This window comes from Epinephelus lanceolatus, chromosome 13, assembly GCF_041903045.1.
Source record: "Epinephelus lanceolatus isolate andai-2023 chromosome 13, ASM4190304v1, whole genome shotgun sequence".
In the NCBI taxonomy this organism is placed as follows: Eukaryota; Metazoa; Chordata; class Actinopteri; order Perciformes; family Serranidae; genus Epinephelus; species Epinephelus lanceolatus.
Genome location: NC_135746.1, coordinates 38030737 through 38155182, shown reverse-complemented (window position 1 = coordinate 38155182; position 124446 = coordinate 38030737). Strand labels below are relative to the sequence as shown.

Below are 124446 nucleotides of genomic sequence, written 5' to 3'. Positions count from 1 at the left end.
ATATGTTTTTAAAAGCAAAGTAAATATGACAAAGTTCACAAATATATAATATAAAAGTGCCATTAAAAAATGTACATCACTATTTTAAACATTGTTTGGAGCTAAATGTGGTGAAATGTTGCTGTTAATTTCAGGGTGTCCCTTTATAATTGGCGCCCAACCACAAATCAGGCTTCAATATTGCTGCATCAGTGTCACCTTGCGAAACTTCAGCCAGCCCTGTTCGATAGCTGTGCTCGCATTCCATAGTGTTCACTCAGTTCACCTCTGTTGAGTCATTCTGTTCCAGCTCTCGACAAGAAAGGTCAGTACTCTGTTGCCCCAAGGAGTTTTAGTCAAAATTAAGCAACGCTGCATGTTGACAGCCTACCAGTCATCTGTTAGCAAACATGACCAGTCTGTTAGAGCAGGTGGGAGGGAACAGCTGTATTAAATGTGCTCCCAATCAAGACATTTCCTCTGTCAGGTTTTTCAGTAAGTAATAATTTCAGTAAAGTTAAAACATCTAAAAATGACCAACATCTTTGGTGAGGGTAACATTTCAGTTGTATAGTATTGAAAGTAAAAAAAAGTGGTCTGTGTACTAAGTGTAACTGTGTGGTCAAGAGATACATAGCCTTTGTTTGTAGTTAATTGACATGAATCAGCTACATTTTGATGTAATATTTAAAAGTCTGTGACGAGTGATGGTAGCTGGCTAACATAATTTCATCACATAGTTGGGTCAAATAACTATAGATGCTGGTGATGGCAAATGAAGCCTCATGAAGCATTTTCTTTATTTTCTGAGCCCACTAGATGGCGCTCTTTGTTTAAAGAGAGTGACTCAAAGAATAGCAATTCAATGTGCTTTCAACCTTTTGTTGAACAAAAAGCGCCATCTAGTGGGCTCAGAAAATAAAGAAAATGCTTCATGAGGCTTCATGAGGCTTCATGAGGCCTTCACTATTAGACACATAACTATAGCATTTTAACATTGTGCCAACCAGCCCCACACTCTGACGGGACTGGTTGGCACAAATGCACAACGTGACTACCAAATTTAAGAAAACATTTGTATACATTAAAACATATTCATTCATAGCTGAGACCTTAACCTTTCATTTCCTGCAGTAAGTATACTCAACATAAATTATGCCAGAGGAACACAGCAGAGAGTGAAAAGTGTGCCAACCAACACCAGTCTCCCCTTTTTATTGTTGCCCTAGAAAAATGAAGCCTGTCTCATAATGAAAACCCCTCTCTCCTGAAAATGGTATGAGTCTCTGTTTTTTGTATGTCACAGTTGCAGGGGAAAAAAAGCTGGCAGCTGGTCTCTGCAGCCCTCATCACTGAGTCCTTCTTTACACGTGTGTGTGTGTTTAGCAGGAAAGAGAGAGCATCCACATGTATTGATATGAGTAAAATTTATTTAGGGGGGCCCAGTCATTTCTCTAGGTGGGCCTGCCATTGGACATATTTATTATGAGATATAAGTTGTAGTAAAATGACTACGTCAAAATTATGACTTGAGAAAAAAAAACTTTTTAATTTAATATAAATTTTGACTTTCATTGGATCTGAAGAGGTAAAACTCCAGCAACACTGCACTAAACACTGCACATGCACTATGCACAACAACATTATGGCCAGACCAACAGGTTCTGGTGTGTGGCCTTCATCAGGATCATCATAAAACACATTATGAAGATTTTTAAACAGGGTAGATATGGTGCAGACACATGTTTTTGAAAACATAAAAGACACGATCTTCAAATGCTCCATGTTGTCTGTGTGGCAGTTACTTTATGGTAATTTGAAGGGTTACAAATGTGCTAAAGCAAAATTAAAGACTGAAATGGTATGGGCTGCATATAAGGTGGCTCCTGCATTCTTGTGCAGTCTTGAGGGGCTGTCTTATAATTCAAGTAAATGTTTTTTCCTTCTTTTCCTTTGTTTAATCCTATTCCTCAGTCATGCTAAGATTTCCTGTTGTTCAGACCACTTCAATCCCTGCCCTTGTGTTTCCATGCCAGGTTTGGTCGTCTGCCCCACCCTGATTAGTTTCACCTGTCCCTCACTAGTCCTGCAGTCTACTCACCTGTTCTCACTTCCCAAATTAGTGCCTCCCTATACCTGCCCAGTTCCTTTGTTCTTTGTTAGTTCATCTTCATTTTCTGTTGGAGCTCTGTTACCTGCTTTCCTGTGCCTACCGGCCTTCACCTGTCTTATTTTTGGACTGTAAGCTTTTTGTTTGTTTGTTTGTTTTAAATAAATATTTGAATTTGTCCCGCTGTGTTTTTTTGTTGTCTGCGCCTGGGCCCATAGCTAATTTGTCCTCTATGGCCCCCTAGTGGTGTAATCCATTCCTGGGAGTGATTTTACCACCATTTGTCCCTGTCTATATATTTATTAGAAATCCATGTGCTGATCACATGGTGTCTAAGATTCTTTGCTTTAGATGGGCATGTAATAGGTAAAGGGATCCATGTTGTTAGCTGATTAAATTTTAAAATGATATACCTCCTGTTTGTGTCAAGCTGTGATGATCAGATAAGATGTCCTTTTTGGTTAAACTGATTATCAAGTATGTTAGCTGTTCTTTTAACTGTGTGGAACTACATGTCTGACTTTTAAAAATGTCTGCACTTCAATAAGCTTGCACATAAAAAGATAATGGTCCTTCATATTTTGAGAAGGTGAGGAAACCTGTAAAACATGCTAGGAAGACTACATCCCCCAAAATGCCTGGGAGTGGCTGGGAACCTTTTTCTTCTGTAAACCTGACCCAGATATGCAACATAGACAATGGATGAAACTGTTTGTTTGTCTATGCTGCAACTGAAGCGTGCCAAGAATGTGTCCAATGGAAAGAAGAATGTCATTCACGAAGAGGTGAAATGAGCATGACAGACACCTGCAGGGAAGAAAGTCAATTAAGTGCAACTGGGCTGATCTGTTGGCCCCAAACACTCCAAATGAGAGGTCAGCACTTGGTCTGAATCACAGCAGCACCCTGAACCATCTCAGCAGGCCTGCGTGAATTTTCATTATCAACAAATGGGGCTTTGGAGACTTGAATCTGTGCTAAATTTATAGTCTGGTAAATGTTCCGGTCATTAAATGTTTTTTTTTTTTTCTGTTTTCCAAAACCCACAACAATCAAACTAGGGCAGTTTGGTAGTTTGGTCATTGCATCTAATGTTAAATATGCTGAAATCATACTTAATTACAGAAGGCAGAGAGTTTTTGAAATTATGTAACCTATAAAATGAGCAACCCAAAGTGAGCTGATTTAGAAAGAAAACTGAGAATGGCAGAACTTTAAAACAAAAAAAAAGGAAATCTGTGTCATCCCTCTAAGCAAGAAAAATTAAATTTTTAACAAATCTTTATAATTTAATTTAGTTTGGTAAATACTCGCCCAAGCTATTTTACAACATATAAAGTGTAAAACATGGAGTAATGTAAACAAATGTAATGCAGGGCTGCTCCTGGTCATTATAGGTGTCCTCACCATAATTGCTGTGTGGTTATTCTTTTGTGTGTGTGTGATGCGCATGTATGTAGCGACAGCGCAGATGTAATGCTGAAATTCAGCATGAACCTTATTTTGATACTTATTTCTATATTTTTTGCACACACATTCTTGGCAATTAAAGCTAATTTTGATTCTGATTTTGATTTAAATGTGTGATTTCTACTTAAATTATGTTATGGCCCTCTCCAAAAGCAAACGATCTCTATAAATATCTCTCTCTTGGCAAATAAAATACTGACCACAAAATTGGGCAGATCATTATGTAAATTAAAAGCAAGAATAGCCCTGAGGCTCACCCTTTGGATCACCAGTGTGAATATCATGAAGGTTAAGGTGTTGATTAATAGACTAAAGACCAAATTATTCACATGACGGTATGTGATGACACAAGACATGACAGTTTAGGTTAAAATAATCTGTTGTTTTTAACCCAAAGATAATCTGGTTATGTTATCAAGTTGGAGAAAATAATCAGTTGAATTAATAAGATGACATTTTGAAAGTAACTTCTTTGTTTAAAACCAGAGAAGCCAAGTGTTCATAAATGAGTCTGTTGGATGATCACTGAGAAAATGGGGAAGCTCTCTTAGTCTTCAAGGAACCAGCAGTCTCAATAACATGTCAGCCGTATGACTCATAAGATTAAAAGTCACATAAGTTCCCATGAAACTCAGACCACAGATTTTAGATTCACTGTTCATTCTGAAGAACAGCTATCTCTCCACATCAATTGAAACAATCTATCCCATCATTTTCCTCATTCTCTTTAGATTCACAATGAATGAGCAGAAACAAATAAAGCATTGATTCTCTTTTTTACACCTGCATTTGAAGTTGTCTGTGGTCTAATAGGAGCACATTACAATTAATGCTTAGTCGGAGAACTTACATTAGGTCAACGTTAATTAATAATGACTCAAGTTAAACAAAGGTTCTGGGTGAGAATGTTACCTATCAGGTATGCAGTCAGACCAGTTCAGTGTATTAACAGAAATGTAGGGCTTGGCTGTTCTTACACAGGAAATGCTAGCAGGCACAACTGACCTGCTTAGAGCCCCGCAGCAACTATAGGTGCACTATAAGGCCCCCAGATAAGACACATGAACTATTTCTTTGTCTTTACGTTTTACAGTTTTAATACTGTTTAGTATTTGTAGCTACATGAGAATACTTACTAAATACAAAGGACTGTTTCAAGGTGTAGGTCTGCTTTAGAGATTTAGTATTGAACAGGTTGGGGGACTTGTGAAAGACAAACTAAAAGATAAACCTCAAAATTGAATCAGCAAAAACTGAGATTATATCCTGACTCTGAGTCCCTAGTATGGGTCAAACTGGATCCTACACTTCCCATAATGCATCTCAAGTAGCATCTTTTATTAGACTCTCCCTGCCTCCTGAAGGGAAATGTATTTCAAACCCCACATCTACTGGTAACAAGTCATAAACTCAAGCAACATAAGACCTACAATGCAGGCTTAGGACTCTTTCTGATGAGTATACCGAACTTTGTGGACACCAGTTCATGTCTTTTAGAAAATGCACAGTCTGATAGTGGAACCACAGCCTATAGTTCATGTTGTCAACTGTAAAGTTTTTTGAAACTGAGTTTGTTCAAACTTCAACAAATGTTTGACTTTTAACTAACAAAAATTCTTATTTTTATATATATTATTATATATTATATTATATTCTAATTTTATTATATTATATTCTAATTTTTATTCCTGTGTTTACGTGGTCTTATTATGTGTGGTTGTGTATGTGTGATTTTTATTTTGTGTGTCAAGCCCTTCTTTTTTATTGTTACTGCAAAACCAATAGCCCTTGGGGACATATGAAGGTCTTGAATCTTGAATCTTCTTTCTTTCTTTCTTTCTTTCTTTCTTTCTTTTACTCACAATTTATTAATTCCCAAAGTCATGTGATTATTGGGAATTTTAGCCAGTTTATCATAAACATGAAGCCAGAATTTATTTGTAGATTATATTTTTTTACCTTATGTTCACAAGTCATGGAGGAACTATTGTTCGTACACTCTCTTGTGCACACAAGATATAATTTACTGTCTGTAAATATAGTCTACGGTTTAAAAATTAAATAGCTGCAGGGAGTTTAGGCACCTGCACAGAGCACTGGAAGCCTGAGAGATGATATATTTTTATCTATACAAGATTCTTGTGCGCACAATGGGCCTACATGAGGCTATGTATTGTTAACAAAATTCATATCTTGTGCACAGAAGTTCATATCTTTTGCACACAAAATAAAAAAACATAAATCATCTGTCAGAATGTGGAGGGCTCCTTAATCCTAGTAGTGTAGCATAAACGCTTTAAGACTGAGATAGCAGTATACCTCCATGTGGAAGAATAAAATTTGAGGAAATTCATTGGTTTATGTTATTTTTTAACATGTCTGAAAATACACATTAGCATGAACCCAACATATTATTAGCAAGACAAGTTGGCCTATTTCAAAATAGAATAAAATAAAGTTACAGTATACAACACTGATGAAAGGCTAACTGTCACCAATAAATCGTTGTGCAATCATGTTAACTAGCAAACGCTAAATCTCTCTACAGCAGCTGTCCATATCAGTGAGGTAATCTAGTTAGCTAACAGTTACATACTATTGAAACATATTACCAATCAGTTGTATTATTTTTCCATGTGTACGGACATTCTCGTTAGCCACAATGGATTGTTTTAGAACTTTTTGAACAAGAGACACTGAAATATGGTCCACCTCAATGTGTAAATAGGCTACAAGAATCTGCCAATAGTTTTATTTTAATAGCTTAGTATTGTATGCAACACAAAGGGGTATGTTTATACCTGGCACTTTAACCCACCTTACATGTTACTGTTGGCCCAGTTAAATATGCAGCTCAGTTTCATACAATATGTAGGGGGTCTTTGCTCAATCTCTTTGTTTTAGCTAAGGTCATTGGCTTGAAAAATGTTGAAGACCCCTGGTTTAGATGACTGTTTATCTAGATTAATAAAATATGAGCAATTCATATATGACCAAAAAATATGAGGCTTTATTGGGCCAATAATTTGAGGGGGGGCGGCTTACTTCTGGGGGACCAGGGAGCACCACAGTACCCTAAAGATCCTGGCTCCGGCCCAGCTCTGTGGCGGCGGTGGTCAACAGTTGGTGTCCGTCCTCCTCTGTGTTTTCTCCGCCCTCTGTAGTATATAATGAGCCGAGCAGCATCCAGTCTGCGGGGTTAGCTCAGCCTGGCGCTGCTCAGTACACGCAACATGGCGGAGAGAGACAGCGAGCAGCTGCGGTCCACACGGTCGTGTCCTCCGCCACCGCAGTAGAAGTGTTCGGTGTTGGGTCACGTCTCTGGACTCTCAGGTGAAACAGTGAGGAGACAAGTTTGACACTACCGGAGAAAAAACTCGTGGAAATGAGTCGCGAGTGAGGAATTGGAGATGAACCGACACGCAACAGGTAGGAGAGACAAGTGCAAACGTGCACGCGACACCTTCTTCATCCATAGTGACTTAAGTGGAGCTGAATTGTGTATTTGACTGATAAACTTCTATTACATGAACAGTTTAGTGGCGCCGTCGTCTGCATCACTTTACACTGTGCTGCCAACTTTTCTCAGAGGCGGTGAGGAATTTGCTGGACCAGTTCCCCCAGCAGCGGTCATATTGCAGAGACTGTTGGAAATTCTTGTCTGGCGTGTTTTCAATAAAAATAATCATTTCCCACAAACCTTTCAGACGTCCAGGAGTTGGCGCAGGACAGCGTCCCCTCCCCACCGCTGCCTGCTGATCATGTGCTCAACTCTGCAGCCGTGTTGTTCCCTGGTAGCTATTAATCCACTCTGCTCTCACTGTTACACATGCTTTTATATGTACAGTACAGTAATGTGGCTGATGCTGCATTCAGTGGCAAAGTTGGTCCGGAATGATAAGTGCCAATCAAGACATATATTGAGTCATTGTATTGATGTGACAGATGCTGATAATGGCCCTGCATTACATGTTGAGAGAGTGACAATAATCACTTAGGGACTGTTCATTACTTGTAAGAAGGGAGGGGGTGGTGCAAAAAAAGGGAGGCATGTCAGATCATTTTTAAGCACTTGAGAGGGACTTATATTTTTTCATTTTGGCTTTGCGCAGGGGCATACAACTTAAAATGTCCGTATTTTGTATTTTACTGCAGATTTTTTACTTTTTAAAATCGTAAAAAGTACACCATTTCTTATAGCCGGAAACTGTAAAGTTAGTTATCATTTAAAGTTATCATTGGATTATCAAAATTCCAGTAGACCTTGGACACATCATGTACCAAAATGCTTCCTTCAGAAAAAAACCCCCAAACAAATCTAAAGTAAAGTAATGATATTTCATCAAATCACTCTTGTCTTCAAGTCTTACCGTAAAACTTTAATTAGTAACACAGGCTATTATTTGCTTAAATCACTGAACTCAACTGGCTTATATTTGGGACAGGCGTCTATATGGGACAGGCCCTTAATTCCTTTCACACAATACTGTTGCTTAGCAAAGATGGGAAATATGATCGAATTGTTTATTCAAACCAGTGGGAATATTACTTATATAAAACGTAAGCTCGACTGACTTAGGATCTTCTCTGATGCTCCATGGTTTCAGTAGAATGAAATCAAGCTAACAATGTGTAGCATCTCCATATTGATAAATGTTAAACATTTATATTTGTATGTGCGATCTAAACAGCTAACTAATGTTAGCTTAGATGGGTAGTCGACAATCTGGTCCTCTACATCCAAACTAATATAAAAATGAACTGCTTGGCAGCCAGACCAGGCTTCTAATTGAGACAGGCCTTTATTTGTCAAAATGTGTAGCGACATCGGGCTAGTAAAAGGGACTTGGCGTTCAACTGGGACTAGGCTTTTAATGGAAGTTCTACGGTATTTAAAAATTTGCCAGAAGTAAACCATTTGCACTGACTAACCAGCATGTACGACAAGAGTGAAAAAACAAGGCTTTTTTTCAATTCCAGGATTTCGTCTTCAACTTTTTACTACAATCTGACGACAAATTTATGGTGGAGGGAGGGTCCTGCATTTTCCCCCAGGCACTCGGGGAAGCTCAGGGAAAAATATCTGTAGCTTCAAGGAGGGTCAAAAACAAAACAAAATAAACTAACAAACAAACAAAAAGTCACATGCCAGCCACCACCCCCCTCCTCTGTTAAATAAAGAACAGCCCCACCTTAGTAGCACTTGCACAAACCAAACTTTCAAATTTGATATGAATGCCAGATAGAATAGTTTGACTGCCTTTTCTTTTCTTCCTACAAATTTGAGATAATTTATGTTATCTCTCTGTACAGGTGCTTTTGATCAACAAGGCTGCCCTCTGATCGTGTTCCCAGCAGATGAACAAGCCAAACTCTCCTCAGAGCTCAGCAAAGCAGAAGTGGTGGACTTCATAAAGTACTTTCTGTGTCTGCACAAGTACGTCGAGTCAGATAGGCTGATTGTGTGTGAAAGGGGGTGTACAAGATGTGGCTACTGATGGTTGCAGTGTTCTCTCTCAACAGTAAGAAGCAGGAGAAGGAGAGTTTGGTGTCAGTGGTGGCTGATCTGAGACATGCCTCGCTCCCTACGACCAGGTTTATCGCTGAGACTCTGCTCCTGCTTGAGGTATAGTGATGGCAGAGTGTGATGTGTGAGTCTGTGTGATGCTGCTGCTGATGATGCTGGCCTGCAGCATGTTTCCAGTGATTGATCTGATACCAGATATCCACTACATTAATAGCATGACCTCTAGATCTCCATGGTTATCGCTCAAAAAATGGATGGTACTTCTATGAAGGATTGTAGTCTGACCATAGATGTATTTGGACTACTTGATACTGAAGTCAAAGATGGAGCCTGTTCAGTCTGATCAAAGTTGCTCATACGTGTAAGCCAAAAATGTCCTCCATGTTGTGCAGCTCACTGCACTGCCACAAGAATGACAATAATTGACCTTGTTTGCAGTTGTAGGCGTCTAGTCCACAGTTTTACAGACATCTCTTGTACAGTGGAGGCCTACAGGAAAAAATGCTTTTCATGGTTTGCAGCAAGGCCGACTGTCTGCATTGTATCCAGCTGTCTTAATACATATACATCCAACTGCCTCTTGATCATCTATGCACCAATCACAGCATAGCACTAACTAAGACACCTGTCATCTTTCAGCTTTATTGTCTGCGCTGCTGTTACAAACTATAGGTGAACTTTAAAGATGGTTAAAACATGTGCTTAGTGGATATACCGGAGCCACAGTCTGTAAAAACCCTAAGGCAGCAGTAAAACCTGTGTGCCTCACAATGCTGTAAACAAAGCAGAGAGCTTTTGAAAAATGAACTGACAGTTGCAGCATTAAAAAACATACAGCAACATCATATCAATTATATTAAGCCACTATTGGTCAATATCAGAGCACCTCTGTTAGTAACACTGTGTTCACACTATGAGCGACACAGCAACAGGCTTTTCAAATGGAAGCCGGTGGCATGAAGCTACAAACTGATTTGGAACATGTCATGCCTGGCAGCGCTGGGCGTCAAAGTTGACCAAGCTTCAACATTTTTTCAGCTCTCCCGTGACGCGGTGAAGTGTCATTCATATGTTTCGGTTTCTAGTTGCGGTACTTTGTTGTTTAGCTTAAGTAGATGACGCTATGCTAGCTTTATGTGTTAATGTTGCACAAATGGATGCAGTGTGGTGGGGAAATGTGATGTTGAAATGGGGCTCAGATTTGATCAAAACAATGATATTTTTGACCAAATACAAACTTTAGATGATGTTCAGTTGAGGTACTTTGTGGCAGGTAGCAGAAACCCATAAATCCACCATGACAAACTAATTAACTTAACTTAATGAGCGTTGGAGCAGCACTTCAATGGCGAGTTGGCGTTAATGTAGCTGGTCACGCTGCTGCTGTGTTGCTCGTAGTGTGAACACAGCATGTGGCTTAAAAGATCCCCATGGAGTATAATCTCTTGTATTGCTATGGAGCTGTTTATGCATAAGTGGGTCCAGATTTTCTTGTGCACACCAGACTGTATATAAAGATTGAGGCCATGACAGCGCCCCAAAAGTGAAGCCAAAACAATGCGATTGCCCCCTGGTGGATGGCTGCAGTATAGGTCATACGCTGCCCCCTCCATATTAGAGGATAGTCATGGGCCCAAGTAAAACATCAAAGTACACGTCAAATAAATTTTTCTAAAAGATGGTTTCTATAATTTTGGGTAGTTCTTATCATGCTGATGTTTGTGAAAGTCTTAATTTATCTGGTAACTTTGGTTTTATTTAGTAGTTTGACGCTGTAAAAAGCTGTGTTGTGCTCAGGATTGATGGAGCTGCTTGCACTTGGGTTGGGCAGGTATATGGGCAGAAATATGATACCGCAGCTCATCCCAATCACTACTGCGCAGAGTCTGGCTTCATATGATGTCAAATGCGCAAGATGGCAGCTGCCATATCCAGGATATTTTGGCTTCATTTTTGTGCAGCGGGAGGAAGTGAAGACATGTTGTCCATCTTTACATACAGTCTATGGTGCACACACGAGGAAGCATGTGCATGTATACTCGGGTGATTCCAATAGTTTCACACTATTTTACTAATTTGCAGGTGGTGGTAACATGAGGCAATTTGTTGTTGAGGTAGAATACAGTAGAGAACTGACCGGAGGGTAGAGGGCAGAGAGATGGGTAGGCCATGGTTAGCAGGATGTCCCATTACAGTTTAAATTCTAATCATGAAAAATAATTGTTAGTTTTGTCACCCATCAGAACTGCACATCACTGCTTTTGAAATATCTCTCCTTGAATCTGCATTGGGCACTGTAACCTTACATACTGAGAGGTATGGCTCACTCACTGCTGGATTTAGCTCATTTTTTGATTTTGTCATTTCCTGTAGGCAGAGAAAAGTCCAACTCTAACGGCAGGACTGAGAAGAATGTCCCATCCTGAAGAGGGCATTCCTCTCTGCTGCCTGTACTAATATTTTTATTTAGTCTTTCATTTTGCAAGTGAAAGTCTTTGTACATGTTCAGTCCAGAAACATGTACACACACAGCTTTTGTGAAACAGCGGCTTGGTGTTTCTCCTGTTGGTTCTATCTGAATTATGCATGAGAAGGACTTGGAGTGGGTCCTCTACACACAGTACAGTGACGTGCTCAACTTGTGATTGCCCTCTTGACTAGCAGAGCTCTTTCTTGCAGCATAATGTTATGCAACGTTTGTTTTATTGACTCAAAGAAGTGTAGCCTGAGCTGATCTTCAAAGTACAATACCAAGTGTGTCATGTCTGTGGCGGTCAGAGTGGAAATCGTGTGTGTGTGTGTGTGTGTGTGTGTGTGTGTCACTGTGTGTGTCTGTGTGTGTGGAGAAGGGGACCAGGGTCACATGCATAGCTGGTCACATGCTTGGTTATTTAATAGGAAAGCCTCAGTGAAATTACGTTGAATGAGCACAATTATGTGGGGGATGCTACATTTCTGCACCCAGAGCAGACATGTTTTTTAATCATTTCTGTGGGCTGAGTTGCTGGCCTGATGTCAACATGCATACTGACATGTTTGGAACATCTTATTTTGTAATTACAAACTGCTGGGATAGGGAAAGAAACTGACTTTTTCTTTTTTCTCGCTTTCCAAGACTGATTTATTTTAAAGATGCATCAACTGATAAACAAAGAAAGACAGCAAGCGAACAGATACGCATCCATTATCATATCACTGGTCATTTAATGTACTGTAAATTTGTACATACCACTAATGTCAACAAATGCAGGTCCTGTATTATTAGCTAGTCATGGGTGATGTCTTGTAGAGGAGCCCTGTGTCAAAATGTACTTGCAACCTTTTAATGTTTCCCACAAGTACATAAAATGTCCACAAGTGCATACAAGCTGTTGAAACTGCGGATACCATCACATCACGTCTACATACTGTAATTGGCAATACAGCAAGAGGTGCTTTCTTTCCTTGAAAATGTTAGATCAGGCTGAATTTAAGACTCCATAGTGCATGGATAATTCTGAGTGCATCTTTAAATGGTTCAAGGCGATATTTCCTGTGTACTTTGTGCTAATGAATCACAAGCATTCATAGTTAGAACACCTGTTTTGGCAATCAAATGTATATCAAACTCAGGAGTGCTATACTTCGTTCAGAAAAAGGAGGACCTTCCTGTTAATATAATCTCACAAGCAAAAAGACTTATCTGAGCGCATGACAGGTGAGATAAAAATACATGGGCTTTACCGGTTTACGAGGCTTCAGTGCACAATGTAATTTTATGCTGCTAGGGCTCTCTTAGTCAGCAATAACCAAAGACGGAGTTTAATGACGTGGTGAAGTAGCGTGGGATCATGATAGCTACGTTGTTGTCTTTATTGTACAACATCCACCACTGCCATTTTATTTTAAGTTAGGATTCTCTCAGTATTTATTGTTCAGGAAATTTTTACCAGGAACAAACTTCCACAGAAGCCTCCTCCAAACGGACCTGATAATTTAAACTGGTAAAAACACTGAATAGAGCCTTTTCACGTTAAAGGTCAGTGTTTCTCTGATGCTGTTCGGTGGCCAGGGGTCTGCACAAAACGAGGCCTGAAAGAGGTGAATGCCACTTCCCACGCAAAAGTTGTGATCTATAAAAACAGACTCGATGGGAGAAACTTTGGCCCATGCTTAAGAACATTTTGGAGAGGGGAAATTGGAGATGCAGATGGTGAGGTGGAATCCCAATTATAGAAATTGTCAAGTATTTTCTGGGGCGTGCCATTTTCGGCTTTTGTCCGTACATACATTATGTATTAGCCATTATGTAGTATGGATCCTATACACTGTTTTATAAATGAGACCCCCGACCCCAGGGGGTTGCTTGCTGAGGTACCACAAATGTTAGCTCAGTTTGTTTCTAGATTGGGATTCCTTCAGTGTTCATCAATGACAAGGTTTTTATGGGGAACTGAATAATCTGCAGAGGTCTCCTCCTCTCCAAAAACAAACGCACACAGCTATTTAAAGCAGTAAAACTCTAAATAAAGCAGTGTCACATGAAACATCTGTCTCTCCAAAACTCGTCGGCTAGCACAGGATGTCCTTAACTGTCAGGGGGACCAATGACTGCAAGCCAAGCTGCTGCTAACATATGCTCATCTTGTTTCTGTGATAACTTAAAATCCAGATGTCTGATGACTAAAATCCTTCATCCGGCTAAAAGACATAGTTAAAATGACCAAGATCGTGATCCAAGAAGTGAAAGTGATGTGCCTTAAAACAATGGGACAGTAGTTGACTGGAAATATTTTAATGTCTGCTTTCAATTTTGCTTATGGCCTTTTTATTATTACTGTAGTCTACATTGTGCACATTAGTGAGTAAAAACACCACAAACTGACATACACAAAGCTTAGGAGTATTGATGGGTTACATATAATGTACACAGGGCAGTAGATGTGGGCTCAGTAGGGATCCAAAAGCAAATTTTTGCAGGTGTATTTGGTTGTGTGTAGTGGCCATATTTGAAATTGCAGGTCACATGGTGCCCACGGGCCTTCAATCATCTCTTTCTCAAATAAAATCATCACAGAAGAAATGGTTAATACATTTTTTTTTTCAAGCTTGACAAACTGTGCTATTTTTGTTTCTTTTCCAGCTGCACAAGCGAACAGTCCACAGTGTGTACATAATTCAGCCCAAAAAGAAGGAAAATATCAAGCTGTTGCTGAAACTCCTGGCTCCGTCAAAGTCTTACACTGTCTCTTTCAAGGTGAATGAAATGACACATACTTTATTCCTGGGTTTGTTTTAGATTTGACTTCAGTAGGTAACCCTGATCCCACCACTTTTGCAGAAAGTCCTGTTGAAAGAAATCTCTGAGCTCTCCAACTACATTGATCGGAGCCAGCTAACGGCATCACTGGGCGGCTACTTTATTTACTGTCACCAGAGTTGGGTTGCCTTCGTCAAGGTAATGTCTCTTGGAAAATATCAAACTTTATGTCAATACCTTTACCTTTGACTGCCTCCAAGAAAACAATATGCACTGGGAAATTGTCTAGCAGCTAAGGCTAGTTGTAGCCTGAAAGTCTGAGCTGGCCGAACATTAATAAGTACATTTATGACAACTATTAGATGGTTTATCTCGTAAATATTGTTGTGCTAGTGAAAATGGTTCATCAACATAAAAAAATATTGTCTGTCTACAAATGTGAGCTGTTGTAAAACCATACTGCACATTATCCCAGTTTACATGAATAGGCATTTTCAGCTAGCTAGCTTAGGTAGCTAGTAGCTGATGTAAAAAGGCAGCAGGTGAAGGGGGTGTCTGCATGGGTGTAAATAAAATAATTACAATTACTATATTTTTGTTATTAATTTTTGGGCTATCAATTAATTTAAAAGGTACATTTTTTTAATGAGTTACCTTTTAACTTTAATGCATAACTTTAAACTAGCTACTGTTTTGGGAAGGGCTAGCTGACCAGATGCTATGGTTGGTTAACAAAGAGGATAATATTAGCCTTTCTACACATTAAACACTGGTAAATTTATTAGGCCCAGCACAAAATTGACCTTATTGTATTGTGCACAAATTCCAAACAGCATACTACTACTATAATGTATACATATTGACTGTGCAATGTGTTCTAAGTATGAAATGGTAATGTAGTAAGTATCACTTGTGTAGAAACTGGAAATGATGCAAGGTATTGGCCATATTGAACACTCTACAATCATCCTCATGCAAGAAACCTGTATGAACAGATTTGTTCCGAATTGGCAGGTACATGCCTCTGAACTTACATTCACCAATTTCTCTTGGAACAAATCAAATTCAGGAATGATCCAGACCTCTTGTACAAAATCACCCTTAATTTGATTTAAGAGCTTTGGAGTTTAAAGAAGCTGTATGCAAAATTCATAGCATATCTATGATTCAGAATCTGGGGCAGGATTGTCTGCACAGCAGCTAATGGTGCTAACTCAATAAACAGCGCTAACAATGGCAACAGTGCTAACAGAGCTAACAGTAATAACTTGGGGGCAAGTGGTGGGTGGGTGCTATGCTTCCACAGTGACGCTGTCCGGATATCAGTAACTGCTGTATGAACACAGTGCACAGTGGCGTTGATTGGCTAGCCAATGGGACACACTCACAGGGACTCGCATGCACGCACGGCCAGACCATTTTCAATACGTCTATCAGAGAAGCTCGTATTACAACACATACACGGAGGGAGCATGATTTCATTCTCTGCCCAGGAAGTCATTACTCTGCTGTATCTTTACATAGTAAAGAGTTGTTTGCAGTAATATTAATGTTCTTAATATTGCACACAGCTCCTTTTTTAAATATGTTACAGTTATCAACTAAAATAAAACAATCTTCTGAAGTTCTTTTTACTCGTGGGTGACAATTTTGTGAATTTAACTTGGCTGCAAAGAGAGCCGAACAAGTCGTCTCATACACTGTAGCAATTTGTGGGCGTCACATCTCATGACCACACACAGCCTCAAACAGGAATTCATCATGGTGAAACATGCCATTCAAGATAAGCTTTTGCACTCAAGGTTTGCTGAATCTGACTTGGAACACTTGTGTGAGTTAACCTGAAAATTGAGAAGTGTAGAATTAAAAATAGAAAAATGTTCGTGCTTGTGTAGATCAAATCAGTAAAGATCAAATCAGTGGTATCTGCATCAGCAGCCTCTATTCACCAGGCAAAACACCCTGTAATTATTTGAAAAATATACTACTGTGAGCGCACATAATTTTAAATGTTCAGTAATAATATGCAAAAAGTGAGCATCAGTCCACAAGTTAACCATTCTGCACAGTTGTGTTTGTAAAACACATGGGCATCTGAGTGATTCAAAGCAAATCTTATGAATCTGTCTTATGATCAGTCAGAGGGCTAAACACAAAGTATCACTGTCCTGCTGTCCTCAGCAGCAGTTAGTGTGTACACACACAAATACACGCTCAGTTCTTCTGCTTATGTCTAAACTAACACACAAATACACTCTGTTTATCTGACATACAATACTACAGCCAAAATATTTATTCCAACTAAATATTGCTTCTTTGTAACAGTGCGCTCAGCTCACTAAGTCAGGAGATTTTTCCATGTGTGGATCCATTCATGAGATGCGTCCAAGCAGCCTGCGTCTATTGTTTGTTACCTTGGTGAAGCTTGTGCAAATGCCTCGCGTAATCAGCTGACCCTATTAGCAAGTGAAAGGAGCCCCTCTTCTCATTACATTATACATTCAGTCATGTTCATCTGGGGCATTTGGCCACGATCACAGTATTCATTAACCACAGCAGTTCTCTGCCTATAGGAGACCTATTTAGGATGAAACCACATAAGCTCCACTAGAAATAAATTCAAGTTGTTGGTGTTGAGCAAAAATCAGAGCAGAGTTACTACTGGTCCATCAGCAGCTTGATGTATTGTAAAAACTAGACTCTGAAAGTGAGTGTAAATCAGAATACTAGGGCTGTGTATTGGCACAAATCTGGTGATACAATATGTACCACGATATAGAGGTTCCCATTGAATGTATTATGATACTGTAAGCAAGGCGGTATATTGTGTTCTTTTTTAAAAAATATATAATTATAGTAGCTAGCAGTGTGCCCTTTATCACTGTCATGGCTGAATGTTCTTTGTGTTTTGGCTAGCGATATGTTGTTAGTGGTGTTCTGGTATCGGACTTCTGTGCCAGTCATGGATTGGCCATAACAAACACCATGTTTGAGCACAGGGAGGTTCATAAGTGTACCTGGTACCAGAACACCCAAAGGCAAAAACAGATGATCGACTTTGTGGTCGTATCATCGATCTGTGGCCATGTGTCTTGGACACCCAGGTGAAGAGAGGAGCAGAGCTGTCAAGTGATCACCACCTGGTGGTGAGTTGGATCAGATGGCGAGGGAGGCTGCTGCACAGGCGTGTGGTGGGGTGAACTGGAAACGTCTGGCTGAGGCCCCTGTCCGTGAAGTCTTCAACTGCCACATCTGGAGGAATTTCTCATGCATCGCAGGGGAGGTTGGGGACATAGAATCCAAGTGGTCAGTGTTCAAAGCCTCCATTGTGGAGGCAACTGTGAGGAGCTGTGGTCAGAAGGTTGTTGGTGCCTGTAGTGGCGGCAACCTAAGAACCTGCTGGTGGACACCAGCAGTAAGGGAGGCCATCGGGCTGAAGAAGGAGGCCTTTCGAGTCTGACTGGCCCAGGGGTCACCTGAAGCAGCAGAGAGGTACCAGTTAGCCAGAAGGGCTGCAGCTGTGGTGGTTGCTGAAGCAAAAACCCGGGTGTGGGAGGAGTTCGGGGAGGCTATGGAGAAGGACTTTCAGTTGGTCTCAAGGAAGTTCTGGCAGACCGTTAGACGCGGTCATCATCCATTGTTTGGAAGTATTTCAGAATGCATGAGATGTGTCTGCGCCACAAAGCAACACAAATAACTTGTTCAAAATAATAATAATAAAAAAAAATATATGATTGCATGAAGGCCGAGAAGAATGATGTCCGTACTATTCGTTAACTCGGACATCCAGTACTGCTGTACTTAACTCCACCATATTCAGCTCTTAAAGACAGACTGAAATAAACAATGCAATCTCATTCCATTTGGCCGAAGGTGTGTGTCCAAAAAACATGTTCGTTTATATTTTGCTTTTGGGAGATGCACTGATTTCAGGGAAAGAAGAACCTTATTTTATGATTTAATTTTGATAGTTCTATTTATGTTTTAATAAGGACCAGTCTTATTTTAATGCAAAGATTTGTACATTAGCAGGAATGTAGTACAACATGGAAGTGAAGTAATGCTCTGTTTATGTAAGTGTTAAAGTGCAATATATCATTTAGTCCCTAAAATCAATGAATCATCATAACAAACAGGGTTTCCTCAATCATGGAAAACTTGAAAAATTTTGTCCATGAAAATGTGTGGGAACCCTGGATAAAATGATAGTGATCTTAATATTAATTGAAATAATCATGATCATCATTTTGGCCATAATTGTACAGCCCTAAATCAACCATTAAAAACTTCATACATTAAAAAAAGGTTATCAGTGAAATGTGACTTGTTTACAACCCAACAGCATCTTGGTATTTTAAACTGACTCTGGTTCTGTGCTGCTTTTTGCAGGAGATTGATGAGTTTGTTAAGGAGTTCCTGTGTGTGGTCCAGCGGCTGCCCTCCTGTATCTCCACCCTGCAGGCTCTGTCCAGGCTGCCGCTGCCCTCCACCTTTGCCGAGCTCCAGCACTTCTGCTCCACCAATGAAGCAAAGTTTCAGCAGCTCAGGAGGTCAGACTCAAACCTACTCCCAGCCCTGCAGCAGATAGTCTGACTTATTGATTTGTAATGCTTTGAGAATTGAACAATCAAGTGAAATTAGGCTTATGCTATTTTTATCCTCTAGAACATTGTCATTACTTCCACGATGTCCTTGTAAAGATGAAAAACTGTAAAATACAAATATTTTTCAGTGACTAGCAACAATAAAGAGTTGTTTTATTTTGTAGCAACAGTGTTCTTAGTGTAGCCAGTTTTCCACACTGGTAACAAGTACACCAGTAGTGCAGCTTACACAACCAAGAAACAAAACACCGAATTGTGTCAGATAATATTTTCCTTGACCCGCTACACCATCTTCAAACTGCCCTGTATCAATATGTATATGTATGAATATGTATTTGGTATGTAGGGAGCTGGGGCTGGATGAACTGCAAAGGCATTGTGAGAGTGTTATGCAGAAGCTGCGTTACCCCGAGCAGGAGCCGTGCTACCAGGCGATGGCTGGCACTGCTCTCTTCACCCACACTGCCTTCGACATGCTGCAGAACCACAGCAGGTACTGCAGGCAGCTCACAGTGCTCAGTCACAGGAGAGAGTGCTGCTCTCAAATGCCTTTATCGTAATCCTCTGTAAGAACACTTCCCACGCATACCATACAGTGTTGCAATGGTCCTGTGTTTCACAACAGCTAAAGAACAATACCAACAGGAGTTTGACTAGTAAGGTGTTTACTCTGTAAAATGTTTTGTTAATCTAAGCACCTATAGCTGTGATTTTATTACACATTAAATTTGATCTTTTTTATGGCCCAAGATCACAATAAACCATTGTGATCTTCTGGAATTGTGTGCATGTACAGCTTAAAAAGCATGAAAGAGCATTTATAAAAGTGGACAGTTGCATATCTTATTTATTTAACAGAAAACTCTCTAATGCATCTTTGAGCTTAATAACAGCTTTTCAGGGTCCATTCCTTCTGGTATTTTAAGGTGTTTTAGCAGCCACTATCAGGTAGTAAATACGTATTTATGATTACATCTGTTAGTTAAAGGTCTTTTCTTTATTTTACAGGATCACTGCAGCTGTGGAAAAAGTGGAGCTGCTGTGGCAGCAGGCCTTTTCTAAGGCCCGTCTCCAGCTGCGGATGTTCCAGCTGCGAGAAGATGCTCTGCAGGTGAGTCTGTGAACAGTTGTTTGCATCTGACGGTGCTTTCACACCTTACCTGTTTTTGGTTCACTGTGTAAACAAACTGTGGTGGTTTGGGTTCATGTGGACTGGTGTGAAAGCTATCAGTCAAACTCTACTTGGGATTTAAACAAGACCAAGAGCACCTGAAAAGCAGGATCAAGGTCTGCTCTCAGGTGGACTCTAGCGTGGTTTGTTTGTGGTTTAAAAGCAAAATGGACCAACCATAGTGGATATTTGATTTAAGCATGACTTAATGAGCCCAACTTTCAATTTTCTGTCTGTGAATTGTCCAGAATGTGATTTTAGAAGGGAATTGTATAAGCTACTTATGTATTTATGCAAATTATTTAGTAACTATGGTAACATGAAATGGCGTCAGCACGAGTGTGGGCATTTTTCCAACCCAATTGCCAGAATATAGTGTTGGCATTGTACGTTTCTGCAAACCACGGTTATGTTACATTTGTACGTATCATATAAGCGTTTTTAGTGATGTAACTGAATGTGTTTACCTCTGCTTACAGATCACAGAGCAGATCAAAACTCTTCTTCAGGAGAAACTCCAGCCTTACAAAATAGAGATCGCCAAGGATGCTGACAAGGCAGTGAAGCTGGTGTCTGAATTTGAGACATCCATTTACACTCCTGCTATGGTACTGGTTTAGTTGATGCCTTGTTTCATTACCAACATGTGGCCTCTTTCAGTGTTTTTGAGATATACACTGAATGTAATCCCAGTTGTGTTGTAGTGCAATTCAGTCAGACTGTGCTGTGGTTCAGATTTTTGCAGGGTAGATTCTTAAAAGTCCTGGAATTGTCTTTCTTGATCAGATATCTAATCAGTCACACATCTACGGTCATTCATTTTGTCTTCCTTTCAGGAGTAGGAATCTTAAGAGTGATTTCACATCACACTGACATATTTCCTATTATTTAATGTTATGCTAATTATTTTTGTTAACTAATCGTCCCCTCCTCTTACCCACCAGGCACTGGTTCACTGTGCTGAGGATGTGATCCACACAGTAGCAGAGATCCTACTGTTTGATGGTCAGACCAGGGAGCGCTGGGTTCTGGATGTGGAGAGGCTCAAGGAGAAACTCAGCTCTGCTGTGCACTTCATTCTCCAAACCCTCAGAGCAGTTTCCAACTACCATCATTACTACAACAAGGCAAGTCGTTAGTATTTGAGGACATGTATTATTGCTCATTGCTGTGGTACTTTGCTATGGTCTAGAGATCCCCCATCAACTGTGGTGTGTAGTACTGTAACACAGCTTGGTTTATTAGTTAGTTGTCAGAAAATGAATCGACCATTTAAGTAATTTCTCAAATAGAAATTATATTTGTTACAGTCTTCTTTAACATGAAGATTTTCAACTTTCTCTACCTCATAAACTGAACGCCTTCGGTGAACCATACATGTCTGTCAGCTCATGTTTTATTTGCTATGGCAGATGTGTCTGGTCCCTCTCCCGCTCAGACAGATTTACAGCCAACCAAGTCAGGCCAGTCACAACCGTTATCTATTATGGGGCGGGTTTCAAATGAGGACTGACAATGGAAGAGATCATGCTTTACACAAAACATGTGATGACATCATGTTTGGCTCACACCAGCATAAAGCTAGCTTAATAAAGACGAGTGCTGAAGAATTTTACAAAGTATCTGCAATGGCTGCCACTGATGGGGAAACTCTGTGAAATTACTATTTTCAAATTCTGATAGCAAAAATGGCAACACTCACACAGATATATTAATGCTACACCATCACAGTCCATTTCTCACTCAGCGCTACATCCATGTTTCATCAGTGATTGGTTGCAATTGGGTTCAGAAGCATTTTTTGGTCTGCGTTTGCTGTGAACGCCCCTTGGAAATCGAAAATGAACTAAGAGGTTGCAGACTAATTTGCATTTGCAAATTGATCTGGCGATGCAAGGCTAAGGGTTTTAGCAGTCTCTTTTTAGCAGTCTCTAGTTGGTATGTTAGCAGTGACGGCAGGCTCAAACTTCCCAAAATACAAAAGCTGAACCTATTTCCTGTTCCCTGTGCAGGCCAGCAGCTGGTACAGTCTGGTCCTCTGTGAGAACATCCTCCAGGTGCTGCTGTCAGGGGTTAATGGAGACAGCGGTTCCACACAGAGGCAGAGGAGGCACTGGGGGTCGATTCCTGCATGGAGGTACAAAATGTCCACTTTCCTGAAGAAGAATCCCCCTCCAGATATGGAGGAGCTGGTTTATCTGGCTCATCTGTCTAATGCCATCCCAGATGATGACATCAAGAAGGCCGGCAAGCAGATGTCTCAGCGGTGAGTGAGCTCTGAGTTTCATTTCACAAAGAGGTTATAAAGGGAAGGGATTTTTTTTTTAACATTTGACATTGATCACATCATTTACAACAGTTCTCACTTTGTTTAGCGGTGTGGTAAACCTACAAACTTCTCTTTTATGAAATAAGAACACTGGTCTAGTTGTACTGTTTACCATGTCATTGGAATTGTAACCAGAGAAGTGCTGCACTCAGATTTATAAATATTCATTTTCTTCATGTAAGGTTTGAGGATCAGTTTTGCATCGAAAATTCTGTCTCAACAGAAAATGTCAGGATTTGTTCAAGTACAGTGTGAGCAGTGTGAATGTCTTGTATCCAAAGAAATCTCAGTATCTGCAGAGTAAGTTTGAGGTGGGTTGGTCTACAACTTCATTTCTCTTATATCCCCCTAACTAGGAGTCAGGACCCCACATGGGGTCACAAGGACAAATCTTAAGGGTCACAAGATTGGTAAAGGGATACTGAAGAAAAGAATATATTGGTTAATTTCAAGGGGTCACAAGCCAAATAGATTGGAAGCCACTAGTCTTCAATTTACTGGCTGAATAACTCTCTGAGAATGAAATTGGTCCTTTTTGGGTTGAGCAATATGATAATGTATAATATTCCATTGTGGTTATATTATCTTTAAATAGTGTATCTGTTAATTTGGCAAAATGTGCTCATCACGTGGTCCTTTTTTACTTTTTTCTCTTGGATCTTTCAATCATATCACTCGGGCTTCCTTAGCACATGAAGTTTGCTCTGTTTTAATGGAGATGGATTTGTCACCGCCATTGTTGGGAATCGCCAGAGAACCCACGATACGATATTGTCCTGATACTTGGGTCACAATACGATATTATTGCGATATGTTGAGCATTGCAGTGGAATATGCTGTGATATATTGTGATTTATTACCTTTTTTTCCAAACTGCAAATTATTTCCTCCTTTCGTTCTCTGTTCCAAATAAAGTCCAGACAATTGATTTTAACGCAGATGGCGCGTTTCTGGTTGCTTTGTCCAGTGCCTCCATCTTTGTTTTGATGAGCTTCCTGCCAAATTGTACTGACTGAGACATCTGCTGACCTCACTAGGAAAAAAAACATCAGCACCATCTAATGGACCAAAATGCTATTAATTTTATTAATATAGTACCAAAAGATGTATTAAAATGTGTATTCAGAATAAAAGATCGATACATGACGTCCTTGTATCAATACAGTATCACCACTCAAAGTATTGCGATACTATGCTCTGTCTATTTTTTCCACCCCCAGTCACCATCCTAGTTAAATTGCTATTATGGTCTCATCCAGAGCTCTTTTGTAACTTCTCGTCCATGTTGGCTATGACTACCTTGTTACCTGATTGAAACCTCCAGATACCACAAGTTTGTGTCAGATTCTAATTCCAGAAAATGGATTATATCATGGAATGCAATATCACAAGACAAAGTGACATTAGAGTAGGGATTCACCTATTGTGAAATTTTAGCCTGCATAACATTGATGTGACACAACAGAAAAATACTGGCCACTGGTATCAGTGAATGTCATCTTATTTGCTGATAGGCCAATGGCAATCAACAAGTGAATGTTGGCTGATAGCGACGTGAGGCTGATAAATCAGTGCATCCCTGCATAAAGACTATAGTTATACACAATTTAATGTTTAATGCCCACTCCTAACATGTTCTCTTACATCAACTGCAACAATTGCAGGCATGGAACATTTAGCTGTGTGGGCGAAGTTGTAGTCACTCCACACCATATTAGATTGTTGACAGAGATTTTTTTTTTTTTTTTTTTAGATTTTTTTTGGGCATTTGCCTTTAATGGACAGGTAAGTTTGAAAGGGTGAGAGAGAGAGGGGGGATGACATGCAGCAAAGGGCCACAGACTGGACTCGAACCCGGGCTGCTGCAGCAACAGCATTGTATGTGGAGCGCCTGCTCTACCCACTAAGCCACCGACGCCCCAACAGAGATTTTTTTGTCTTGTATTGTCTCACCAGTTTTACAGCAGTAATTTTTTTTTTTTTTTTTTTTTTTTCTTTACCCATCAGGTGCGTGACCCTGAGGAAACTCCTAATGTCTTCTCGACCTGTGGCTGTCAGTGACCTCCAGCTGGCCTTACAGTGGCAGTACGATTTGTTGCGGAGTAGCCGTGTAAATAAGTCCTCTGCCTCTGCCTCTGCCGACGGTACTACAGACAGAACAAAATGGAAGGATGTTCAAGACCTCACCAAATGCGAAAGTAGCAAGGAAGCAGTCCATCTTCTAAGAACACCTCCTTCGACCACGGCATCTGGGATGGTGTCAGCTGAGGGCAAACCCTCCTCCCTCAGCTCATTCGACTCAGGCTTCGATGGAGCTGGGAGCAGCCAGCTGGAGGCCTGTGGGGGGAGGGAAGGAGTGGAAGGTCTGTCCAGATTGGCTGGGAGCAGGGACTTTGTGAGACCTGCTATGAGTCAGCCTCAAATCCATACAGAGAATCTCTCCAGTGTTTCAGACTCTGAAGATCACAGAGAGGAGTTTGACCTTGGCTCTGTGGGAAACTCCTCTAGGGCCAGCATCCAGATCATCCCTAAAGTAACCGTGGATTCCCTCAACTTGGAGATCAAGGTCAAGCGCTCAGCTGCACTACCCAGTAATCCTTGGCTTAGCTTGCCGGTAGACGATCTGGAAAACTCTTACACAGTTACCATCACGCAAAACCCAACACAACAGAGGGACCTGCAGTTCCATGATCCCTCTGACCCCTACACTAATGCCAACCAGGCCAGCAGGTCTCGAGATCAGCCCACACAGACGGAGGTGTTGACCAGCACACAGCCCAGAGAGCCACAGAACAGGGACTGGACACTGCAGTCACAAAGCAGTTTAGAGGATCCTGAACTAAGTCCCATTCGCAACATCCTCTCCAGCACTATCACAGAAACAGGAGGAGACAAGTCCATGTGCACCACACAGGGGATTCCTACTCTTCTCTGGGATTCTTATGACCTCCATGACCAGAATCGGGATGCTGTTGATGGGTAATGCATCTGTTTCAGAATTCAGTTTGGCCTAAAGAAGTTCAAGCATGTTTGCACTAACATGTTATTTGATCAAATTAATTTGAATGCAACCCACATGCTTTGACCAGCTTGCAGAAGGGTAGGGTTTATTAGCAATGCCGCCTCTGCTCCACTTGAATGACCAGCTGACTGTCACTGTTAGGGTAGTTCAATTTTGCAAAGAGTCTTACCTTTATTTGCAAATTTTAATGTATGTAATATTCATTCATTGTACAAAGTAAGAAAAAGCATGCTGGCTGATTTGTATTGGTTAATTTTAAAGCCAATCTCAGCCGATAGGATGATGTACCGATATTATCGTGCATCCTAACTAGAAATGGGTCCTGTTTACAAGTCGTGTCTAAGGTTCGTGTAAGGTACTAGTGAGTAGTGAACATTTCTATCGCATACAAACCTTATGTGATGGTAATGATTGTCTCAGGTATTAGTCAAACCCTCAGATATTACCAGGGAACCTGAGTTATGTCTTGTGAAAACTTTGCATTTTTTTTTTTTTTGTCTTTGATGTGACCATGGTATAAGTGAGATAATGCTCTTTGAGGAGTCTATTATCTGGAATGTTGGGGCACTGTGATGGACCCCATGGAGGCAACTGTTCTCTGCGCTGGCCTCCCTGTTCATTAATTCCAGAAAATGGACACATCAAAGGACATTATTCCTTATATATTTGAAGTTTGGCTGGTGTTGTTTGAGGGTAAACTTGTCCAAATCCAGTGAAGTGGATAAAGTTAGTCCTGATAGCATCCGGACCCAGCTCCCACATTGTGGATGACATGGCAGTCCCCACAAAATAACATGGCTGGCTAATAATAAACTCCCCATGACCTTACTAGTTACTATTACTGTAGTTAGTAAGCTAGTTAGGCAAGCACGCTAAAGTTAGCAGCTAATATTAAAGCAGATTGACACAGTTAAATCCATTTCGTACAGTGCTGGTCTTGGGATTTTGGCTTTGGAAAAGCTGTAAAATGACTCGGATTACAGTTTCTGTTAGGACAACATGCAAATCCCTTTCAACATTTGTCTAAATCCAAAGCTCATGTGTCTAAATCCAAGGCTTGAAAGATCTGCTGTTTGCCAATATTTTTTTTTGCATGTCTTGGCAGAAAAAGAACAGGTGTAACTGATAAGAAAAACAAACTTTTAGGTAAGCTAGTTCCAGGGTCCTGGGATTATTCGGTTTGTCTCCTAAAATGATTTACTGGGACACTTGAAGGAATAGAGCCATTGTTAATGAAATTTGTTTCACCTGTGCACTTCCTGTTATGACAAGTCAAAATGTCTGTTGTGAAAAGTTCTTTTCTATTTGCTAAGGTACGATGGACAGTTACTGTTTAACCGAGAAGTTTAGCAAATTGTCAAATATGAGTTGTGGTAAATGTTAAAATGTACATTAACAGCAGCACAAATAGAGGAGAACAATGTCTTCAGTGAGCAGAGCCTGTAATGTCAGTTACACAACAATATCTTAAGTATGACATTAGCAACCATAAGCTTATATTCATACCAGAACAAGTGCTGTAAGGCTACAGCAGCAACCTCCCTGAGTGAATTGTGTAAGAGTGTGTTTTATTATCCGGCGACAGCCGTGGCTGGAGGCATTACGTTTTCAGGTTTATATACCATAAACTTTATATAAAGATGGACGACATGACAGCTCCCCAAAAAAGAAGCGAAAACATCTCGATCATCCCCCGGTTGCTGGCTGCAGTACAGGTCATAAACCCTGCCCCCCTCCATGTTAGCAGATGGGACATGGGCCAAACTAAAAGAAAGTACACCTCAAATAAATTTTTCCCAAAGATGTTTTTGTCATTTTAGGTAGTTATCATGCTGCTGTATGTTCAAATATTTGCTTCGCTGATGAGCTTGGTTTTAATTAGTTATTTGATACTTTGGAGATTTGATGTCATTATTGACAGTCAGTGCCAATCAGCGTGCTTGCGATCAATGGTGCTGTTTGTAATTGGGTTGGACAGGTGTTTGTGTGGGAACTTGCCACCTGGGAGTTTGTTACTGCGCAGACTTTGGCTCTAAATTATGTCACCAGCGCAAGATGGCAGCAAGCATATCTGGGATTTTTTGGCTTCATTTTTGTAAAGTGCAAGTGGTGAAAGTCGTCCATCTTTGTATACAGTCTATGGTATGTATGTCCCATTCTCATGAAGGTGATATCTAAAGATCAGATTGAGGGAATTTCTTCAAATTTGGCACAAACGTCCAGTTGGACTCAATGTTGAACTGATTAGATTTTGGTGGTCAAAGGTCATGGTCACTGCGTTCTTGTGTCTGTATCAGTCTCGTAAATGCAATATCTCAATAAGGCCTTCATGGGGTTTCCTCAAATATGGTCCAAAGTCCACGTGGACTCAAGAATGAACTAATTTTTTCACACATTGTCTATTTGGATGAAATGAACTGGTGACACTAATCTTGGGTGTTCATTTTGTATTTGTGCTGATTGTACAGATCTTCTGTGCTGCTAGATTGAAGCTGTTTGTGAAGTGTCCATGTTTTTAGAATATGCAGTTTCTTTGCAACAGCATCCATATTTGAAGTACTGCCAACTGTTATGGCTGCATATAAGTCTGGACAGACAGGGATGCAAACTGTAAGGTGGTAATTCTAGCTGCTTTTAAGAGATTTTTATGAGCTGTCAACATTCAGGGTCTTTCATTGTTTTGGTCATTTTTGAAATACTATTTGGTTAGCTGCCAGAAATAGCAGAAATGTACTAAAACTCTGCAGGTGATGTCATGCATCAATCATTTGTACTTTACAGGAACAATTACTTTAAAAAACACAAAGTGTTAAAAGCATCTAAAAGTTGCACAATGGGCAGTTAGTTCTCAGAGGAACTGACTGTAGTCAGCAGCAATTTGACAGAATTGGGAGACATTTGTTGAATGTGGATGTCACAACTACTTGTAGAATTTGGTTAATGTATGTGCTAGAAGATTGGATTGGCTAAAGAAATTACCATATTGCACTTTTTTCCCCAGTGTGATAGATCTTTCCCTTAATGACTGGGATGTGAAGGAGCAGGAGGATTTGCGGGAGGTGGAAAAGATCCTGGACAGGACTGATGAAATACTAGAGGTAAGAGATGCACCATTTGAGTAAAGGGGTGGATGGTTGCTCCCATTAAGGACTACAACTAGTGATGATTTTCACTGTTGTGAAATGTCAAATATAAAATCAGATGCCTGTTGATGTATTAACTTCTTACTTTATGTGATCAGCAGTCTAATAAACGTCTTGCTCTACAGAGAGAAGAAAATGTTCTGGCTCAGGAGGCTGTGCTGGAGGCCCTGCTGAGGTCTGAGAAGAGGCGGAATCAGTGGCCGCTGTGGGACAGTGAGGACCAGCTTGGTGCGGTATGTTAAGCAGACTTGAGATCAAATCAGTGATGTAAACTATGATGTTTGAAGGCCACTCATCAATGACACTGGGTTACAAATTATAAATTGATTTCTGTAATTGGGTTCAGCATTTTCCTTTACCAAATCTCCAGGATGCTTTGTTCTTGTATGATTTTTGGGCTACATTTTCTAGAGATCAAAGTACTGGCCAACTTTGTTAAATTTAGTACTTAACTTTGGTATGGCTCTTTTTTAAAATGTAATAGTTTTAGTCACATTTTATTAATTAGATTGTTAATTTAAGGCTAGGTTTTAATTTTTGTCAAGGTCAACTCGCATGATTTGGCAGTTTGTCTCAGTTTTGTTGCCACTTCTTTCAGTGGGATTGCACATAAAGTTTGACCATAAATGTTTTCATCTCATTTTTGTTGTGGAGAAAGAAAGCTTCTGGACAGTTTTTTTGTCAGGTTTCCCTGAAAATAATAACCAGTGGTTGCTTGAATGATTTAGGTAAAAACATGTACTATTAGTTAAAGTAGACCTATTATGCTCATTTTTTAGGTTCATACCACAACCCTGATTCCAAAAAAGTTGTTACACGCTATGTAAATTGTGAATAAAAACAGAATGCAATGATTTGCAAATCCTTTTGGCGCTACATTCAATTGAATAGAGAGATAAAATACTTAATGTTCAAACTGATAAACTTTATTTTCATTTGTAAATTTACACAAATTCTGTATTTATGTCTGCAACACATTCCAAAAATGTTGGGACAGGAGCAACAAAAGACTGGGGAAGTTGTGAAATGTTCAAGAAACACCTGTCACGAACATTCCACAGGTTAACTGGTAACAGATTAAAGCATCATGACTGGGTTTGAAAGAGGCGTCTTCAAAAGACTTTACAAGCAAGGACGGTCACTTTGTGAAAAACAGCATAGGCAAACAATCAAAGACTTTGAGAGCAATGTTTCTTAATGAACAATTGCAAAGATTTTAGGATTTCATCATTTGCAATACATAATATCATTAGAAAATTCCAAGAATTGGGAGAAATGTCTGGACATTAGGGGCAAGGCTAAAAACCAACATTGAATGCTGGTGACCTTTGACCCCTCAGAGGGCACTGCATTAAAAACTGACATGATTGTATAAATAGTAACACATGGTCTCAGGAACACTTTGGAAAATCATTGCCAGTAAACACAGTTCATCGCTGCATCTACAAATGCAAGTTAAGACTCATACCATTTAAAGTGAAACAACAAGGACTGACACAAAGAGGAAAAGAGTGCTGTGGTCTGACCAGTCCGCACTTCAGATTGTTTTTGGGAATCTTGGACTTCATGTTGTTGTTACCAGCTCAAAGTTCAAAAGTCAGCATCTGTGATGGTATAGGGGCGTGTTAGTGCTCATGGCATTGTGGCTAACTTGCACATCTGTAAAGGCACCATAATTGCTGAAAGGTATGTACAGGTTTTGGAGCAACATATGTTGCCATCCAGACAACATCTTTTTCAGGGATGTCATTGCTTATTCCAGCAAGACAATGAGACACATTCTGCATGCGCCCCAACAGCGTGGCTTCATAGTGAAAGAGTGGAGGTACTAGACTGGCCTGCCTGCAGTCCAGACCTGTCTCCCATTGAAAATGTTCGGAGCATTATGAAGCACAAAATATGACAATGGAGACCCTGCACTGTTGAGCAACTGAAGTGGTATATTGAGCAAAAATAGGGAGGAATTTCACTTTCAAAACTTCAGGTATTAGTGTCCTCCACTCCCAAACACTTACTGAGTGTTGTTAAAAGAAAAGGTGATGACAAACAGTGGTAAACATGCCTCAGTCTCAACTTGATTGTAATGTGATGCAGGTATCAAATTCAGAATGAGTGTATAGTTACAAAAACAATGTTTTCAGTTTGAGCATTAAATATCTTGTCTTTGTATTATATTCAAGTGATTATAGGTCAAAAAGGATTTTCAAGTCATTGCATGCTGTTTTTATTTACATTTTACACAGCGTCCCAACTTTTTTGGAATTGGGCTTGTATTTTGGGGTTTCTTCTATAACATTTACATGCTTTAATGTTCAAAAAACACTATTTTCCTCATGCTGCCTGTGCTGGAACACCTATATTCAGCCTCAGTGTGAGACTGCCTAAGCCCCCCTCTTGAAGAAGCCCAGTCTGCTCCGATTTGTTAGTGTTTGTGGGGCATTCCGTATCTCTGCATCTCTGCACTGTCATTGCAGTCTGTGGAATGACTGCAACAGAGAAGACTGGCAATTTCTACCATTAAAAATCACACACATCATAAGTTACTTGTACTCCTCTCCCTTTGTTTGTGTGTGTGTGTGTGTGTTTTATGTTATATAAGAACTCAAAAAAAAAAATTTAAAAATAAATAAATAAAATAAAATCACACATTGAAGCTTCTAAACCAAAATCTTCACAACCGGATATTTTCCAGCAGAAATATGATCGGACTACTGTTGGAAAACGGTTTGTATTTGTACATGATTTGTATATGTGCAGTATCTGGACATACCTGTTTTCAACACTGTGCACTTACATTTACCTTGTGTAAGTGCTTGTTTAAGACTGGTCAAATGTTAGTCATTATTGTTGACTAAGGTGAAGGTGATGTCTACTCTGCCAGACTCAGATTGCTATTGGTTTCTATCCAGTTTTCATTTGTGTACCTTGTCTGCCACTGTAACTACAGAACTATGCACAGTGTAAACCTGTAGTGTTTGTTCATTCTACTTTTCCTGCTCATTTTCATAGATGTCATCCAGCGAGCTGGCTGAAGCTGGTGTTCTTGGCTTTGAGGATTACCTCAACCCTGCAGAATCCGACAACCTTAGTGAACCCGGATCAACTGGATCAGCAAGTGAAATTAAGGCCTCTGAAGATGATGGACACTGCTCTGAAGATGCTACAGGAGCAGATACACTAGCATTTTACAGCAGACCGGACCTGCTGCAGGAGCTGAAGAAAGTCCACATCCTGGATGAGCTGATCATGGAGGAGAACCTGAAGATCCATGAGTTCCGAAGCCGCAAAGAAAACCTCAAAGAGGAACTCTCTGTTAGCAATCCTGCGGATACAAACGGACTGTCAAGTGTGAACAAAGACAGGGAGGCTTTTCGGTTACAACTGGAAAAGGAGAAAAAGGAGGTGGAGAAGCTTGAGAAGAGTTTGGACAAAGAGAGTAAAGTGAAGAAGCCCAAGGACAGAGCTAGCAAGGTTATAAAATGTTCTATAATGGAATGGGCTACAAGTGAGAATAAGGAAGACCAAGCACTCTGTGATGAACTTTTATCAGGTAGCTATAACCGATCACAGAGAACACATCCACCATCTTTGGTCCAGAATGATTCTCAGGCTCAAGATACGTATAAAACTGAAAAAGTTCAAGCAGTATTGGGTCCTGATGTTGCCAAAGAGACTACAACACAAGACTTGGTTCAACTTCCACATTCCAAATGTCTGGATCATTGCTCTGCAGCTGAGCCATCAGTATATATTGGAGCTACCTTAGATAGTATATCTGTTTTGAAGGAACCTCCTGAAGAGTTGGTAATCCAACCTCAAGGATGTATCAATGGGAAAATATTAGATAAATCTGGTGAAAATGCTTCTTTAACCTCTGAAACAAGACCAGATGATGGAGTGTTTGACCCAGGTGGAGAATCACACCTTCCTTCTGTGCCTAAGCCAAGACGGGCTTTGCTCCTTGTGAACACCCAGCTCATTGAACATGAACCTCATTCCACCGAGCTGCAGAAGCCAGCTGGCTCCTCAGTCACTCAAGATCAAGGCTTTGTGCAATTTGATCTGCAAGATAAACCGATTGATGCGCTGCCAGAGAATGTGACTCCAGCAATCAGCCACAACTTGGTTCCCAGTCCAAATGTAAAGGAACACAGCTACAACAACAATGACAACCATGCACTCACAGAGGAATGCAAAGTGTCATTAGACCAGTTGTCTGAAATAAGCACTAAAGATGAAGAGGATACATCAGCAGTACCTGAATGTTTGCTGCAGGTAGACTCACACCCAACAGAGGAGGTCAACTCTTTAACTGAAATAAGCGGCAAATATGAAAATCAAGTTGCTCAAGATAAAGTCTTTGTGCAGTTTGAGGTGCAAGAGAAACAACTTGATGAGCCACCAGAGAATGTGACTCCAGCCATCAGTCACGACTTGGTTCTCAATCCAAATGTGAAGGAGCACAGCAACAACAACAATAACAACTATGCCCTCGCAGAGAAATGCAAAGTGTCATTAGACCAGTTGTGTGAAATAACCAATAAAGATGAAGACGATCAAGTCGCTCAAGATCAAGGTTTCATGCAATTTGATCTGCAAGATAAATCACTTGATGCGCTGCCAGAGAATGTGACACCAGCCATCAGTCACAATTTGGTTCTCAATCCAAATGTGAAGGAGCACAGCAACAACAACAATAACAACTATGAGTTCACAGAGAAATGCAAAGTGTCATTAGACCAGTTGTCTGAAATAAGTACTGAAGATGAAGAGGATACATCAGCAGTACCTGAATGTTTGCTGCAGACAGATTCACAATCATCAGAGGAAGATCAGACTTCATCTCCTGCAGATGCGCTCCCACATCAGCTGTCAGCACCCCAGCTGCATCCTGACCAGCCTGTGGAGTTTGATCCCAGTGAAAGAGATGAGCAGAGTGAAGACTTTGCTGATGGTGTTCAGAGCTTTGAGGCCATGAGGGTATCAGGCTCTGGGTCACCTGTGATTCAGACCCATCTTAACATCAGTACGAGAAAGGTACACTTTCTGCTGTAATATGTCTGGTGGCCTCTTTTAAGTTGTGTTGTGTTTCTCAATTGAGAGCCTTCATATAGACCTTTCAATGTGTCACCGGTCTCCATTGTGAATGCTAATGCACTATGGATGTCACTGGAGGATTCCACGAGAGGGCACACCAGGGAACTTGCGCTGAATAGAACAGATTTACATCTTGTAAACAACAATTATGGCAATATTTGAGGTTACTACAGCTATCTATCTACTACTACACAATCACATATTAACATACTATTCATATTATGCTTGATGTAAAAACTGAGTATGTAGAGTGTTCACACTGCACGGTTTGTGGATTTTGTGCGCTTAAGAAATGCCCGGTTATATACTACAGTAGCAAGAATTTCTGGGTATGAGATGTGAGAGCTGCTGGCTGGGTCAGACTGGTGTTGTGTCCAAGACCCTTTCCTCATCTGTGTTTTTCCCTGCCTAAATCTGAACAGAACCCTCATCATCAAGTGAGGTGCTTTACATTAACCGGGGGGAAACAATATTTACATGTCTGTTGGTAATGGCATAAATAATTGTTCATTTAGTAAGCAGTAGGCCTATGCAGTACACACAGATTGAGTATGTAGTGGGCAGTATGTCACAATGTGATTTGGAACACAACCTGTATTTAATTGTAAGATCATGGCAGAAAAAGCATCAGCAGCACCATCTTAGTTGGTTCGTAGGGGTGGGGGGAAAAAATTAGCATAGTCCGGGTATTTTTGTGGGGCAATATTGTATCGTCACAAAATGCCAAGTACCGTAGTCTTTAGGTAGCCCACTAGAATAATATAATCAATTGCTTTTTCAGTCTACAAGATACATTTTGCTGCTGCAAAAACATGGCTCAAGTGAGGTTATCTTATTGGATAAAGCAGAAGTTGAAGTTTTCCTTTTGGGGGCAGTTGAAGACAGGTAATAAATTGCAATAATATTGAATTGTGACTTAAGTTTCGTGATAATATCATATTGCAGATCGTCTAGTGATTCCCACCACTCGTGGTTTGTAAGGCCCCTAAATGAAGCGCGTCATGACGATGCCGAGTAGGTTTCTCACATTTACCCTACCTTTCATGTGCGTATAGCATCTTTTGGACACATAGCATTGAGCAACACTCCAAATGCAGGCAGCTGTCATGCATACTCGAAAGTGTAGTTAAAAGCTAGTATATCTCCGGCTTTAGTAACACAGGGTTTTTTTATATAGCGTATAAGATACATGCATGGCGCAATGATCTAGTTCAATATAGCAGTTAAATATACTTATTTACTTTCTTATGGACAGTCAGATGAGAAAATGAAAATCAGATGCTTATCTAGGGTTAACCTAGTTAGATGCATGTTAATTAGACGTATGTCACTTTAAACAGAACTAGGCTAGCTGTTTACTGCTCTGTCTTTATGCTAAGCTAGGCTAACCACATCCTGAATCCCGCTCTGCACTTAACACTCAGACATTAGATTGATACCAATCTTCTCTTCTCACTGTCTGAACAAAAGCAAATGCATGTTTCCCGCAATGTTGGAACAAAGTGAAATGTGACTAAAAATAATTTTAGTATCACTTAACATTTTAGGAGAGTTACTCAAACCTGGTGAGCATCCCTAGCATTATTTTTATTCATTTGATTGAAATGAATTTATTTTTCTTAATGTGATTGCAGATGACGGATTATAACACCCCCATAGTGCTGGATACAGGTTCTGGTTTGATGAAAGCAGGATTTGCAGATCAAGACCTCCCAAGTGTTATATTTCCAACAATTATTGGGATGCCAAAATATGAGGTAAGGGTATATCCTTAATTTATTACTCCTTGTTCTCTACAAAAAATGCATTCTAACAGTGAAGTGGCTTTGCCTCTGTCCAGCCTTCGTGATCAGAAGTTTTGTCTCTACAGGAAATAATGAATGGTAGCGTGGACAGGGAGACCTACATTGGACACGAGGCTCAACACATGAGAGGAGTCCTGGCTCTGAAACATCCCATAAAGAACGGGATCATTCGTAACTGGGATGAAATGGAAAAGGCAAGTAGGACTATGTATACCATATATGAGATGTGATGTCATTGGGTGTTGCTGCTAGAACTACTGAGTGTTTCTATGAAAAAGCATGCTGGGATTTTTGTGCCTCTGCCCTGGCGATAGACTTGGCCGGAGGCATTATGTTTTCAGGTTGTCCGTCCATCTGCAACATCTCAAAAATGTCTTGAGGGAACTTCTTCACATTTCGCACACATGTCCACTTGGACTTCACAATGAAGTGATTAGTTTTTGGTGTTTTTTCAAGGTTACTTTGACCTTGTGTGTGTCATTCTTGTAAACGCTATATGTTAAGAATGCAGTGAATTTTTATTTTATTTTTTTCCAAATTTGGCACAAACGTCCACCTGGAATCAAGGATGAACTGACTAGAACTTGGTGGTCAAAGGTCAAGGTCATGGTGAACCTTTTGTCCATTTAATTTTGTGAGCACAATATCTCAAAGAGGTCTTAAGCGAATATCCTCAAATTTGGCACAAACATCCAGGTCTTGGGCGACCCAGTACTGGACAGACTGGTCAAAATAAATAAACATATATAAAAATATATATATATATATATATATTATATATATATATATATATATATATATATATATATATATATATATATATATATATATATTAAACACACACACTAATATTATGCCATGGTGGCAACAACACAAAATTAAAATTTCATATGAATAACTACAAGACACAAACTGACCCATTTTGGAGGCCCCCTGATGGTACCCAATAACGCTTCGCTGCTGGCGAATGGGGTGTCACACTCCCTGGCTTTCTCTTTTCTTTTTCCTTTTCCTTTAGTCCACCACACCAGACTGTTTTAATGTACAACACACTTACACACACACACACACACACACACACACACACACACACACACACACACACACACACATAACCATCATACACAAAAATCAAATTAACACCCTTAGCCCTTGTTGAAATTTTGATAACTGACTTGCATTCACTGTTCTTGTCTCATGTTGTTTGTTTTGTCAATGTTATGTCTTTTGTCTTGTTATTTAAAAAAAAAAAGTGAACTGATTGTTTGGTGAATTTGGTGGTCAAAGGTCACTGTGACCTCACAAAACATGTTTTAGGCCATAATTCAAGAATGTCTGCGCTAGTTATGACAAAATTTCATACAAATGTCTAATGGGATAAAATGATGAAGTGCTGACATTTTGTATTAAAATTGTCATCTTCACTGTGACATCATAATGTTCTGCAAAAGCAGAACACTTCCTGGCCATTACTCAACATCATAACTCAGGAACAGAATGGGAGACATTTGGTCAGACACTGAATTGGTGACACTAATCTTGGGTGTCCACCTTGAAACTGTGCTGATTGTATAGATCTTCTGTGCTGCCGCATTAAAGATGTGTGTGTGAAGCATCCATGTTTTCACAGACATTAATGTAAACTGTAACCACAACTTGATGGGTTTGCTAAGGCATGCAACAGTGAGGGGATAGTTCTAGTTTTTCAAAGACATTGGTGAAGCTTTAAAACAGCCAGGACCACCCACTCTGTTTTCATATTTGTATTGTATGAGTGGATAAGTTCCAGTGGAGTTGCTATATGCATTTGATGTCAGCGTATTGTGGTGATTAATGTCATTCTACTGGATTATTATTTAATAGGATAATGCTGCTTGTTATACGGTAATAGTACTAATCATTCCCATAAAGTATTAACTTACGCTGTGTCCTAATTCCATCCTTTCACTAATTCTAAGCAGGATTTCAGTATGTAGTGTGTTCACACAGGAAAAATGACAAAATTAAGTATAGACACCAACGCTCTTAATTGTGAATGGTGGGATAGTTCCAGAAAGGACAAAGCATTAAACTGTTAGACAGAGTTAACTTTACTTTAATTGCATTAACTTTAATTGGCAATTCAGTGTTGCAACTTGTCATACATCAGTGCATGCACAATATAATTTCATCTTGGTGCAAAGAGGGTTAACTACATTGACAATATGTTTTATGATACATTATACTATAGGATGATTATATAATGTGCCCTTGCATCGAGACATCAGACCTACAGGTTGGCCCAAGTGGTAGCAACGTATTGTTCCCAAACTATTCCAGCCCTCCTCACTGCACTGTAAAGCTCAATCCCTCCATGACACAAAATTTTAATGTTAATCTACACAAACACCCAGGATTGTCAAAGTGACCTAAAAACTTTATGTTCACTTGACACAAAAACTCATCCCTTGTGTGCTTGACCTAATATTTTGAAATTAAGTCAACAATTTTTTTTGTTAATTTGATTAAGATTTATAAAGCCAATTTTGCCTAATTAGTTTAGGGCCAAAAAACAACACTATCATTCTGCTCTTAACATATTGTGGCGTGTTGGGGCTAAACGGGCGCATTTCCCAGCATGCTGTGAGACAATGTGTTTGAAGCCATAAATCAAAGAAAACTGTTTAAATGTGTTCTAAATCACTCACGTTACCCCTCACACAGTGATTAATGTTTATGTATTTCACACTGGTTCTGATTGGTTACCGTTAATGTTGTGGTAAAAGACATTTTGCACCGTGAGTTAAGTCGTATACAGTTAGTGACCTCCCGCCTGTGTGGATATTAGAGTGTAACATAACGTTGTAAATAGTGAAATAAACAGCTCTTCCTGGTTCAGAGTTCTTCTCTTTGCCTATTTTTGCAATCAAGAAACCCAAGCTCACCACAATATATTTTCATAGTTCAATTAAATAAAAAAAATTTGTTAAATTTGTACTTAATTTTATGTTCAGATGACATGGAATTAAATCCTCAAACAACAAAAAGTTAAATCGACATGAAATTCCTTACAGACAAGGGTTACGTGACACATTTATTTTGTGTCTGGTGTACTCAAAACTTTTGTTACTGTATTGCACTAAATTAAGTTTTGAGTGCAAGCTGTTTGCAACACCATTTGACACTATTACATTGCTGTTACAGTCATCATTAGTCCAGTACTGACATAGGAGAGCTACAAACACCTTTAGTAGGTTACCATGGACAGGAGAGCTACCCTGTGTGTGTTCAGCAGTAGCACTCCATACAGCTATACACTGGAAATTGTTGTAGCCTGCAAAGTATTATGATAACTTTCATTCTCTGTATTAGAGATTACTTGTTATAACAGCCATCCAGCATCTCCCACATTTACCTGCAGCCAGCTATCACATAGCAAATGTTTTCATGAGGTGTCTTGCATTCTGCACAACCCACTGCACTTCTTTTTAATGCTTTTACTGTTTTTCGGGTAGCTGGAGATAAGGCTTCCCCGTGTGATCCAAACATTACATTGCGTACTGCACACAAAGGGAGATACGCATACGTATATTTATAAAGGAAGCTGATTTGATAAAAAAGACTAAAAAAGTTAATCCCATTAATCACTTTAATCAAATGACGACAGACAAAAAACTTCAATAGAGGTTTCAAATGTTAAAAAACAGATTTTGATACAGCTCTACGTGTTACCTTGACTTCATTATAAAGTGACTGTTTTGGTTTTAGATCTGGCATCACACGTTCCAGCAGCTGCGTGTCGAACCAGACGATCACCCTGTTATGCTGACCGAGGCAGCCATGAACCCGTTGGAGAACCGCCAGCGCATGGTGGAGATCATGTTCGAGTCTTTCAATGTTCCCTTCACATACATAGCCATGCAGGCAGTGCTGGCTCTTTATGCAGCAGGGAGATCCACTGGTAATTATTTTTTTGTTATACATTTTATTTATGCATTGTGTTGGATTGGTGGACATCGGTGAATACATAATTAAGTCAAGTTGATCATATGTTATTTAATTATAAGGCTTAATAGCACTTTATAACATCTTTGAATTGCATCAGTCTCATCTTGGCATGTTTAAACTTATTTTAAAGACTTATTTTCCTTCTTGGATCAAACAGAAAATGTGATGATACTTCTTATGCTTTTGTTGTTGTAGGTGTGGTGTTTGACTCTGGAGATGGAGTGAGCCACAGTGTGCCTGTGTTTGAGGGATACTGTCTACCTCATGCAGTGCAGCGCTTCCCTCTGGCTGGTTTGGATGTTACAATGCATCTTAAAAAGGTATTCTCTTGCTTTTTTGTTGTTACACAGTTTATGAGCAGTGATGTTGATGGATAACACTTGCAGTTGGCAATTTGGCTGAAGACATGGGGTCTGAAAAAATCTGGTGAGAAGAGGGATCATTCAGAGAATATTTAGCTGCTGTTACACAGCAGTAGTTTTAGGGTTAGAGGACATCTGGGCCTTAGACTGAACATTTTTGAGACTGTCTGGGATCATGCTTCGAACACTAAATGTTGCAATAATAATGACAATGACAACAATAACATCAACTATATGAAATAACAACAAATCTGTCAATTAACAATTCTGCTATGCCTGTGATTAAAGCTCCTGCAGGAACAAGGGGTGAGCATGCGCACCTCAGCAGAGATGGAGATAGTGAGGGAGATAAAGGAGAAGTGCTGCTGTGTGGCTCTCAACTATGAAGCTGAGCTGAGTCAGGGGGGGCCATCCTGCAGAGAGATGTATTACACCATGCCAGATGGACAGATTGTCACTCTCACCACGGAGAGGTTCAGGTAACTGCCTGTCTGCACACCATGTCCTGCTTTAGATGGACACTCAGTTCACTGGATGGGGTTCCTAAAGGAAATCAATAGTGCCACTAGAAAATTTAAACTTTTATGTTTTGCATGTTTTAGTAAAAATTGTCATCAGCTGTTAGGATGGGAAATGACAGGCTTAATGAAAAACATACTAACAACAAGATCTATGATAAACACGAGTCCTCTGGGAACAGTACAGTTCACATTCATGTTTGAAGTGATCCATATCTGATATCAGTGTGACATCAGTGTGTGTGTGGATCTCTGCCCTGAAACACTTCAAAAGTTAATGTCATCTCGAAAAGTAAAGGTCTTGTCAAATTTGTTGAAACTTTTAAAGAAAATCTTGAATAGTTTCTCTTGATTTGCTTTGACTTGTATATATGTACACAAATTCTGTTTTATTTATTTTGTTGTGCATTGGCTGCCGCCTGTCCTGATTTGTTAATGTTTTTTTTTTTTTTTGTCTGCCCCTTATACCCCGGGGAGGGGTCAAAAGGAATAAATGAAAATGAAAAAATGAAAAGTCGGGCTCTATTGGCCAGCGGCTGAGGCGGGTACCGGTATGGCTACAGCAGCCTTCTGTAGTTTCAACAGACCTCTCAGACACTTTGCAGTGAGGTATGACGTGGAAAAACCAATGGTTGTTTGGGAAAAACACATGAATTACGATATGACCGTTCTCACAGAGGTCACATGACCAGTGATCAGGTATGTATCGGATTTATGACCACATCTGATTGGAAAAAATCTGATTTCTGTGTCCACACTCCTCTGAAAAAAATTAGATTTGTGTCACATGACAGCAAAAAAATCTGTTTTAGGACACATTTGCTTGTAATGTGAATGTGGCCTTAGGTAGTAAAGTAAACATTATACCTGCTTAACATCCACAAGTTAACTTTGTCATTCATTGCTGATGTTAGGCACAGTGGTGCTGTGAGCTAAATGCTGAGACCAGCCTCACAGAGCAGTTAGCATGGCTGTGTGCGTTTTTGGGCATTATGTTTTTGTCCGTCTGTCCATCCCATTCTCGTGAACGTGACATCTCAAGAAGAGCCTCAAGGTAATTTCTTTAAATTTGGCACAAACATCCACTTGGACTCAATGATGGACTGATTAGATTTTGGCGGTTAAAGTCAACTTCACAGTGACATTGTAATGTTCTGCAAAAACACTTTTCTGGCCATTATTAACACCATAACTTAGGAGCAGAAGGGGAGACATTTGGTCAGACACGGAATTGGTGAAATTAATCTTGAAACTGTGTTTGTTGTATAGCTCTTCTGCGCTGCCAGGTTGAAGATGAGTCTGAAGCATCCATGTTTTAGAATTTTTAGCCTTTTTAAAGGCACCATCCCTATGAAACATTGTCAACTGTCAATAGCTACATATGACTCTGGACAGATATGGATGTAAACTGCAACCTTAACTTGACTGGTACACGTAGGCCTACAACCACAAAGCAATAATTCTAGTTATTAATCTTGTGTGTTGCATTAACTTGCACTACATTTGGACTATGTTTAGATTGGCCTTTGACAACAGTCATATGGAATATTGAACCGTGGAATTTCTCGAACTGCAAGACAGCCGGTAAAAAATTCCTGACCTGGAAATTCTGGCCAGTAATCCACCAGCTGTCCTGTTGGTCAGAATGTTGATCATTCAGGCAATGAATCAGACGGAGTGGTCGCTCTCAAATTGAATGTCATACCACAATGGATCTGGCTGAAAATGATTCTAAAATGAGTCAGGGGCCACCAGTTTGGGGCTGAATCTGTGAGGTGTCTATCTGGCTTCATTCTTGTTGAATGATGTCACATGCCATCTTTATATCCAGAGTAGCAGAGAGCCTTTTCCTTCAGGTGCTGCACACGTCAGACTGTTGAGACAGATCAGCTGCCTCTGTTTTCAGACTCCTCAGACAGGAAAGCTATGTCTTATAACCGCCTACTCAAATAACTCTACTACTTCCTTGTTCATCCAGGGCCCCTGAGATTCTTTTTAAACCCGAGCTGATTGGACGGGACCATTATGGCATGCACGAGAGCATCTTCAAGTCAATCCTCAGCTCAGACATTGACCTGCGGCGCTGCTTCCTGGGAAATATCGTCCTGTCAGGTAACAGTTGGTTTCTGTTACGGTGTTACACAACAGTGTGAGGGCTCAAAGATGCACTCCAGCTGTGCAACTAAATCAAAAACATAGCGTCCTAGTTTTATGCTCTGATCTTGATTTGATTTGGCCCAGGTAATTTGATCTTTTCTCAGTGATTGTTATAAAAATCTCTTGCTGTAGGTGGGAACACTCTGCTGGCTGGCCTGCCTGAGCGGCTCCAGGCTGAAATCAAAGGACTGGTTCCAACCGACATGGCAGAGAGCGTCCGAGTCAGCAGCCCCAAGGACAGAGTGTTCTCAGTGTGGAGCGGAGGAGCAGTGCTGGCCAACCTGCCCTCGTTCAGTTCTGCTTGGATCAGTCAGGAAGAATACGAGGAGTATGGGCCGCTGATTGTCTTCAGGAAATGCTTCTGAGGCGGACCACTATGAGGAGTGCACGCTGGCTGGACTCCTGTGTAATATACCACTTAATCTGATTTCACCAAGTGCAATATACATACAGCTCTAACACAGTGCCATGGATACGTCTGAGCCATTATAAGCCCTTTTTATATGTTTGTCTTTTTTTATGTATGAATGAGTTGTGTGTGTGGAGTCAATCTCACCCTCGTCGTCAGCGTGATCATAACCTGTGAGCTCTCACTCGACACCAGTGGGATCCTTTTGACCTGCTGAGTGCTTAATGCGTCATCTAATGAGCTCCACCAACAGGACATGGATGAAATTGGTGTCATAAAATTCCTGTCGTTCGACGTTAGTGTTCCTCAAGGACTGTTTACTCTGCCTTAAGTTTCCCGTTTCGGGAATGTATTTCTGTGTCTCAAGAATTTAAGCGCACGTCTGTTAATGTCTGTGGTGAAGGGACGAGAATTGAAGCTGGCCTTTGATTAATGTCTGCCAACTTTGTTTCTGTAATAAGCAATTGAGGGACATGAAGTGAACTCAGTGTGCTGACTCAAATATATATTAATCTAATATCAAATTATGGCGTGTATGTATGCAGCAATTTAAATTAAAATGGGATTATACAACAGTTTAAAGTAAAATTCAATTATACAACAATTTAATGTAAATTTGGGTCTAACAAATTATTTTTATGTTTTAGACATGGTGAAAGTTGCTTTAATTTAAATTTGGATCAGTGCAGCTGTGCAGTCTTCACTATGACTTTATTTTTAGCAGGATTAAATTATCTGTACGATGGGTTATTAGGGCCATTTCTAGAAAAAAAATAGTCCTTATAATATTATAACATAATCCTCAAAGGTTTGTCTTTTTTCATGTACCATTTTAACTCTTTTCAAAATATGACTAACTTTTTCTTGAAATGTTCATTTTTGTCATAGCATATCTTTTTTCTCAATAATTAAGTTTTTACTTGTAATGTAACGACTTTTTCCCCTCATAATTACGTCCTTTTTTCATAACATTCCATTTTTTTTCCTTGAAAAATTCAACTTTATTCTCAAAATGTATGAGTTTTTTTTCCTAGCAGTGGCTCTGATAATCATCAGCTCTCCCAAATCGAAGCAAAAGATAACTGTACATGAATGTTTCCTGTCGCTGCAGTAATGTGAATTGGAGAGAAGATATGGATTTGCAGGATGTTAAGTTTACATTGTAGCAAACCGTTAGCAGAATCATGTGTCATATTTTCCCACTTGATCCTCCACTTGAGTCAACTTTTGGTTAGTGAAGGTTTGTGTGTAGCCGTAACCCTAAGTGCAAGTCCATGGAGAAAGATGTAAAGTGCAGTATTGGTTGTGAAATGCCTTTCACTTGGATTCAGTCTGTTGAATAAGCAGGTGATGTTAAATGCTACTGCTGCAGGTGCAGTGTTTGTTGTAAAAATTTAAAGTCTTTTGAATATTTTCTATTTGAGTGCAGTGTCTTTCTAAGAAGTTGTGTGGATTTTGAACACTTGCTCAGTAGTGTTGATGTGTGTGAAAGGTGTTCCAGTGGTGCCAAAACGGCTGCATTTATATCAATACCATGGATTCTGAAAACCCCTTTGCCAACCTTGTATATTTATACTTCATCTATGTTTTATCTTTTGCATGCAGTTATTTTGTCGTGCATCATTTAGTTAAACCTTTTTTTGCATGTACTTCTTTGTCTGCATGTTTTTCTTTGGATTTTTGTGACGTGCCTCTCCTAAAGGCATGAGGTTTGTCATGTGACCTAAAGTTCAGCTCTTAGTGGAAATCACCATGAAATGTGACTGGGGACTGTATTTCTGCCCTTACGTAAGACTCGGTCTGCCTCGTTTACTCGCTGTAGTTTGAACAGGCTCTTTTGTATCCTCCTCCTCTACATGTACTGTAACAGTCTGGACTGAGTCTAGCAATTTTTCAAACCATGCTATTTATGTCATGTCTGTTTTTATAATAAATCTTTAAATAATCCTTTTGTGTTGTCTGTTTTTGTTAAACAGACACAAACAGTTCTTCAGAATGTGTTCCACTGTAGCAGCTGAACTAAATACATTCCTTAGGCTGCCTAAGCAGGAAATAAATGGGAAATACTCCAGTTAGAGTGGAATCTCTATTCGGCCCATCATATGCATCTACTGTCAAACATTGTACATCACTTTAAGTAGGTTGTTGCTCTCCACATTTATTGTAGGACACTGCGTTAAGTTAAAACTGTTCAATTCAAATACCTCCTCTTAATGTCATCTGGCTTAAAAATGCTTCTGTGCGACTAAAAGTTTTCATGTCTAAATGACATACAGTATGAATATGGATTAGTTAAATTCCAGCAAATTCTGGAAGCAAACATCACAACATCTGTAATAAAAAAAAGCTGAAGCTGAAGAGACGATGGTTTCTTCAACAGGACAATGATTCTAAACACACCTCGAAATCCACAATGGACTACCTCAAGAGGTGCAAGCTGAAGGTTTTGCCATGGCCCTCACAGTCCCCTGACCTAAACATCATTAAAAATCTGTGGATAGACCTCTAAAGAGCAGTGCATGCAAGATGGCCCAATAATCTCACAGAGCTAGAAGCCTTTTGCAGGAAGACTGGGTGAAAATCCCCCAAATAGAATTAAAAGACTCTTAGCTGGTTACAAAGTCTTTTCTTTTTTTGTTATTTTAAACTCTGAAAGATTGAAAAAAAAGTAATCTTTAACTTTTGGCCTTTTGGAAATCAGGTCATCTTTTACTTACTAAGCTATAGGCTACAATAAACTAAATTTTGACCAGGGGTGCCCAAACTTTTGCATGCAACTGTATGTATCATTGTGTGTTTATGCGAATTGTATTTATATATATGTATTTGTAAAAAACATTTGAATCTTACTCTGATGTCATTCATCGCCTTCCTTTTGCAACAACGACAGACACGTAGTGCCCTCTAGTGGACACTGTCATGTAATACCTCTCTCAGAGCTGCACACACAGTGAGTGTTACCATAGCAACCAGTTATCAACAGGCTCATAGTAAAGTAGTTAGCTGTATCGGTACCAGTTAACTGTCTTTAAGTTAAATTACCCTTTGTTGTAAGAAATGTCTCGAGTTCACGCAGAAAGCGTGATTAAAAGCATTATCCGTCGGATAGTGCAGGAGTGCGCAGAGAGAGGACAGGCGGTGTCCGACACTTTGGTGGCGTTCATGGTCAGTAACGTTGAGCTGCCTGGCAAGCTAACGTTAGCTCACTGACTAGTTAACGGTAGCTAACGCTAGCTGGGTGTTAATACTTAATAGTTCCATGCTGTGAGGCTATAATGAATTCTTAAACTTTCTTCATGTCAAACTCCATTTTGGAAACTATCTAACACTACTGCTTTATATCTATTATATTTATGTATTTTATATGTATTTTGTCTTTTAAAATATTTTCAGGCGAAAGCTGTTGTGCTGGACCCAAGAAATGGCTTTCATGTTGATCGAACATTGACCAAACAAGACATCCAGAACCTTGAAGAGGTGAGTCACTATATGAGACTTTATAAAACAGGCTACAGCTAATATTTGTGAATGTAATGAGTTTGTTACCTGAATACCAGTAAGGAAAATATAATTTTATATTTCCATTAAATGCCAGGGTTGTAGCAGGGATTTAGAAACAATAACACATGATGTGCAGTATTTTAATTGTGGAATATAAAATATGATAATAATAATATACAGATTTAATTTATTTAAAATATTGCGCAGTTGGAAATTGCACAGGAATGTTTTTTAATACTGACCCTCAAACAACACTTCCTCTAATGTCTGTCTGCAATGTTTCTTACAGCTGTGCCTGGATAAACTGATGGCAAAGTGCAGCCCATCCCTTGACACAATCAAAATGCAAGTGTATTTTGACATGAATTACACCTCCAGACGTAAGTGTTGCTGTAGGAATTGACATATTATTTCCCCTTCTTTCTAAAATGAGGAATACACAGAATTCTTTTTAGCATGGAATCCTAAGTGATTAATGTTTTGTCATTACAAATGTAGTTTTTGGTGCATATGTTAGCCACTCTAATTTTCATTATCAATAATCATTACCGCTCAAAGTGTCTGTTATTTGTTTGATTAATCTACTATGTATAAAATGTCAGAAAATAGTGAGAGATAATCATGAATTATCAAAGCCCAATCTGTAAATTCCTTCATTTGTCTAGTCAACCTTCTGAAATCCACTATTCCATTTTAGTGCAGAAAAAAAAACAGTAAATCCTTACTTTGTAGAAACTATCAGACAATATTTGATGTTGTCCTTGACAATTAACCAGGACATATGATTGGTTATCAAAAATGTTGATTAATTTTCTGTCCATAAATGCCTTATATCTTCTTAGAGAGGATTATTATTCCTTGTCTACGTGCCTTTAAAGGGAGGGTGAGCAATGTTGAAAGTATCAAATATCACAGTGTTTTTTTTTACCAAATACCTTGACTTTGATCATGATGCTGCACTTTCCAATAAAGCATATTGACTTTGGTATGCTACAGGAATGTCTGGCAGATGCCAAAAACAAGGTTGAAAACATTTTTATTTTATTTGAAATGAGGCTCTGACAAAAAGGATATTTTTAGTATTGAACAGGTACTGCTAAATCTTGGATTTATGGCATTTCACATCAACTACAATGTAATCCTTACTTAAATGATGAGGTCATAGAGCTGGTTCAGTTTATTTAATATCTTCAGAGTATTGTTAAGATTTTACTTATGCTCAGTTTGCAGACACTAAACCTCTCATGCTTGCCTTCATTTGGTTATGTTTGTGCAGGTGAGTTTTTTGAGGAAATCCACCAGGTGGTGGAGTCCAGGCTGAGTGCAGTGAGCAGAGAGATCACTGACAGCAGAGTGAAGACACGGGAGGAATTAGACGCTCTGTACCGTAAAATCATCACCTATATCCAGCTGCGCTCTGGCATGGGCTCACCGACAGATGTCACCAGTGTGCAAGAGGCTGCAGGTAAAGGGCAATGCCGCCCATTTTAACAACTAACAAATGATGTTTCAGTGCCTCAGGCAGCACAAGCTGCCTCTGTGAACTGTACTAGCCTCAAGTATATCAATCAACCAGCGAACTTAACACTTTGAGCTGCCTCTGAAAATAAATGAGGTTCTTTGTGTTAAAATGTGTCGTTTTCACTTTTTTACATGCTAGCTTTTCTAACAAGCATGAACCCAACTGCAGACTTGTTTGGATGCAACAGCTTACACAAAAAACATATGGTTAATGATCCTGAGTGAACTGTAGAATTGTAGTCTGGATTTCTAATCTTCTTCTCTTGTCCCAGCTGCTCTGCAGAGCGTCTTCCCTCAGACTGAACTGGGAACCTTCATGGTGCTCTTAAAGAGGGACAAAGAGCAGCAGCTTAGAGAGCTCACCATGACTGTCACAGGGATCCAACTCTTCAACAAAGCCAGCAAGAAGGGAGCCAAGGAGACTGACATCCAAGAACTAAGTACAGTACACCAGGCAACTGATTAAAAAAAAGAAAGAAAAAAAAGCATGTTACATTACAGACAATAATGTGCCGTTTTTAAAGATAAGGCACATTAGTTTGACACATAAGGCAGAATATTACTTTTTATATGATATAATATAATATGATCATGCACTGCGATTCATTTGGTTAACATGCCACTTCCTTTTACATTCTCTCCACAGTGCCTGCAATTCTTAGTGAAACTCTTCCAGTCACCAGTAAGAAGTTAGAAAAAGAGCTGAGCGTGTCACAGACTTTGGCGTGGAAATACACAGCAGTGCTGGAGAAGCTAACAAAGCCTGACAGTCAGCCTGGAGACCATGATGTGCCCATTGTCCTGCTCAGGCAGGCTCTGTACAATGTCAGGCAGCATGAAGTGTTCCTGAAAATGTTACTGGTGAGGTAACACTAAATTACACTTTGTGTCAATATGGTATTCTCATGTAGCTTACATTTGACACTATTATAATGTGAAGTCATTTTTTAGCTTATTTTTTATATACTTTATTAATCCCCGAGGGGAAATCCCCGTAGTGATGGCCGAATGAAGCCTCATGAAGCATTTCCTTTATTTTCTGAGCCCAATAGATGGCGCTTTTTGTTCAACAAAAGGTTGAAAGCACACTGAATTGCTATTCTTTGAGCCTCTCTCTTTAAATAAAGAGCGCCATCCAGTGGGCTCGAAAATGAAGAAAATGCTTCATGAGGCTTCATGAGGCTTCCATGAGGTCATCACTAGTATTTTGTAAAAGAAGACAGGTGAATTAATCTATTATGTCTATGAGTGACATGTATGGTAAAAATGAATATGTGTTTTCCCTTCACCACCAGGCTGATGCATGTTTATGTGCCAAGCATGTTGAAATCCTGCAGGATGAGTTCTCATCTCAGATAAAGCTGCTGAAACAAACTGTGCAGTCAAAGACAGCTGTGCACACTGCACAAGTTTTTGTAAGTGTCACTGCTGTTATGTCGCTACTGTTATTATGTCTTGGAGGAAAACTGTTAATTCTACAGCTTGATTTTATCATTTTTCATATTGTCTTTCAGCCACTGTTCAAGTCCCTGTCAAAGGTGTGGTGTGGACTTCAGGATGAGGCTGAGCTGCTCAACATCCTCAGTAACATCATGCACAACCTGCAGCCTTTCATTGCCTCTCAGGCCGAGCTTTTTTCGGAGGCTTATTTGGACGGTCTGGTGGATACGTCTGAGGTGAAGACAGACCAACAGAGAATGACTGAGTCGTCAGGTATATCTGATGTCAACAACAGTGAAAGTCCATCTTCCACAAATACAAATAAATTTTGTATACAAAACTGGACTCCAATGAGAAAACATCTCTGTACCAAGTTTACATACTGTAGGTGCTCAGCTTAAATGCGTTTGTTCTTCTTATTATGCCTTATAGATGAGCATATTATTCCAGCTGAGATGAAGAGGCAGGAATGGCTCCTGCCTGAAACAACAGCCAGTTTTAATGAGCTGCCACTACAGTATGATGGAGTCTGTGGCTACACGCTTGTGAACAGAGATGGGCTTCTACTTCCAGGTACCGTTCTCATTACACACCAATGTGTTATTAGTATTTTGATGTTCCTTCTTTGTCAAATAGGGGCATATGGGTAAAGGCCTTAGCATGCTTCAAATAAACGTGGGTACATGGAGTATCTATTCTGGATTACTCTGACATGGCACAAAAGTCATAGCCCCCTCCTGACTGCATTCCATTACCTCTCCACTCTCCATTAATCCGTCCATCTATCCAAATTTGATGGCCAAATGAAGCCTCATGAAGCATTTTCTTTATTTTCTGAGCCCACTAGATGGCGCTTTTTGTTCACCAAAAGGTTGAAAGCACACTGAATTGCTGTTCTTTGAGCCTCTCTCTTTAAACCAAGTGCACCATCTTGTGGACTCATAAAATGAAGAAAATGCTTCATTAGATTTCATTTGGCCATCACTAGATTTCAGGGTGCAAAATCATGGCGTACATACACGACCTAAGGGAGCCAACATGTCCATATCCCCTGCCATGTCCTCAGGTTCATTTTGAGATTTCCAGGCCAGATAAGATATATAATACTTCCAGTGTCTTCTGGGTCACCCCTGGTGTCTCCTCCTGGTCCACACTTTCTTGGCATGGAAAAGTAAATCCAGATTAGGAGGCACATGAGTCAGATGCCTGAACCATAACAACTGGCTCATTTCAGTGTGAAGCAGCGGAAGTTCTGTTTACACACAAGGGGTGTCATTGTCACGACAATAGCGGACCTGTTAAAACCATGGATATATTAATGTGTGTAAAAAACGTCACGATATGAACAGTGGTTTCTGCCTCACAACAAGCCAGAACTCAGCCATGAACAGAGTGGCCTAGTGACCTTTTGACTAGTAACCGGACTGCAGTGTTTCTAGCCCCACCTTTTAGTACCAGATCTGTGTGCTAGGTACCCCAACAGAGGGGTGACCAAATATGGTCATGGTAAGGAACAGTTCCATTCATATCATCCACAACTTTTCACAGTGGAACTGAACTATACGGTACCATACTGCTCGGTGGAAATGGGGCTATATTAATACCAGGTCTAAATGTATTCTGGTTAAACCTAACCTCATAAAACACCCCAAGATAAAAGGCCGTGTGTACACTGGATGGGCAGACTCTCATATTAACCCCTTCTTTCCAGTGCCCTGGCACGGGCTTTCCTAGGAGGGCTGAGTAGTGTGACCCAGGTCATTTGAGTACACCCCTCAGACATTTTTTTAAAAAACAGGAACCACCACCCTGGCTGCTATACCCTGATTTTTCCTCAAGAATTCTATATCTTTATCGTCGTGACGTGTCTTTTTCGTCTCAACACAGTAAATCCTACAAATCTGGATAACGCATTTTACATACATTTTAATCTCTACTTGAAGGCGTTTATGGTGGTGCATTTGATTGAACACACAAAAAGGGAAGTCGTGACTGTAGCGGTAGAAAGTTTCACATCCCCACACATCTGGCCACTCGCCTGCATAAACGGGGCCTGATTGTTGGATTGTCTGTTTTGGTATGTTGTCACAATTGTCAAACACAGTCCTGCAGAATTCTGTTGTCAGAAAGAACATGTCAGATGCTGTAAGATGATCCAGCAAGCACTTCATTTGGAGCATACTGACACCTTACAAATTAACAAATGTGTTTGGGACACATTAACCAATTCTTTTCCATGTATATGTAAGATGTCATAGTAATATCATTTATTTCCTTCAATCTTATTCACAATATGTAAATTCTGATTTAAAGGACACTCCATGATTAGCATTCTTAATCCAGTGTCTTAAGTCTATGCAGTTTGGAATATTAGGCATTTTTGTTGCAGGTAATCCACACATTGGAGTCCTCAAACATGAGGAGAAGCTCTATGTTTTTAGTTCCAAAGAAGCTGCGTTAAAATTTGCCTCCAGTCCAGACGACTTCATTGCAGAGGTGGCAGAGAAAGCCAAGCATTCCCCTGAGCTCATCCAGCTCCTCAAACTCCACCAGCAGTTTTCCTGCGTCAGTCCTTACCCAGAGGTTAGCAGCTTCATCCATGCTGAGTATTGTAAAAGCACATCCTTCAGTTACACAGCTTCACCACACAAGTCTCAAAGTTTGGACACCTTTAATATACAGTATGTGTAGATAGTTGTGAGAATAGAATACATTCTATTATGGCAATCACATGTAAGATTCATTATTTTTATTAATGCATTATATAGTTTATTACTACATCTAGTGGTAGTATTGAGAATGATACTGTGGGTGAAAACACTGCTTGACACTACCTGCCCAGGAACTCACACTCCAGACTCACTTGTTGCCTTGTGGTCTTGCAGATGCAGCCAGGAGAGAGTTTATTGGTAAAACCCATCACCAAGTGTGAGGGCGGCACACAGACAGACCTTCACCCAGTGGAGACAAACATCGTCAAGTCATATGAGTGGAATGAGTGGGAGCTGCGGAGAAAAGCCATCAAACTGGTGAGCCACAATTCACTAGATGCAGGTCTGTGTGATGTGAATGAATCATTGTCACTGTGCATTATTGGGAAGAAAACCTTTTCAACTTGTCTAACATCATACATCACATCAGGAACTGTATTTATTGGCACTATATTAAGTGTAAAAGAGAAGAGAAATGTTTTTAAATGTGATAATTCCAGGCAGATCTGCGGACCAAAGTGACACACTCAGTGCAGACTGACCTCAGCCACATGAGACGGGAAAACGTCACTCAGACCTGGCTGCCCAAGAACGCTGCCTGTCAAAGCAAAAGAGCCAGTGAGAGCAACGTGCCCAAACCTCAGACCTACCTGGCTGGTCTGAGGGGACAAAGAGACGGACACGTGGTCAAAACAAACCTGACCAGGTCTGTGGATGAAAAATGAAGGTGTCCAAACAACAGTTAATGCAAGTACATTGTTGTCTTTATTCATCTTGGTCCTGTGTTACTTGACGAGGACAGGAGGAGTCTGCACACAAGGACAAAAGCAGGGCCAGATAAAGTAGCAGTTTCAAGTGTTCCTCACATGCATTTATTGAATTGTATGCATTATGTATGTAAAGCTATGGCTTTCAGAGCTTTTCAAAATGGCTGATTTAAATGCAAGCACATTAATAGGTTAGTAAGCTGTTCAGGCTGGAACGTAAGACAAGCACAACCCCCATAACCTAGTCAAAAATCCTGTACAAGTTTGGCCCAATGCATTATGGTTAGAAACACTGAATGTAAACATTGTTTACAAGAAAACTTCAAGGTAACATTAGGAAGACCACTGCATGTTGTGATGAATTCATGAAGAAAACTGTTTTTCATGCCTCCATGGTGAACAGAGAATCCGAAAATAGCAATGAACAGTGGTTACCGGCGATCACATTTAGCCTAATAACAGCAAAACTATATCAAAACATCTGTTTCCAAACTCTCACACAACTCGTGTAGAATAATCCTTGTCACATTTATCAAGTCATAGCTCAGTACTTCCCAAACACATGCCTTTTCACTAAAATGCCTGAGAGTAGCGTACCCTGGGCGTGCCTGAGCACTAGCATGCATATGAGCTCTGCTTGAGCAAATTTCAAACGACACACATGCCTAGGCACATTACTTGGCTGCGCATGAGACTGTTTGCACTGATGTGTTTTAAATAGTTAAGGTGTGAAAATGCACAAGTTTGGGAAGTCCCAAGTCTGAGTTTACAACTGAATAAATGAGACTTATTATTATACTGCACAAGTTGTGTGAGGGTTTGTAAACAGACATGGCCTCCATTTACTTCAATCCATGAAGAACGTTTGCCTTTTTTGGATTCTCCGTCAACATGGAGGCATGCGAGAAAAACAATATCTTCATGAATCATTCCCTAAATAAATTATTGTGTCCAAATGGACATTCTCACTATTTTTACTGAAAATGAGTGGTGCTAACAAGGCTCGGAGCTAACAAGCAACAGCCTGGTCATTCTGTTTCCATTAAGCAAGTAGAGATACAGAGGTATCTGCTGATGTACCACCAGACTAGATAGTAGCATCTTTCCTCAGGCTGTAAGACTCCTCAACTCCTCCCCTGTACTCCATCATAAAACATAGTTTTAACATCCAACATGTTCTGTTTATTTCTTGTGTAGCATAAAGGGAATACATCTCCCATATCTGTGCGCAACCCTGCTATGTAGAATGACAGAAAATGAACCTTGTAAATTAGGCTCTAAGGTCTTGATGACATCATCAGGGTTATTTTGTCAGAATTCACGAAGCTCCATTTCACAAAGTTTTCAGATTTTTTTCTTTTTTTAATTAATCTTTTTTCCCCTAATTTCTCCTTGAGTGTTGTATAGTTGTATGGTTTTATCTCCTTGCTGTCTTTGTATCTGCTCCTGAATTGTAAAGCACTTGCACTGCATTCTGCAGCTATATAAATAAAAGTTCATTCATTCATTACTCCAGGGCGACATTAAAGACCCTATACAGTCCACATCATGAGGACTCAACTGCAGGTTATCATATTTAAATGTCATTTCTCAAGGAGAGATCATGTTTGAACTGTATGTTGTGTGTGTGTGTGTGTGTGTGTGTGTGAAGGCTGTTTTAATATTAGACTGTACAAATTTAGCCCTTGTGCTGGGGGCGCTGTTTTCTGTAACGTGATAGCGAGACTGCCAGAAGCTGACTTTGACAGGAGACATACACTGGTTATCACAGTCAGTGACTAATAAACAGTTATGTTCCTATAAAGTGAGCAAGATGAGTGAGGGAGCAGAGCTGCTGCTGCAGCTGAAACACAGAGCTGGCTGCTGTATAGACGAAGCCGAAGCAAAGCTCCACAGCCTCAGTAAGGACATATGGAGCTGTCCGGAGCTGGCTTATGAGGAAAGCAAGTCTCATGACAGACTGGTAGCGTTTTTCAGTCAGGAAGAAGGCTGGAAGGTGGACGCTCACTTCAAACTGCACACTGCATTTCGAGCCACTTGGAGAAGTGGAGGCAGCGGGCGGGGCGACGTGGTCAACGTGGGTTTCCTGTGTGAGTACGACGCCCTGCCTGGTATTGGACACGCGTGTGGACACAACTTGATAGCTGAGGTTGGAGCTGCTGCGGCTCTGGGGCTCAAAGCTGTGCTGGAAAACACGCACAGTGAGCTTCCTGTGCAGGTGCAGGTAGGACCACTGCACAATATGTTATAATGAAGTAGGTACATACTTTTATGAAGTTCACGTCAAGTTTGGAACAGTTTTCTTTTTTATGAATGAAGTCTTGTAGTTTGATTTGTTTGGACAGGTCAATTTAACATCCACCTGAAGATATTAGTCTCTTCTGAAGAAGCAGGGCAGGGAGACAAAACAGGGAACTGAGACAAAACAGTAATTACAGTGCAGTCCATGTTGTTAAACTTGGGCTGTCGCTGTTAAAAGAGTTGACAGCTTTAATTTGAGGCTGTTTCCATCAGATGAACAGCCATTTTAGTACATAGTTCCCCCATTTTAGGGCACCAGAAGGAGTTGGGAAAATTAAAATAACCTGAAAATTAAGTCACCACTTTTAATATTTGGTGTAAAGGGTCAATTCAGATTGTTTTTGAAGGGGGGTTGTTTGAGGTACCTATCTATAGTCTGTATTACCTACAGTAGATGTCAGTCAGCACACCCCCAGATTGGAGAAGCAGACAGGAGTACCGACATGTAAACTCAGCAATGAACTGCTGTGGATGGGGGCAACTGGATTTTTTGCCACTCAGTTTAGCTATATTAAAAATATTTTCACCCCTTTACCTTGCTGTCAGACAGCCCTTTCCTTTGGCACTACATTTCTTAACAGTAGAACCTCCACACTTCTCTGTATTTTTTCCCATTTAGTCTCTGTCTTCAAAAATTCTTCTTTTGTATACTCTGGTTAATGAAGGTATCCGATTGTCTCCACAGTGAATGGCATTTTGTTGTTGTCATAATCACTCAGTAATACCATGTGCAGCACAGTTGAGCTTATGTGTAGGAATATGGAAGTTCTACAGCTGAGAAAATGAAGTGCCAAAAGAAAGAGGCCATCTGACAGCAATAGGGTTGCGACCTTTCACATTTGAACCGACACCATGAATACAGTACCAGTACCCAACGGTACCTTTTTACCTTTACCCTACCTTTACTCTTTCTGTTATAACAAAAATGTCATTTCTGTAGTCTGAACAAGCTACAGTCAACAAGTGATTCTGCTTCTCTGCTTTTTTTCTAATCACACAGAAAGCTAAGTCTCTATCTGACTGCTTGCTTGTATGTATGTATGTGTGTGTGTGTGTGTGTGTGTGTGTGTATGTTTGTGTGTGTGTGCATGTGTCCGCTTGCCTCTCTCACTCTCTGTTTAGACACAACTGACAAATAGCCAATGTGGAATAAGAAAGTTATTTAAAAAAACACAATCATAAACAGCAGTGATACTCTGCTATTTCCAGAGAAAATAGGACAGAAAACAGACCAGATAGACTGAAACTATCAGCACCGCAGCAAAAGTTTCAGCTTGCTCCTTGGTCGGCCAGCTTCCCTGCTTTTAGCATTTTCCTGTCCACTCCTGTCTGAACCTGGGGGCTCTGCAGAGCTCCATACTCTACGCCACTAAGTGCCCAGATGCTGGCCACAGAGTTTCCCATAAATTGGTAGTAGTACCAACGTACCCTCGGTACCCCTAAAACTACAGAGTTTGTTACCCCACAGACAGCAAGGTAAAGCAGTAAAAATATACACTTAAATATGCACTATGTACTTTTAAATTGATAGTTGTTTTTTTTAGGTGGCTGGAATACGTTTGGTTGCCGCCATCCACAGCAGTACATTACTTTGCCTTTGTGGCAGTACTCCTCCCTGCTTCTCCAAATGGAGATACACTGGCTATGGATAAGCCTCCTTCATACAACTCCACGGAATCTAAACTATCTAAACTATCCCTTTGTTCCTACAAACCATTGCTTTGCAGTCAGTAACTGTCCGAAATTTCTGATCAGCAGACATCAGCAGACACTTGGTATGTTCCCTGACAGGGTTCTGCCAGCTTTTCGTCTTGCTTGTTTTTGGGGGAGGTTCGCTTTACGTCTGGTTCTCAGAAAGTGGATTAAGCTCTCAGGTAACTGACAGTTTGGAACATCCAACAGGCCATTAAAACTCCTGGGTTGTCCTCTCTTTATGTTTAAGCCTGCTGTTTTGCTGCGTTGGGAGACTGTTAAAAAAAGGAACTACTGTATGAATCCTACACCATTTACCCAGTATCAATGACACCTTCAGTACATAAAGAAAAAAGTTCCAAGACAGATTTCCTGTTGTATAGGCAGCAATTGATATCCATACATTGTTATGCAGTATTAAAAACAAATGGTGACTTGAAACTTGTTTGAGTCAGAGCACTGATGTGAAGAGTTTACCTTTTTGTGACAGTTATGTTGTCATTTGGTACTATTCCAACACATTCACTGCTGACTGCTGAAAAACATACATGGTGTGTTCTAAACCAGGCCCAAGATATACATCCAGCAAACATGAACATTCTGCAGTGGTGTGAACTTTCTGTGCTACAAAGGTTGCTGTACAGCAGCTATGTCTCTTGCTGAACTTACAGTATCTCCACAGGTGACGGTGCTGGGAACACCAGCCGAGGAGGATGGTGGAGGTAAAATTGACATGATAAGGGAGGGAGCATTTGAGGGCCTGGATGTGGTGTTTATGGCTCACCCATCAAAAGAGGATGCCCCATACCTACCCTGTGTGGCTGTGCAAGAGTAAGTTTTATTAAAGTACACATTTCCTGTATGAATATGTTTCAGCTTTCTGTTTGTTGTGTATGCTGCATGCAGTGTTCTTTACTGGAGGCCTGGTAATGTGATATGGTATGTTGTGCTTTATGTAAATTCTTTGTTATATATGCCATTAGTATGGTGGCCCACTGTGGTGTAGTGGTAGATAATGAGGTGGGTGCAGGGGCGTAAATATAGAAAGTGCAGGCAGTGCGGTAGCGCTGGGGCTGGTGTTTAAGGAAGAACTCACATTAAATCAAAAATGGTGTGATTTTCTACATATGCCCTCAAAAAGGCCAACCTATCTCCATCATGGTTTTCTGTCTTTGTAAAATAGTATCAGTCTATAACAAAATTATATGCTTATTCAACATAAACCATAAAAAACTATAGTTTAACTAATGTCATATGTATGTTTATCTTGTCCAATATCAGGTCTCTGTTTAATCATGTAATGAGATGATGCAATTTACAGTAGCTAGTTTCGGTGCAAAATCTCCAAAACAGACAAGCGGGGCACGTGTGCAAGCTGATATAAAGCAGCAGTAAGACACACTGTTGGTAAAATGTATATATGCCTAAAACCTTGTGTGTAGACAAGCAGTCTGAGAAAAAAAAACCCACTTGTCTCTTATGTCAGTCACTGTAAGGCATCCTGTGGAGATTTCTTGCAAACAAACAAGAGTTATGTTCTCATTAATTGTTTCTCACTTAAAGGAAAACTTTGGCATTTTTCAATCTGGACCCCATTTTCCTGTGTAAATTGGTCAAAGAGAGTGATGTGAACAACAATCTTTGACACTAGTCCATTATTGAGCAAGTGGGCAGCGGCCGGCTGCTGTGGAACGAGCTGCAATGGAGGCACATGGGGCAATTGAACATCATCACTGTATATCCATTAAAAGAGGTTATTTTTGCCACAGAGCAGCTCAGATTGTTATTATAAGTGTCTGAAGTGTCTCTTTACCTTTCACCTGATCCGGTCTCTTATTTCCTCATAAAGCAGAAGTCTTGTTTTGAAATGTCACAAGATGTCATGCAGGAACACAGAACCAACCAGAAGCAGAGAGACTGAAGTGTGTTTTGTCTTGTGTTTTCCAGAGTAACTATAAAGTATCGAGGTAAGGCGTCTCATGCCTCAGCCTACCCCTGGGAGGGAATCAATGCGTTGGATGCAGCGGTGCTGTGCTACAACAACCTGTCTGTGCTCAGACAGCAGATGAAGCCAGACTGGAGAGTTCATGGTAAACAACTGATGAACCTCTACACTCATGTGCTGTTGTGAGGAGTTTAGTTAGCTCTGATTAAATCATGTTGTGTTGTGCAGGTATCATAAAGCATGGTGGAGAGAAACCAAACATCATCCCTGCCTACACTGAGCTGGAGTACTACCTGAGAACCCCCTCACGTGCTGAGCTTTCTGTCCTGAAGACAAAAGCTGAGATGTGTTTTAGATCAGCTGCTGTGGCCACCGGCTGTGATGTAAACAAACAAACAAACAAACCCACAATATGATGATTTTCCAGAACCGCATTCCTAAACTGTGTTCTAATAATAAATGTTTAAACCTGCCTTAAACTTTAAACTGCAGCTAAGCTAATGACTCTGATAATAAGGTTGAAAACAACATTTCATTGAAAGGATTTATAGTTCAGTCCTACTGAAAGTCATGGAGCTTTATCTCTCTTTCAGGTTGAAGTAGAGTTTGCAAGAAATACATATGACAACATACTGCGTAATGCTACACTGGAGGATCTGTGTGAGAAAAACGGCACAGCTCTGGGAATGGACTTCACCACGGATGAAGATGTTCTCAAGAATGAATCTGGTACGTGTATGTCTTCTGTGTCCCAGAACAGCTCTGTAACAGACACACAGTGCTCACAGGAAAGTCATGTTTCGTGACCTTCTTATACACTTTACAGTGTACTTACTTCCCGTATAAAGGTAGTTATTTTAACTGAAAACAGGATCTTTTTCTGCATATAATCAATTAGTTTGGGTGCATAAACCCAACCGTGCCACCAACATGTAATTTAACACATTATGGATCACAAATATGTAATGCGGTGTTAAGAGTCATTTCACATATTCCTGTGAACTCATGTTAGAGTTGACCGTGAAGAGGCAAGAGGCTGTGTCACAAATTGCCCTAAAAAAAAAATTAAGACACATACTCTGAATGCGCAGAATACATGTCCAAAAAATGTTCCTAAAACTCAAATAATTTCAGCACACACCACGTCTAAATCAGAATGAGGCCTAATTTGGAATATCAGAATAACAGAATCTGCTGTTGACATGACCTGCATCAAATTCAGAATACTGTCATATTCGGAATAATAGTGGAATATTAGCGTGCATGTAAACATAGTTACTGATGTCCCTGTTGACCCCCTCTGTCTTCTCTCCTCTCTGTTATCTACAGGCTCCACAGACTTTGGCAATGTGTCATATGTAGTTCCAGGCATCCACCCATACTTTTACATTGGTTCTAATGCTTTGAACCACACAGAGGAATACACTGTTGCTGCTGGTATGTGACCTACCCTGCCTCACAAACACATAATACTTTAGTCTTTGAATGGTTAATTCCTCCAACTTGACATTTGAGATCAAAGATATTGAAATATTGCCATATTGCCTTGTGCTAGTTTGTTGTTGACTAATGCTGATATGTGTTTGTATGGCTGACAGCGTGTTTGTGACTCTGTTTCAGGTGATGACAGAGCTCAGTTCTACACCCTGAGGACTGCCAAGGCTCTGGCCATGACGGCCCTGGATGTGCTGCTGCGTCCAGAGCTGCTGCAGAGGGTGAAGCAGGAGTTCACTGAGGCCACACTGAAGGAGGACAGGATGCTTACGGGGGAGCACACAGAGCAGACTGCAAAACACTGATGATCTCCCCTGCAGTCTCAGGAGGACTTATTCCTGTTGTTAAATGGAGCATCCAGGGTTGAAGAATACTCTGCTGCAGCTGAGCCTTTTTTATCACAATTCTTTAATTTTGACCAGGTGAATCTGAATACTGCAGGGTGGAGGCGTGCAGCTACTGTGGACTCTGCTTTTACGCAAAATGACAATTTGTTTTACTCTGTGTTTTGATGTGTTGATATTGTTGCTCTGACATAAATGTACTTTCACTAACAAGTTAAAACACAGAACACAGTCATGGTGAATCATGAGAAAACCATATTGTTCAGCTATTGTTGTTATGGGTTCTGGGTTGGGTTTAAAAGAGTAATGCACATTAAGACAAAAATAAGTATACAGTACCTTAAATGCATTCTTACCCTGAAACATGCCAGTCATGTGACACCGTGCTATGTCCGTTTATATACAGTCTAGGAGCTGCACACAAGGTAATAATATCATGGTGATAATATGATAACAATAAACAAAAGTGAATAGCTACCCCATTATATGCAAGTGGCCTTACACATATGAACAATACCAAGGAGTAAAGATGACAGCCATGGATCAGAGGTCATACTGTAAGTTCACATGAGGCCAAGCCAGGCCCCCTGGACAGTGTACTGGGTTTTGAAGCCAATTTTTGTAGTGACCAAACAGTGGAATTACTATTTCTGGTTCCATCACTTGATGCCATTGGGCCCAAAATGCCTCTCTCCCATATTTACCTTTTGAATGGTATGCCTGTAAATCAGTGGATGCATTTTTTATAAGCATCATAACCTCAGTGAAATGACTGGGGAAAGCCCCATCAGAATTGGATCCATTGGGTCCGATTACATTTAGAAAGTCTAGGAGAGCTGCACAAGTAATGTTACATTGTTAAGTCCCCATTCCAATAAGCAGAGCGCTAAAGCGGAAGTAAGCTACCAGGCCAGTAGAGGTCTCTAGTGTACCTGCTCTATGGGCCCAATGATGAGGAAGCAGTGCCAAAAATCTGGGTAATTTTCATAGATTGAAAAAATTAACTAAATAACGGATCCCAAGATGGTGCCTATTCATCTCAGTGATAGAAAGTTGAGTTTACAAGAACTTATCTTGAAATTATAAGATAAGGTGTCTTTTTTTAAATTCTGTGCCCTGGCATAGGCTATCCCCAGGAGGGCTGAGTAGTGTGATACCCAGGTCATCTGAGTATGCCCTTTGGGCCCTTTTTAGATGAACCGGAACCACCACCCTGTCTTACCAGACCCCAGTCTCTCTTCAAGAATTTATTTATTGTAGTCTTGGTGTGTGTTTTTATTCACAACACAATGAATCTTACAAATCTGGATAATGGTGTACGCACTTCTAGTCTCTCCTTTAAGGCAGTCATGGTGGTGGTTGTGCACACGAAAAGAGACGTTGTTGACTGTATTGGTAGAGAGAAGAGTTCAAATGGTGCCTATTTACACCTCTGCAATTCTGGCCGCATGTTTGCCTCAACTGGACCTGATTGTTGGATTGTCTCTTCTGGTATGTTACAAGACACAGCCCTTCCCAATTCTACCGTCAGAAAGAGCATTTCAAAATGGCAGAAAAAGCAAAGCATTCCCCTGAACTCATCCAGCTCCTAAAACTCCACCAGCAGTTTTCCTGCATCAGTCCTTACCCAGAGGTTAGTACTCTCAAAGCACATCCTTCAGTTACACAGCCACAGCTTCACCACACAAGTCCCAAAGTTTGGACACCTTTAATATACAGTATGTGTAGATAGCTGTGAGCACACACACTTAGAATACATTGTATTATAGCAATCACTAAGATTCATTATTCTTATTTATGCATTTATATAGATTATTACTACATCTAGTATTGGTAAAAAAAGAACATCACCAAGTGTGAGGGCGGCACACAGACAGACCTTCACCCAGTGGAGACAAACATCGTCAAGTCATATGAGTGGAATGAGTGGGAGCTGCGGAGAAAAGCCATCAAACTGGTGAGCCACAATTCACTAGATGCAGGTCTGTGTGATGTGAATGAATCATTGTCACTGTGCATTATTGGGAAGAAAACCTTTTCAACTTGTCTAACATCATACATCACATCAGGAACTGTATTTATTGGCACTATATTAAGTGTAAAAGAGAAGAGAAATGTTTTTAAATGTGATAATTCCAGGCAGATCTGCGGACCAAAGTGACACACTCAGTGCAGACTGACCTCAGCCACATGAGACGGGAAAACGTCACTCAGACCTGGCTGCCCAAGAACGCTGCCTGTCAAAGCAAAAGAGAGCAACGTGCCCAAACCTCAGACCTACCTGGCTGGTCTGAGGGGACAAAGAGACGGACACATGGTCAAAACAAACCTGACCAGGTCTGTGGATGAATAAATCATTTTATGTTGCTTAAAATAAAAAATAATGTAAGCATGTTATTGTTTCATTCATCTTGGTCCTGTGTTACTTGATGAGGACTGGAGGAGTCTGTACACAGCTGTATAAATGACAAAGCAGGACCAGATAATACACATGCATTTCTTTAATTGTATACATTTACAAATACGTTTGCACAGCTGTGGCCTTCAGAGCTTTTTAAAATTGGCTGTTTCAAATGTATGCACATTAAAGGTCCATTATTAAGGATTTAGGAGATAAATTGGCAGAAATGGAATATCAAAAATAATATGGGGTGAGTTCAGGGTGAGTGGGACAGTTTTCGGTTTTCTGCATTGTGTGAGATTTCTGGCTATGGATTTCAAAAAATAACCCAACATATGATACATTTCTGTAATGCTAAAGATGTTACCTATCCATTTGAGGAGGAAAGATCTGATTATATTCCACGGATGCATGGCATACCTTTTTGTGAACTGACCAAAAATCGTTTTTGTGTGTGAAATTTGGGTGAGTGGGACACCACATCTGATCACTGATTTAGCAACAAGGTTGACATCGCTGCAGAGGAGAAGCTGTACCAGCTTAGATAAGGGGTCACAAGCCAAAAAGATTGGAAACCACTGGTTTAATTTTTAATACATTGTATTTAGTAACTACAGCTGTTAAATAAATGTATTGCAGTTAAACTGTTTTCTGTACAATATTTTTAAGTAGAGTTATTATATGCACAGCATGCAGGTTATGAAACAACAGTCTACATGAAGAAAAAAGTAACACCTGCGCACTTACTCTACGTCAGTTCCATCGACATGTTTCAATGCTAAAAACACTGACTTAATGTACATTGGGTTTAAACACCCTTCTAATAATAAAGACTTCTTTTTGTTTTGCCTCTAACATAGGTGATGTCGACTGATATATTGGCTGATGAATTAAATATGTTGTATCAATTTAGTTATATATCTAATAATTTATAGTATAGCCTTTGTATCACTGTTTTTCCTCTATATACTTTTTTGTTTGTACTTTATTAAATTGTTTACTGTAGTTTTGGTTTAGCTGGGTAACCACACCTGTGGGTGTGTGTTTCAGTAGCTCTAAATAATACATCTTGAATTATTTTAAGTCCCTATAGGGTTAAACATTTCCAACAATAGCAAATCCTTTCTTGGCTATGAGCTCCTGTAGTTGTTACTTTAACATTCCTTTCACTCCCTTGTCTGGACAATAAAGAGCTTATTTGTTGCACACTTTTTTTTAGAACATAACCACTGGGCCTGGGGAGAATATAAAGTCCTCCTAAGTAAAAAAGGTTTAAGTCTAAGCAAAGCCACCAGTCATCTGTGTTAAGATGAGTTCTAAGTCTTTTTTCATTTTATCAAGTTAAGTCTCAAGTATGACAACATAGTAGGGCTATTAAGTATAAATGTAGTATAATGTAAGTGTAGGTGCAATGTACTTTTAAGTATATGCAAAATATAATTTGAGTGTATGAACAGTGCAATTCAAGTATAATGTAAGTGTATGAGTAGTGTACTGTAAGTATAGGCAAAGTATAATTTGAGTATGTATTAAGTATAAAAATAGTGCAATAGGGCACCTGACCAAGGCAGCCCCCTCACTCTGACATCTCCCCACTTTGTGCATGTATAGGTCCTGTTTGTGCATGTGTGTGTCTTTTGGACCTGTGTGTTAATGACTAATAAAATTGAATTTCCCCTCAGGGGGATTAATAAAGTATATAAAATTAAAAATTCAAACAATTAGGAATAGTGCAATTGAAGTATAATGCAGGTATAGGAGTAGTGTACTTTAAGTTTACACAAAGAATAATTTGAGTAAATGAATGGTATACTTTTAAGTATACGAAAAATATATCGCATCCACAGAGCAGACGAGAGAGACGGCTGGTCACTCTCTTTATAGTCATGACCTTGTCCTGCTGTTGGCTGGTGGCTAAACACACTACCCAAAGGAACGTCCCGAACAAACAAAAATATGAAGAAAATAAGGAAACACAGGCAGAGGGCAGATTCTCTGCAGATACAGACACCACCATACACTGCTCATGGGTCATATAATGACTGAGAGGCATTACTGCGAGTCTATTTATTGTTTTTTTTTTTAAATCCTGCATAGTCTACCTTTAAGTAAATGATTTTTATACTTCTTCTATCACTGGATAAAGCACTTAAAAAGGCACGTTACATCACATTTTCTCCCTAGCATCATTGGAATGATAATATACCTGCTTGCAACACACAAGCAGTGTGAACACCGATCCACTGTTTTTCTTTACATAGGTTTACCTGCCAGTGAAAAAATTGAAACACGGCAACAAAATGTATACATTTTCTGAAACAAAAAAAAAACCAAACAAAACAAAACAAAAAAAAAAAAACAAAGTCCTGCATTTTGAGTCCTCCATATGCTTCCACTATACCTCACAATCAAATATATGTTCAATATTAAAACAAATCAACTACCACTCTGTAAATATTTCTTTGCTTTGGATTAATTTTATTTGGTAAGAAAAGAGCTCAAAGGCAGCAGATTATTCTTTGTTCCTGGACGCTGCATGTAACAACAAGTACAAGTTTCTCTGAGCCTGCTGTGCAGTCAATGAGCAGGGAGCTCAGAGATGGTCAGCCTGCATCATCAGTGTTTTGCAGACTGCTCTGTGTGCTCCCCCATCAGCGTCCTGTCCTCCTTCAGTGCGGCCTCAGTGAACTCCTGCTTCACCCTCTGCAGCAGCTCTGGACGCAGCAGCACATCCAGGGCCGTCATGGCCAGAGCCTTGGCAGTCCTCAGGGTGTAGAACTGAGCTCTGTCATCACCTGAAACAGAGTCACATACACACTGTCAGTCGTATATTCTAGCATAAGTCAACAACAAACTAGCAAGAGGCAGTCTTTGAGCATTGGTCACATACCAGCAGCAACAGTGTATTCCTCTGTGTGGTTCAAAGCATTAGAGCCAATGTAAAAGCTTGGATGGATGCCTGGAACTACATATGACACATTACCAAAGTCTGTGGAGCCTGTAGATAACAGAGAGGAGAGAAGACAGAGGGGGTCAACAGGGACATCAGTAACTACGTTTACATGCACGCTAATATTCCACTATTATTCCGAATTTGATACGGGTCATGTCAACAGCAGATTCCTTTTGGATATTCCAAATAAGGCCTTTAGGCCAAAACACACCGGCAGTGTCATATGACGGCGGCGTCATTGACGCGAGTCAAGTGCCGCCCCCAACACACACAAAAAGCGTCGCGCTGCGGGGCGTCAACCGGATTTCTATTGCACACTCCAGTCCGCGAGAGCTGGGAAGTACAAAATAGCGCTTTTTCAAGGGCGGCGACACTGGAAAAATAGGACAATAGCGTAAAGTGCCGTGGTGCGGCACGTCGACGCCTGTCGAGCCGCCGCTGGTGTGGGTTTGTAAATAGAAAATAATGGGGGCGGCTGTTTTGACGTGCGTCGTTCGCCGCCGCTGTGTTTTGGCCTTTATTCTGACTAGCATTTTCCGAATAAGACGTAGGATATGCCGGAATTATTTGAGTATTAGGAGCATTTTTTGGACATGTATACAGCGCATTCAGAATATGCGTCTTGATTGGGTTTTTTAGGGCAGTTTGTGACACACAGCGTTTTGTCTCTTAATGGTCAACTCCAACGTGAGCTTGCAGGAATATGTGAAATGACTCTTAACACCGCATTACGTATTTGTGTTGGTGGCACGGTTGGGTTTAGGTACCAAAACTACTTGATTATATGTAGAAAAATATCCTGTTTTCAGTTGAAATAACTACCCTTATTTATATACAGAAAGTAAGTACACTGTAAAGTGCATAACAACATTATGTAACATGACGTCACTACATAAAGGAGGTAAGTAGATAAAGTTAAAAAAGGTCAACACTGATTTACGGTTTCACACGGGACACACACAGCAACCTCCTGGGTGAAAGTCTGGTGTTTGTTGAGCAGATTTTCTCACTCTTTACACTACCTCTGTTATGGTAATATTAACCACCACCCATTGCATGACAACTTTGAACCAGGGAGTTTGTGTGTCCACCACCACAGAGGATCCAATTTGTCTCTCCACTAGCATTGTTTCTGTGGCAAGTAATTTTAACACATTACATACCACCACCACATAATGTGCTGCTAAGAAGGTTGTGGTCGTGTCACGAAATATCTGTGAGACCAGATTGATTGGCTCTGTCCACTGGAAACAAACCAACTCACCAACAATTTGTAAGGCTGGTGTAGAGATACGTGGTCAAAAGAAAAGCCCACATTTCTGGTCACAAGGTGAAACACACCTTCTTTTAAACAATATGAAAGACTTGGATATCAACAGGTTTTTGGATATGTGCAAGTATCGAAACACCAACCTTTACGAGAGGGTGGTTGAATTGAATTCGTGTAAACAGCTGACAGGGTTCCCACTCTTTTCTAGAAATTATTTTCCAGGACTTTTCCAGGACGTTTTCAGCTGCTACAGTATGAGTCAAGTTATCGCACCGTACACTTATACATCCCTTGCCCCCCCATGCTTTGGAGAAGTGTTCTTTTCTACAGTTGTACCTTACATTTTGTACATTCACCCAGATTGCTATGTTTATTCCTCACCCGCCCCCATAATAATTTCAAATCTGGACTGTCTTCCTGACATTGTCCCTCACTCCTGTAATTAGAGGACAACAACACACATTTGAAACCATCTATTACTGCTCATACTGGTCACTTTATGTATGAAAGATGCTAAACAAAGTAAGACTGGCTTCATACCAGTCATTTAGAAGTGAAGAAGCTTCTTGGATGAGAGGCAAAACATCTTGAAGAAACGCAAGCAAGTACAGTTGCCTACGATATAGCACTTACGATTACTGCTCATACTGACTGTTTACACAGTAAATTACTGTTCACACCTTAGCTTTTTCATATCTTTCATATCCTATGTATTATACATACTGTACACACCACATGACACTTTACTGCTTCTTTCACACTTTTGGTTAGATGCTAAACTGCATTTTGTTGTTCCAGTACAGTCATTTTAGGTTACTCTAGTCCTCTAAGAAACAAGATTAAGGGTTGATGACCAATATCTCTAGCTAGCACCACCGTATCATATTAAACCTAAAATATATTTATTTCTAACTCTCAGACATAAACATTGTTTGCTAGCTATCTTTTTAGTCTGGCTTTTGTGTAGTTTATACTTACTCTATTTATTAACTTTTATCTTTATTTGCTCTGCTTTATCTATATTTTATTGTTTATATTTAAATTAATGATATATAATTATAATTACATTTTATTGATTTACTGTTTAAGTAGCCTAAATTTTATTTTGCCATATTTTATTATTTCTTTTTATCACCATTGTATTAAGTTTTTATCTTTTATTCCTTATCTTGCATTATTTTATCTACTCATTTTTTATTGCTCAGTGTGTATTAGTTACCAAGTACATTTTTACTTTATTTCCTATGTTGTTTTTGTTCTTTAATCAACCTGCCAAGCCCTTTGAATTACATTTGATTTGTTTAAAGCAAAATATTGACTGATTGATAGCTGTAATGCTAATTTAGCCATGTTGAATCCCATTCATTTATGCTAACAACATTTGCCACATTTCCCAGATCGCTCTTAGTGCTAAGAGCTTCTTAAGAACGCTCTTAAGCCTCCCGTGAAAGAAAAGCGTGTTTCCCAGATCGCTCTTAGCTTAAGAAGATCTTTCACTAAGAAGGAGCTGTAAGATCGAGCTGACCCACTCTTAACAGTCTTCTTAGCGACCAAACGCTCACAGCTCCAGCCGCGGCAGGCATATTCATATTACACTAAGCAAGGAGATATTAAAACAGTGCGCGCCGTATATATTTTGATCTATTTTATACTTCAGATTTATACTGTTTAGCATTAATTGGTGACAGAACTGAACGAATTTCATTCTGCAGGGAAACGCGTGTCCTTACTGTGCATATGACAATAAACACTTTGAATCTTGAATCTATGTTTTATGAAGTCCCTGTGTGCGCTCAAGTTACGCACCGAAATCTGGCGCAAGAAAAATAATAATAATAAGAAAAATAAGTATGAGGAATAACAAGTGTGTTTCTATATGTGCTTTGCACATCAGGCACACAAATAAAATGAATCATCATGACTATCATTTATCATAATTTGTCCGCACATATCCCACATCTGACAGAAACACATCCACCCTCCAAACCTGCAACATTTCACAGATATCAGGCAACTGACAGGTGCAATTGAGCTCAGCTGGAACCTCATCAAGGGCGCTCCATCGGCTACTCTATATAAAGGCGTTGCCACATCACACGTGTGAGATACCATGGCTGCTTTACAGCATATTCTCGCTGCTAACCAACTCCATGTGCGAAGCCAAACCATATATGTAAATGCATTTGTGCATCAGCACTTCAGCACACTTGACGTGCTGTCAGACGGGGCTATCCAAATGAAGTACCGGCTGAGATACAACGCCTCGTCAACTAGTGTCTCCACACATCCAGTGCAATTTCGCCCTCAGCCTGGAGGTGAAGTTCCTGGCTGTGCTGCGTTTTTACGCAGTGGGGAGCAGAGGGAGGAGAAATAATTTTCCAGGACAACTCAAGCTTTTCCAGCACATTTTACTTTTTTTTCTCATTTTCCATATGTTTTTCCATGACTGGAAAATTGGTCAATTATTTTCCAGGTTTTCCAGGATGCATGGGAAACCTGAGCTGAGTAGGAAATATTGTGTTTTTCATAATAAAGGCAAAACCTGGAATATTTTGTGCATCTAAACATAGTGAGTGATCCATCCCTGTATTTAAAGCAATTCTTAAACATTTTGAGAAATATACACTTTATTTAAGAAATTTTGCAAGTAGAAAGAACCCACAAATACCAACTGGGACACTGCTCACTCCTGCACATTTCAGTCTCCTCTGCACTCCTTCCCTCTCTGAGCACTGATGTGTCTGTTACAGAGCTGTTCTGGGACACAGAGGATGTACACCTACCAGCTATATTCTTAAGAGCATCTTCATCCACAGTGAAGTCCATTCCCAGAGCTGTGCCGTTTTTCTCACACAGATCCTCCAGTGTAGCATTACGCAGTATGTTGTCATATGTATTTCTTGCAAACTCTACTTCAACCTGAAAGAGAGATAAAGCTCCATGACTTTCAGTAGGACTGAACTATAAATCCTTTCAATGAAATGTTGTTTTTAACCTTATTATCAGAGTCATTAGCTTAGCTGCAGTTTAAAGTTTAAGGCAGGTTTAAACATTTATTATTAGAACACAGTTTAGGAATGCGGTTCTGGAAAATCATCATATTGTGGGTTTGTTTGTTTGTTTGTTTACATCACAGCCGGTGGCCACAGCAGCTGATCTAAAACACATCTCAGCTTTTGCCTTCAGGACAGAAAGCTCAGCACGTGAGGGGGTTCTCAGGTAGTACTCCAGCTCAGTGTAGGCAGGGATGATGTTTGGTTTCTCTCCACCATGCTTTATGATACCTGCACAACACGCATGATTTAATCAGAGCTAACTAAACTCCTCACAACAACACAAGTGTAGAGGTTCATCAGTTGTTTACCATGAACTCTCCAGTCTGGCTTCATCTGCTGTCTGAGCACAGACAGGTTGTTGTAGCACAGCACCGCTGCATCCAACGCATTGATTCCCTCCCAGGGGTAGGCTGAGGCATGAGACGCCTTACCTCGATACTTTATAGTTACACTGAAAAACACAAGACAAAACACACTTCAGTCTCTCTGCTTCTTTACAGAGTGCAGTTCAAGTTCCTGAGGACCTATAGTATAGTATTTTGGACCTATAGTAGCCCTGGGGCTGTTTTTCTATAAGTGGGTCCTGGTTTATCTTGTGCAAGCATGCTCAACAACGCACATGCATGCATGCTAAAACACATACCTGCAAATGGTTTGACGCTGTTCCACCACTGTTGTGCATAAATGTGCAAAAAGAATGTGCTCATTGAAGGTGCTCATGTTTTTGGTGAACGGTAAACTGAATATATCCGTTTGCAACTAATGATTGTGAGCATCGTTCACTTATTATTATTTTATGGCACCCAGCATACCAGTAGTCTCCCTGTCTGTGTGTGTCCTCCTACCTAAATTTGAATCAAACTTTTTCCATAATCCAGCCATGGAGGGGGTGCTATGCATTTTAACAGGAAGGAAACTCTATTCGACTGTTCCCCAGTCGAATAGAATATAATATTACCTCAGGCTTTCCACAGTTATGCAGATGACACACAGTTGTACATCGCCGTGTCTCCTGATGACACAGGGCCGATTGATACCCTTTTAAACTGTATTTTAGATATCAAGTCATGGATGGCAGTGAATTTCCTACAGCTCAACCAGGACAAAACAGAGGTTTTAATTATTGGTCCTGAAGGCAAGAGAGAGAAACTTTTACCAAAACTACAAGATTTTAAACCTTCACAATGTGTGAAGAACCTGGGCGTAATTTTTGACTCTGAGCTTAGTTTTATTCCACACATAAAAAATGTAACAAAGATAAGTTTTTATCATCTTAAGAATATAGCCAGAGTCTGCCTGTTTCTCTCTCAGGCTAACACGGAGGTGCTGATGCATGCTTTTATCTCTTGTCGTTTAGATTATTGTAATGCCCTGCTCTCTGGTCTTCCCAAAAAGAGTATCTCTAACCTGCAGTTACTTCAAAACTCAGCCGCACGGGTGCTGACGAGGACCAGAGGACGGGCGCACATTACACCAGTTTTAAAATCGCTGCATTGGCTCCCCGTGTGTTTCAGGATCGATTTTAAGGTTCTTTTATTAGTTTTTAAATGTCTTAACGGTCTTGGGCCATCTTATTTATCTGACCTGCTTTTATCATATCAACCCTCGCAAATCCTGAGGTCCTCCGGCACCGGCCTTTTAATTGTTCCAAAAGTGAGAACAAAAACCCACGGGGAGGCTGCATTCAGCCATTATGGCCCTCACTTATGGAACAGCCTGCCGGAGAGCATCAGGACTGCAGAGACTGTTGATGTTTTTAAGAGGAGGCTCAAGACTCACCTCTTTAATTTAGCTTTTAACTGATTCTTTTACTCTTTTAATTCTTATATTATACGTTATTTTAATTTCTAATGCTTTTAAATGATTTATTTTTAATCTTTATGCATTTTATTATTATTAAGTTTCTAAATCTTCATTTACTTGTTTATTATTATTTTATCTCATACTTGTTTTATCTCATTATATTGCCTTTTAGTCTTTTAGTTTTTAGCTCCAGTGTTTCCTCATGGGGGGCCTCCACACTGAGAGGTGTACCTGGTCTGCAGGAGGTACTTTGCAGGCGCTGCAGTTGCTCTCCACCGACTGCACCGCCTGGCTCTCACCTGATCTAATAGCTGATTGGTTTAGATGTCGACTCAACAAGATGATGTTTTAGATAAACTTCATTTTTGTTGAATTTCAGATATTTAAGTTTTATTTGTCTGATTTGAAGGTTTATTTATTTAAACATGTTGTGTGACTGATGGTGAAGTTTAGTTGTCAGAGACTGAATACATTCATTATAAATTATATGTAGTCTACTGTATATTAATACTGGTCTGTTTCAGTTATTGAAGTATTTAACATCACAGAGACTTGTGGTCAGTGGGATGTGAGGATTCCTAAAATAACATCTGTACAGATGTAAAGCCCTGACTGTATCTGACTGATCTTAAATGAAAACGGTTGTCTTGTATTTTTTTCCTCTGAAAACATTAACCTTATAGTCAGACACTAATTATTTAGCCTGTATAGTTGAGGTTATAGGTCTGCTCTGCAGCAGCAAACTGATATGATGCTGATTTACATGAGAATTCATGTCAAATGGAGGTTAAACCATGAACTTAAATCACAGATCACCTGTAAAGCATTTTAATATATTAATCTGTCATAATTAAAACAATTGGAGACTGAGAACAAACTGATATATGGGTCTGACAATATTTGAATAAACTGACATTGTATCGGACAGGATGTAAGTGTTTCTGTGACTTCCTGTACAGACTGAAGGCTGCAGAAAACTGTTTGAAAACTGTCCAAACTGACAGCAGCTTTTTGTCACCGCCTCCTGCTGCAGCCGCCTGCTCTCGTCTACTTTCCAGGTGAGGCGCAGTTCATCTTGAACGTGCCTATTGTTTTCAGTCTGACTCTGTGTGTTTGCTAGAATTAAAAATGCTTTAAAAAATGCCTTTAAAAATGTTTTATGAGGAGGGAAATGCTTACACATAATATATTTTAGCCAGAAACAATTAATGTAAACGCTTGTTTGTTTGCAAGAAAACTCCACAGGGTGCCTTACAGTGACTGAAAGAAGAGACAAGTGTTTGTTTTTCAAACTGCTTGTCTATGTAAGTCTGAATAGTGATGGCTGAATGAAGCCTCGTGAAGCCTCATAGAGCCTCATGAAGCATTTTCTTTATTTTCTGAGCCCACTAGATGGCGCTCTTGGTTTAAACAGAGAGGCTCAAAGAATAGCAATTCATTGTGCTTTCAACCTTTTGTTGAACAAAATGCGCCATCTAGTGGGCTCAGAAAATAAATAAAATGCTTCATGAGGCTTCATGAGGTTTCATGAGGCCATCACTAGTTCTGAAGTTACAACACTGTAGGATCCACAATGGCTGCTAACAGCATCCATGCAACGCCATAAAGTAGAAAATTTAGTTATGATCAAATAATCAATATTGTACTCTTGGAAATGAGATTGTTGCATTCAGGATCTTTCCACTCTATTCAGGGACTGGGCCACCATCATGGTAGTAGAAGCTATACGCAGGTATACAGGGTATGTCCATCTCATTTTTTGGCTATTTACAGTATACACACATACATGTATCAGCCAAAAAGCCATTGGAAAATAGAGGACAGTATACCTCTTTGGTAACCTACCTATCAACTAGGTAGTACACCCACCCCATTTACTACCACTACACCACAGTGGGCCACCATACTAATGGAATATATAACCAAGAATTTACATAAAGCACAACATACCATATCACATTACCAGGCCTCCAGTAAAGAACACTGCATGCAGCATACACAACAAACAGAAAGCTGAAACATATTCATACAGGAAATGTGTACTGTAATAAAACTTACTCTTGCACAGCCACACGGCGCAGGTATATGGCATCCTTCTGTGATGGGTGAGCCATAAACACCACATCCAGGCCCTCAAATGCTCCCTCCCTTATCATGTCAATTTTACCTCCACCATCTTCCTCGGCTGGTGTTCCCAGCACCGTCACCTGTGGAGATAGCCACCTTAACAAAAAAAAAAATAAAACAATGAACTCTGTAGTTTTAGAGGTATCGAGGGAATGTTGGTACTACAAGCGATTCATGCGAAATGCCTTGGCCAGCTTCAGGACGCTTTGCGGCATGGACTATGGAGCTCTACGGAGCCCCCAGGTTCAGACAGGAGGAGACAGGAAAATGCCCAAAGCAGGGAAGCTGGCCGACCAAGGAGCAAGCCAAAATTTTTGCTGCAGCCCTGATGGTTTCAGTCTTTCTGGTCTGTTTTCTTTTCTATTTTAATTTGGAAATAGGTGAGTATTATCATGGTTTATGATTGTGTTTTTGTGACTTACATACTTGTTCCACATTGGCTATTTGTCAGTTGTGTCTAAACAGAGAGCGAGAGGTGAGTGGACACATGCGCGCACACGCGCACACACACACACACACACACACACACACATACAAGCAGACATACAGAGACTTAGCTTTCAGAAAAATTACAGAAAGACTATAGTACCCAAAAAAGGTACCGTTGGGTACTGGTACTGAATTCCAGGTATTGGTTCAAATGTGAGGTCCGAACCCTATTGCTGTCAGATGGCCTCTTTCTTTTGGCACTTCATTTTCTCAGCTGTAGAACTTCCATATTCCTACACATAAGCTCAACTGTGCTGCACACAGTATTACTGCTTGATTATGACAACAACAACAAAATGCCATTCACTTGGAAGACAAGACGATACCTTCATTACCCATATATAAAAAATATATGTATATACAAAAAATCTTTTGCAGACGGAGACTAAATGGGCCAAAATAGAGAGTTACGTACAAGTATATAAGTTCTACTGCTAAGAAAATGTAGTGCCAAAGGAAAAGGCTGTCTGATGGCAAGGTAAAGGGGTGAAAATATTTTAATATAGCTTCCACTTAAACTGATTTTTTTTTTTTTTAGGTAGGGCTTTTTTAAGTGACTAAAACATTTTCCTGCTGCCCCCATCCACAGCAGTACATTGCTGAACTAATGTGTTGGTACTCCTGTCTGCTTCTCTTAACTGGGGGCAACAAACACAAACTATAGATAAGTATTTCATACGACCCCATTTCATAAACAATCTGAACTGTCTCTTTAACACCAAATATTAAAAGTATTAAAATTTTTAGGTTATCTTGATTTTCCCAACTACTTCTGGTGCCCTAAAATGGGGGGACTATGTAGCCTACAACAACTTTAAAATTAAAAACAAAAATTAAAGCTGTCAACTCTTTTAACAGCGACAGCCAGAGTTTTACAACATGGGCTGCACTGTAATTACCCATGATGCTTTGAGTTTTGTCTCAGTTCCCTGTTTTCATTTTGTTTTGGACCTGCCCTGCTTCTTCAGAAGAGACTAATATCTTCAGGTGGATGTTAAATTGACCTGTCCAAACAAATCAAACTACAAGACTTCATTCATAAAAAAGAAAACTGTTCCAAACTTGACGTGAACTTCATAAAAGTATGTACCTACTTCATTATAACATATTGTGCAGTGGTCCTACCTGCACCTGCACAGGAAGCTCACTGTGCGTGTTTTCCAGCACAGCTTTGAGCCCCAGAGCCGCAGCAGCTCCAACCTCAGCTATCAAGTTGTGTCCACACGCGTGTCCAATACCAGGCAGGGCGTCGTACTCACACAGGAAACCCACGTTGACCACGTCGCCCCGCCCGCTGCCTCCACTTCTCCAAGTGGCTCGAAATGCAGTGTGCAATTTGAAGTGAGCGTCCACCTTCCAGCCTTCTTCCTGACTGAAAAACGCTACCAGTCTGTCATGAGACTTGCTTTCCTCATAAGCCAGCTCCGGACAGCTCCATATGTCCTTACTGAGGCTGTGGAGCTTTGCTTCGGCTTCGTCTATACAGCAGCCAGCTCTGTGTTTCAGCTGCAGCAGCAGCTCTGCTCCCTCACTCATCTTGCTCACTTTATGCTTATATTGTTTATTAGTCATTAACTGTGGTACTCACGGTGTAAGTCTCCTTTCGAAGTCAGCTTCCCGTAGTCTTACTGTGGAAGTTCCTCAAACTCAGCGTGTCTGTATCTATTTTCATGGGAATCCCAACCAATCCGAGCTGCCTCCCTCTTCCTGAGTGGGCGGAACCCAGAATCTATGGGCTCATCCCAATACCTAAACCCACACCCACTGGTGAATCTAAAAGTCAAGGATCCTTCTGTGACAGGACGAGTCCTTCCAAAGAAGGATCCTGCAGAGACAAGGCAAGAGTCCTTCCTAGGAACAGTGAACACACTTTCTAATGTTGTACAATTTGAACAAATGTAAGCAGTATTTTCAGAGTCATGTGACTTTTAGGGAAAATATATTTCTGCATTACATTTTTTTAAAAAAAAAACAAACAGGTAGGCTAAATGAAACCTTTGCTGCACTTAGTGCTCTGTCACTGTTTTAATGATGAATTTAAAAACTTTAATGTTTTATCTTAATCACAGTATTTTAAATTGTCATTGTTTGGCAGTGGATGCATTGGAAAGCGTAAATGATGAGGTTTTGGTCAATATTTTTTTATGCTTGAATGATAAAACCTGTGGCACAGTGGTGTAGTAGTTAGCACTGTTGTCTCACAGCAAGAGGGTTCCTGGTTCAATCCCAGGAGGGAGCCCTTCTGTGCAGAGTTTGCATGTTCTCCCTGTGGGTTTTCTCTGGGTGCTCCGGCTTCCTCCCACAGTCCAAAGACATGCAGGTTGGGGATAGGTTAATTGGTGACTCTAAATTGGCCATAGGTTGCAATAGTCTGGTGACCTGTCCAGGGTGTACCCTGCCTCTTGCCCAATGTCAGTCGGGATAGGCTCCAGCCCCTCTGCGATCCTCAAGAGGATAGGCATTTACGAAATTGGATGGATGGATGATAAAACCTCCTGGAGATATTAATCCATATACTGCAAGTGACATACCTATCTAAATAGTCAATGAATCCGAGCTCCGGATTAAAAAGTCCGGCCTTCATTTCCAGCAAATCATGTACATATAATTGTTGGTGCTTGATACCTTCTGGGGATACACACATGCATCCTTGAAAATTCTCTGAATGGAGGACTCTGTCCCCAGGCGGGATTTGATGATTTGATGCCGTAGCATCCTTGAAATTCAACCATTTAAGGATCCTTCCTTCACTTGGATCTCTTATCTCTATAAGACACGGGGGAGAGATGCGAGAATGAGATTCGAGGAGAGAGGAATCCTCACTTGGGAAATGGGATATCCTTATCAGTCGTGCGTCACTCTTAAACAATGTTCCTCACTTGTGACATATGCACAGCTGTATTGCCTGTCACTGCGCTGAATTGCAAAAGAAATCCTACATAGGTTCTCTACATTGCGGCCCTACGCCAAACTGTGATTCGACTGCCTTCTGGCCAGGAACTTAAGGAAGTCAGCCATGGCTTCAAGCGGCTGGCAAACAGTCCTGTCTTCTCTAAATGTGTGGGTGCAATAGATGGAGGGGGGGGGGGGGGGGGGATTCCTGTGTGTCTTTGTGGGATATCCTGTGCTCCATGCTTGATAAAAGAGTCCTGAGAAGCTGCAAGATTTACAAGGAGGCTCTGTATCCTCCTCAAGGCTACTTCATTGTGGTGGATGGTGGCTACCCTTGTATCAACTTTCACCATCATCACTCTGTATGGAGAGCCACTGCAGGGGAGGCTCCAAGGCTTTCACCATCGTCGAACAAGCCTTTGGCATGATGAAGATGCGTTGAAGGTGCCTGCTCTTCAAGGCTCTGAAGGTGAGCCACACTTTTGTACCCACTGTCATCACCACTTGTGCTGTGCTTCATAAGATCTGCTTTACAGTGGGGGACATCCTGGAACCCTGGAACCAAGATAGTGATGACATCGTTGTGCCTCCACCACATCCTGAAAACAGCATTCAACAAGATAGCTGCACATCTTTATGTGTGCATTAAACTAGATCTGGTAAAGACATACAGCTGTAATTGAATTTCAATTTGCAGAGCACATCCATACTACACTACATCAATGCAAGTAAATTTGATGCAATTATTTATTTATAAGCTTTTCAAATAAGTCAAGGAATTTATTTTTGATTTCCTCATCAACCCTCTGAGAGGCCTAGAAACATATACAGGATATCTTTTGCTACATCACAGGTACTAATTAAAACATTCAACATAAAGTACCCAATAGACAGCATGTGAAGCACTTTAAGTGGGAAATATGTTTCTAAAAACTTCCTTTTTAAAGACACACTATGCAGAATTTATTGCTTATTCTTTTCAACCACAACATTCAAACTCAATGAGACAGTGGTAAAGCAAGCTAGACGGTGAATGACGAGAGGGACAGTCGTTAACGAGAACAAAGCAGTGAATGAAATAAAACATTGTATCTGATTGTTTCACAGAGGTTACATTCTAAAGAACAGATAAACACCTCGTTCTGTGTCAGACACACAGACCTGCAGCCCGCATCCACAGTGCCGACGAGAGACATGGCTGGTCACACTCTTTATGGAGAAAATAAGGAAACACAGGCAGAGGGCAGATTCTCTGCAGATACAGACACCACCATACACTGCTCATGGGTCATATGTAATGACTGAGAGGCATTATTTTGAGTCTATTTATTGTTTGTTTGTTTTTTAAATCCTGCATAGTTTACCTTTAGGTAAATGATTTTTATACTTCTTCTATCACTGGATAAAGCACTTAAAAAGGCACGTTACATCACATTTTCTCCCTAGCATCATTGGAATGATACCTGCTTGCAACACACAAGCAGTGTGAACACCGATCCACTGTTTTTCTTTACATAGGTTTACCTGCCAGTGAAAAAATTGAAACACAGCAACAAAATGTATACATTTTCTGAAAAAACACATTTCTGCATTTTGAGTCATCCACGTGCCTCCACAATACCTCACAATCAAATATGTTCAATATTAAAACAAATCAACTTGTAAACATTTCTTTGCTTTGAATTATTATTATTATTTTATTATTATTTTATTTGGTAAGAAAAGAGCTCAAAGGCAGCAGATTATTCTTTGTTCCTGGACGCTGCATGTAACAACAAGTACAAGTTTCTCTGAGCCTGCTGTGCAGTCAGTGAGCAGGGAGCTCAGAGATGGTCAGCCTGCATCATCAGTGTTTTGCAGTCTGCTCTGTGTGCTCCCCCGTCAGCGTCCTGTCCTCCTTCAGTGTGGCCTCAGTGAACTCCTGCTTCACCCTCTGCAGCAGCTCTGGACGCAGCAGTACATCCAGGGCCGTCATGGCCAGAGCCTTGGCAGTCCTCAGGGTGTAGAACTGAGCTCTGTCATCACCTGAAACAGAGTCAGAAAACACACATATTATGTAATGCTTGTATAAGACTAGCACAACTGTTCAAGTGCAGTCGGGGGAAAAAAGCTACAAAGCTCTTTGTAGACCCACACAACACAAGGATAAGAAACTTTTCAGCTCTACTCACCAATTTGGTGTAGTAGTTGGTAAGTGTTGATGGTTAATTGATTGTATTTTACTGTGTGTGCTTGTGTGGATTCTGTGCATGTGTAACGACTGTAGGTAGCCTCTTATAACTTATAACTTGTTAATTTGTGCACTTGGCCTATAATTTGTGTTCAAGTGAGCCTTTTTACTGAATAATTTCAATATTATTGATTATCACTTTTCAGTGAATTTCATGGTGTGTATTGTTAGTGATAAATATCTTGTTTGTGTCGGGCCAGGAGAGGTGTTGTTGTTTCAGTGTATGGATGGCAGTCACTAAAGTTTCAGCGCCATGGACAGAGCTATTTATTGGTCGACCTCTAATAATTATACTGTCTGCTGGTGCCCTTCAGTGAAAACTTTATTTACAAAGCACTGCTTGAACAAATGCATTGTGATTAGTGGCTACTTTATATTTAAAAGGTCAGTCCAGTTTGTTACATTTTGGGTATTATTTTGGTAGTTTTCTCAAAATGTTAACTATTACTTGTCTGAAAAGGGCTGCTGAAAGGTGTCAGGTTATAATGGCTGCAGCTGCATGAATACTGCTGGGGGTTACTACGCTGGACAAAACTACAAGACCCAAGTTGTAATAAACCCAAACAATAAAGTTTCATCTGCTTGACATACCAGAGGCCACAGTGTATTCCACTGTGTGGCACAGGGCCTTGGAACCAATGTAGAAGTATGGATGGATACCAGGAACTACAAACGACACGTTGCCAAAGTCTGTGGAGCCTGTAGGCATAAAGAAATGAATCACAAATATGGGGTTGTATTACACAGCAGCAGAGAGTGTACAGATAGGAAACAGCCTCAAAATTGCTATTGCTAAACCCACCAGACTCCACTTAATTAAAGTAGTACTTTTATTGTCATAAACACCCATATCTGTCCTCTCACCAGAAGCATTGTTGAGAACTTCTTCATCTGTGGTGAATTCCATCCCCAGAGCTTTCCCATTGTTCTCATACAAATCTTCCAGTGTTGTATTTCGCAATAAGTTGTCAAAAGCATTTCTTGCATACTCCACTTCAACCTGAGGAGGAAAGTAAGGCGACACATTGATGGCAGGACTTCAAGAGAAATTAGTCAACTCACTTTGCAATTAAAATATCACGTGTTATCTTACCTCACAGCCGGTGGCCACAGCAGCTGATCTAAAACACATCTCAGCTTTTGCCTTCAGGACAGAAAGCTCAGCACGTGAGGGGGTTCTCAGGTAGTACTCCAGCTCAGTGTAGGCAGGGATGATGTTTGGTTTCTCTCCACCATGCTTTATGATACCTGCACAACACAACATGATTTAATCAGAGCTAACTAAACTCCTCACAACAACACATGAGTGTAGAGGTTCATCAGTTGTTTACCATGAACTCTCCAGTCTGGCTTCATCTGCTGTCTGAGCACAGACAGGTTGTTGTAGCACAGCACCGCTGCATCCAACGCATTGATTCCCTCCCAGGGGTAGGCTGAGGCATGAGACGCCTTACCTCGATACTTTATAGTTACACTGAAAAACACAAGACAAAACACACTTCAGTCTCTCTGCCTCTCTGGTCCAATCAGGAAGTTCAACATTGTGAGAAAGGGTATTTGGCTTTGGTAAGGTAAGGTCTGCTCTCTCCGAGTGCCCTTCTAGAGTCAATGCTAAAATTCTTCAAACGGTGACAGTATACAGGTACCAGAGATTGCAATGCCAAGTATTCTGGATCAGATGATGTAGCATATACAGTTATAAGTGTTCTAGCCTGCTGTTAAATACCAAAGGAAAAAGAAGAACGTCTACCAGCACAGAAGAACAACAACATGTAGAAGATAGCATCAAGTGCAGCAGCAGTGTCCGCCTTACCTCAACTCAACATAAAGAAAGTTGTTTTTGTTCATTTTTTTTGCAGTTGGAGCACCTCATATTTACACTATTCTACAAAGAACAGAGTGACGAGGTGCTGAGCATTCATTTTGCACTGAGTGCTACCATTTGGCTTTTTTTTTGGTCACCAAGATTGAAAATTGTTCAACTTTAGGTGAAAGACTGCACTTGTCACTGTCACTCTTTACCCAGCCACCCAATCACAGTGGAGGAGGGGTGGGACAAATGGCCTACAACAAAAACCAACCATCACATGTTAGATGTACAAGTGCTGAACAACAAGAATGGAGAAGAAATATGTCAATACACTTTAGACTGTATTCATTCCTCACCAACAAGATCTCATGAACCCACCCAGACCTGTACTTTGTGTTCAAGACAGATCATCAGGGATTAATACAATTTACATAAAAAGTAATTTAAATGTTTTTTTATAAAAAAGCATATCTGTAAGAACATGTGATTTATTGTTTTGGCTTTTGGTGGAATTTTAACTAGTTCTGATATCGACTGCTACTTGCAAATCTCTGGTATTGTGACAGGCCTAAGCCCCACATAAGACAACAGTTACTAATAAGGTAGCAACAGCTGTTCCTTGAAAACTTACTCATGTTCAGCCACATGTGGGAGATATGGAGCGTCATCCCCCAGGGGGTGGGCCATGAACACCACATCCATGTTTTCAAAGGCTCCCTCCCTTATCAAGTCTATTTTACCTCCACCATCCTCCTCGGCTGGAGTCCCCAACACTGTCACCTGTGAAGAGATTTATCATTGCTACCAAGAAGAATTCCGTCTTTAACATAATGTACCTCTGTAAGGCAATGTATGAAACGTACACAAAACTCAAAATCATGAAATCTGTGACTAAAAAAGTGTTAATTATACTGTATATGTTGTCATGCACCAGCTCTTAGAAATATCATCAAGAGTTGCTCCTCAAGTATGTTCTTTCTTAACCTATATATACTTTTCTTTATCTTTTTGTATTTAAAAACAGACTTCAAACACCGGTTGACCTTTTGACATAAATTATTTGAATTCATGAAACAAATCAAATCAAACATATATCCGTGTCATCATTTTTTTATCCTCATTTTTATCTTTTGACCATTCAAGATGCATCAACATCATTCATTTGAGATAAATCAGAGTGAGTTTCCAATGTGCACCTGTAGTTTCACCAATATGACAGGTGGGGAGGGAATTGTGACAGGATGCTCTGGTGTGGGGAGGGGCATCTGTCAGCAAAATGCTATTTTCTGGGTGATTTTCATCACGATAAGGCTCAATAAATACAAAAAAAATCTTAAATTGTCACACAGTGTTTAAGGTCTCACCAAATATCAAGTTATTCCACCTAAAGTTAGAAACTTTACAAGTTCAGAAGTCACGTTACTCTGCCACATATGACAGATCACTGTCAAAATATGGAGAATAGCTATGTGTACATGTTTCAAAATAACAGTTATATCATATTCATTAACATCTGACATAAAATGCTTTAAGTGCATTAAAAGTGCCTGCTGTTCAGGATACCATACGTTCAAAACAGCATCTGTACATGTCTCTCGGTGGTTAGTTCATGATTTCTCTCAGATGATTGGTCAAAAAAGGCATCAATCAAACTAAACAGCCAATCGAACACAAACCAGCCGAGGCGTTCTGTACATGCTCCACAGTTTCAACCCCAGGCTTTGATCCATAAGTTAAATCGCATTAAATGGGTGAGAGAAGAATAAGCCCGTAGAACAAACATGATGAAATCTACATCCAGAGCTGTGCATTTTTGGACAGACAAGGAGACACAGTTCATGTCAGTACCCGTTTGCCACAAGGGAACTGTAGCTACCTTGTTAGACAGTTCATTCTGTGACGTAATAGGTCAACCGGAAAAAGGTCCAGTACTAACAAGCTGAGGGGGGGCGTATTGCCATGTATTGTGGCGGAGTAAGACATAGTCAGTAAATCGATTCCCCTCCTATGCTTATATACTGAGACAAGGACAGTAGTTAGTGAGGGCCTCGTGAAGCATTTTCTTTATTTTCTGAGCCCACTAGATCGTGCTTTTTGGTCAACAAAAGGTTGAAAGCATGCTGAATTGCTATTCTTTGAGCCTCTCTCTTTAAAGGGCCAGTGTGTAAAATGGGTTGAAAACAGTGACATCAGTGGTCAAATTCTAGATTGCAGGGCTCACTCGCTCACCCCTCCCGTCGGGTAAATGATGGTGGCCTCGTAGGGACAAAAAGCCTTGCGCACGAGTTTTTCAGGAGTAGGTCTATCTAGCGACGAGGTGAATGTTTATTTAGAAATCTAAACCATGTTACGATATTGTAATGAATCCCTCACGAGCAGGAGACCAGAGGAGCGTTCGGGAAAAAGGCCAGTTTATTTGAGTACTCCAAAAACTCTGGTAACACTCCAGGGGGTAAAAGACTCCGTCCCAAACTCTGACTCTTCTAGCGTAACAGACACACTTCATAACTTTACACACATACTCGTTTACAATACCGAGTGGGGACCCCCCTCCCCTCTCTGCTCAACCTCCAGCCCGCACACTGACTGACAGCGTAGCCTGTAAACAGAGCTCAGCTGTTTATTTAGCCTAGCAATATCTCCGGACTATAGTAGCTGCAATGGACGACTTTGAACGTGATTTTGAAGAGTTTCTTGTAGCAGACACAGACCCAGAGCCATACCTGTTTGAGCCGGAGCATACAGATGAGGAACTCCATGTGTTTGATGCTGAGCGGGCGAGAAGAGAGGCTGAATGCACAGAATGGGATTTGGTGCTACTGCTACCATCATTGGGGAGATATATCATCAGGAGGAAAAGCGCCGCAGAGAGTGCATCACAAGGAGTGAAGTTGCGTCTTCTTTTCCTCGCAGATGACGGTTCGGGTTCATTCTCTCCTGTTGCGTGGTAAGTGTGGTCCATTCGCAAACTTTATAACTAAAAAAACTTCACTACTCTCTATCGACGAACTACTAACACTCTCTGCTGTGTCCTCCCTTCCGCTGTCTTCGTTGGTTCATTTATACACGCGAAACGTGTTCTCTGGCTGGCTGGATTGTCCGCTCGGGCTGCCTTACATACATGGCGGCGCAAGATGGCGACCTCTCTAAAGCAAGGCCCTTGCTATATATATATATATATATATATATATATATATATATATATATATATATATATATATATATAAGTATAATTATAAGGCTACGAAAACCAAACGAATTTTATTTTATAGCGATTATACACTTATATAAACATAATAATGGACAGAATATTCAGATTCAGATTCAGATTGACAATAAACCATGCCAAATATTACACACTGGCCCTTTAAACCAAGAGCAGTGGGCTCAGAAAATAAAGACATTGCTTCATGAGGCTTTATTTGGCCATCACTACTACTATTTGGCCATTTAATTGGACTACTGTCAGTAGTCCAATTAAATGGCCTAGTACTTAACTGTGCATGTAAACCTACTGAGTGAGTTTACATTAGGACTGAGCTGTGCTGAGCGTGACAACCGGCCCCGTCCTCCCGTACTGCACCGGTCACACATGTAGTCCTACCTGCACCTGCACAGGAAGCTCACTGTGCGTGTTTTCCAGCACAGCTTTGAGCCCCAGAGCCGCAGCAGTTCCAACCTCAGCTATCAAGTTGTGTCCACACGCGTGTCCAATACCAGGCAGGGCGTCGTACTCACACAGGAAACCCACGTTGACCACGTCGCCCCGCCCGCTGCCTCCACTTCTCCAAGTGGCTCGAAATGCAGTGTGCAGTTTGAAGTGAGCGTCCACCTTCCAGCCTTCTTCCTGACTGAAAAACGCTACCAGTCTGTCATGAGACTTGCTTTCCTCATAAGCCAGCTCCGGACAGCTCCATATGTCCTTACTGAGGCTGTGGAGCTTTGCTTCGGCTTCGTCTATACAGCAGCCAGCTCTGTGTTTCAGCTGCAGCAGCAGCTCTGCTCCCTCACTCATCTTGCTCACTTTATAAGAACTTTTGTTGTTCAGTAATCATTAGCTGTGGTACTTTCTTTCTTGTCTGAGTTTTAATGGCGGTTGGCAAACCAGCATTCAAGTGCATTACCGCCGCCTACTGGACTGGAGTGTGCAGCAGTAGATGGTTAGAGACAAACAAACAAAAAAAAAAGACAGAGGCTAAATTCTCTCTATTATTCCTGTCTTAAATAATTAAACAGAAGCTTATGTATATTCCTTGATGTCCGTCCAAGTATATTTCCAAATGTAATACTGCACTTTTAGTCCTGTTTTTAACTGCCTTCTTTCTTCTTCATACATGTTGCAATCTATTAGTACACGTTTGACTGTTTACAGTTCGTTACAATTTGAATAAAGTCCAGTAGGATGCCTCCCTATTCTATGCAGAGTGTCATTCAATCCAGTATGTCCTATCCTCAGAGGGGTAATGATCATATATTCCCTTAGGCTCCCACTCCGTAATCTACCAGCATCTACATGTTTTTGAATACTGTAAAGATGTCTCCCTGTGTCACTGAAGTCCCAATATTTCTGCCAAAATAATACCCAAAATGTAACAAATTGGAATTACCCTTTAAATATAAAGTAGCCACGACTTACAATGCATTTGTTCAAGTAGTGTTTTGTAAATAAAGTTTTCACTGAAGGGCACCAGCAGACAGTATAATTACTAGAGGTCGACCAATAGTGAATTTTTAATGGCCGATATAATAAAGATAATTTGGAGCAGGAAAAAAACGATAGCTGATTAATCAGTCGATAACATTTCAGAGTTCAGGGTTAGACTCAGAGTTTGTTAAACCTGCTTTCTGGAATGGACCTCAGCAGGCCATATAAACATGACTTTGTACACACAACAAACAGCTCTGTCCATGGTCCTAAAACAGGCTGTCCTATAACCAGCAGCCTTATTATGCCCCTAATAAAGACGTAAAGCTGTCCTACATTAGTTAACTTTCATTTAAATCATACAAATGATCTAAAGCACACATGATACCTTGACTTTGCGTGTGGGGTACTCTGTGCAAAAGCCTTCCAGCCGTACCTGCATGATCAGTGACGGATACAGCTATCAGCCACTATCAGACCCCATTCTGCCAATAACTATAGTTTATATAAAGTTCTACCAGCGCCGATTCATCGGCCAAAGCAATGAATTGGTCAGCCTCAAATACTTGTACAGTATCTACACAGGAGGTGTTGTGTGAGCAGCATGTTATTCATATGCTTGCACTCAAAAGTCTCTTCTTCTCCCACCTACTCTGCTTATGTTAATTTTAATTGTTTAATTTAATTGTAATTTTTGTTCCAGAAAAATGTTTAAATTTTGTTGCCGTGTTTCAATTTTTTTCACTGGCAGGTAGAACACTGTAAAGAAAAACACAGTGGATCGGTGCTCACACTGCTTGTGTGTTGCAGGCAGGTATATTATTTTTCCATGTTGGCGCAGTATTGGTGATTTGGTCTATAGTTGTCAGCTACAGTGCAGGAGATAACATGGAGGAAGTGAAACCTAGGATCAGAATAGTCACTTTTATGACTCTTACTGACACTGTACTCACTTTTATGTGAATTGAATAGTGAAAATATCCCTCATTTCACTGGGAACTCCCTTAAGGACCTCCTAGTTGAGAACCACTGCACCAGGTGACCTTATTATAATATTACAATCGACTGTGGGTATCAAAAAAAAAAGCTTAAGAGGAAGAAAATACGAAGGAGGCTGACAACAGCAGCTCTGAACAGTTGTGGACTCAGGCTGTCTGATGGGCAGGGGCAAACAAAATAACATGGAATGGCCACAACTCCAATAATAAGACCGAAGGTATAATAAACCAAAAAATGATCTATTAAGAAGAACACTTAAGACGTTCAAATGTAACCACTAAGATAGCAATCGGCACATAGCAAACAGTAGACGCTGAATAATTACACTTCAGTTACCAAATGATGATCTCTCTCATCACAACTGTATCTTAACAGACTTTTTATATCATGGCTCCACCATTAATCCTCTTTTTTCATCAGCGGATAGAGGATGTTGTTTTTGTTATTTACAATAAAAATGATTTTACTAAGCTCTCAGTTTTGTCCACCATGTGTGCTGCTTTGGCTTTGTCTAAAATTTGACATAAGCCACAACAGATGTCACAGTAGACATTACATAAGATAAAAGCAACAGATGATGCATTTCAAAACCAAACTTCAAAGCCTGTTGATCCAACAGACTTCGTCTGACTCAAACATATCCAGTGTTCTGCTGACCTGCATCACAGTGATGGTATTTGTCATTTTTAGTAAGACATTGTGTTTTTGCAGTAAACAGGCTGGGAAGAACTACTGTAAGAAAAACATTTTAATCAAGAATTCTGTACACTGACTTAGCACAGAGTCAATACATGATTTAATATGTCACTATGTTGATGAGAGGAGTTAGAGGAGATGGAGATATGAAAGTAGAAAAAGCTCCAGTTCCATATGAGAATGACACTGATGTCTATGACTGCTACCGAGTGTAACTCAGAGCATATCTAGAAAAAAGGTCAACTGATCAAACAATGACGTTAAACCACGACACCCTGAAGATTTAACTTAAAAAAAAATAAACAAAAAACAGGATTTACAGCACAAACTGCTGCTGTTTAAACACAAACTCACCTTGATTCTGTTAATCAATAATTACCAAACTTTTCACTATAACCAACACAATATCTGAGCCACATAAAAGAACTTTTGATAAAAACAGATGCTACAGGTTTGTCCATCTGATACCTTGTGTCAAATGAAGAGCTGTGCAACACACTACACCTTGAGTTATAAATCATCTACAGAACATGTTTTTTCATAACAGATTACAGCCCAATCGGCAGAAAAAATATTCCCATTGTCTGCAAACCACGGAAATGTGACATTGCACATTATTACGTAGAAGATACGTTTTAACAGCGCTGTGGTTAACATGTGGTGGGTTTAGGCACAAAAGCCACTTGGTTATGGATAGGAAAAGATCATGTTTTGGCTTAAAATACTCTCTTTTGGGGGCACAATCCCCAGCAATGTCTCTTTAAAGACAAACTGCTTTTTGTACCACTATCCCCGCTGGAAAAACAGTGGTCACAACAGAAAATCTAAGCCTAAAAATCCGAAAACACAGTGTGAAAACACAGTGATAATTCACTAAATAAAAATAAAAAAAAACACCCATGTTTGGTGGCTAAAGAAGCCTCTGGAAAAATAGTGACAGGTTGCTAAAACCAGCCATGCTTGGTGGCTTAAAAGCCTCTGGGAAAACAAGAACAAGTTGCTAAAAACATACATGCTTGGTGGCCAAAAAGCCTCTGGAAAAACAGTGACAGGTTGCTGAAAACATCCATAATGGGTGGCTTAAAAGCCTCTGGAAAAACAAGAACAAGTTGCTAAAGACACCCACGTTTGATGGCTTAAACGACTCTGGAAAAACAACAACAAGTTACTTAAAAAGAAGACATTTGGTAGCCAAAAAGCTGCTAGAAAAACAATGACAGATTCCTAAAAAAAAAAAAAAACATGTTCGGTGGCTAAAAAACAGTTTGGTTGTTTGTTGGTCTTGAGCAGTGCTCTGCAGCTTGGCAGGCATCTTGCCCAGGTGTCACACCATCTATCATCCCCTCCACCTCCCAATGACAAAGTAATGTTATATACTATGTCACTTTAAAAACGCTCATATGATAACATATTCGTGGTTTGCAGAATTGTACAATGGCATCATTATCTTCTGGCGACTGGGCTGCAGTTTGTCCTTGTAAAACTGCATGTTTTTGAAATGAAATATTTCATGCTTTCAAGTTTCACCATAGGTGTCAATTCAGCTTAACTGTTTGATAATTCAGTGTTCTGCACACATCACAAATATATAGAAATATAAATCGCATTGGTAATCTCCTTAGAATGAAGTGACTTTCTGAGACTGCAGCTCTGTTCTGTTCAGTTGGCCCAGACCAAAGAATATCAATGATACATTGTTGCCTCTTAGTTTTGGTCCGCAAACATGAACTCACTTGGACTGACAGGTAAGTCACTGACTACAGTCACACAACAAGCTTTAGTGCTCAATTCAGATTCATTGCTCAGATCCAGTTTTCTTGTTTGGCTGTTGTACTAATGAAATGATGGGAAAGCACACGTTGGAGCTGTTTCACATCTTGATGCATTGCACCATCCAGTAAAGTTGTTCCCACATTGATACCGGCATTGGACATGCCTCTAATACTGCTTAAAATGCTAGGATTGCAATGCACCGATGCAATACCACGTAATTTATTAAAATTTAAGTGAAATAAAGTGACAGTTTTCCCAAAAATCAGTTGTTCTTCGCCGCTTTGAAACAGTAGCCTACACAAGTTGCGCTGTGCTGCTAATGGCAAGTACTGTTTTTGAGTGACGACAAATTGATTTACAGTAAATAGTTTGTTAGCCAGAAGCAAAATGTCAAATTCAATAATAAAAGAAAGGTCTATGGCATTCATTCTATGTTTGTATTTGTTCATGTTTTACAAAGGCCATGCCATTCAACAATAATAGCAATTATTTACACCCATACAGGGTTAGCGGTATACAGCAGTTATTTTTATTTTTTATTCTTTTTTAACTCACCGTTATCGAAATGGTATTTGGTATCGTCCCATACACAAGTTCAGGTATAGGTTCAGGTATAGTAATCAGTATTCAGAAGAAAATAATGGTATCAGAACATCTCTGCCATACAGGCAACAATATGATTTCCTGAAAAAGCATCTCTCCATTTGTTGAGCTGCTGTTGTCATGTATCTTGGAAATGCTCACACAGTCCTTGCACATTAGACCTACTGCTTTGCGCTTGCCAGTGCGCTTGTTGATTATAACAGGGCCCTGCGAAAGTGAACCTGTCCTGTCATATATAAGAAAACTGCACATAAACCAATACCAAAAAAGTTCCCCCTCAGAATTTACTGACGCATTGCCTTCTATTTGTCTCAAGCCCTTGATTGAAGAATTTATTGAGCTCTGAACCAGTTGAGAAACCTCTAACCAATAACTGGTAACAACCTCTTAAATTCAAACTTTTCAGACAAAGTGGCACTGTGACAAAACATTTGACGCCCCAAAAGTACACATCATGGTAAACAATATGTATCAAGATGAAGCCACACTGGATAATATTGTGCTTTATTTGGCAGACAGTTTCAGCTGTATGTGGTCCTGTAAGACTGTTCCAGGTCCCTGAGGTTCTGTCCTGTCAAAAGTTTGCAGAGACCTGAGGACAGAGGGGAAGTTGAATGTGCTTGGGGGTTCAGGTCTGCCTGAAGACCTCTACTGTACACTGGTCTTTCTTTGGATTGGACTGTTCCATCTTCCATCTTTCAAATTTGAAGACACAAAAGCCTGACTCTGCAAGCTGAGTGCCCAAGTCTCCACTCAAGTGCATCAGTTACTCACTTTGACAAGCAGGGAGGCAGATATTTCACACTTCTGCCAGAAGTGTTCACAGCTCTGGTTTGAGTCCCATCTGTGTTAGGAGTAGATAGACCAGTAGATGATGTTGAAGAGGATGTAAGATCCAGGAAAGATGACCCGGGAGTATTTGTCTATGGCATGCGTGTCGATCCAGACGTTGTTGTAGGCGCCAGAGCCAACATGGCCAGTGACCTGGTCGGTCTCCATCGCCAGCTGCACCAGCATCCTCTCCCTCTTTACCCCATTCTCTTCTGGCATGCCGTAGTTCCCTGTTGTGTTGGCATCCACCTCACTGTAGCTGGCTGACATCATGCCAGGATGGGCCATACCACAGGTACACGGCAGCTGCAAATAGACAAAGAGTACTTAATGGCTGTACAAAACACTATGGGCTCTAGTTTTGCAGACCGGGTGCGGCGGGGGCGCAGCGCACCTGCGCTTTGCCAACTGGGTGTGGCCAGGCGGATTTTGTAAGTGTGGCACACCGTGCGCCCTGGCGCAGCTACTCCTCTTTCCCACCTCCGTCCCTCCTACCTGCGCAAGTCCGAAAGAGGGAGGAGAGAAGGCGTGGAGTGGTTTTTACACAGCCCATTCACATCACACCATTCAAATGAGCCCCTCTCCTCACCCTTAAATGCGCCGCGCGAAGGCGTAATGAGAGTTTACTCAATTCGCCATGGCAGAAGAGAGCAGCAGCGTCAGATGGCCAAACTTCTCCAAGGAGGAAACTGATGTTTTGGTCCAGGAGGTCCAAGCTCGCAGTGTCTGAATATACGGAACTGCGAGCAGACCTCCACAGGCTGATGATGCAAAGGTAGCCTGGGAGGAGGTCACCACAATTGTAAATCAATGTTGCGTTTCTCTCGTGCGCGCGTGCGCGCTCTCTCTTCCTCTCTCGCAGTCTCACTCTGTTTCTTTTCTTTTGACTTTTCTAAGATGACAGATGCTGAATATATACTCCCTATCTGATGCTGTGGCTGTTTGTGGTTGGCTGAGAGGGATGTGAACTCACTAGTTTGCAGCTGTGTTAATCAAATCAGGTTGGGTTTCCTTTACGCGTGCCAAACGTGCCAAACGGTGCCAATCCCCTTTGATCTGACATCAGATGTGACGGGACAGTCGATATTGAGATACATTTATGTGCTGATTGCAGATAGCTGCATTGAATAGTGGTTTTTGTGGCTATTTATTGCATCGTTAATGTGCCTGATATTCTGGAAACCTGCCTTTGAGGTTTTGGTGACGTGTGCGCACTGTCCGCCGGTCAGCCAAACTTCGGCTTACACCGGCTGTGCTCCCCCTGCGCTGACAGTAGACGTGGTTTCAGTTGGCGAGCTTTTAGCGCACCTTTGGCGAAGCCTTTTGGCACGAAACTGTCACTGCGCCAAGCTGGATCTGTTGACACCTCCCCCTGCTGCGCCGCCACACCCATCTCAGCGCACCTCGGTCTGCCAAACTACCAAACTGAGCGTGCCTCGGGTTGCGCTGCTCGAAACTAGCTCTGCGTGGGGTTCGCCACCCTGCGCCACCCTGCGCCACGCCGGGAAACTAGAGCCCTATATGTTTACAAAAAAAAAAACTTGTTTCTTATGCTCATCAACTTTTAAATCCAGAAACTTATTGAAACTAGAATTACCGCCCTGTGGTTGTATGCCTCCGTGCACAAGTCAAGTTTTTCTTACAGTTTACATCCATGTCTGTGAAAACATGGATGCTTTGCACCCATTTTCCAGCTGGCAGCACAGTCGATCTATATAATCAGCACATTTTCAAGGTGGACACCCACGATTAGTGTCACCAATTCAGTATCTAACCAAATATTTTCCCCTCTGTTCCTGATATATGACTAACGGCCAGAAAAGTGTTTTTTCAGAAGATGATGATGTCACAGTGAAGCTGACCTTTGACCTTTTGGATATAAAAAGTCATCACTTCATTATTTTATCCTATTTGATATTTGTGTGAAGTTTTGTCATGATTTGCATGTGTAATTCTTGAATTATGGCCAGAAACATATTTGTGTGGTCAGACTGACCTTGACCTTTGACCACCAAATTCTAATCAGGTTGTTCTTCAGTTCAAGTGTTGAACTTGGAAAAATTCCCTCAGGGGTGCCCTTGAGATATTGTGTTCACATGAATGAGACAGATGAGGTCACATAGTCCTTGACCTTTGACTACAAAAATCAAGTTGGTTCATCATTGAGTCCAAGTGAAAGTTTGTGCCAAATTTAAAAAAAAAATCCCTCAAGCTGTTCTTGAGAGTTTATGTTCATGAAAATGAGACAGATGCAAGGTCACAGTGACCTTGATCTTTGACCACCAAAATCTGAACAGTTCATCCTTGAATTCAAGTCAACCTTTGTGCCAAATTTGAAAATTCCCTCAAGGCATTCTTGAGATAACGAGTTCATGAGTACAAGAGAATAAGAAAGACAACGTCACAGTGACCTTGACCTTTGACCATTAAAAACTAATTAGTTCATTGTTGAGTCCAAGTTCACAAGGATGGGATGTATGTACATACACCCGGAGAACCCGAAAACATAATACCTCTGGCGACAGCTATTGCCGGCACAGAAGCATAAAAATATATGTTGCTTTTAACTGATGACTTTAGTAAATGCACATGTACCTCTTGGCATCTGTAGCATGGAGATGAGTGACTGGTACTAACCCTCTCCCGGAGTGCCCTTTCCTTGCGTTCTTGTAGAGTAGACAGGTAGTTGACTGCAGCGTACTCTAACACGGACAGGAACACAAAGACAAAACTGACCCACAGGTAAATGTCCACAGCTTTGATGTAGGAGACCCTGGGCATGGAGGCATTGACTCCCGTGATGATGGTGGACATGGTGAGCACCGTAGTTATACCTAAAGAAGGACAACAGCTTCAGAGCAAGTGAAACCAGTCTAAAATGTTATGTTGCAGTTATAGTGATAAACATAAAGGGAATTTGTCTGAGAAAATTATTACTATTTTCCCCTGTTTAAGACCATGCTGCTTCCACTTATTTGCTCAGAATACAATCGTGATGTCAAGTATGTGCCAATATTGACTGACACAAGTGCTGAAGAAAAATATATGTTCAGAACTTGACTCAACAAAATATCAAGTTTAAATAGTCACCTATAACTGCCATTTGATTATGGAAGCTGTGGGCTGCCAACATTAAAGTCACAATGAAGAAGGAGTTGAAGTGTGTTTAAAGGAGCTTTACTTGATATTCAGAGCACCACCCTTTAGCATCCGTATGAGACACACTGGGCTATATCATTAGTAGATGCTCTAAGCAACTGATGGGTTAAACCAGCACAGGACTTTCACCCAGGAGACTGGTGGTCGTGTCTTGTGTGAAACCAAAAGTCAACGTTGACTTATATTAACTTTGTAATGTAATATGTGTAATATGACGTTATGTCAACAAATGTGCTTATATCAATCCAAATCCTAATCTTTTTTTTTAAACCTAACCAGGTATTTTTGTTGCCTAAACTTAACGAAGTAAGCCAAAAACAAGGTAAACATATGCTGGTTGAAGTTTATTTTGAAAAGACACTATGTAAATAACATGCGAAAACTGTACATTACCTGTGAAAATGGCAGTGTATTTAGTGTATTTTGTATTTTGCACATAACAGCACAAACTGATCACTGTTCCTCTTAAAAACTCATGCTAGAGGGGTACCTAGAGTATAACATTTTAATATGTAGGATTTTTTATTTTTATTTTGATGCAAAATGTCTTTTGAGACATATTTGGCATTTAACAAAAGATAAATGAACAATCAACACAGGGACACAGGATTAGAACCTAGAAAATGTGTTGTGCTATAATGCTGTAATGATAATAAATTGCATGTGAAATGCATTTGGCAACATTCTGACGGTAATTCTTATTTTTAAACACATTTTTAAATTTTACTTTAGAAATAACCATTCTTCATTCAAATGGAAAAAAGAAATTTCAATTTATTTCATTTGAGTCATCGAGAAAAATTACAATGTGAAATTTCGTTCAGATTAGATAGAACTAAGCGAGCAATCACTTAGCTAACCAATGCACCAATTCTCTAACAATGGCAAAGCCCTCTTACCTAGTGGCACTCTAGCAGGGACGGCCCTGCGGTCAATCCAGAACGACACCCAGGACAGCATGACCATCAGAGTGGCTGGGAAGTAGGTCTGCAGCAGGAAAAAGAAGACGTGCCGCCGCAGAGTGAAGTTGATGTACAGACGGTTGTACCAGCCTGGAGATGAGATGATGTTAGACGTCACATAGACCTCAGATATTAGATATGTACAGTCAGGTCCATAATTATTTGGACAATGATACAGTTGTTGTCATTTTGGCTCTGTACACCACCACAATGGGTTTTAAATGAAACAATGAATACCTGCTTAAAGTGCAGACTCTCAGCTTTCATTTAAGGCTTTTTTCAAAAATGTAGTATGAACCGTGTAGGAATGACAACCATTTCTTCACACAGTCCCCCAACTTTAAGGGCTCATAAGTATTTGGACAAACTAACATAATCATCAATTAAACAGTCAGTTTTAATACTTGGTTGCAAATCCTTTACAGTCAATGACTGCCTGAAGTGTTGGACACATAGGCATCATCAGATGCTGGGTTTCTTCCCTGGTGATGCTCTGCCAGCCCTTTACTGCAGCCGTCTGCACTTCCTGCTTGTGTTTTGGGTGTTTTGCCCTCAGTTTTGGCTTCAGCAAGAGAAACGCATGCTCAGTTGGATTCAGGTCAGATGATATGACTTGGCCATTGCAGAACATTCCACTTCTTTGCCTTAAAAATGTCTTTGGTTGCTTTTTATCTGAGCAGATAATATAGCCCCAAACACTTCAGCTTTCATCCTGCTGCTCTTGTAAGCAAGACAAGACTTCACTAGAATAAATACAGAGGGTTTATCACAAGATGCAAACCATTGGTTAGCCTTAAAAATGGAAGGCCAGATTAGAGTTTGTCAAAAACCATCTAAAAAGCCTGTACAGTTGTGGAACAGCATACTATGGACAGATAAAACAAAGATCAACTACCAGAATGATGAGAAGACAAGAGAAGGAAGAAGGGAAGGAACTGCTCATGATCCAAAGCACACCACCTCATCAGTGAAGCATGGTGGAGGTACTGTTATGTCATGGCCATGTATGGCTGCCAGTGGAACTGGTTCTCTTGTATTTATTGATGATGTGACTGCTGAGAAGAGCAGCAGGATGAATTTTGAAGTGTTTGGGGCTACATTATCTGCTCAGATTCAACCAAATGCTTCAAAACTCATTGGACGATGCTTCACAGTGCAGATGGACATTGACCTGAAGCATACTGCAAAAGCAACCAAAGACATTTTTAAGGCAAAGAAGTGGAATGTTCTACAATGGCCAAGTCATATCATCTGACCTGAATCCAACTGAGCATGCGTTTCTCTTGCTGAAGCCAAAACTAAGGGCAAAACACCCAAAACACAAGCAGGAAGTGCAGACGGCTGCAGTAAAGGGCTGGCAGAGCATCACCAGGGAAGAAACCCAGCATCTGATGATGCCTATGTGTCCAACACTTCAGGCAGTCATTGACTGTAAAGGATTTGCAACCAAGTATTAAAACTGACTGTTTAATTGATGATTATGTTAGTTTGTCCAAATACTTATGAGCCCTTAAAGTCAGGGGACTGTGTGAAGAAATGGTTGTCATTCCTACACGGTTCATACTACATTTTTGAAAAAAGCCTTAAATGAAAGCTGAGAGTCTGCACTTTAAGCAGGTATTCATTGTTTCATTTAAAACCCATTGTGGTGGTGTACAGAGCCAAAATGACGACAACTGTATCATTGTCCAAATAATTATGGACCTGACTGTAGATCTAAATCAACAGACAGCTCTGCACTTTCTGTCAGTACCTGTGCTGCTGTAGAAGGCCAGCTTGGTGGTGGTGTGGAATTCCTGGATGAGGAACTGTGAGAGAGAAATTCTTTCATCTGTGTTTAACGACCTGTTCCCTTCCTTCCAGTACAGCATCAGGTCATCATCTGTATAAGCATCTGGAGAGATAAAGAGCAAAAACTAAGTATCTGTGGCACAAATTCTGTTTTCCCCAATAAAACAATAACAACTGAGTGAAGACTGTAAAGTGCAATAAGAACATCCTCCACAGTCTCTGGTCTTATATAATAAGTACATGGGTGCAGATCCCGGGGAGGACGGGGGGGACATGTCCCCCCCAAATTCTGAAAAACACAAATTGTCCCCCCCAATTCTAAATAGCTTAAATGATTGAAATTGAACAAATGTATACAGTAGTCCTATATACTGGGAGAAAGGGACGATGATGAGGAGAAATGGGAATCCGTGAGAGGCGAGAGATGAAAACGTGAGTGGACATAACATGCCTGAGACCCTGAAACTAGAAGTAGCATTAACTAATAGCGAAGCAGTGAAAAGGAGGGTGATGGCTGGTTCCATGTACTACTGGCTGTTTAAGAGAAATAAACAGTAAAGGTAAGCATATGATTCTCTTTGTAGTGCTTTTTGAATGACTTGGTGATGGTGATGAGCCTCTATGAAATCGTGAAATATGCTGGCAATCTCAAGCGCTCTGTGGGCATGATTTGCACACGTGCAATTAAAAAAAAATCACAACTGATTGTTTCCCCTCCAAACTTGTCATCAGATCTGCACCCATGAATAAGTATCATTTCCTTTAAGGTTCTGTATGTAACTTTCAGAAAATCCCTCTTATTAGTGACACCTCTCTCTGAGGCCATTAAGTGAACAAAAAAATACAACACTGGCCTTGTTATTAAGCCATACTGTGTCCCTGCACTAGAGAATTTTGTTTCTGGTATACTTAACCTACTGTATTAGTGATGATGAATCAATCTAACGAAGCAAGGTCAGCTGCATTTGAGTGTCTTAGGTATAGTATACCTTACCTACTTTACTGATGGTGAATCAATCAAAACAAAGCACAAGTTATGTGGCCTATAACCCTTTCTGTTCTGTAGCCTGTAATGCAGTAGTATCAAAACATATCATACACTTATTTATTAACGATAAGCATGGCAAACAATATGCTAGAAGCCAAAGCATTAAAACCAAATCTGATTAGTCAGCTTACAACACTTACACAGTGGCATGGAGATGATAAAATGTGATACAGCATATTAAAGATACGCTCAATTGGCTGCTTTATTTATTGATTATACTGGCATGATGTAATTCAGTGATACTTGAACGTTATTTACTGATACAGAAGTGCAATAAATACATGATATCCACTCCGGGCAATGGACATAGGCCCCCATGCTAGAGATGGGGCCTGAGGCTGGAGCTCTGCAGCTGCACACTATTGTGCAGTAGCGGAGCTGAGAAGACATGCAGCACGCTGTTGGGAGAAGGTTGCCTTTAAGACTTTCTGCCAGGAAGGGATTTCTGGGTTAATGTCTATTTTTTGTCCCCACTGAAGTTTTTTTGGGGGTGGGGGGCTTTACCTTATCCCTTGCAAGGGTTGCTGTAAAGCCCTCTGAGGCAAATTGTGTTTTTGACATTGGGCTTTATAAATAAAATTAAGATTGAATTGAACTGAATTTAATTGTGGGCTGCACGGTGGTGTAGTGGTTAGCATTGTCGCCTCACAGCAAGAGGGTTGCGGAGTTTGCATGTTCTCCCTGTGTCAGCGTGGGTTTTCACCGGGTACTCGGCTACAGTCCAAAGACATGCAGGTTAATTGGTGACTCTAAATTGTCCCTTGGTGTGAATGTGAGTGTGAATGGTTGGCTGTGTCTATGTGTCAGCCCTGTGATAGTCTGGCAACCTGTCCAGTGTGTACCCTGCTTCTCGCCCAGTGTCAGCTGGGATAGGCTCCAGCCCCCCCGCGACCACCAACAGGGTAAGCAGTTATGGAAAATGGATGGATGAATTGAATTTCTTTGGATTTTCACAGAAATCTTGGTCCTAGTCCTTTACACTAGCTGTTTTAGGCAACCAAGGAAGTTCTCAGTTTTTAAGTTACTTTACAATCTAGTTCTCCATGGGCAATAAAAATGATTTATACATGTACAAAGTTGCATACAGTACCTGTAATCTAGCATGTTGACATAGTAATATAGAAAACATGACAGAGGGAGAAAGATCTTAGTGCTTCTGCTGCTACAAGATTTTCTACAGAAGTCACAGAAATGATCTGAATGCAGTTGGTGGAAACTGTAACAGCAGAGAAGAAGAAAAACCACATCAAGTTTGATCTCATCCGTCACTTACAGCTCTCTATCTCCAAAGAGCAAGTCTGTGTATCGAGAGGGAAGCGACTCAGGTCCATGCTGCACATGGCTGTGACTGTCACCCTGCAATGACAAAACAATATTACCAGATGAATAATTATTTCAGTTACACTCTTGGCATGTGAGCACAGCTAGTTATGCTTGTTTTGTCTGGTGATAAACACTGTAAATAGTGGCCACTGACTTTTCATTATAGTTCCATAATGCATGTGTAACCTTTAGCAGAGCATTAACCTTCCATATTCACAGACAAATACTGAGTGGGTCAGGGGTTTCAGCAGAGATTTGGTTTCCAGCACAGAGATGATAAATGAAAATACATAATCCAGCTCATAGGACGAGATGAGGCTACACGGTCTGCAAGCGAGGTCTACAAACTGTCATCCTCACTCGCCAATCTGCCTTAGTCTGGAAAATCTCCAACCAGCACCAACCCCACACAGATTAACCCAGGCCATGTGATGAGTATGCTTATATCTCCCACTTACCATCAACTACTCTTCCCTCATTCACACAGAAGACATTCACCAGGTAAGAAAATATCATTATGCTCCTACTATCAGTCACATATATTTTAAATCACCCTTTAGCGCCAACATTCAGATATTTCCAAATAAATAGTGAATGCTGGTGAATAATGTCACCAGCATTGGTTTGTTCCAGTCTGTCAGGAAGGCCGTACTATGCTTGTGTGGGCACAGGAGGCAGATGACCAGCTGTTAATCTCTGCCCTGCTCTGTAATGTGGATTACAAAATCAACTATCTTGGCTCTGAGCCTCCTCTCGCTCGCCAAAATTACAAGGTCTTGCTCAGCAGTATTAGCGGTCCTAATTGGCAGAACGTTATCCCCTTAAATACACATCTTGTAGCGTGGCAGCTGGTGCCACTTTGTCTTGGCAGGACAGCCGACGGCAATCACATCCCTGAACACCCACTAACATCATAACCTGCCCCACTTAATAAGTATTACATGTCCTCTACGTATCTAGTACTACAGAATACAGTGGAATAAAATTTAAAATGTGAAACTGTTTCGTTAATGTTTGTATCAAGTGTTTTTTTCAGGTAACACTTGATAATGTCGTACACACAGTTTTGAGTAGAGATCATGGAAGACTCATTCTAATAGCAGAAATGTTGGCTTGTCACACTAGGAAAAGCACAGATGTACTAAGTGACAACATAAATGGCTTTTGAAGTGTCCCAGTAAGACATGACAGTGTGACTGACATGAACAACGTAGGACCCTGGAGCTGAAGCAACTAAGTGGAATTCAGCTATCATTCGATTATTTACACTTGTGATTTTCCTACTGGGACATTTAAAAATGTCTTCTGTGAAAATGGCTTAGGAATAAAGACCATGTGTCTACAGCTCCATTTCGACTGGATTTATTTCTCAGGTTGGATGTTTTCAGTATAACCTGCAGTTCAGTGATTTAAATCCCATTTGGAGCACATATGTCGGATTTTTTTTGTTACCCCAGATATAACCTCAGCCCTGCAGCACTGCTCAGTTCAGTCCAGAGATACACTTTGTGTTTAAAAAAAAGTATACCTCTGAGTTTTAATAAAGAAAGCACATAATGTTGATTTTTATCAGCTAAGTGCATGACAGTTGAAGTAGAAAAGGATTTTACTAAACAAAGACATGCAGGTTAGGTTAAATGGTGACTCCAAATTGTCCGTAGGTGTGACTGTGAGTGTGAATGGTTTTCTGTCTCTATGTGTCAGCCCAGTGATAGTCTGGTGACGTGTCCAGGGTGAACCCTGCCTCTCACCCAATTTCAGCTGTGATAGGCTTCATAGTTCCAGTAGTAATAGTCACACATCACTTTTGGAGACAGCAAATAATTGTATTTCCCAAAATGGTGAACTGTTCCTTCAAACTGCTGCTGAGTTAAAGGAACACTTTACACACACAAAATGATTATTTGCATATCAATTACTCACCCTGTGTTACACAGAATTTGTGAAGAAATCTTTGTTTTTTTATGCACACATCCATGGTGAACAAAGTATCTAAAAACTGAGAAAATTTGTGATGAATTGCATTAAAAGGGGGCCACATTTCACAACAACAAAAACTATTACTAAACATCAATTTACAAACTGTTACACAACCCATGCAGTATAATCAAAGTCTCATTTATCCAGTCCTATGCTCAGTTCTTCCCAAACACATGCATTTTCTCCAAAACCTTTGAATTTAAAGTCCAGGTAAAGCAAAAGTAAATATGTGTAATGAGTCACACCACAGAAAAATGTGTTATTAAGCAAATTTGAATAATATAAGAAATCACAGAGTATCACGGGGGGGGGTGTTAAAGTTAAAATCAGAGCCAGAGGACACTGATGTGCCCAAAAATCAACCTAGTTCTTCTCAGTCTGCATAAGAGTGGTAATTTTAATTTATTATTAGGGGTCGCTGCGTTGCATCATCACACACACGATACTCAAGAATGAATGATTCTGCCAACATATGCTGATATCCAGAATCCTTAAGTCTTGACCACTGATACAGTTGTTTTGGTTATAGTTATTATCTCAATTATTCATCCAAGTTCTAAATTGACAGTTAATGAGACTGAGTTAATTAAATGGCTATCACTGTCCTTTTTCACAGGGTGTTGCCCCACAAGATGATTTAATATAAATTAAATAAGTGTATAATAATAAGAGTTCAGCAAAAATAAATGTGTTTGGGAAGCACTGAGTGTACGAATGGATTAAAAAAACTTTTTATTATACTGTATGATTTGTGTGAGAGTTTGTAAACAGATGTTTTGATACAGTTTTGCTGTTGTTAAACACAGTCCGCCTTTAACTCCAATTCATCAAGAGTTTTTGGATTCTCCGTTCACTGTGGATGCATGCAAGAAAAACAAACCAACTCAATGTAACATGGGGTGAGTAACTAATATACAAATAATAATTTTGTGGGTGAAGTATTCCTTTAACCACTGCTAGTTGTTTCATACACGTCAAGTGTTGGGGGGGAATTACCGGAGGCTGTAGAGGACTTTGCCATCTGGGTAAACTCGCAGCATGACGTTTTCAGTGGTGGTGTCATGGGTGAAGGACCTCTTAGAGTGGACAAAAAACATGTCAGGTACCCAGATTTTCTTCACCAGGCGGCCATCGAAGGTCATGCTTAGGTTGTTGTTGCTTTTGAAGGACAGACGTTCATCTTTCCAATAGTGCCTCAGATACAGGGTCATAGTAAAATCCTTAAACAAGAATATACGTGTCTGTTACATTATTATCTCAACTAACAACATACATGCATTTTCTTACTTATAGTTTGGTCCAGACATACCATATCGACCTCTGAAATAGCATCCAAACTTTCAACCTGAACATCCACTCCGACAGGGACTGCAGGCCCTAAAGAAATATGCAGCAGTTTACAAAGATGCGTTAACCTGTAAGTTATTGTAGGCTTAACATATTAAAATACATCAGAGGACAGTAGGAGTGCAGATGTAGCCCAGGTGCCTTATTCTGAACTGTCTGGATTATCTTGTTTATTTGAAGGGTTGTGACTCCTTTTTAGGCTAACCCTTTTGCTTCAAACAATGACTTCTGCTCTCTTTCATCCAAATCCCCATCAAAGCAGTTGGGTGCAGATTTCCAAAACAATGGCACAGAGCCAATGGAGTGAGCAAGTGAGTACTCTAATCCTAATTGACTTTATAGTGCATGCTGGGTTTTTCCATCTTTTTCCTTTTTTTAATAGGGCTTCAGATTTTAAAAATAGAAAAATCAAAATTCCAGATGCATTCTTTGAAATCTCCTGATGAATTAGCCTAGGACTATTTAGTTAGTGCAACCTATTTCCTTATTCAAAGTCAAGTTCTTACCTTTCTCAGGACTTGACTCATGGAATTACATCATTGCATTTTTTTAAAAGATTATTTACACACAGGGTCAAAATCCTGATTGTGCTTCCATCTAGTACAACAAGTCCATTAACCCACATGACCAAATAGGTCCACAGGAGCATTTCCTAAATTAGCGCACGTACCAGTGGATAAAAGGATAGCTTGTTAAGTTTAAGTTTTAAATAAATGGTTAATAATGTTCTACAGTAGCAGCTGCACCGAAACTCCTTGATTAGGTTTAGAAAAAAGACAATGGTTTGATTTAAGGGGTTAGGGTTAAGGATTTGACATGCAGTTAGACTCTCTGAGAGGCATTTTATTTGGCGCATACTGAAGCCTTAATCCTAAGTCATTTTTGTGTCCAAACCTAACCAAACCTTAACTATTGATGCAGCATAGAGGTTTGTGTTTGCTGTTAACTTACTCTGCACACACCTGTTTCATGAAGCATTGATGTACATCAGGGTAAGGGAACAACTCTCCTAGTCATGTATAATGTATACCTTATCACTAGAGTGCAGAAAGACTCCAAAACAAACATAGCTTTTTTTATCAGCATCTTGTTAAATTTTCACCTCTGCTTTTTTATTCTGGGTAGGTAGCGTGCACATGGCTCATCTGTGCTGGAAATGGCCACTTAGGGTTTTATGTGGGGGGCTGGTGAGAGCAGTGAGATTCATACAGCCTAAGAAACCTCCTGAGACTAATAAGACTCGATCTAGTAACAGTGAAGACCAATCAAAGTCTGCCATTAAGTGAATAAATGCTTTCCAAGCACTCCATGTGAGATTTCAGACCTCTGGGGGAAATGGTAGTGTGAAGCTTTAAAAAGCACACAGATTCTGGCTCTGAGCACTGCGGATGTGGCAGATTGAGATTGGAGTTGAAACCTAAAGCTACATATTATAGCTGCTTGGTAATTAATCACTGGCCCACAGCAGCAAGGCTCAGACATACAGTAATCCTACTCTGTTATGTCATCACTACAAGCCAGGGCTGGATGCTCTCACCTCACACATTTAGATGAGTGTATAGATAAGATGATGGTGCCATGTCATGGTTCCGATGGCCCATAATGCTGAAGCCCCAGAGGTCTGAAAAATGTCCCACTGGATTGAACGCCAATGTGCCCAATAGGCTGGTGTCCCCAAAACAACTAGCAAATCAGAGGCCAACTAGGGCGGGGCATGCCTTTGCCTAAGACAGTGCAGCAAAGGAGAAAATAAGTCATCGCTCTCCATTGACTTTGTATCACATGAAGGGGCCTCCTTTTCATTTACGTCTGCTAGCAAACAGCACAGATAAGCCTAAAAGCTGCTTTGTGGTGGGATGCACTACCAACGTGCTAAAGAACTCATTACTAAGAGCTTTTAGGGTATAAGATGTGAGGCATCGGCAGGAATGTTTTGGAAAACCGTAGGATCCTGACACTCAGCATGTTTATGTGCAGCAAGCATTTTGCTAATATTGGCCATCCAAACTGTAGAGGTTGCAGCTAACTAAGCTTTGTAATGCCTGTTATGCCGGTGTGGTTTTCAGAGTATGAGGTGTTGCGCTCTGTCTCTATAGTGGAAAGTTCCAATGATGTCATTCTCTATTATACTTAGGCATTTGCTCCTGTTTGGGACAGTGTGTAGTGTATTTTTGGAGAAAAGGCCTTTACTTCAGAACAATGCACGTTTGTTTTCAGAATTTGCTGTTGGACAAATGGGCTTTTGTTCCAATCCCAGCTATTTATGAAATTAAAAGTATCTTTTGACTCTTACGTTGGATAGCCGTTACATTTTGGTTGGAACGAAAATCGGGTTGGGTTGGTTTTAAATGCCTAACGACATTAAAACTTCAGCTTGTATAGATGTTAACATTATGACATTTTGCAGATGTTGGGTTTTGCTCTCCATACCTCGTGACTTAATGTCTTTATTCTACGTCAAGATGACGTTGGCATGAGACGTTTGAAAGAGGTTGGATTTTGGTTACTAAAGATCACAACTAAAAACCAATAAAATATCATTGTCATCTGTTGTCGATATTCTTTGTCAAATTTACATTGCCATTAGACATCCTGACATTGAATTTAGGTCACCCAATGTCACAGCCTAAATTCAACCAAAACGTTTGTGGCCAACTGGGAATGGGACATTTTTTGGCTACTGGGGCTTCGAAGTCATGAGCCGTCAGAACAATGGGCAGCCCCCCACATGATGTGGGTTGGGGTTTAGAATAAAGTCTAAAAGAACACTTGATGTGGCTAATGAGTCAATCAAAACTGAAGCATATTTGGAAAGAGATCACAGTCTACTGGCTGAGTGCATGACAAGTGATTAACTCTGCTCCGTTTAGTTCAGAAAGATGAACCTCCTTACCTCCAAATCCTGGTCGCATTGTAAAGTCATGGTCGTCTATCCTCAGTAGCTGCTCTGACTTTGTATTCCAGGCTTTAGTTATATCTGGACTTCTTTTAATCATGGGGCTGAAGGAAATGTTTTGGAAAACAACAATTAGTTAACCCCTTAACCAGTGCACCAGAAGTTTTAGGTCACTAAGAAAGATGAACAATTCAAGCATATTATTCTGTTCACATTTTGCACTTAACATTTGCCATGACAATGTGCACCAAGTTTGTTCTATCAATCCTTTTGTAGAGTACTGAAGGAAACCTTTCATGCTATTTCTCTCAAATTGATCCAGTCTTTACAAAATATTGCACATACTGATGCTTATCGATGTATCCTCATACAATGGTTTGTATGATATCCTATGAAAACAGACACACGTCTGATATCTAACAAATTAGTGCCCCACAAATAGCATTACATTCTTATATTAAAGTTAGGTATTTAAGGTAAAGTTACTTACTTAATGTAAAGTTATAGAGGTTAGATTGAGGCAAAGTAAAGTTACTGTGGTTAGGGTTAGGAAAAGAAACATGTTGACCATGTTCTGACACCGGTCTCCTGGGGTCCCAAGTCCCAAGTGAAAGTCCTGTGTTTTGTGTCCCATCCATCACCCCAATTTGCTTTCTTCAGGGACCACTTCCTTGTTTAGTCCCATCAGTGCATTGGTCACATAATCGCAGTCTTCCCCAATACGTAGGTTATAAATGAATTACTGGCTAATGATTTCAAAGGACATATATGAATTTTGATGTATTACTTTTCATAGGAAATCATATGACAGTGTATGAGGACAGTCTGTATTATGACTGCTACAACTACATTTGATCCCCTTTGATGACAAAGACATACCAACTGATTGCAAGAAAGAAAGATATTTGGTGCTAGGAGACGCAAACCCACCTTCATCTTTGTACTAATATCTAATGTGTCATGCCCTATGTGGTAATTACCTTCCAGCAGCATGTGTGTTCTGCTACAAAGTTGCCTTTATCTAATTGTTATCACAAAAATGACCACTTGTACATCAATCACTCTGTGTTATGTTGAATTCATGAAGAAAGTTTTTCTCACATGGCTCATAATGAACAAAGATATTGATTGTTTTGGCTATAAAACCAACCCAAACCTACCCCCACCCCCCACCCCAACACCTGGCCCCAACCTCACAGCAGCTCACTAGCATGTGGACAAGACTGACAAAATCCAAAGCAGATTGAGCCTGGTCACAATCTGGAGGGAAGACCATGCAAATAACACAGTGCAAGAGGAGAGGCTTGGAGCCTTAAAGCCTAACTGGCATCCTTTAATATCTTGTTTTAAGATTTTTTTTGATAAGGATGCTTTATGTTTACAATAGTTACCTATAGACCTAAAAATGCATGCAATTAACTTACAAGAAATGTTGTCATACAATCAAACTTGGCCCAGTTGTTGATAACTCAGCCTTGTCTATACAGATGTAAAGTGACTTCTGAGTGTAATTTCCCTGTATGTTTGAACATTTTTATGGCTACTTGCAGCTATTTTTACTGATGTGTCTCCCAAGCTTCTCCCAAATCACCTGTGTGCTATTTAGCAACTATTCTTGAGGTTTCCTGATAATAAGCTTTTCTAGGTTGTACTCCTAACTGTGTCCCACTACTCTGATTTTGTGCATTGTAGCTTCCTGACATCCTATTGAGTTTATGCAGCACAAACGAATAATCTTGTGAATTTCCTAATTCTCAGGGATAAGAATGGATTATATTGGGCTTAATAAAAGCAGCCCATCCTCCTCACTAGATACTGCAAACAATAGAGCGATTAAAATGTTGACCATGTGCCCCTAAGTCCATGCTGATTTAATCTCCACAATAAAATCCTTCTTTCGAGCTCCTGTTATCGTTCTAATTGGACTAAAATACAAACCTAAAAAAAAAAACAAAAAAAAAACACATGCGTCATACCTGCCAATCTTGCGACCGGAAGCTTCTGTTAGAGGTATTTCTCTTTTCGACCTGAAAGACAGAAAAACATTACGTGACTTTATGCAAGTATTATGCAATTTCTAGGAGCATAGCAGGCTCAGTAAACTTGAAAGTAACAGAATTAAGATTTTGGAAGTCTGTGACATCATGGTATCATTCTTATTCATTATATAAACAGCTGTAAAACATACTCACAATGAAAGAGGGAAAATCTAGTGCTATACCCAAAATCACCCAAGGTATGGGTAAACATCTGAAGTTTAAAACAGGAAAGAAGATAATCTAGGCTCTCTTCCCAGATGTCTATAGGATATTAAATAACATAACTAGCACCATTGTTCTGATTTCATAACCATACACACGCACACACATTCCATGAGATGCTGAGTTACCACGCCCCTCCAATGAGCAACCTCAGGCAGTTCCTGATCAGCATACAGTCTCCCAAAGAACAGAGAGCAACTGCTGACTAAACTAGTAAACTAATCTCCTCATCAATGTTGATTGAATTTACTGTTGAAAGAAGTATTTTGACCTTCTCACCTCCACTCCATGGCAAAAACACCCACAAAATTGCAACACAAAGGAAAAAATTGTATATATTTTTTTTAACCCAAAAGTAGTCCTGGCTGACTGAGGTCATTTCTGTCCCTCATATTTGCAGCGACAATTCACACCCAAGAAGCAACATCCGAGGCTGGAAAAAGAAGCCAATGCAGAAGTGCCAAAAACTGCAGTTCATCAACTGGCCACTTAAGGCTTGCTCCAAAACAGAGCCAATCCCATGGCCTCCCATGTTAACATGCCCAACTTTATGGCAGAATTGACTTTTGTTAAGCCCCGCCCCTTTGTGATGGTCCGTTAAGCTGTCGGAGCTAGCATGGAGACCACACTGTCACTAACTTTAATCCCTTAAGAAAAGCTATGAAATTTTTAGAAAGTGATTCGAGACAGAGGCAGGCAGAGGGGTCTACAATATGTGTTTGAAGGATATGTCAAACTCACTCAGCAGCAAAACAGGTTAAAAAGATGAAGACAGGTAGAAGCTAACGCCTAACATACAGATGACAGTGTAAAAGTGAACCACCACATCAATGGTGATCAAGACTGAACACAATGAAAATAGAGGGACACAGTGTGTACAGATGAACGTTTTTTGGCTTCCCCCTGTAGTGCTGCCAGTATCAGCACTATCACCACCTCCGGATGGGCAGGAATCTGCGGGAGAAGACAAACAACTTTCATCTGCACATACTGTGATGACACACAGCTGGTTGAATATTGGCAGTTTCCTGCCTGCTTTCCCTTACTGGTCCCTGTAGGTCTTTATTCACTGTTATAATCATTAATAAGCAAAAGTAGCATGTGTTTAAATTCAGTAGGCTTTATCTTCAGTAGCTAGCTAACCCTACACAAACAAAGGTTTGACTTTGGATTTTTGGACTGAGAAGAAATGTCTACTTCCTTCCAACCTCTACAGGTAATGAGTATTATCATTACATGATGTGCCCCAGGCACAACGTTTATCTTGAAATCTACAAAACCAGCCCTAAAACTTAGAAACTCTGAAACGATTCGATGAGAGTCTGTGGAGCACAGTCATGTAGCCTAGTTGTCGGACTCTGGTTGGTGCTGGTCGATGCTACACTATGATAGGCCAGTCTGTGTTAAATGGGTAGTACTAAGCAAAGGGTCAATTAAACATGTTAACAACCTGGTATAAAAAACTCTATAGCAAATTTTCCTAGGCTTAAAGTTGTGCATAATTAAGGGCGTGGCCGATTGCAGTAACAGGTGGGTGCTTTCACTAGCTGCTAGCTGTTTGCTCGGCGTCATCTCAGCTAGTTTTTCATGCAAATATCAAACTAATAATATGGCTTGCTGTGTGGTAAGTTGTACTAACAAACCATCCAAAAAGTTTTGGTGAGTTAGCTCGTTAACTAGCTAATTAACAAGCTCATGAGTTAGCTTTGGGTCAGTCCAGCAGTGCTAATGGGAGTGCATTCTAGCCACAGTTACTAAACCAGCATGCACCAAAGAATTTAGTGTGTTAATACAGTACTTTTGAACAAAAGGTTTCTATGTGGGGTTGGAAAATAATGATGTTAAAAAAAATATTGACATTAAACTGGCCATAGTAATGCTAATGTTATGTTAATGATAGACTTGGCTAAATACAAGGCAGAGCCGAGCACCCATTGGCTCTGTCTGGCGTGATTGCGGTGGTCTTGTTCATGAATTCTAGTGTTGCCGATGGTGAAGACAGAAAGACAGAGAGGAGCTGTTCCAGTGGACAGGAGGCCAGGTGTCTCCTAAAGGTGGCTTATAACATTAGAGCCAGCCAGCTGGCACTGCTTCCCAGCCAGGCACAGTGGTCGGCCCATGGCTGACTGAGCTGCTTCACCTGTGCATTGGACGGTGTCTACAGCTTAGTTTCATCCCTGACACCTGGTACTGCCTTGGTATAGCCAACCTCAACCCAAACACGTTTTTAAATTAATGAATTAGGAAATAAAGGTATCTGATATTTTGGTACTCAGTGGTGTGATGTCATTCTTCAATCTAGTACCAGAGTTTAACGGGTTTAAAGTTAAGTTACTTTCACTGCTACCCATGGTGAAAAAACTCCTGACCAAAATGTACTGCATAATGTTACACCTGCATTTCAGGTGCACCTGCATAGCATCTTAGCCTTAGTCAGTTTCGTAATGTCAAGCTAGGTGGCCGTATTTCAGCAACCAGGCTTCATTCTGCCTGCATTTTTGGAGTAGTCGGGAGTTAGAGTCACCCATTACCAATGATGATGGCCGGGAGCCTCCCACTAAGTTTCAAAAAGGCTCTTCAGGACCTTAAGGGTATTGTCACAAAGACTACATCCATTATATTAAGTCTATGATTTGCACCTACTGAAAGATGTTGCAGAAGAGCCATGAAGGCCTAGTGCAGGGAAAGATTAACTTTTTTGAACAAGGAAGTAATTTCTTTTCTTAGCAGTGATGATACTTTAACCTCAACTCATCAGCATGGACACAGTGAAACTGAGGAATGATTAAGTGTGTGACTGAGGACAGAGCAGGGAGAGGTCAAAAAGCCGATGAGCTGTCAGGGCACCGTCTGGTCACTTCCTGGCATTTGACCCTAAAACCAAGTTGACTTGAGGATACTGGGTGATCAGTCCTGCATTTTCACTCAGTCACTTATTAAAGCTCAAGGAAAAATATTTGTAGTTCACAGGTCTGACCCCAGCGACCTCCCTCAACAGGTAAATAAGGAACAGTCCTTTACAGATGTGTAGTTAAGGTCACAAGAAGGTCAAGTTCAAAGATGGCTCACATTGGTTTTAAGTCCCTTGATCACCATATCGCAGCTGGAGTGACCCCATTTTAAGATGGTCTCTAGTTTTGTATTAATTCTACATCATACATGTCCTACTTAACATGATGCTGGCTTACTCTTCTAAGCTTTATCTTGATCAGCTGCTTTATGTTCTAAAATTAGAATGTTGTGAGTTTTGTTGTTTTAAAGGCTAATTTGGTCAATATTAAAATTTAATATTTCATGTTTATACTGAACTTATCTTGCACATGGCCAACTGTAACGTCTGATAGACTGACACCTGCCAAACCCAAATAAATCAGCATAATAATCACAAATAACAGTTTCCTGTTTGCGGATGCTGTAACATGGCTCTACACAGTGTACCCCACTCTGTAGTGTTTTCATGGGAGTTCCATAACGTTCTGTTTCTGGACAAAAACGAAAGACTTGGGATCTATCACCTTTTGGGAGTCGTGGCACCCCGTATCTGTTCTTCAACCAGGCCAAAGCAGCTGGTTGGAAATTTGGTCAGGAAAACTATGTATGTGTTTATTGCAGCAAGGAAGAGGTGTCTGAGGTAAGGTTCCCTCATCTGTCCAAGCTTCTCTTTAGACCACTGCTTCAACAGTTTCTTGACTGTTGTCTCATTCTGTGCTAATTTCATCTGAGCTAGCTTCATCGTTCTCGTGTGCCAGCTCTGGTTTTAAATGCTCTGATTCATAAATGGCACAAACACAAATTCCTCATCATTAGGAGCCTCTGGTACATTTTTATCCCAGAGCCACTGTCAACAAAACCCTTAAATATCAAAGAAACTGCTACTCTGCACTAAACCTGACACCAAGGTAGTGCACCATTATGTTACTGTGACCTGTTTAAAATACAATGCAACAGAAGCACAAGTAGAGAAGAGTCTCAAACAATCTAAATATATAAAACAACAGTGAAACAGCTTAAAGGAGTGATTTTCTGTCTCTGGTGGATGGATGTAATGCAAACAACTTCAGTTTAAATGTTTTCAAAACCAAGGAATTAGTCGTAGTCTTTCACAGGAGCTGTGGGGATCACCCACCCTTGGCCATCAACAAAGTTCTACAAGTGGACAGCACGTCAAAGACAACATACCAGATTCTTTTATATATATATATATCCAGGTAAAGTTTGGTGCAGTGGAGAGCATCCTTATGAATGCAATAACTAAGTGGTTTGCCAACATGCCAGCTGAGGACAGGAAGACATCTGGACAAAGTGGTGCATACTGCATCCAGAATTACTTTATGCAATCTCCCACCCCCAGCGGAAATCTATAAGGCTAGACTACAAAACAAGGGCCTTAAAGCTTTAAAGGACCCTTATAACATTTTTAATTTCCTTCCATCTCACAAAAGATTAAGAAGCATTAGGACCACAACATCAAGGTTCCAAAACAATGCATATCCTGAGGCTGTTTGCCTCCTCCTTCTTCCTGACTACATGGCAGACAAGTCAGCAATAATTGTGCAGTAGTTTATTTAAGTTTATTTTACTTTATTTTACTTTATTTTATATATATATATATATATATATATATATATATATATATATATATATACATTTCATATATATACATACATGTATATATACATATATATATATACATGTACATTTCTGCAAACCATCAATGTTACATTTGTACATTATCATGTAGCAGAAACGTTGAAACTTTTCATTTCTTTACATTTAAACAATGCTGTAATTAGCGTGTGGTTAGGCTTAGACACAAAGAAAAAAAACACTTGGTTATAGTTAGGAAAAGATCATATTTTGTCTTTTTTGTATTTTGTCATATTTGGTCTTGGAGGCACAATTACCACTGGAAAAAAAGCGATGTCTCTGCAAAAACCAACCCCTTTTCATGGCACTATCCCCAGTGGAAATATAGATACTGGTTACTAAAAAGCACCCATGTCTGGTGACTAAAAAGCTGCTGGAAAAACAATTACAGGTCAATAAAAAACACCCACGTTTGGAGGCTAAAAAGCCGCTAGAAACACAGTGATGTCAACCGGTTCGGTTGTTGGTCTTGAATAGTGGTCTGCAGCTTGGCTGGCAGTGTCACATCATCCACCATCCCTTCTTCCTCCAATGACAATGACAGCTCATACTATACGTCACTTTAGTAGCGTTACAGTATGGTAAAAAACGTACAATGCTTACACATTCCTCTGGCGACTGGGCTGCTTTGTCTTTATGGGTTATTTGACGCTTCTGCTAATTTCAATACAGGCGCCAGTGTTCTACCTATGGAGCTTTCATGTGTTAGATGTTATTTTACCCACCTGTTTTTGTTTGAATGATTATTTTATGGATATGGATATCACCTATCTGTGTTTAAGTGGCTTCGCTATTTTTTTTTTTAATATAGGTCCAGGAACATGACATGATTCTCATCCCACCACCTACATGATTGTAAACATGTAGTGAATCATTGGAATATTAGGCTTCTTGTGCATTTTAGTACAGTCTGTAAATAGCTATTATTATTTAAAACCACACTTATTCTCGACTGATTACAGTCAGTCAATAAATAAATCTTTCATTAACCCCATAAATGTCTGTGTGAAAATTATATATATGTATATGTATATGGAAAATGTATGACTTTCAATGGACTTTTACTGCTTACTGCACAATAGTAAAGTTGCTGCCAGATGCTTAAAACATAGCCTAGCTAGCTATAGGCTACACATAACCTGTGTCAGAAAGACAATAAAACCAAATCTTATCATTTCTAAATGTGAATCCTCACATTAACTTGAAAGGTCCAGATAGTGGAAAAATGTCTTATTATCTGACATTACTCAACATTTCCTCAGTTGAAAATCATGTATGCAAGTGCAACTTTCAAAGCCACGTTTACAGGGTTTTATTATATTTTATTATAAACCTACTTATTGCTGAAAAATATAGGGTTCTCCTGGCTGTACACAAACTGTATATATATAGACATATTCTTGCTATGCGACAGTTAAAAAAATATGCAAGAACATTTTCCATAGACATATAAAAGACTGTAGCAGCGTATTAAATTGGATAAGTGTATGTTTTTTGTTAACAAATTCTGTTTTTTCATTTATAAGAGGGAGAAGTGTTATTTTCCCTCAAACATGAGAGCCATTGAAGCCAGGGGTTCATTTACACGAGATTAGCTCATAACAAGCCTTGCAATCTTTTACTGATGCTATTGACAACATGCAGATGTGCACCAGTGCCATTTTGTTCTCAGTACAGTTTTATTTTGAAGTATGACAACAGCTCGGCATCTCTGCGTTTTCTGACGTGTAGGTCCGCTTGGATTTGGTAAAACTGATTTAAAGATATGGATTGGATTAAGTTGTTCCAAATTGCTGCATTTAAAAGACAGCACTCTGTGTAGGCTGCATCAGAGGATTTTTTCATGTGCCAGAGCATTAGATTGCTACATAGAGCAGCAAGAGTAAAGGCTTTCGGTTGAGTCACTGTTGTGGTACATTATTGCAGTGACAGAAGGCGGTAACACAATTTATTATGGTTGGGAGGCAAAGTCAATTCCCAGTTATATCCACTCAACTAAGCTTCTCAAATCTCAAACTGTATTTTTTGACAGATGCACAGCATACAGACTGTATAACATGTTTTACATTTCTGCTTTACTAAAAATGACATTTAATTGCTGGCCCTTCTTCCGCCTGGCTGACCTTTCCCAAAGCCACAACAATAGCAATAATTCAGAAAGCACATTAACACACTCAGATTACAGGTTACGTAATCAGAGTAAGTGATTTTTCCAACCTGGCACACGTCACCTTTTGATGCTGTCAGCTAAAAACAGAGAGCTTTGATTAGCGAACATGTCGGAGGGCTCTGTCCTCACTCGACACCCCAGCGAATAAAAGAGACCAACACAAGCAGGTCAAGTCTGCCCTGTCACTAAAGTGGTGTCCAAAAACTAGTGATGGCCTCATGAAGCCTCATGAAGCAATTTCTTTATTTTCTGAGCCCACTAGATGGCGTTCTTGGTTTAAAGAGAGAGGCTCAAAGAATAGCAATTCAGTGTGCTTTCAACCTTTTGTTGAACAAAAAGCGCCATCTAGTGGGCTCAGAAAGTAAAGAAAATGCTTCATGAGGCTTCATGAGGCCATCACTACCAAAAACTCAAGACTGGATTTACTGCAACACATTCTCACTCCTAACTCATCAAAGACCAACTTCTTTTTCAGTGACCCTACACGTCAAACCATGATGTCCTAGGCACTCCTCCAGCGTCCTTTTCAGATGTTCAGGGACTGTGCATCAATTTACACTCCTTACATGCATAAACTACCCCTTTTCACAGGAGATGTATAGTTTCTGCTTGTTAAATGCATGCAGCCCTTTTCTTAAAATTGGGTTTAGGCAACAAAATACGTGGTTAGGTTTAGCAAAAACATCACAGTTTAGCATAAAAATAAGTATGTTTGTTCCTAATGTAACGTTACGTCACATGGCATATAGCGCTAGCAATCACTAGCAATAATGGACTGAGTTTTGCTTTCACACGTGAGCAAATAGAGTCCTCCCGGGTAAAAGTCCAGAGTTTGTTTGACCTAACCACACCTGCCGGCTGCTGACTTTCTCGCTCTTTATACTACAGTAGTTGCTCAAAAAGCTTTTAAAAATGCAGCGGCCTGGTGCGTCTCGTGCCACTGCTAAAGGCTGTCTCTGAGCTTCAGTCTCTGACGCCGAGGGCTACTGACCAAGCGTCAGTATTTGACGAGATGGGAGTGAGACCAGGTTGACTGGTGTCATTGTTCTTTTACTGAAAGCTGTTAGTGTATCTTTCATGTGGCACAGTTCTTTATAAAAAGTAGAGATATGTGATCTAAACAACAGCAGGATCCCTGAAATCATATTTTTTTGTTCATGTTTTTACATGTTGGAACAATTCAATAATAGATCAGAACTGGAATTTGGAGTGCAGAAGAGGTCAATGCCTTGTTGTTATCAAGATCAGCATCAACTCCCCTGCAAGATCAACCCAATTGCCAAAGTAAAAGCTGGTATTGTATGTTCTGCAAACCACTGATATGTTGAACAAACACATTCTCACTTTGACCTCTTCACATATCGACGCTTGGTCATGGACTTTCCACATTGAGATATGACGTGCACGGTACCCTGGGTGTGTTAGTTGTTGTGTTTTGGGTTGCGTTCTTAACTTCAATTTGTTACATGCATTTTATATTTTCAAAATACATTTCCGCTTTCACAGGTAATGTACAGTTTTCATACAGTCTCTTTCAAAATAAACACATTACGTCGGTACAAGACTGCAAATTGATGTTTTTTTTCATCAACAAACGCACGTGGTTACATTTTGCCTACAAACACACGTGGTTGGGTTTAGGAAAAAAGAAAAGGGTTAAGCTTTACAATCATACGGGAAGTAAACATCAGCCTCTTCGGGTGAAAGTCATGGTTGTTTGATCCATCTACCACCCCTGTCAGACTTTCAGCACCTTAACGCCAGAAGTCACTTGCCAAGCGCTGGTTTTTGACAACTTCAGAATGAGACCAGGTTGAATTTGTATATTATTATGGAGCAGATACATTTACATGCAATGGTTAACATGTGGTGTGGCTCAGGCTCAGGCTCAAAAAACACTTGGTTAGGGTTAGGGTAAGATCAGATTTTTGCTTTAAATACCTGGTTTGATCGCCACAATCACAGCTGAAAGTGTCCCAAACTATCATTAAAAAAGACCTATTATTGGTCTGCTGCTTTCTTCTGCTTGGCAGCAGTTTCGTCTATATGTCTCATCATCCACCATCCCCCCCTCCTGCTGATGAGAAACTCAGCTCATATACATATATTCTGAAATACATCTTATGTATGAAATTTACAAATCTAACATATCCGTGGTTTGCAATGCCAACATTTGATTGTGGCGACTATGTTGTGGTCCTGATTTTCTGTGAAACTGTGTTTGCTGCTATCTGATCCTTCTCTCCCTCTCCCTGCAGAGTGAGTGCTGAGGGGCGGGGCGATCTCCGGGAGCACTGGGCTCCCGGCACACCTGCAGCTCGTTCTGCCTAATTAGCCGGCTTCTTAAGCCACACTCTCTTTGTCTTCAGTGCTGGATTATTCTCCTTGCTATAGTACTACGCTCGTGCTCTCAGTGATCTCCTGCCTCTCGCCACGTGTTTATGCTCCAGTGTTTGGTCTCCAGGTTTTGTGAGTTTTGTGCCTTGTCACTCTTTTTGTTGCACTTTTGTTCTTGCTCTTTTTCCCATGTTTATGGTGATTTTCAGTTTAGCCTTTTCTGTTGTTACTTTTCCCTCAGAAAGAGTTTTGGTTGATACTTTGTTTGCTTGTATTTTTTCTGTGAACTGATTTTTTTGTTGCTACTTTGTAAATAAACTACTTTTTTGTACTTAACTCTGCAACTGGGTCCTGGCTTCCTTGTCTGGCACTTAACAGACTAGGCTAATTCTGGCTTTCAAAGTAAATATTTTGCCAGTCATTACTTGATGACAGAAGCTTTTTGGGACAATCAAATTGATGCTTTCCCTAAATCAGAATGAATAACATTACATCATCATGACAAATCTGACTGTTCAGTGACAAACAATCCTCCAAAAAACAATCAAGAGAGCTAACTTTTGTATAACAGACACATTTTTGATGAAATTAATCTCAACTCAAATGTCTCTATAGTTTTCATCTCATGGTCTAGTTGTGTTAAGATTATTCTGTTAAACTATTATTTCCATTTGCTCCAACCTTTCACGCTCAAATGAAAACACTAAGGGATTTCAGGCTCCATAAGGACGTTTGTGCACAAACTCAAATTAGCAATGACATGATAAAGGATATGAAATATGTGAGATGGTGTAAAGGCAGGCATTCATGAGAGGCTTACACAACAACAGACCTCAGACAGCTTCTCATATTGTTTTAATGAATGATAATAAGCATATCTAAGAAAAGTTAGTAGAACCAAACAAAATTGGTGCATCTACAATTTGAACCCCACGGCAATTGAGCAATCTCAATCTGCTGATGAGGACCATGTGACGCAATAGAAAGATCCTGAACAAGCCTGTTAGTGGACCTTGAGTTGAGCTTTTTTATCAGCTGCTGCTTACAGGGTTTAGAAATAACTGTCAAACTCAATTTGATCTGGAATAGACTCATGTTTATCTTGTAGTTTTTCCGAATGCAGTTCTAAGGAAGAGGATTAGGGCCACATGGGAAAAATGAATTTGAGTTCAAGTTATGAAAACAAAGTAAAATCTGAATTCTGACATTATAGCAAGACTTCGTCCACAAAATGATCATTTGTATATCAGTTAGTCATGCCATGTTACCTTGAATTTGTGAAGAAAATTCTGTTTTTCTCACGTCTCTACAAAAAACAGTGAACATACAGTATTGAATTACTGATTGTTTGATTGGGTACGATGTTTAACAGCAAAACCGTTTACAAACTCTTAAACTTTCATGAAAACCTTACTTTTTAAAACTGAACTACAAGTGAAACTTAAACTCTCTTCAAAGTCAGAAGTGCAAAGAAATGTGTTTGGGAAGACGTGAGAAAAACACATTTTTCTTCACGAATTCAAGGTAACACAGTAAGACTAACTGATTTACACATGGTCATTTTGTAGGTGAAGTATTCCTTTAAAGTCAAGCTCATACATTTTTTATATTTGGCCCCAATCCTCTTCCATACAAATCAGTGTCTTCAATGAAGATGTATTTTCTTGGAGCTGCTGGATTGATCTGCCACTTGACATGCATGCAGGATATTTAACTTGTTTCAACAAAAATGTGAATTTAAGTTTTTACACAGACTGTATTGAATTAAAATGACTAATTTCAGTCATCCTGCTGTATTTCCATCAGAATGATGAACTGATGAACTGACCTGACGAGTCGGTATGGCAGCATTTGTCCTTTGGCGCGCGTCTGCCCGGACACACCGACCATCCAGACCAGCAGGTTGAGCAGCACCACATCCGTGTGCATGGTGTCCAGCGGCCCGGCCCTCTCCAAAAGTCTCAAAACTGCAGGTTACTCCCGCAACTTTTCCCGCACAGGACGCGCATTCCGCACTCGCTTCGCGCCGTAAACATAGTGAGAATCTATACATGGATTCCACAGTATTAAACCTCACAGAGGAGGAGGAGGAGGAGGAGGGAGGGGGGAGCAATTCCGCCGAAACCTACAAATCCTCCGCGTGAGATAGCTGGGATTTGTTTTGTCGGTGGAGTCTGAGCAGGAGCGCACAGCACGGTTTTTCCGCCTGGTGAGAGCGGAGTGCTTCACCTTCACATGCACAGGTAAAATGTGACAGCTGTGCAGGTCACGGGTCTGCAGGATCTGATCTGCATAACCTATTTTCCACTCATGGAGACAAAAATGATGAATGAATAGAAGTGGATGAGGAAGGCAATCTCTAACGCAACATATGGGATTTTTTAAATTCGCCTTTTCCACATGTTTTAGGCTGATGGATCATTTTGAATCGTGACAGTGTGTATCATTTGGTTATTGAATTTTACAGACTTGATATAATTGCAGTGATGACATATAATCTGAAACATACCACAGTGCATTAGGGCCATTGTAGGTATAGTGTATAGATTTGAAAAGCACGTTACCAATTACAAATATTGTATAGTAAGTTATGTAACAGTCTCATAATCCAGGGTGAGTCTCCATGTGCACTGTAAACCTTCCCTGGGTCATAAAGCCAGAGGATGACTGCAGGCATGTCACTGGGGTTTTCATATACTGTACAGGACAGGTGCTGAAGCGGAAAATAAGAGGGCATCTCTCTCATTATTATTTATATATAAATATATGTTGTTGTTTTTTTGAAAAGTAACCTACTGTAGCACATCTGTTACTTACATATTTCTTTATTTCAATACCCACACACTCGTACATACGTATAATACAGATTTCTACAAAATTATTAACACACAAAGATGACTTTCCTTAGCATTCATTATTTCTTCATGGCTTATATCACAAGAACAGGCAACAATAAACAAAGCAATGCCACATCATGCATACTTTAGTGATCTATAAAATAAATAACCATTCAGATCAACAAATCTTTACACAAAATAAGTTGAGTTGCACAACTCTTTTTAACAGTTCATATGCTATCCTATGAATTGATGTCCCATGAATATGGTTATGTACTAAACGTGAAGTTATGGAGTTTACGTTTAGGTCGGTAAACTTACTGTGGTTAGGTTTAGGAAGAAGAAACATGGTTGGGCCTCTTTAGGTTAAGGTGAGTAAAGTTACTGTGGTATGTTATGGAAAAGAAACATGGTGAGGATGTACCTTAAAATGACTCAAAGTTTACTCAAAGTTTACATGGTTCCAATCACCAGTGTCTTGGGGAAAGTCCTGTGTTTTGTGACCCATCCACCATCCCAGCCTCTGACCTTAAGGGACCACTTGCTTCTTTACTTCCATCAGCACATTTGCGACAATGATATTTTTCATCCTCTACAGTGTGCAAATAATAGTCTGTCTTCATTTTGTAGCCTAACTAAGAAATCACATCAAAATTTCTCAGTTGAAAGTCAATATTGTGAATCCGAGTGAAATATGGCCTAAATGTGGACGTTCAATCAACGTTTTCAAATTGTGGGTGAAAAAACATTCACTTTTGAACCTTCTCTGAACGTCTTTCCACTGTTACCATTTTAAATGCCTTTTAAACCTCAAAATGGTCACTGTAATATTTAACAGTAAAAGTGGTTCTGGCTTTAGGATGACAACTATAACAGCATACAAGTTACATTCTTAGTCAAACTAACACATTTACAGCTTCCATTTAAAAGATAAAGAAGAGCATGTGACACATGCTACAATACATTTGTATTTCTAAAGCAACAATTTAAATATCACATGAAAAATGCTCATTAAGTACAATTACAATAAAACAGAATACATAATTGATGCAGGGTCCCTCTGGTTTGTCTCTCTGGTTGGCGGAAGGAGATTGATATGGTGGAAACCTGTAAATAAAACAGGAATTAAAAAGAAATATATTTTCACTGAGAAATGGGTGAATGTCCATCAAGGGTTTGATACATAACTTTGAGCATAACTGTCATTTTTGTAATTGAGGTATGAAATGCACAATTAAAGATAAGACATTATGTTATATTACACAGTACCATTCTCAATATTGTTTGTATGTTGGTATATGACAAACTTTTTGGCCCTTGTTTCCTCATCACTTTGCTATAACATTATTAACTCCCTCACCCCTCCAATCAGTGTTGCCAGATCTCGCGAGACAAATAAGCAAGCAGGCTGTGAAAACAAGCCCAAAACAAGCAACTTTTTCTATGGAGCCCCCCTAGGTTCCAGGGAGAGAAAAATAAATAAACTATGTGCACGGTTTTACAATCCGTGGGGATGGATTTTAAACTGTGGGTACAGATTGTCAATTTACATCCATGTGGACAGATAAGTAAACTGTGCACAGTTTTGCAAAACTGTACCCACGGTACACAGTTTATTAATTTTTCTCCCCCCTGAGCTTCAGGACAATGACCACAAGAGGGAGTTAAACCACCTTTTAACATTATTTAACATTAGAAAACAGATGGGCTATCAAATATAGACCGATGTACCAAGTACATTATATACACAGTAAACCTCTGATAATTAAAATTTGCACACACAAATAAATATCATCCTGAATTCACAAATTCTTTATTTATTATTGCTTTTTATGCACTCATCTAACTTTTTTCTTTTAGTTACAGGACTAACGTTTTCCTAACCAGAAAAAAAACACATTGCCCTGCTCTGCCTCTGATTGGCTAGTACTCATTGCCATCAGGGTCAGAGCCAATTAGAAGCAGGATGCGGGTGGGAAAAAACTGCTGTCTCCTGTGTGTATGGGGAAAGGGGAGGGACAGAGGGAACAGGCAAGACAAACTATCCTACGTTTAAATAACATATCGAAAATATCTGCTTGACAACTTATTATGGAGCTGGGAACAAGCCCAAATAAGCAACTATGCTTTAGAAACAAGCCCAAAAAAAACGCGACCCGCGACTAACAATATTTGTAGGCGACTTTACAGAAAAACAAGCCCAAAGTCGCTTATAATAAGCGGACTTGGCAACACTGCCTCCAATCTATATGTATTTTTGAGGCAAAACAGCTTAAAAATTCAATTTTAGTCCCTGAGATCAACATGATTTGATTTCCCTGGTAAAATGGATAATTTTATGAATTCTGTATACAGACAACAACAGCCTTCTGCGCAAAATATAGTAGTTGGCTTTTAAAGGTGCACTCCAGCAACTTATTATTGCACTTCTGCAAAGTTGTGGGACTTACAGCAGACTGACTGACTGAAAGAATTGTCAAAATCAGTGCAGGAGAGGCCGACATATCCCAACTTTTAGCCTGTAACATCAAGCTCTAAAACACTGTGTGTCACAGTGTGCACTTCCAACCTGCAGTACTTGCCATTCTCTCAGTCCACCCAGTTAACTCCCACTCGTCTCGCTTCTCCACCACCTGCCAGCCTATGACCTGCCCACACATCTAGGCACCCACCTCATCAACTAACCCCACTCATAGTGGCTCATTACTTCCTGCCTCTCGTTGCCAGATTGTTCTTTGCCATATCCATGCAAGACTTTCCAGTGTTTTTCCCCGGACTGCTTCCTTGTTGCTGACCTTGCCTGCCTTGCCTTGACTTTCTTGCTTCACTTGCTCCCTGGTAAACCACTCAGCCTTCTGTCCTCGACCAAGAGATCTGCGTCCGTGTTCCTGGTTTCTGCTGTGTTTTGTTCCCTGCGGCTGTGTGGAGAGACTGCCAGTCAGCTCTGCTTGGTGAGTTTACCTGTTCTGCTGCCTGTGATTTCCTGTGCTGTGGATTACCTTGTCATGTGGCTGCACATTCTGCCTTTGTGTGTGTACTGCAGAATCCGCTGGTTACTGGACTCCTCACCAGTTCTGACCAATCTTCAGCCGGCTCCTCTCAGTTGTGTTGGCTTCCTCTGTGTGCTCATCTGGTTTCGAACCCTCTGGTCCTCTGACATTGCCACCAGTCTTCTACCTCACAGTACCGCTACATACTATAGAAATGTTTTGATGTTGTGTGTCAAGCAGACGCTAGTGACTCGCCTGCACTCAGCTTCGGCATTCCATGCTGAGAGTTTTGGATTGAACTTGTGCTTCGGGAGGCTCAGACACAAGCTATTGACTCTCCGTGTTTCACCTGCTTGCTCATTCTCTGTTTGATAGAATGGTCCATTAAAGGTCATTATACACCATCCTGCCCGCCTGAGGTGCTGCTTTAGAGTCCAATACCCACCCGTCACACTGTATCCCATATTTCCCATAATTTAATTCAATAGTATCTCTCCATTAGAACTGCCCCCCCCCCATGTCTGGTTCCTCTTTTAAACTCCACAAACCCACTTTGTAAGGCAGATTTTCTGTTACAGATGTGTCCTCTCAACCATGATGATATCACTGGAGATTACACCTGCATGTAATATATGTGCTCATATTCAGTTTGTAATGTTTCATACTCACTGTTTTTTGCTGTTTGAACACCTTCAGTATGCTGTGTTTTCCATAGTGAGCCTGTGCATATTATGGAGCACTGTAGTGTTGACAGTATTAATGTCCACAGGGCAACAGAAGTTGATGAGCTCTGCTGTGTTGCCAGATATTCTGTCTATAGGATTATCCAAAGGCACGCTCTCATTTTCCTTTGCTGTCCAAGATTATGTTTGATCCTTTTATATTGTTTTGATATATTGTTAAATAACAACATGGCAACAGGAAATGTATGACAGCAGGGCAGTCATCTGTGTGTGCAGACAGTCTGTCCAGTCAGAGCTCAGAGGGGAGCTTTTGTCTGTGACAACACAACACGGCCTGAATCCGTTTACACGTGTTGATCCATCACACGTCTAATGATGACAGTCCTGAGGGCTGTAGAAGTGTTGGACAGACTTGATAACATACAAAAGATTTTGTAATTATAAGCGATTTATCAGTAGTGGAGTAAAAAAAATCAAAATTGGTTGGTACTAGGGTAACACTCGAGGGAAGGTGGTGAGGTCTTTCAGATAAAAAAAAATGCTTTTCCTCTTGGGAGCATGACTCTCTGCTTGTGAGATATACTGAACAGTATCTTGTGTGCAAAGGTCACATTTTGTCTTGAGAGTGGTGCTAGAGGAAGGGTCATGAATGTCAAACACTTCATTCATCCATTCATTTTCCGTTACCACTTATCGTGTTAGGGGTGGCAGGTGTGCCGGACCCTATCCCCAGAGTTAACACATAGAGACAGACAACCGTTTACGCTCACACCTACGGGCAATTTAGGGTCA

General features: G+C 40.3%; 6 protein-coding genes across 6 annotated transcripts; 3 read left to right on the top strand and 3 right to left on the bottom strand.

Moving 5' to 3' along the window:
* The first annotated feature begins 6754 nt into the window (after window positions 1–6754).
* Window positions 6755–44876, top strand: LOC117270929 (uncharacterized). Its single transcript, XM_033648941.2, has 23 exons — window positions 6755–6988; window positions 7267–7353; window positions 8873–8996; window positions 9083–9185; window positions 14209–14322; window positions 14407–14523; window positions 18715–18875; window positions 19276–19422; window positions 19938–20040; window positions 20580–20708; window positions 21045–21227; window positions 22113–22366; window positions 24437–25408; window positions 28453–28549; window positions 28720–28827; window positions 31604–33631; window positions 35326–35448; window positions 35562–35690; window positions 39244–39436; window positions 39679–39803; window positions 40134–40324; window positions 42342–42475; window positions 42653–44876. The coding sequence occupies exons 1-23, from the start codon at window positions 6970–6972 to the stop codon at window positions 42883–42885; spliced, it is 5874 nt and encodes a 1957-aa protein (XP_033504832.2). The 5' UTR covers window positions 6755–6969; the 3' UTR covers window positions 42886–44876.
* Window positions 44877–45894: 1018 nt separating this feature from the next.
* Window positions 45895–54384, top strand: cfap206 (cilia and flagella associated protein 206). Its single transcript, XM_033648375.2, has 12 exons — window positions 45895–46094; window positions 46323–46406; window positions 46720–46810; window positions 47707–47895; window positions 48224–48391; window positions 48598–48812; window positions 49247–49366; window positions 49466–49664; window positions 49824–49964; window positions 51781–51974; window positions 52277–52420; window positions 52603–54384. The coding sequence occupies exons 1-12, from the start codon at window positions 45987–45989 to the stop codon at window positions 52825–52827; spliced, it is 1878 nt and encodes a 625-aa protein (XP_033504266.2). The 5' UTR covers window positions 45895–45986; the 3' UTR covers window positions 52828–54384.
* Window positions 54385–54588: 204 nt separating this feature from the next.
* Window positions 54589–61077, top strand: LOC117271018 (xaa-Arg dipeptidase-like). Its single transcript, XM_033649087.2, has 7 exons — window positions 54589–55093; window positions 57545–57693; window positions 58810–58952; window positions 59036–59190; window positions 59401–59536; window positions 60137–60244; window positions 60428–61077. The coding sequence occupies exons 1-7, from the start codon at window positions 54683–54685 to the stop codon at window positions 60604–60606; spliced, it is 1281 nt and encodes a 426-aa protein (XP_033504978.2). The 5' UTR covers window positions 54589–54682; the 3' UTR covers window positions 60607–61077.
* Window positions 61078–63190: 2113 nt separating this feature from the next.
* Window positions 63191–76431, bottom strand: LOC117270331 (xaa-Arg dipeptidase-like). Its single transcript, XM_033647861.2, has 7 exons — window positions 75870–76431; window positions 74187–74335; window positions 70634–70776; window positions 70399–70553; window positions 70053–70188; window positions 65937–66044; window positions 63191–65841 (listed from the first exon to the last, which is right to left on the bottom strand). Exons 1-7 carry the CDS (start codon window positions 76314–76316, stop codon window positions 65663–65665), a joined length of 1317 nt encoding a protein of 438 aa, XP_033503752.2. The 5' UTR covers window positions 76317–76431; the 3' UTR covers window positions 63191–65662.
* Window positions 76432–78947: 2516 nt separating this feature from the next.
* On the bottom strand, window positions 78948–85754 carry LOC117270332 (xaa-Arg dipeptidase-like). The gene is made up of 7 exons (XM_033647863.2): window positions 85281–85754; window positions 82308–82456; window positions 81198–81340; window positions 80960–81114; window positions 80731–80866; window positions 80458–80565; window positions 78948–79661 (listed from the first exon to the last, which is right to left on the bottom strand). Exons 1-7 carry the CDS (start codon window positions 85689–85691, stop codon window positions 79483–79485), a joined length of 1281 nt encoding a protein of 426 aa, XP_033503754.2. The 5' UTR covers window positions 85692–85754; the 3' UTR covers window positions 78948–79482.
* Window positions 85755–88108: 2354 nt separating this feature from the next.
* Window positions 88109–107754, bottom strand: LOC117270969 (gamma-aminobutyric acid receptor subunit rho-1-like). The gene is made up of 9 exons (XM_033649015.2): window positions 107706–107754; window positions 105727–105833; window positions 102796–102863; window positions 102483–102706; window positions 99457–99539; window positions 97098–97238; window positions 95282–95434; window positions 93861–94057; window positions 88109–91529 (listed from the first exon to the last, which is right to left on the bottom strand). The coding sequence occupies exons 2-9, from the start codon at window positions 105827–105829 to the stop codon at window positions 91242–91244; spliced, it is 1257 nt and encodes a 418-aa protein (XP_033504906.2). The 5' UTR covers window positions 105830–105833; window positions 107706–107754; the 3' UTR covers window positions 88109–91241.
* Between the last annotated feature and the right edge of the window lie 16692 nt (window positions 107755–124446).

Coding starts and splice junctions, on each gene's coding strand:
- LOC117270969 (XM_033649015.2), bottom strand. CDS start 105,829: ATGATTAAAAGAAGTCCAGATATAACTAAAGCCTGGAATACAAAGTCA. Junction 102,864..105,726: donor AATGCGACCAGGATTTGGAG/GTAAGGAGGTTC, acceptor ATATTTCTTTAG/GGCCTGCAGTCCCTGTCGGA. Junction 97,239..99,456: donor CTCTTTGGAGATAGAGAGCT/GTAAGTGACGGA, acceptor TTATCTCTCCAG/ATGCTTATACAGATGATGAC.
- LOC117271018 (XM_033649087.2), top strand. CDS start 54,683: ATGAGTGAGGGAGCAGAGCTGCTGCTGCAGCTGAAACACAGAGCTGGC. Junction 57,694..58,809: donor CCCTGTGTGGCTGTGCAAGA/GTAAGTTTTATT, acceptor TGTGTTTTCCAG/AGTAACTATAAAGTATCGAG. Junction 59,191..59,400: donor CTGTGGCCACCGGCTGTGAT/GTAAACAAACAA, acceptor TCTCTCTTTCAG/GTTGAAGTAGAGTTTGCAAG.
- cfap206 (XM_033648375.2), top strand. CDS start 45,987: ATGTCTCGAGTTCACGCAGAAAGCGTGATTAAAAGCATTATCCGTCGG. Junction 49,367..49,465: donor TGCACACTGCACAAGTTTTT/GTAAGTGTCACT, acceptor ATTGTCTTTCAG/CCACTGTTCAAGTCCCTGTC. Junction 49,665..49,823: donor GAGAATGACTGAGTCGTCAG/GTATATCTGATG, acceptor TATGCCTTATAG/ATGAGCATATTATTCCAGCT.
- LOC117270332 (XM_033647863.2), bottom strand. CDS start 85,691: ATGAGTGAGGGAGCAGAGCTGCTGCTGCAGCTGAAACACAGAGCTGGC. Junction 81,341..82,307: donor CCACATGTGGCTGAACATGA/GTAAGTTTTCAA, acceptor TGTGTTTTTCAG/TGTAACTATAAAGTATCGAG. Junction 80,867..80,959: donor CTGTGGCCACCGGCTGTGAG/GTAAGATAACAC, acceptor TTTCCTCCTCAG/GTTGAAGTGGAGTATGCAAG.
- LOC117270331 (XM_033647861.2), bottom strand. CDS start 76,316: ATGACTAATAAACAATATAAGCATAAAGTGAGCAAGATGAGTGAGGGA. Junction 74,336..75,869: donor AGCTTCCTGTGCAGGTGCAG/GTAGGACCACTG, acceptor CTATCTCCACAG/GTGACGGTGCTGGGAACACC. Junction 70,554..70,633: donor GCCAGACTGGAGAGTTCATG/GTAAACAACTGA, acceptor CGTGTTGTGCAG/GTATCATAAAGCATGGTGGA.
- LOC117270929 (XM_033648941.2), top strand. Junction 39,437..39,678: donor TGCAGCAGGGAGATCCACTG/GTAATTATTTTT, acceptor TTGTTGTTGTAG/GTGTGGTGTTTGACTCTGGA. Junction 39,804..40,133: donor TTACAATGCATCTTAAAAAG/GTATTCTCTTGC, acceptor CTGTGATTAAAG/CTCCTGCAGGAACAAGGGGT.